At 45.4% G+C, this 144,179-nt stretch overlaps 1 protein-coding gene across 1 annotated transcript; it reads right to left on the bottom strand.

Annotated features, from left to right (window-relative positions):
* Positions 1-42,348: 42,348 nt before the first annotated feature.
* On the bottom strand, positions 42,349-87,769 carry LOC142365587 (nuclear cap-binding protein subunit 1-like). Its single transcript, XM_075446492.1, has 12 exons — positions 87,724-87,769; positions 86,865-86,975; positions 85,497-85,561; positions 84,671-84,733; positions 76,272-76,346; positions 75,111-75,214; positions 74,229-74,351; positions 72,860-72,962; positions 62,618-62,711; positions 56,444-56,547; positions 55,581-55,695; positions 42,349-45,330 (listed from the first exon to the last, which is right to left on the bottom strand). The coding sequence occupies exons 2-12, from the start codon at positions 86,922-86,924 to the stop codon at positions 45,043-45,045; spliced, it is 1,194 nt and encodes a 397-aa protein (XP_075302607.1). The 5' UTR covers positions 86,925-86,975; positions 87,724-87,769; the 3' UTR covers positions 42,349-45,042.
* Positions 87,770-144,179: the final 56,410 nt, after the last annotated feature.

The following is a 144,179-nucleotide window of genomic DNA, read 5'->3' as shown; positions in this document are numbered from 1 at the left end:
ATCCTCTCTCTCCTGCTGCAAATTGCCATTACGCAGGGTTTTTTTTTTCCCTTCTTAAATATGTTATCAATCACAGAGGCACTATCACCATCACTGATTGGCTTGGCCTTGGACAGCAGCGGGTCCGTCTTGGAGCTGGCTGGCATTGGCTCTATCGGACATAGGGGAATCTTCTAGCAGCTTCTCACAGAAGCCACCCCTATAGCCCCCCCCCCCCGCTACCAAAACCTTGCCACGCAAACCCAAAAAGTCAGCTACATGGCTGAAAGAATAGCATGCTCTAGGACATTCGTATTAGTTACAGAATTTGTGAAATACTTGACCTAAACAAGTATTTGAGAGACTAGGACTTTGGCTCAGTAGAATTTTGGAGTTCAGATGTATATACAAATACAGATAAAATAATTTTCCATATTTTGGACTCATATAAAATTAAAACTGTATGCTTCAGTGTATTCAAACTCAATTATCAAAGCAATATGTATTGCTTGTAAGCTATAGGCAGTATATTTGCTTGTCAAAGTTTTCAAATACATTCCAATAATGGTTTGCCAAATAGTATGACTTCAGTTTTGCCCAGAGCTAAGAATACCAACATTTGAAGTGTTTATTAAAAAAATTTGTTCTTTAGCAGAAAATATATTACCTTATTATCAATTGTTTTAGTCTTTTAAGCTGTGAGAAGTCTTTAAGATCTTATTGCATAATTTCTGCATATAATGGAAGGGGGAGGTAAAACATTAAGCCAGAAAAAAATCCAGGAAAAAAATAGTTTCATATTCAAAGGAATTGAATGTCATCTTCACTAATTAGATTTTATCTTTCCCCCTAAGATTGTATGTGATACTGTCTGAGTCACATTATCCCTACACAGTTCTTGTATTCTAGGATCTAAACTTAAACCACACAGGGTCTGGTTTGCAGTAGACTTGAGCAATGACTTTTACAGATGAAATCAAGAGTTCAACTTTTCAAAGGGCTATTAGATGCTAAACATTCTCAGAGTTACTGTTTTGTTATCACGAAGCTGCCAAGTCTTAATGAGTTCTGGGTTTAATGCTTTCCTACCCTATGAAAACTTCCACCTAACTTAGAATCATAGAATGGTTTGGTTTGGAAGGGACCTTTCAGAGATCATCCAGTTCCAACGCCCCTGCCATGGGCAGAGACATCTTTCACTTGATCAGGTTGCTCAAAGACCCATTCAACCTGACCTTGAACACTTCCAGGGAGGAGGCATCCACAACTTCTCTGGGGAACCTGTTTTCCAGTGTCTCGTCAACCCTTGTAGTAATGATTTTCTTCCTTATGTCCAATATAAATCTACCCTCTTTCAGTTTTAAACCATTGCCCCTTGCCCTGTCACTACAGGCCCTGGTAGAAAGTCTCTCTCCATCTTTCCTATAAGCCCCCTTTAAGTACCGAAAGGTTGAAATAAGATTTCCCCACAGCCTTCTCTTCTTCAGTCTGAACAACCCAAACACTCTCAGCCTTTCTTCACAGAAGAGGTGTTCCAGCCCTCTAACCATTTGCATGGCCCTCCTCTGGTCCTGCTCTAACAGGTCCATGTATTTCTCGTACTGGGGACCCCAGAGCTGGATGGGGTCTTACCAGAGCAGAGTAGAGGGGCAGAATCACTTCCCTTGACCTGCTGGCCACTCTTCTTTTGATGCAGCCCAGGATACGACTGGCTTTCTGGTCTGCAAGTGCACATTTCTGGCTCATGTCCAATTTTTCATCCCCTAGTATCCCCAAGTCCTTCTCTGCAGGACTGTTCTCAATCTGTTCATCCCCCACTCTGTACTGATGTTGGGGATTGCCCCAACCCATGTCCAAGACCTTGCACTTGGCCTTGTTGAACTTGAGATTCGCACGGGCCCACTTCTTCAGCCTGTCAAGCTCCCTCTGGGTGGCATCTCTTACCTCTAGAGTATCAACTGCACCACTCAGCTTGGTGTCATCTTCAAACTTGATGAGGGTGCACTCAATCCCATTAGCTATGTCATTAATGAAGATATTGAATAGTATTGGTCCCAGTACAGACCCTTGAGGGTCACACTCGTTAGTGATTTCCACTTGGACATTGAGCCATTGACTGTAACTCTTTGGATGCCTCCATCCAGCTAGTTCCTTATCCATCTAATAGTCCATCCGTCAAATCCATCTCTCTCCAATTTAGAGGCAAGACCATTGTGGGGGACCATGTCAAAGGCCTTACAGAAGTCCAGGTAGAGGGCGTCACTTTCTCTTCCCTTGTCCACTGATGCAGTCACTCCATCGTAGAAGGCCACTGTTGGCGTGGGTTACGGATCCGTTGTAACGATGTGACCCCAATATGATGAGTATGATCGTTCACCTTTATTAGTCAGCAAAAACAAGGTTTATATAGCAAAACTATTACAGCATCTGAATGGTTAAACCCCTAATCCATATACAGGCAAAACTACTGCAACTCCTTGTGATTGGTGCAGAGCTGCATCTCGAAGTGAAAACAGTACTGTGGCAGGAAACAGCAACGTGGCAGGAAGGAAGTGACGGTGTGGCAGGAAACGGTGACGTTCCCCCTGCTCCAGTGTCCCGAGCTTGTCGCTCTGCCTTCCCAACAGGGTTCCGTGTCAGCCGCTCCCAAGGCTCACTTCCGGATCGGAACCTGGGTTGCTCAACGCACCAAGCTATGTCCCCTCTCGTCCAGCCAGGAATCCACAATTCCCCCTTCTTGTTTTTGAGCAAGCCAGGTTTGCTTTGTCATCTTGGAGAGAGCCCTTTTAAGACAGCTAAAGCAAATACATATTATAATTCCAACAGCAAGTAACATGATACATATGCGCAAAATTTCTATAATTAAACTGTTAAGCCAAGCGGGCAGATTACCAAAGAGCGAGGTGAGAAATCCATCAAAAAATCCCTGGCTTTGTTGTATTTGATTGGCGTGCTGTTCGAGCCATTGTAATTGCTTGTGGATGGACTTACTATGATCGGACAAGTTCATACAGTACATGCCTTCGAAATCCTCACAACCATGTCCTTGGGCCAGCAGTAAAAAATCAATTGCGGCTCTATTTTGCAATACTGCATGTCGTAGACTACTCTGATCTTCTAGCAGGGATTGCAAGACTTCAGTGGTAACACTGCCTTGCTTCTCTGCCCAGCACGTCAATTTCCCTAGCTGGTTTAACACTGCGCTGGCGGCGGCACCGGGCACCAATAATGCCATAAATACTCGCTCGGTGGTACTTGGGAGAGTGATTCGATCATCGCAGTTAGGAGGAAGACCCGTAACACCTCGTTTGGGACGAGTTGTTTCCTTCTTCCACCACTGTTGATCTGGAGCTAGCAATGTCAGCTGACCTAAGTAACACGGGCCACCATAGACGTTACGAGGAATTCCTTGCCATGCCCTGTCACCACAGATTAAAAACACATCAGGAGGCAAGGCTTTAGGCGTAGCATTATTCCACAAGGGAGAACCACCTTCCATCCCGTAGGCGCCCAGACTTTGGGGGCTTCTTTTGTTCGTATCATTGGTGCCACAGAAGGTGACAGCTCTAGAGTGGCCCTGATAGTCATAATAAGAAGCAATTGGAGTGACATTGGCCCACCCTGACTGGTTGAAGAAATGGCGATGGTTAGGCCTAGCAATAGCAGGCCCTGCAAATACAAAACAAGTTTGAGTCCAGTTTTTGGTCGTGTTACCAATCCTCATCGATCCTAGGAAGTTCAACTCTTGAGGATCCCAGGGCAATGTGCGATTCAGACCTTGTATGAGCTTGGCACTGCAATTACTCACTTGAATCTCCTTTGTACATCTGCCTGCACTATAATTAGCAAAATGAGTAACATTGTAACTAGGTACTCCTATTAGACAGGTGCAAAAAGGTTCTGTTGCAGAAGCAAGAGACAAACAAAATGCTGATTGGCCCGTTTTGTTCGCCCAGGTAACCCATAGATTTTGTCGGGGCTCAATGCGGTAAAGGGTTTCTTCGCCTACTATAATCTGACAACATGTAAAGAGTACGGCTAACAGGGTAACCACTCGCTTTCCTGCCATTCCCTTCAAAACTGATGTAAGCATCGCACGCTCGTCTTTCCCCCTCCGCTTTGGGGACGGTCCAAACAGCAGGCACTAACTTACTTTAACTATATTAAAAGAACTACTTACCCTTACAGTTTTAACTCTCTGGTTTGCTAACCCTACTTACTTCAAGTGGCTATAGAGATAAGCATCGCTTCCTTTTGTCTTGAGCTTTGTAACAATTAAAACGCGAGCTACGCTGCGCCCTATTAAAGGCACTGATCACACCGATGCTTTGCAAACGATATTCGACGCCGCCGCTATGGTTAGCACGTGTAACAATTACATAAAACCTGAGGCTTACAGATCTTACAAAACATCACAGGTGGTATCGGTGACAAGTACCTCCTGGTAACCACTCATATACTCTTTCCTCTATTCAGGTTATTTCTACTTGATTGCTCTGCTCGTGAGAGTCTGCTTGTTGCTCTTCGGCTAACTTGTCTTGCTGATTCAAAGCAGGCTTCATGGCTCGGCTAGGCACCCAGACTGGACCACGATCTGTGGAAACACACATATACCCTCGACCGTTAAATATCACTGGTACGGGTCCAGCCCATTCTCCAGTAGTCGGGTCTCTATAGATCACTTTAAACCGCGGTAAAGTCGTTGCACTATTGAATTTTAAGTTCTGGTGATGCACCACAACAGGCGGTGCCTCCTGATCACCCATAAGGCACAAATAGTTTAAAGTAAAAAGAACTTGATGCAACCTTGATTGCGCTTCTGTTTCAACTCCTCGCTGTTTATCTAAGTAGTCTTTCAGCACACGATGAGTGCGCTCTATGAGGCCTTGCCCTGTCGGAGAATGCGCAATTCCCGTGGTGTGCTTAATTCCCCACGTCAACAAGAATGATCTCAGCTTCTGACTGACATAGGCAGGTCCATTATCGGTCTTAATTTCTTCAGGGACCCCCAGTACTGCGAAACACGAAAGCAGATGTTTACAAACATGTTGCGCTTTCTCCCCAGGTAAAGCAGTGGCCCATATCATTTTTGAAAAGGTGTCTATTGTGACATGCACGTACTTCAGCCGCCCAAATTCGGAGAAGTGCGTGACGTCTATCTGCCACAGCGCAAGTGCCTGCAGCCCTTTTGGATTTACCCCTTGGCCTATACCTGGTCCTTGGTTTCCACACTTAGGACAGGCCTGTACAATATAACGAGCCTCATTCTCTGTCAGTCCAAATTGCCTTCGCAGACCTCTCGCATTTTGGTGAAAATTCTCATGACTCTGTCTGGCCTGCTGAAACTTGTCTACTGGAGGCATAGGGCATGCGGGACTGACTAAGTTGTCAGCAATCTGATTGCCGTGCCCTAGTCCCAGATCCCATTGGTGGCTGCGCACATGAATGACGCAACAAGGTACGGCCCGTTGAGACAGTACAGTCCGCAACTGGATAAACAGCTTGCCTAATCTAGGATTGACTGCCTCCCTAAGCAAGGCATCCGGTATTCGAGGCACTATCCCAGCTACATAAAGGGAGTCAGTTACAACATTTAAAGGCTCATTTAACCAATTAGTTAAAGCCCAGACCACGGCAGTCAGCTCTAAAATTTGTAGCGAATCTCCATCCTGTCCTTGTATCATATGATGACACCACTGGCCCCCTTCTTGCCAAACACAAACTGCCTTACGCAGCCTCCTGCCTGCATCTGTATACACTGTGATTCCTTCGGCCAGCGGCTTCTCCTGAACTCTGGACTTCTCAAGCCATAGATTACGCTTCAAGAACTGCCACAATCTCCCTTTCGGCTGTCGGGAATGTATCCTCCCATCATAGCCTAACAGAGCTTCCTGTATGGGTAGAGCATGCCTCAACCACCATTCCAAATCTGCTGCTTTGACCGGTATACTGATGTCCTGTGGCTCTTCCCCTGATATTTCCACTATCCTCGTCCTACCTTTTCTGATTAGCTCTCCCACAGCTTCTGATCGTGTCTGTGTACTAGTCTTCGGCTGCACACTTAAAACACCCATTCTAGTATGCAAAATAGATCATCGCCCCTAATGGGCTTGTCAGTGGCAAAATCAGGACTATTCAACGATGCTGTACAGGAATGAGTCTCCCCCTTCTTGTTTTGCCACTGACAAACAAGGGCATATGGTGACTCTGCAGGGTTACAAATAAGCAAGGAAACAGGTAGGGTTAGCAATCGCCTAGCAGTCCAGGCTGTTTGAAGCTTCTGTACGATGTGTTGCAAAGCTGCTTGTTGCGTCTGTGATAGGGTGACTGCTGTGCTGGGATGCGAGCCACGTAGCAGTAATGTCAATGGTGCAATGTCAGCATTGGAAATACCAGCACAATTGCGCACCCACTGGATGTCTCCAAGCAAAGTCTGTACATCAGTCAATGTGCGCAAATTTGTCGCTATCTCCACCTTTTGTGGTTGGATCTTAGCATCAGAGATGCGCCACCCCAAATACTTCCATGGTGCAGATCGCTGAACCTTTTCTGGGGCCACAACAAGGCCCTTGCTGGCTAAAACAGTACTCAGCTGTGTCAAGGAATCATCATTGAACGCTTCCTGTTGACAGCAGAGGATGTCATCCATATAATGATAAATGATTGTATTCGGCCATTGCTCCCTGAGTGGAGCTAAGGCCCAAGCCACATAAAGTTGACACAGCGTGGGTGAGTTTCTCATGCCTTGTGGCAAGACAACCCACTCATAGCGCTCTGAAGGTGCTACTTTGTTGGTTACCGGTATCGAAAAGGCAAACCGTTGAGTGTCCCGCGGATGTAAAGGTATAGTGAAAAAACAATCTTTTAGGTCAACAATGATCATGTGCCAACCCGACGGAAGCATAGCAGGTGATGGCATTCCAGGTTGTACAGCTCCCATGGGTTGCATCTGCTCATTAATCTTACGTAGGTCATGTAAGAGGCGCCATTTGCCGCTCTTTTTCGGAATGACGAAAATGGGGGTATTCCATGGGCTGACTGAAGGCTTGATGTGGCCTGCAGCGAGTTGTTCTGCTACCAATTGCCTTGTTATTTGCAGTCGCTCTTCTGTCATGGGCCACTGGTCAACCCACAGGGGTTCGTTGGAAAGCCAGGTTAGCGGTGGGTTGGGCGACTGCTCGCCAGTGCCCATAACTAAAAAGGGGTATTAGTTAGTACAACTCCAATTTGACCCAAAACATCACGCCCAATTAGAACTGAAAGAGTTTCGGGCAGCTGCATGACATAGACCTTTAAACTGACCTCCTGCCCTTCAGGAAAGGTTATTTGCACAGGGTATTGGCTCATCATGGGAGCGGAGTGTCCCCCCACACCTGCGATAGCCGTTGTGGGAACACTTAGTGGCCACTCCTCCGGCCAAACACCCGTACTTACGATTGTGATCCATTAACCTGTACCACAGGACAGGCTAAGGCTTGTGTATCTCTCATAATGGTGGCAACGTCCCACTGTCCCTCTAGGATGGCATCTCTTATAACACCGCTCCAGCGGGTAGGTGTGATCGGTGCCGGAGGCCCAGCTAAACATCTCGGAGAGGAAGCCTCATTTTCCCAGTGGGGGGGGTTGGTAACAATTGACATATGCTGGAACTGCAAGCTCATATCTTGAAGACTCTGCAAAACTGACTGCAAAAGATCGCACGCTTTTTTTCCTTGCAATTCGTTCTGGCCACCATCAGAGGGCGTCGGGAGTGGAGACGCCTCGCTGGAAGATGGCAGGGGTGAACAGAGAGGAGGGGCCGATGTTGCAGGCTGCGCCCCAGGAGGGGCCGATGTTGTAAGCCGTGCCCCTTCTCCCTCCCCCTCTGGGGGTGGTACGAGCAGCTCCTCCCCTCCAAATTTACTCCAATGTTTTACAATGCATCCCAAGGGAGAGCAAAGGGGACTCTCCTGAGAAGTAGCACTGCCCATATTGGTACCAAATCCAACTTTCTTACACACAAATTTAAACACAAAATGAGGGATGTCTCCTGTCATTAAAACAATGTGTAATAAACAACACAAAGTGAGGGACATCTCCTGTCGTTAAAACAATGAGTAAGCAGCAAAACAACTCTGCTGTTGCTGTGTATCTCTCCCAGTATGTCTTATGCAGAGACCAAATGGGACAAAAATGTCCTCAAATGCCTGCTACTTCCCAAAAGACTATTCCTTTTTCCCTTACCTATTTATAAGAAAATACCTCTTTTCCAACAGCGTTGCACCATTGCATCACTTACTGCCCAACCGCAGGAGAGGAGCCAATGAAGTCCCTGATCAACAGGTCAGTGCGTGCTGGAGTCCAGTAAGGCCACTTTTCCCTGTCGGGTACGGCAAGACGATCTGGGCAAGGCTGTCAGTGCAGTCCCACCTGGGTCGCCAAAACTGTTGTCCCCAAAGAGGGACATTTACCCGGTGTGCAGTACGCCAATATACACACAGAGCAGAGGTATTGTCTTTATTACATATTTGCGCAGATATGGGTGCTAGGTGAGAATTCCACGAAGCTGGCACACCGCTTAGCAGAGTCACGACGACTATATACTCTTAGAAAAACAAAGAAATTACTCATTACATTCTGTCTGGTTCATCGTGTTACATGCTTATCTTAGAGATATACTCCTTCCTTACTTAACTACCCATGCTCACAAGCTGGGGGGCTGCAGTCTTTCTGGTTCTGAATTGAGTTGGTGGTCGCGATCTCCCCCTGCCGCCTTTACCTTTTTCCTTAGTTACCCTAGATTTTTGTTAACTTCATATTTCTTTGGCAGTCATCCAGCTTTCGGAGCCTTCTGGGCTGGATGTTCCCCTTTTATCAGTCTGTTAGCTCCTCTTCAAGGGCATAATTGTTAGTAAGGCATGCATTGTTTATGCCGAGTAGTCAGGCCTAAATTAAATAATGTCACTCTGACCTAAGCATTACTGTGACCTAAATATTTCTACCTTATATCACCATCACGTCTCCATGATGCCAACAAGATCATAGCCCTGCAGGTGTGCACACACCTCTAACTCCTTTTGTTTATTTCCCATGCTGTGTGCATTTGCATAGAGCCACTTAAGTTGGGTGCCCAATGAAGCTGACTTACTGGCTGGAGTTCCTTTGTGCTGCCCTTCAGGTGCTCTCCTGCTGACCTGCGATCCTTCTCCAGGCTCTGGGCATCTACTGCTGGCACTGACATCAAACTGGTAGCAGTGGGATGGATTGAGGTTCCCCTCCCCCAACATCTTTAGTTTAAAACCCTCTTCACCAGCTTGGAAAGCCTATGACTGAAGATGCTCTTCCCCTTCTCTGACAGATGGACCCCATCAGCCCCCCAGTAGACCAGGTTTCTCAAAGCAATTCCCATGGTCTAAGTAACCAAACCCCTGGCTGTGGCACAGATCACAATCTTGTGATCTATCTCAAAAATATTAATAAATACTAAATTTGTGTTAAACAAAAGCTGTGTAACAAAATCCTATTTGTAACAAATTAACATAGTCAGCAGGATGGCAAGGAGCATCACTGATTACTTACGAAAGCATGGTATTAATTAAAACCCTGGCTTCTCAAGAGAATGGACCCATGATAATTGGTATAATTGAGAAGTAGTAGAGAAGCAGCTAAATGCTGTTAGGGGATCGACTAAAGATGGGAAAGATAAAGACATAATTTGCAAAATGTTGGGAACTTGCCTAGAAGCTGCAGTGGTGGCCACTGTATAAGCTGGAGGATGGAGAAAAGTGGACAGTTAATGGAACTTTGAATTATGATACTTTGCTGCAATTGTTGTTATTTTTAAGATGGAAAGGAAAGTGAGATGAAGTATTGTATGCGGATATGTTTTTCACTTTACGTTTGCACCCTGAATGGCTGAAGAAGTGTGGGATAAATTTGGCTCCCTCAGATCCTTTGGTACCAGCACTGGAGAAAGATAGTAAGAGCAATGGAAAAGGGAAAGGCTTGAAAAGATGTTGTTCTGCTTGTAGTATTGGACAGAGGTGTTTAAAATTAGTTCAGGATGAGCCAGAGGATGACCTAGAAATGTTGGTTGCTCCCGGGTTGAGACAGAGATTTCAGAATAATATATCTGAACCCCTTGGAGCGAGTGACTGAGAGCAGAAAGACAGGAGGGACTCCAGTAGCTGACAGAACTTGTAGTAGGCAGGGAGCAGTATTGCAAGCTCCATTGAGACAGGATGTTGGAAATGAAAAACTGGTGACTGTGAGGGTGCCGTTTTCAATAGTTGATTTAAATAATTGGAAGCAGGTGGCTGGAAATTATAGAGATAATCCTGACAAGGTGGCTAAAGCTTTTGATACAATGATCAGAACTACAGACCCTGATTGGAAAGATATTGATGCTATTATGTGGGTATTGTATGATAGCACAGAAAAGGAAATTATTTTTAGAACGGCAAGAACTCATATAGAGGCACAAATTGCTACAGGAAAATTGCAGGGTCGGTGGGAGCAACATCTACCTCCTATAGATCCAAATTGGGATCCTAATAATAGAGTGGAAAGGGAATTAATAAAACGATAACAGAGACTGATTTTTTTGGAATTAGGAATGCCATTCCTAAAGCAGTGAATTGGTCAAAGCTGTACCAGATTAAGCAGAACAAGGAAGAGTCGCCGACTGAATTTTTAGATAGATTAAAGGAAACTGTGCAAAAATATACCACTATGGACTTGGAATCAGAAGAAGGGAAAAATCAGTTAGTGTCTCTATAGCACAGTCAACAGGTAATATTCAGAGGAAATTACAAAAGTTGCAGGACACAGATGTCAGGGACTTAGGGAAATTACTGGAAGTTGCATGGATAGCTTTTAGAAATAGGGATCGGGTGAAAGAAAAACATGATGCTCGGTTGATAGCAGCTTTAGAAGGATTTCGAGGAGGTAGAAATGGATTCCGAGGAAGACGACGAGGTAGAGGTCTTCCTAATCCTACAGTGGGGTGAAATCAACACGCTTATTGTGAAAAGAGGGACACTGGAAAGCAAACTGTCCTTCCCGACAGGGAATAGAAAGACCTGACTGCACTGTGACCACAATAAATGCAGTTAACACTGAGGACTGAAGGGCAGAACACCTGCGTGCGTTGTGACCAGGTGGATGACCTGCTCATCCTGGTGGCAGAGCTCAAAAAGGAGGTAGAAAGGTTAAGGAGCATCAGGGAGTGCGAGAGAGAAATAGACTGGTGGAGCCATGCCCTGTCATCCCCGAAACAAGCGCAGAGGATGGACAATCTACAAGAAGCAGAAGATCCCCTGCCCTCTCACCACCAGGCTGAAGGAGAGAACCTGAGAGACAGAGGGGAATGGAAACACGTCCCTGCTCAGGGCGGCAAGCGAATCCCCTCCCAGCCTCCCTCACCTCCCCAGTTGCCCTTAAGCAACAGATATGGGGCTCTGGAATGTGAGGGCCCAGCAAATGAGGATGCGGGTGAAGGTCCATCCAGGGGGTTGCCTAGGACAAGTCGGTCAGCCCCATGTATTGTGACTGCCTCGGCTAAGAAAAAAAGGAGGGCAATTGTCATAGGCGATTCCCTTCTGAGGGGAACAGAGGGCCCGATATGCTGACCGGACCCATCCCACAGGGAAGTCTGCTGCCTCCCTGGGGCCCGGGTTAGGGATGTTGCTTGGAAACTCCCCGGTCTGGTGCAGCCCTCTGATTATTACCCGCTCTTGGTAATGCAGGTTGGCGGGGACGGGATCGCAGAGAGAAGTCCCAAGGCCATCAAAAGGGACTTCAGGGCACTGGGGTGACTGGCTGAAGGATCAGGGGCACAGGTGGTGTTTTCCTTCATCCCATCAGTGGCAGGGAAGAGCACTGAAAGGGGCAGGAAAACTCACCTGATTAACAGGTGGCTCAGAGACTGGTGCCATTGGTGGAATTTTGGTTTCTTTGATCATGAGGAGGTTTACATGGCACCGGGCCTGCTGGCAACACATGGAGTCCAGCTGTCTCAAAGGGGAAAAAGGATTCTTGCCCACGAGCTGGCAGGGCTCATTGAGAGGGCTTTAGACTAGGTTCGAAGGGGGAAGGGGACATCGCCCAGCTCACTAGGGACGAGCCCAGGCTTGGCATGCCAGGGTCAGGGGTGAGATCGACAGCCCAGCTCAAGTGCATCTACACCAATGCACGTAGCATGGGCAATAAACAGGAGGAGCTGGAAGCCATTGTACAGCGGGACGGCTACGACTTGGTCGCCATCACAGAAACGTGGTGGGACAGCTCGCATGACTGGAATCCTGTCATGGATGGCTACACACTCTTTAGGAAAGACAGGCCAACACGACGAGGTGGTGGAGTTTCTCTGTATGTGAGGGAGCAACTGGAATGCACTGAGCTTTGCCTGGGGACGGATGAAGAACAAGTCGAGAGCTTATGGGTTAGAATTCAGGGACAGCCTCATATGGGTGATGTTATTGTGGGTGTGTACTACAGGCCACCTGACCAGGAGGAGGAAATTGATGAGGTCTTCCACAAGCAGCTGCAAGCAGCCTCATAGTCACAGGCCCTGGTTCTCATGGGGGACTTCAACCACCCTGACATCAGCTGGGAAGACCATACAGTAGGATAAAAACATTGGACCTCAGGAGCGCTAACTTTGGCCTCTTCAAGGAGCTACTGGGAGGAATCCCATGGGCCAGGACTCTCGAAGGCAGGGGGGTCCAAGACAGCTGGTCGCTATTTATTACATCACTTCCTCCATGCTCAGGATCAGTGCATCCCCCTGAGAAAGAAATCGAGCAAAGGAGGCAGGAGACCCACATGGATGAATAAGGAGATTCTAGTGGAGCTCAGGTGGAAGAGAAAGGTCCATGGAATGTGGAAAGAGGGGCAGGCCACTTGGGAAGAGTACAGGAATGTGGTCAGAGCATGCAGGGATGCAACGAGGAAGGCCAAGGCCCACCTGGAACGGAATCTGGCAAGGGATGTCAAAGACAACAAGAAGGGCTTCTTCATCTACATCAGCAGCAAACGGAAGGCTAGGGAGAGTGTGGGGCTGCTGCTGAACGAGGTGGGTGTCCTGGTGCCGGAGGATGCAGAGAAGGCAGAGCTAATGAATGCCTTCTTTGCTTCAATCTTCAGTGCCACGGCTGGCCCTCAGGAATTCCAGGCCCCGGAGGTAAGAGAGGAAACCTGCAGAGAGGATGACCTTCTCTTGGTGGAGGAGGACTGTGTGAGGGATCGCTTAAGCAATCTAGATGCCCACAAATCCATGGGCCCCGATGGAATGCACCCACGAGTGCTGAGGGAGCTGGTGGATGTCATTGCTGAGCCACTCTCCATCATCTTTGAAAGGTCCTGGAGGACAGGAGAGGTGCCCGAGGACTGGAGAAAGGCCAATGTCACTCCAATCTTCCAAAAGGGCAAGAAGGAGGACCCAGGGAACTACAGGCCGGTCAGCCTCACCTCCATCCCGGGAAAGGTGATGGAGTAGCTCATTCTAGAGGTCATCATCAAGCAAGTGGAGGAAAAGAAGGTTATCATCAGGAGCAGTCAGCATGGATTCACCATGGGAAAATCATGCTTGACCAATCTGATAGCTTTCTACGATGGCATGACTGGCTGGGTAGACGAAGGGAGAGCCGTGGATGTTGTCTACCTCGACTTCAGCAAGGCTTTCCACACTGTCTCCCCTAACATCCTCCTAGGGAAGCTCAGGAAGTGTGGGCTGGATGAGTGGTTGGTGAGGTGGATGGAGAACTGGCTGAATGGCAGAGCTCAGAGGGTTGTCATCAGCGGCACTGAGTCTAGTTGGAGGCCTGTAACTAGTGGTGTCCCCCAGGGGTCAGTACTGGGCCCAGTCTTGTTCAACTTCTTCATCAATGACCTGGATGAAGAGTTAGAGTGTACCCTCAGCAAGTTTGCTGATGACACCAAACTGGGAGGAGTGGCTGATACACTGGAAGGCTGCGCTGCCTTCCAGTGAGACCTGGACAGGCAGGAAAGTTGGGCAGAGAGGAACCTGATGAGGTTCAACAAGGGCAAGTACAGGGTCCTGCATCTGGGGAGGAACAACCCCATGCACCAGTACAGGCTCAGGGCTGACCTGCTGGAGAGCAGCTCTGCGGAGAGGGACCTGGGTGTCCTGGTAGACGACAGGTTTACCGTGAGCCAGCAGTGTGCCCTGGCTGCCAAGAAGGCCAATGGGATACTGGGGTGCATCAAGAGGAGTGTGGCCAGCAAGTCGAGGGAGGTTCTCCTCCCCCTCTACTCTGGCCTAGTGAGGCCCCATCCGGGGTACTGCGTCCAGTTCTGGGCTCCCCAGTTCAAGAAAGATGAGGAGCTACTGGAGAGAGTCTAGGGGAGGGTGACGAGAATGATGAGGGGACTGGAGCATCTCTCCTACGAGGAAAGGCTGAGGGAGCTGGGCTCGTGTAGCCTGAAGAAGAGAAGGCTGAGAGGGGATCTTCTAAATGCCTATAAATATCTGAAGGGTGGGCGTCAGGAGGATGGGGCCAGACTCTTTTCAGTGGTGCCCAGAGACAGGACAAGGGGCAATGGGCACAAACTGAAGCACAGGAAGTTCCGTCTGAACATGAGGAAGAACTTCTTCCCTCTGAGGGTGACGGAGCACTGGAACAGGCTGCCCAAAGGGACTGTGGATTCTCCTTCTCTGGATATATTCAAGACCAGCCTCGATAAGGTCCTGTATAGCCTGCTCTAAGTGACCCTGCTTCGGCAGGGGGGTTGGACTAGATGATCCACAGAGGTCCCTTCCAACCCCTAACATTCTGTGATTCTCCGGTTCTGAGTCAGTAATGGTACGGAATAGGGAGCTGTGCGGCAGCAACGGTGCAGCTTCATTGGGTGCTCAGCTCAAATGCCTCTATGCAAATGCACGTAGCATGAGGAATAAACAAGATGACCTAGAGATGTGCGCACATCTGTGGGGCTATGAGAACATCCGCATCACGTAGACGTCCTGGGACAGCTCCTATGACTGGAGTACTGGGATGGGAGGATACAGGCTCTTTAGGAAAGACAGGCAGGGGAGACAAGTAGGAGGTGTCGTGCTCTATGCCAAAGAGCAGCTGGAGTGCATGGAGCTCTGCTTGGGAATGGATGAGGAGCGCACGGAGAGCTTATGGTTCAAGATTAAAGGCAGGGCAGGGACTGGCAACATTACAGTGGGAGACTGCTACAGGCCACCTGACCAGGACGAGCGAGCGGATGAGGCCCTCTATAGGCAGATAGGAGAAGCCTCACGTGCAAAAGCCCTGGTCCTCATGGGGGACTTCAACCACCCCGATATCTGTTGGAGGGACAACACAACAGGGCACAGGCAAGCCAGGAGGTTCCTGGAATGCGTTGAGGACAACTTCCTCCTCCAAGGGATAGAGGAGCCCATGAGGAGAGGTGTGATGCTGGACCTTGTTCTCACCAGCAAGGAGGGCCTGGTGGGGAATGTGAAAGTCAAGGGCAGCCTTAGCTGCAGCGACCACGAAATGGTGGAGTTTAAGATCCTTCGGGCAGCGAGACAGGTGCGCAGCAAGCTCGCTACCCTGGACTTCAGGAGAGCAGACTTTGGCCTCCACAGGAATTTGCTTGGTAGAATACCATGGGATAAAGCCCTAGAGGGAAGAGGTGAACCAGGAAAGCTGGTCAGTATTCAAGGATCACCTCCTCCAAGCTCAGGAGCAATGTACCCCCACCAAGAGAAAGTCAGGCAGCAATGCTAGGAGGCCTACATTGATGAACAAGGAGCTCCTGGCCAAACTCAAGCAGAATAAGGAGGCCTACAGAGGATGGAAGCAAGGACAGATAGCTTGGGAGGAATACAGAGAAATTGTCCGCATAGCCAGGGAGCAAGTCAGGAAAGCTAAAGCCCTGACAGAATTAAATCTGGCCAGGGATGTCAAAGGGAACAAGAAAGCCTTCTATGGGTATGTCAGTGATAGAAGGAAGACTAGGGAAAATGTGGGCCCTCTCCGGAAGGAAGCTGGAGACCTGGTTACCCGGGATGTGGAGAAAGCTGAGGTGCTTAACGACTGTTTTGCCTCAGTCTTCACCAGCAAGTGCTCTAGCCACACCGCCCAAGTTGCAGAAGGCACAGGCAGGGACTGGGAGAATGAAGAACCGCCCACAGTAGGAGAAGACCAGGTTTGAGACCGCCTAAGGAACCTGAAGGTGCACAAGTCCATGGGGCCTGATGAGATGCATCCGTGGGTCCTGAGGGAACTGGCGGATGAAGTTGCCAAACCACTCTCCATCATATTTGAGAGGTCGTGGCAGTCTGGGGAGGACCCCACCGACTGGACAAGGGGCAACATCACCCTCATTTTAAAAAAAGGAAAAAAGGAAGACCCGGGGAACTACAGGCCAGTCAGTCTCACCTCTGTGCCTGGCAAGATGATGGAGCAGATCCTCCTCGAAACCATGCTAAGGCACATGGATAACATGGAGGTGACTGGGGACAGCCAACATGGCTTCACCAAGGGCAAATCATCTCTCCTACGAGGAGAGGCTGAGGGAGCTAGGCTTGTTTAGCCTGAAGAAGAGAAGGCTGCGAGGGGACCTAACATATACTTACAAATATCTGAAGGGTGGGTGTGAGGAGGATGGGGCCAAGCTCTTTTCAGTAGTGCCCAGAGACAGGACAAGGGGCAATGGGCACTAACTGAAGCACAGGAAGTTCCATCTGAATGTGAGGAAGAATTTCTTCCCTCTGAGGGTGAGGGAGCACTGGAACAGGCTGTTCAGGGAGGTTGTGGAGTCTCCTTCTCTGGAGATATTCAAGACCCACCTGGACAAGGTCCTGTGCAGCCTACTGTAGGTGACCCTGCTTCGGCAGGAGGGTTGGACTAGATGACCCACAGAGGTCCCTTCCAACCCCTACCATTCTGTGATTCTGTGATTCTGTGAAATCGTGCCTGACCAACTTGGTAGCCTTCTATGTTGGGGTTACAGCATTGGTGGACAAAGGACAGGCAACTGACATCATCTACCTGGACTTGTGCAAGGCATTCGACACTGTCCTGCATGATGTCCTTATCTCTAAATTGGAAGGACATGGATTTGACAGATGGACCACTCGTTGGATAAGGAACTGGCTCGATGGACGCACTCAAAGAGTTACAGTCAATGGCTTGATGTCCAGGTGGAGACCAGTGACGAGTGGTGTGCCTCAGGGGTCGGTAGTGGGGCCGGTGCTGTTTAATATCTTTGTCAGCAACATGGACAGTGGGACTGAGTGCACCCTCAGCAAGTTTTCCGACGACACCAAGCTGTGCAGTGTGGTTGATATGCTGGAGGGAAGGGATACCATTCAGAGGGACCTAGACAGGCTGGAGAGGTGGGCCTGCGTGAACCGCATGAAGTTCAACAAGGCCAAGTGCGAGGTCCTGCAGCTGGGTCGGGGCAATCCCAAGCACAAGTACAGGCTGGGGGGAGTGTGGCTCGAGAGCAGCCCTGAGGAGAAGGACTTGGGGGTACTGGTGGAGGAGAAGCTCAACATGAGCCGCTAATGGGCGCTCGCAGCCCAGAAAGCCAACCGTATCCTGGGCTGCATCAAGAGAAGCATGGCCAGCAGGTCGAGGGAGGTGATTCTGCCCCTCTGCTCTGCTCTGATGAGACCTCACCTGGAGTCCTGCATCCAGCTCTGGAGCCCCCAACATAAGAAGGACATGGATGTGTCGGAGCGGGTCCAGAGGAGGGCCACGAAGATGATCAGAGGGCTGGAGTACCTCTCCTATGAGGACAGGCTGAGGGAGTTGGGCTTGTTCAGCCTGGAGAAGAGAAGGCTCCGATGTGACCTTAGAGCAGCCTTCCAGTACCTGAAGGGGGTCTACAGGGAGGATGGAGAGGGACTTTTCACAAGGGTATGTAGGGGGAATGGCTCTAAACTAAAAGAGGGCAGATTTAGATTACATATTAGGAAGAAATTCTTCACCATGAGGGTGGTGAAACACTGGAACAGGTTGCCCAGAGAAGTTGTGGATGCCTCCTCCCTGGAAGTGTTCAAGGCCAGGTTGAATGGAGCTCTGAGCAACCTGGTCTAGTGGAAGATGTCCCTGCTCCTGGCAGGGGGGTTGGAACCAGATGATCTTTAAGGTCCCTTCCAACCCTTACCATTCTATGATTCTATGAAATAGAACTCTTAGTAGACACTAGAGCTGCTTATTCGGTTTTGAATGAAACAGGTTTTGAACTTAGCAACAAGAAAATTGAAGTTTTTGGTGTGACTGGTAATGCTGAAACTAGGCCATTCTTCAAGCCTTTAATATTTAAAATTGGAAAACAATAGGGAACACATCAATTCTTGTACTTACCGGGAGCTCCGAAACCCTTGCTGGGGCGAGATTTGTTAGAGAAATTAGAAGCAGAGGTACAATTTAAAGATGGAGAAGTTGATGTGTCAGTTCCTGAATCTAAACTTGTACAAGCAACTGTGTTCCTGTTGCAGGAAGATAAAACTTTAGGAACCGGCATTCCAACAGAAGCGGAAAATGCAGTGATACCCCTCGTGTGGGCAGGAGAAGTCCCCGGCAAAGCTAAGAACGCTGAACCAGTAAAAATTGTACTCAAAGCAGGAGCCAGGCCAGTAAGGCAAAAACAATACCCTTTGAAACTAGAAGCTAGAATCGGGCTAATGCAAATTATTGAGAAATTTGTAAGATATGGTTTGTTGAGAGGATGTGAATCAGAATATAACACCCTCATATTGCCAGTTAAAAAGACAGATGGGAAAAGTTATAGACTGGTCCAAGATTTGAGAGCTATTAATCAAATTGTTCAGGATATTCATCCAGTAGTTGTAAACCCATACACTTTATTGGCCATGATAAATAAAAGACAAGAATGGTTTACAGTTATAGATCTGAAAGATGCCTTTTTCCGCATACCTCTCGAGTGAGAAAGTCAAAATATTTTTGCCTTTGAGTGGGAAAATCCGGAAACTAGTTGCAAATCACAGTAAACTTGGACAGTGTTGCCACAAGGATTTAAAAATAGTCCTGCAATATTTGGAAATCAATTAGCCAAAGAATTAGAAATGTGGAAAAGAGGACATAAAACAGGGATTGCACTGCATTAAGTTGATGATATTCTAGTAGCAGCTGTAACCCGGGAAGAATGCTTACAATTAACCATTGATCTTTTGAATTTTCTGGGAATGAATAGTTACCAAGTTTCAAAAGAAAAGGTTCAAGTCTCTCAAGAATCTGTGAAGTATCTGGGATTTGAAGTTTTGAAAGAACAAAGAAGACTGAGCACAGAATGAAAGGAAGCTAGCTGTCAGCTTCCGGAGCCCCAGAATGCACATGAGCTGGGGATCTTTCTTGGAATGGTGGGGTGGTGCAGGCTGTGGATTGTAGACTATGGACTCATTGTGAAACCTTTATATGAACTACTGAAAACTTCACGACCTGGATGTTTGGAATGGGATGATAGCACCAGAAATGCTTTCAAACAAATAAAAAGAACTCTGATGAAAGCACCAGCTTTAGGACTCTGTGATCTAACTAAAAATTTTGAATTGATTGTTCACAAGCAGCAAGCTCTGGGGGTGCTTTCTCAAATGTTAGGAGGCAACAGACATACAGTGAGGAAAAAAAAAAGATTGCGGTGAAGAAATCAGTCGGACTTTTTCTTTTCTTCCATCTAGTTTCCTTTATTTCGAAGCCAAGTAAGCAAGCGAGCGAGCAAGAAAGCGAAAGGAGCAAGAGAGAGCAGCAGCAGCCTGGTATACTCTCCCAGAGTAATCAGATTACGACTTATGGGAGTCCCTAACCTTAGATCGATCCCAGTAGCAGCAAAAGAATACCTTTACTCATGGATGGTCCTTGTCTGTTCCCGCGGTGATCCAGATAAGGCGAGGAGCCCCTTCGGGAAAAAGCTCCCGGGGGCGCCCAAGGGGGTCCTGTTCTTACCGTGTCCCGCAGCCGAACAGAGTAGGTCCCATCTGGGTCGCCAATTGATTCGAAGATCTGGTAATAACCTAACAGTACAATGTCTACTGTTAAGCAGGTATCCTTTATTACGGTGCCAGGCACACGGGGGATCTCTCCTCCAAACGTGCGCGCCAAACACGCTTTTCATTCCAGGTTAAATACAATCACAATATACATACTAATTATATTTCTGAAAAATGCTTAGCATATTCATGGCTTTTTCGAGAACTAATTAACATATGTTAATGTCTTTCATGCACGTCTGTTGGCGCCTCCAGGTGGTTGTCAGGGGTGTACTCTTCATCATAGTGTCCGCTGGTTGACCTTTGTTTCTGTGCAAACTCAGTTCTAAGATCACGTATACCATGTCCTTCCAGGTTGTTTTGCTCTGGTCTTGTTGTCTTCTTGGTGCCTCTTTGTCTCTGTAGCTTGGTGCATCTGCTCTCCCAATGTCGAGCTGTCTGGAGTAGAATTATTTCACAGAATCACAGAATCACAGAATGTTCAGGGTTGGAAGGGACCTCTGTGGGTCATCTAGTCCAACTCACCTGACGAAGCAGGATCACCTACAGCAGGCTGCACAGGACCTTGTCCAGGCGGGTCTTGAATATCTCCAGAGAAGGAGACTCCACAACCTCCCTGGGCAGCCTGTTCCAGGGCTCCGTAACTCTCAGAGTGAAGAAGGTGTTCCTCATGTTCAGATGGAACTTCCTGTGCCTCAGTTTGTGCCCATTGCCCCTTGTCCTGACTCTGGGCACCACTGAAAAGAGTTTGGCCCCATCCTCCTGACACCCACCCTTCAGATATTTATAGGAATTTAGAAGGTCCCCTCTCAGCCTTCTCTTCTTCAGGCTAAACAAGCCCAGCTCCCTCAGCCTTTCCTCATAGGAGAGATGCTCCAGTCCCCTCATCATCCTCGTCGCCCTCCTCTGGACTCTCTCCAGTAGCTCTTCATCTTTCTTGAACTGGGCAGCCCAGAACTGGACACAGTACTCCAGATGAGGCCTCACTAGGGCAGTGTAGAGGGGAAGGAGAACCTCCCTCGACCTGCTGGCAACACTCCTCTTGATGCATCCCAGGATCCCATTGGCCTTCTTGGCAGCCAGGGCACACTGCTGGCTCATGGTCAACCTGTCATCCACCAGCACACGCAGGTCCCTCTCCACAGAGCTGCTCTCCAGCAGGTCAGCCCTGAGCCTGTACTGATGCATGGGGTTGTTCCTCCCCAGATGCAGGACCCTGCACTTGCCCTTGTTGAACCTCATCAGGTTCCTCTCTGCCCAACTCTCCAGCCTGTCCAGGTCACGCTGAATGGCAGCACAGCCTTCCAGTGTATCCACCACACCTCCCAGTTTTGTGTCATCAGCAAACTTGCTGAGGGTACACTCTAACTCTTCATCCAGGTCATTGATGAAGAAGTTGAACAAGACTGGGGCCAGTACTGACCCCTGGGGGACACCACTAGTTACAGGTCTCCAACTAGACTCAGTGCCGCTGATGACAACCCTCTGAGCTCTGCCATTCAGCCAGTTCTCCATCCACCTCACCAACCACTCATCCAGCCCACACTTCCTGAGCTTCCCTAGGAGGATGTTAGGGGAGACAGTGTGGAAAGCCTTGCTGAAGTCTAGGTAGACAACATCCACGGCTCTCCCTTCGTCCACCCAGCCAGTCATGCCATCGTAGAAAGCTATCAGATTGGTCAAGCATGATTTTCCCATGGTGAATCCATGCTGACTGCTCCTGATGATAACCTTCTTTTCCTCCACTTGCTTGATGATGACCTCTAGAATGAGCTACTCCATCACCTTTCCCGGGATGGAGGTGAGGCTGACCGGCCTGTAGTTCCCTGGGTCCTCCTTCTTGCCCTTTTGGAAGATTGGAGTGACATTGGCCTTTCTCCAGTCCTCGGGCACCTCTCCTGTCCTCCAGGACCTCTCAAAGATGATGGAGAGTGGCTCAGCAATGACATCCACCAGCTCCCTCAGCACTCGTGGGTGCATTCCATCGGGGCCCATGGATTTGTGGGCATCTAGATTGCTTAAGCGATCCCTCACACAGTCCTCCTCCACCAAGAGAAGGTCATGCTGTCTGCAGGCTTCTTCTCTCACCTCCAGGGCCTGGGATTCCTGAGGGCCAGCCGTGGCACTGAAGATTGAAGCAAAGGCTCTGCCTTCTCTGCATCCTCCATCACCGGGACACCCACCTTGTTCAGCAGCGGCCCCCACATTATCCCTAATATTCTGTTTGCTGCTGATGTAGATGAAGAAGCCCTTCTTGTTGTCTTTGACATCCCTTTCCAGATTCAATTCCAGGTGGGAATTCAGGGAAATGAATTTTCCAATAATCTCCAGGGGAATCACATAATCACAGAATGGTAGGGGTTGGAAGGGACCTCTGTGGGTCATCTAGTCCAACCCCCCTGCCGAAGCAGGGTCTCCTACAGCAGGCTGCACAGGACCTTGTCCAGGCGGGTCTTGAATATCTCCAGAGAAGGAGGCTCCACAACCTCCCTGGGCAGCCTGTTCCAGTGCTCCGTCACCCTCAGAGGGAAGAAGTTCTTCCTCATGTTCAGACGGAACTTCCTCTGCTTCACTTTGTTCCCGTTGCCCCTTGTCCTGTCTCTGGGCACCACTGAAAAGAGTTTGGCCTCAGACCGCTAGGCAATTTCTTAGCCTAGTGGTCCCTGGGGGTGGCCTTTTCCTATTTATGGAAATTTTTTTTTTTAAACAAATGGGCATTTTGCTATTACAGACTTTACTATCCCAGTCATCCCTACACATATAAATGAATTTTGAAGCCTAGCAATCATAGCCTCACCACCCCAGTGTGTTTCCTCGTGTCTCTCTTTTACAATTTCAGTCATTACCAGCAGTGTAACAGTGACTTGTTTTATGGGGGTTATTCTGATGTGGGAAATTGATGTTTAGTTCGATTTTGCTATAGCTTTAGTTTGATTTTGTTATATAGTTTTGCAGCCATGTCGAGGCAAGGATTAAACCTCGGACATTTAGTGTGGTCCTATTCTTTGTAATCTTGCTAACAAGGACTGCTGTGAGCTCAAATGTAGATAACAAGGACTGGTGCAAGACAGGTAAAAGAGACAGGGACTGTTAAGGACTAATAACCAGAACCCTATTGTCTGTAAGAAGCCCCCCTCTAGCTGAAACTGGTTTGGTAGCTTGGAACTCAGCCAACACAGACAACTCAGCAGTTTTGGGCCAAAGGTGAAAAGTACACAGCAAGGAAGACTAGGAGCCTTGCGAGGAAGACTATGAGCCTTCATCCAGAAGACCCCCACAGACGACCACCAGATGACATTGCGCAAGTGCTAAGGAGGGGTCGGGTATGATAATGAATTCCTAGAAATAATTATAATAATCATGCCTATTCCCAGAACTAATTGTAATAATCCAGCCCACTTAGATAAACTCTATAATAAATAGGTGCATGCTTTGTGACTCGGTGTGCAAGTTAGGAGGAGTGATCCCCTTTGCACCCGGCACCGTAATAAACATACCTGCTTTATAACTCTCTGTGAGTTGTGGAGTTTGTTTCTGCACGTCAGCTCTTTTAACAATGGTGCCAATTGTTGATGTGTCTTACTATAATTAGGCTTCAGAATTTGGAGCTTCACCTGTTTCGACTGGTAGCAATGCAAGGATGCTTTGTTCAGCCACCCCTTAAGCAGTTTTATCAGCCATTTGATTACCTTCATTTACTGTGATTTGTCCGAATTGATGTGCTTTGCAGTGCATTAAAATTTATTCTTTGCATTTGACAGGTGACCCTTGAGCTGACAAGAGGTCTACCTTCAAGACTTGTCTCAGTGTCACCAATTCTGCCTTCTGTGCCGATGTGTTAATGGGTAGGGCCCCAGCCTCTGTTACCTGTGTAGTTATAGCCACTGCATATCCGGCCATCCTTTTTCCATCTCGTATAAAGCTGCTACGATACTGTCCAATTGTTTGGAGAAATACCCCAAAGCTCTTCTCCGGGTTCCCAGTCTTCGAGTCAGCACACCCAGGGCAAGATGGTGTCATTCATGTCAGTCCCAATGCAGGTGTTGACATCAAAGCCTTTTTTTAAGTTCTTAAAGGCGACTTGGCATTCAGGAGTCCATAGTAGGTGGTTCTCTTTTGGCCCCTTCAAAGTTTGATAAAAGGGGTTTTACCAATAGTCCATAGTTGAGAATCCACAGTCTGCACCATCCAACCATACTCGAAAACGCCCTTAGGTCTCATATAGTTCTTGGTTCTGGAGTTTGGCAGATGGCTTCTTTTCTGTCAGCTCTCAGTCTCCACTGTCCTTGTGAGATCTCAAAACCTAAATAAATCACAGTCTCTTCCACACCTGGGCTTTGCTCTTTGATACTCAGTATCCTTGTCCTAAGAAATTCAACAGGCTTATAGTCATCTGTAGACTCTGCAGCCAACAAAATATATTGCAATATCGTTCCCTCAGAGTTTTCCTTTCTCCATAATTCTAGCTCCTTTGCCAACTGGTTGCAAAACACTGTAGGGCTATTTTTGAATCCTTGGGGTAACCCCATCCAGGTCTTGTGCCTGGTGGTGGGGCTTTCCCATTCAAAGGCGAATATTGCCTGACTGTCTTTGTCTAGAGGTATGCAGAAGAAAGCATCCTTGAGATCAAGTACCGTAAACCATTTATGTTTTTCCTTCAGGGATCTCAGCAAGGTATATGGGTTAGCTAATACTGGGTGAACTAACCTATATTCCTTTGCATGTTGCTTTTTCACTGGCAATATCAGGGTGTTATATTCTGATTCACGCTCTATCAATAATCCATAATTCAAAAATTTCGCCCTTTCTGGCTTCCCACTTAATAGGGTATTGTTTTTGTCTTACTGGTTTAGTTCCAGATTTTAGGACAACTTTCACTGGTTCTGCCAATTTAGACTGACCTGGGACTCCACTAGCCCATACCAAGGGTGTTACTGCATACTCCACTTCTGCAGGAATTTCTCCCTTGGGTCTTTGTGTGTTCTGCAACATAAAAATTCTCACTTCCACAGCCTTTGATTCAGGCATTAGTAGTCGCACCTCTCCATCTTTAGAAGTTATTTGAGCATCTAATTTGCTCAATAAATCCCTCCCCATCAAAGGTTCTGGGCAATCAGGCATATATAAAAATTGGTGAGTCATCCATTGCTTTCCTAACAAATTTTAAGGGAAAAAGGACCGATTTTCTTGTTTCCCTGTAGCATCAACAACACGTACAGTCTCATGGCTAAAATTTCCTTTGCAGGTGTTAAGTACAGAAAAAGTGGTTCCCGTATCAACTAATTCCACCTCGTTGTTCCCCAGCTTAATTGAAACCAGGGGGTCTGCTGGGGATACCTTTAAAATCACCCCTGGTCCTCTTCAATCTGACTCACAAGCAGATCAGCTTCAGGAACTGTACCCGCCCCCCTTCAGGACTTGTCCCGCTGGTTGGGGCACTCCGTCTTCCAATACCCTTCTTTTCTGGGAAGACTACCCTGTCTACCCCCTCCTTTCATTCTGTCTTTCTGTCTCTTGAAGTAGTCCTCTGCCTTTCCATTCAAAGCAGCAGCCAGCAAAGCAGCCTGTAACCTGATACCTTTCTGTCCTAGTCACTTTAGACAACCATTTGTAAACTCCAGAGGGATTTTCCTCTGGCTCCTGTCATACTTTATACAATTTAGACACATTCCTATTTCCCTTTGCAACAGCAAAACAATCTTAATTGCAACATGATACTTTAAAGTTCCATTCTTTGGCTGTTTCTCTTGATCTTTCAAAATATACATTGGCCACCAACTATTACAATATTCAATTAATTGCTTCTTGTGAGGGGATCACCTCCCACCCCCTTCCAATGCTTCAATAAACATCCCAAAGGTGACTTCTTTAAAATTCCTCCCTCTGAAGCTTGTCCAGAACCCATGTTACAATAAAATGACCTCTCTACTTCTCGACCAATCGGTTAACACAACACACACACATACACACACAGGCACACATCCTAGATGGGATCTTTTAAAAATCCCTCTGTCTACAACCTGTGTATCACTTAAGTACAATATATACACACATCCAGTGTACAACCAATAAGTTTATATGTATATATACATAGAGCTCATTCAAGATGTTATATACAGTATATATAATATACAACCCAAAACCAGAGTCCCGAAATGATCAACCAGTACCAAATAACCAGAGAACTTGCAACCCCACAATAAGTACCGACTTGTAAGTATCCCAAAGCCAGTTCCCAAATTCCCAATTCAGTTCCCAGTTCAGTTCCCAAATTGTACCAATTCCCTTTAAACAAACCAAATCCCATACATTATTAAGCTGTTTTCGAGTGAGCTGTTTTTTCCCAATGTTTCAACATACATTACAGGGGAGACGTTTCAGAATCCCCCCTTCCACCGAGGGTTTGTTACCCATTATAAAATACAATGATGCAAAAGACAAAACTGGATCTGAACGCACAGCAAATCCGTAGTTCCGATATCCACACCAAAATTCAGAAACCAAACAAGATGATTAACTAAATTTGGGACTCTAACCCCTCAGTGTTGGGGACTCTAATCCCTTTTACTTAGTTGGGGACTCAAACCCACAACCTTATAGGGGACTCCAACCCCCCTGGGGACTCGAACCCCAACACTTTAGCCAGAGCTCCTTAGCTCCACAGGCTTTTGCCTAGCAGAGATTGGCTTCCTCACCTTAGGTACCTTTTACAGTCCAACCCTGGCTTCCATAGGGACCATATTATTCAGCTGGTGTAAGGTTTTTTTGAGGCAGGCATCCCATTCCCATTGTCCTTCATGTGGTTTAAGATATCTTTTCAGTAGCCCATTGGCCCATTCAATCATACCATTAGATTGTGGATAGTATGGTGTGTGGAACACCCATTTTATTCCTTCTTGTTTTGCTCATTCTTATACTCCTTTTAATTAGTAAAATGCGAGCCATTATCACTCTGAATGGAGTCAGGAACAGGCAAAATTGAGAACCATGAGGAAAGGCCTGACCTGGCTGACCTTTGCTTCTGCGCAAACTCAGTTCTAGGATCACGTATACCATGTCCTTCAAGGTTGCTTTGTTCTGGTCTTGTAGTCATCCTGCAACTTCCTTATCTCTATAGTTCTGTGCCGAGCTGTCTAAAATAGGGTTATTCAGAAACTTCTTATCTTACAACTATACTAGCTATTCACAAAAATTTACTTTTATTTGGTTACATCTGTTATGCAACAATTCTAACAACTTAAATTGATAGCTTCTCATCTATATTCGCAGGTATCAATCCCTCCTTTTCTTCTGAGGGCTTGTAGCTTAAATGCTACAGTCCTCACTATTCAAACTTATTATATCTTGGACAGAAGTTAGTACAGCAGTTACAGCATTGGATCATTACGCAGGCAAAAATACAAACCACAATAATAAAAATAATCTCTTCAACCATGACCAATTAGGTAACCAAGAAATGAGAGTATTCCAAATCTCTTCAAACCCAAAAGAGGTATTATATTCAATATTGCTTTTTCCAATTCACTGACTCCTAATGCTGGGATTAACCATTTTACAAATGAGTGAAAGGTAGTAAACCAAGTAATCAATAGATTATCTATTGCTCTCTTTTGTTTTCTAATTGGGGATCTAATCCACCACATTCCACGAAGATGTGTTATTACTTTAATATCTGAGGACACTACTCCTAATTCTATTTTCTTTTCAGGTATTATTGCCAATATTTCTTTATCCTTTTCTGTGACTTTACGAGTGGTCAAATCAGCCAATTGATTGCCTCTTTCTTGTGGGATTTGTCTGGTTTGGTAAGCTTTGCAGTTCATAACAGACATTTCTTTTTGGTTTCTGTACACTTTCGAATAACTTTAAAATCTGCTCTGTATGTTTAATTCCAGTTGCTTGAGATGACAACAATTCCCTTTCTTTCCAAATTGTTCTGTGTGCGTGTAATACTCCAAATGCATAACTGATATCGGTCCATACATTCGCTCACTTTCCTTCACTTAATTCTAAAGCTCTTATAAGTGCAATCAGTTCTGCTTTCTGAGCTGACATTTTTGATTGCAGAGCTTCTGCTTCTGCAACAGTATCCACTGTAGTCACAGCATAGCCTGACATCCGGATCCCTTCTTTCACAAAGCTGCTCCCATTCAAATATAGCTCCCAGTCTGGGTTTTCCAGAGGGGTGACATTCAGGTCAGGTCGGCTGGCATATACTTCCTTGATGGTCTGTAAACAGTTGTGTGTGGGTTTTTCTTCTTCCAGTTGTTGGGATGACAGGAAAACTGCTGGATTTAATACTGTAGTTGATTTTAAAACAGCATCATCTTGTTCAAGAAGTGCTATATGGTACTTCAACATCCATCTCGGAGACAACCAGTGCCCACCTTTTTGGTCTAGGACAGTAAGTACCATATATGGTACAAAACCAGTCATTTTCTGTCCCAGTGTCTACTTCCAGGCTTCTTGAACTAACAGCACAGTAGCGGTTACAGCTCTCAGACATTCTGGCCATCCTTTGCTGATATAGTCCAATTGCTTGGAGAAATAGGCCACAGCGTGTCTATGACGGAGCTACAAATTAATTAAAACTAAAGCAAGTCTTGGTCCTCAGTGGATAATTAGGAAAGCTGAAGGATAAGAGACGCCTAAAGGAGGGGAAGCGGTCATCGCCCAGCTCACTAAGGATGAGCCCAGGCTTGGCATGCCAGGGTCAGGGGTGAGATCGACAGACCAGCTCAAGTGTGTTTCTACCAATGCAAGCAGCACAGGCAATAAACAGGAGGAGCTGGAAGCCATTGTACAGTGGGATGGCTACGACTTGGTCGCCATCACAGAAACGTGGTGGGACAGCTCGCATGACTGGAATCCTGTCATGGATGCCTACACACTCTTTAGGAAAGACAGGCCAACACGACGAGGTGGTGGAGTTTCTCTGTATGTGAGGGAGCAACTGGAATGCACTGAGCTTGGCCTGGGGACGGATGAAGAACAAGTCGAGAGCTTATGGGTTAGAATTCAGGGACAGCCTCATATGGGTGATGTTATTGTGGGTGTGTACTACAGGCCACCTGACCAGGAGGAGGAAATTGATGAGGTCTTCTACAAGCAGCTGCAAGCAGCCTCATAGTCACAGGCCCTGGTTCTCATGGGGGACTTCACCCTGACATCAGCTGGGAAGACCACACAGCCAGGCACATGCAGTCCAGGAGGTTCCTGCAGAGCATCGATGATAACTTTGTGATGCAAGTGGTGGAGGAACCAACAAGGAGAGGTGCTCTGCTGGACCTTGTACTAACTAACAAACAAGGAGGGACTGGCTGAGGATGTGAAGGTTGGAGGTAGACTCGGCTACAGTGACCATGAAATGATGGAGTTCAGGATCCTGCATGGAGGAAGCAGGGTCATAAGTAGGATCAAAACCTTGGACCTCAGGAGAGCTATCTTTACCCTCTTCAAGGAGCTACTTGGAGGAATCCCGTGGGCCAGGGTTCTCGAAGGCAGGGGGGTCCAAGAGGGCTGGTCGATGTTTAAACATCACTTCCTCCATGCTCAGGATCAGTGCATCCCCCTGAGAAAGAAATCGAGCAAAGGAGGCAGGAGACCTGCATGGATGAGCAAGGAGCTTCTAGTGGAGCTCAGGTGGAAGAGAAAGGTCCATGGAATGTGGAAAGAGGGGCAGGCCACTTGGGAGGAGTACAGGAATGTTGTCAGAGCATGCAGGGATGCGACGAGGAAGGCCAAGGCCCACCTGGAACGGAATCTGGCAAGGGATGTCAAAGACAACAAGAAGGGCTTCTTCATCTACATCAGCAGCAAACGGAAGGCTAGGGAGAGTGTGGGGCCGCTGCTGAACGAGGTGGGTGTCCTGGTGCCGGAGGATGCAGAGAAGGCAGAGTTACTGAATGCCTTCTTTGCTTCAATCTTCAGTGCAACAGCAGGCCCTCAGGAATCCCATGCCCTGGAGGTAAGAGAGGAAGCCTGCAGAGAGGACGACTTTCCCTTGGTCGAGGAGGACTGTGTGAGGGATCGCTTAAGTGATCTGGATGCCCACAAATCCATGGGCCCCAATGGAATGCACCCACGAGTGCTGAGGGAGCTGGTGGATGTCATTGCTGAGCCACTCTCCATCATCTTTGAGAGGTCCTGGAGGACAGGAGAGGTGCCCGAGGACTGGAGAAAGGCCAATGTCACTCCAATCTTCCAAAAGGGCAAGAAGGAGGACCCAGGGAACTACAGGCCGGTCAGCCTCACCTCCATCCCGGGAAAGGTGATGGAGTAGCTCATTCTAGAGGTCATCATCAAGCAAGTGGAGGAAAAGAAGGTTATCATCAGGAGCAGTCAGCATGGATTCACCATGGGAAAATCATGCCTGACCAATCTGATAGCTTTCTACGATGGCATGACTGTCTGGGTAGATGAAGGGAGAGCCATAGATGTTGTCTACCTAGACTTCAGGAAGGCTTTCGACACAGTCTCCCATAACATCCTCCTAGGGAAGCTCAGGAAGTGTGGGCTGGATGAGTGGTTGGTGAGGTGGGTTGAGAACTGGCTGAATGGCAGAGCTCAGAGGGTTGTCGTCATCGGCACTGAGTCTAGTTGGAGGCCTGTAACTAGTGGTATCCCCCAGGGGTCAGTACTGGGCCCAGTCTTGTTCAACTTCTTCATCAATGACCTGGATGAAGAGTTAGAGTGTACCCTCAGCAAGTTTGCTGATGACACAAAACTGGGAGGTGTGGTGGATACACCGGAAGGCTGTGCTGCCATTCAGCGAGACCTGGAGAGGCTGGGAAGTCGGGTGCAGAGAGGATCCTGATGAAGTTCAACAAAGATAAATGCAGGGTCCTGCACCTGGGGAGGAACAACCCCATGCACCAGTACAGGCTCAGGGCTGACCTGTTGGAGAGCAGCTCTGCGGAGAGTGACCTGGGTGTCCTGGTGGATGACAGGTTGACCATGAGCCAGCAGTGTGCCCTGGCTGCCAAGAAGGCCAATGGGATACTGGGGTGCATTACGAAGAGTGTTGCCAGCAGGTCGAGGTAGGTTCTCCTCCCCCTCTACTCTGGCCTAGTGAGGCCCCATCTGGAGTACTGTGTCCAGTTCTGGGCTCCCCAGTTCAAGAAAGATGAGGAGCTACTGGAGGGAGTCCAGCGGAGGGCTACAAGCATGATGAAGGGACTGGAGCATCTCTCCTACGAGGAAAGGCTGAGGGAGCTGGGCTTGTTTAGCCTGAATGTAAGTAAGGTGATGGAATCAGTTGACCATAAACATGAACAATGCTGCTATGTTCCTGGTACAGCCCTACGCACCTGGACATTAGGTCTAAGAACGGAGGGTCTATTCTCTAGGTAACCATTAACGCTAACCATAGTGGGTAATTGTGTTTTTGTCAAGAGAAATGATGGAGTGTGGTTCTGTGAAACAGACTGAAGAAACTGACCAGGACTGCCAAGATTGCGAGCCTGATAGGTAAAAGTTGATTCCGGCAGGGGGAGATCGCGACCACCGACTCACAGACCTCCTACTCAAGTAATACCACCTACCCAAAAAGGAACAATAGAAGAGGGTAACTGAATCTGCGCAACAATCTACGTAAGAAGCGAGAAAAATTTACACCAATCGCCAAAGAGAATAACACTGAATATGCATGAATAAAATAAATATGTATATTTTTGATCTATATAAACTGCACGGAAAAGGTATGAGGTATGCACGTTTGGTGGAATTATCCCCCGTGCATCCAGCGCTGCAATAAAGAATGCCTGCCTTTTAACACTACATTGGTGTTACGAGGTTTTATTCCTGGATTTTCGGTGACAGTTTCTGGTGACCCAGATGGGACCCTGCTTGTGAATACCGACGGATCCACGGGATCACGGGACCTCCGGCTGGCATTGAGGGATTCTTGAGGAGAACCTCCAATCCCCGGACCGAAGGATTCCAAGTAAGTCCCCTGGAAATTAATTAAGGCATTCTTTTAACAAGTAATGGAGCTCCTGATAGGACGTGGATTAGAGTCCCACTGGAGGTGGGTTAGAGTCCCACTGAAGCCTGCTCGTAAGGCGTGGCAAAAGCCACGCAGGGTTGGGCTAAAGAGGTACCTCGGTTGGAAAGTCTCTGCTCGGTGAAAACCGGTGGAGCAGGGCTGCCCAAGGGTGGAGTCTTCAACGGGGGGTTGAAGTCTCTAAGGATGGGATCTCCGGCAGGGGCCTGTGATCCCAGATGGAGCTCCAACAAGGGTTGGGGTCCCTCTGACTAATGCCTGTGATAGTGCACAATCACAACCACTGGTCGTTTGGGAGATGGGCACATTTCCGAGTAAAAAGCCCATCCCACGGGATACACCTTTGGGATGTATTCTGAAACATTGGAAAGATCTGGGGGGTGATCCTTTGACTCGGAAGCAATTGACTGAGTACTGCAATCATCGGTGGCCAATGTATACCTTGGAAAGTGGGGAAAAATGAACAGGGAGTGGGACACTGCGTTATAACACCATCTTGCAATTAATGTTGTTTTGGAAAAGGAAAGGTAAATGGCATAATATATGCAGATCTGTTTTTCACACTGAGAAATCATCCGGAGTGGCAGAAGCAGTGTGGGATACATCCACAAAATGCTAGTGTGATGATTTTAAAGAAAGGGAAATCTGAAGAGGATTTTTAGAAGTGTTATTCTGCTTGTAGCATTGGTAAAAGGTGTTTAAAATACGGACTTGAGGAAGGTGATGTTAAATTAATGATTGCACCTTGCTGGAGATGGGGAGATAATCAGGAGGATCAAAATTTGGAAGCTGATATCCTTCTGCTTCTCCTATGGGAGGGGAGGGGCAGGGGGATTCATCCCGATTTCAGGAAGGACACGGAGAAGAACGGAGGGGGGAGTGGCTGAACCAGCTCCCCTCCAAGCCCCTCTCTGAGAAGCTAAGGAATGAGGAAGGAGAATTTTTAGTAGATATAGGGGCCACTTACTCGGTATTGAACACAGGTAAAAGGAAATGCAGTCATAAATCAGTAGATGTTGGTGGTGCGACAGGGCAAAAAAAAAATTAACCTTTCTTAAAGCTGTTGAAATTTAGATTGGGAAAACAGTGGGTAACTCACCAGTTTCTATAGATGCTTGAATGTCTGTTGCCTTTGTTAGGACGAGATTTATTAAGCAAATTAGAGGCACAAATAACTTTTAAAAATGGGGAAATTGAATTATTGATACCAGAATCAAAAGCCGTAGAGGCGAGAGTGTTTATGTTACAGGATTCTTTTAAGGAGGAACAAATGCCAGAAGAGGTGGAAAAGGCAGTAATCCCCTTGGTTTGGGCAAATGAAGTTCCGGGACGGTCCAAATTAGCAGAACCGGTAAAAGTGACCTTAAAACCTGGATCCAAGCCGGTAAGACAAAAACAATATCCTATTAAGTGGGAGGCTCGAAAAGGATTAGAGGGGTTAATCATGAAATTTTTAGAATATGGACTTTTGGTAGAATGCGAGTCAGAATATAACACTCGTATATTACCGGTAAGGAAATCTGGAGGAAAAGAATATCGACTAGTCCAGGATTTAAGAGCTATAAATCAGATAGATAGTTCAAAATATACACCCAGTAGTAGCCAATGCCTATACTTTACTGACATCTCTGAAAGAGGAACATAAATGGTGTACTGTACTAGATTTAAAGGATGCCTTCTTTTGCATACCTCTGGATATACAAAGTCAAAGCATATTTGCTTTTGAATGGGAGAGCCCTGCCACAGGATGAAAGATGGCAATTAACACGGACTGTACTTCCACAAGGATTCAAAAATAGCCCCACAATATTTGGGAATCAGTTGGCAAAAGAATTAGAAATATGGAAGAAACAGAACCAAGAAAAGGGAACATTGTTGAACTTAAAAAGGCATTGATGATGGCCCCTGCCTTGGGTTTACCTGATCTATCCAAACCTTTTGAGTTGTTTGTCCATGAGAGGCAACATCTGGCCCTTGGAGTGCTGGCACAATGTCTGGGATCCTGGAAGCGACCAGTAGGATACTTCTCTAAACAACTCGACAACGTGAGTAAAGGATGGCCAGGATGTTTACATGCTGTGGCAGCAATGGTATTGCTGATTCAGGAAGCTCGAAAATTGACTATGGTCCAAAAGATGGTGGTATATGTACCACACATGGTGGTAACTGTTTTAGAACAAAAGGGGGGTCATTGGCTATCCCCCAGCAGAATGCTGAAATATCAGGTAGTCTTGCTAGAATAAGACAATGTGGAATTAAAAACCACAACCATCGTAAATCCAGCAATGTTTCTGTCGACGGAAAATCCGACAGAAAGTCTGGAACATGACTGCCTGCTAACTGCTGAACAAGTCTATTCCAGCAGATCGGACCTGAGGGATGAGCCTCTGGAAAATCCTGATTTGGAGTTATTTACGGATGGGAGCAGCGTTGTCAAAGAGGGAAGACGAACGGCCGGATACGCTGTTGTCACCACCACCGAGGAGTCAGGAACGCTACCTGCAAATACCTCGGCACAGAAAGCAGAACTGGTGGCGTTGCAGCAAGCCTTGCGCATGGCAGAAGGAAAAAGGGTAAATATATGGACTGATTCCAAATATGCATTTGGTGTGATTCATGCTCATGGGGCTATCTGGAAAGAAAGAGGACTGCTCTCAGCCCAAGGATCATCGATAAAACATAAAGAAGAAATCCTCCAGCTCCTAGAAGAGGTGCAGAAGCCAAAGGAAGTGGCAGTAATGCATTGTAAGGCTCATCAATTTGGTCAGACAACTGTAAACATAGGTAATCGATTGGCGGACAAAACGGCAAAGGAGGCTGCAGAACAAGGTATCCTTGCACTAGTACCAGTAAAACAGATAAAAATCCCAAATCTGAAACCAAAATATAGTAAACTGGATGAGCAATTGGCAGAACAATTAAAAGCATCACAAAATACAGAAGGGTGGTGGGTAACGCCAGAAAAGCAGGTAATAGTAACCCCGCAAGTTATGTAAGAACTTGAGACAGAAAAGCGTACACAGACACATTGGGGTGTAGATGCTATGATCTTGAGTTTAAAATCATCTGTAGTGTGTGTAGGAATGACAGGAATAATTAAATAGATAGTGGCCAAGTGTCCAATTTGTCTCAAAAATAATCCCTTAAATCAAAAAAAGGCACCCTTAGGAGTTACGAAACAGGGTAACTCCCCAGGAGACTATTGGCAGGTTGATTTTACTAAATTGCCCAGGCAAAATGAATTTAAGTATTTATTAGTATTAATTGATACATTTTCTGGATGGCCAGAGGCCTTTCCTTGTCACACCAACAAAGCAAGAGAAGTAGTTAAAATATTGCTAAAAGAGATAATACCAAGGTTTGGGGTACCAATAGGCATGTCTTCTGACAGGGGACCACATTTTGTAGCAGAAATAGTTCAACAAGTAAGTAAAGTTTTAGGAATAAATTGGGATTTACATACCCCCTGGAGGCCGCAATCAAGTGGGAAAATTGAAAGGATGAACCAAACATTAAAGAGACAAATAAGTAAAATCTGTCAAGAAGTATCTTTAAAATGGCCACAAGCTTTACCATTAGCACTCCTGAGAACTAGAATCCAACCAAGATCTAAAGATGGTGTAAGTCCATACGAAATCTTGTATGGCAGACCTTATCAAACTCCTCTAATCCCAGGGGATATAAAAATAGCAGGGGAAACAGATTTAAAAATGTATTTGATTTCTTTAGGAAAAACCTTCGAAGCACTCCAAAAATACGTTGTGCTGACTAGATCGCTTGCTTTGGATACACATGTGCATCAGTATCAACCAGGTGATTTCGTGTACATAAGGACTTGGAACTCTGAACCACTGCAGGAGAAGTGAAAGGGACCTTTCCAGGTACTGTTAACAACTTACACTGCTATCAAAGTAGAAGGAGTGGAACCGTGGATACACTACACTCGAGTGAAGAAGGCCCCTTCATGGGAAGTCATCAATAGAGATCCAGAGACTGCAAAACTAATTTTAAAATATGTCTAAAAGAGGGGGCTATCATTGTAAAATATGGAAAAAATGAATTCTGACCTGGAGACTGATGATGATGGGAGCATTGTTTAAAGTATTAAAAGTGAAAACAAGAAGTAAGGATCGGCTGTCAATAAAAGCAGAACAGTTAATATACTTCCCAAGAACTCTGGAAGAGAATTGGCTTGACAAAATTTTCAATGGATTGGGGTGGAATCTGAGTTCCTGGGTAAAATCCTTAATTAGTACTGGGCTACATTTGTTAATCGTATTTTTAGTGATATTACTCATTTATTATTATTTAAAAAAGGAACTTGCCAACAAAACAGCTTTCAATTGAATAATTATTCAGGCAGTAACCAAAAGACAAGATTTAAGGAATTCGGTCATGACGCTCCCACTATCATATAGTGGATAGTAAATAATTGAATTATTATAGAATCATTATTGACAGTAGAGAATTGAATCAGTGTGTAACTAAAATACAATTTAATTTAGGATGGAAGTATTAAAAAAATGGTTATTTCAAAACTTCCAAAGGGGGGAAATGTAACCAAGGTGATGGAATCGGTTGACCATAAACGTGAACAATGCTGCTATGTTCCTGGTACAGCCCTACGCACCTGGACATTAGGTCTAAGAACGGAGGGTCTATTCTCTAGGTAACCATTAACGCTAACCATAGTGGGTAATTGTGTTTTTGTCAAGAGAAATGATGGAGTGTGGTTCTGTGAAACAGACTGAAGAAACTGACCAGGACTGCCAAGATTGCGAGCCTAGTGGGCAAAAGGTAATTCCGGCAGGGGGAGATCGCGACCACCGACTCACAGACCCCCTACTCAAGTAATACCACCTACCCAAAAAGGAACAATAGAAGAGGGTAACTGAATCTGCGCAACAATCTACGTAAGAAGCGAGAAAAATTTACACCAATCGCCAAAGAGAATAACACTGAATATGCATGAATAAAATAAATATGTATATTTTTGATCTATATAAACTGCACGGAAAAGGTATGAGGTATGCACGTTTGGTGGAATTATCCCCCGTGCATCCAGCGCTGCAATAAAGAATGCCTGCCTTTTAACACTACATTGGTGTTACGAGGTTTTATTCATGGATTTTCAGTGACATCATGACTGCACAGAGATGGGTGCTAGGTGGTAACTCCACAAAGCTAGCGCAGTTTGGCTAACACTTGGTAAACATTTACACATTTCCAGCAACAGTTATCAGTACTTTTACAATTACGTTTAATCACCTTCTTTCCCCATTGGTCCTTACATGTCTCAACTCCAGTTAAAGTCACCATATCCTCCCTTTTTGCTGTGCACGTTCCATGAGGAAGGGGCTTTTCTTGGTAGGGGGTTTTCCCTACTTGAGGGCGTGTTTTTTACCATGCTAATTAGGATAGTTCACTCATAGTTCAAGTAGTCTTTATCAGCAGTTTTATTTCGTTTTGCACTTATCTTAGTACCTTGTTTTAATTACAACTGTGGCTCTTCAAGGCTGTGGTGCTAGTCCTTATCAGTTCCTTGTGTTCTTTTGCTATCCTCCTCTTAGTTGTTTGACATCAGTAGTTTTACCATGAAGGGTTGTCCTGGTTTCATTGAAGGCCAGATATGCTTCTTATCTAGTGGTTTATTTAAAGTAGCCATCAAGAAAGCTCCAGTAACTGGGCTTCCATAGGGACCATATCTATTATTCAGCTGGTGTAAGGTTTTTTTTGAGGCAGGCATCCCATTGTCCTTCATGTGGTTTAAGATATCTTTTCAGTAGCCCATTGACCCATCAACCATACCATTAGATTGTGGATAGTATGGTGTGTGGAACACCCATTTTATTCCTTCTTGTTTTGCTCATTCTTGTACTCCTTTTAATCACCACTCTGAATGGAGTCAGGAACAGGCAAAATTGAGAATCATGAGGAAAGGCCTCAGATGGTGTTTTGTCCACTGGTCTTTCAGCACTTTGTGGCCATTAAAATCCAGACACCACTTCTACGCCCATCAGAATATACTTGTACCCCATGGACGATTTTAAAGGACCTGTTGTCCCAAAACCTGCAGTTCGTATATCTGGTGTGCAATATGCCAATATACACAAAGAGCAGAGGTATTTTTTTGCATATTTGTGCAGAGATGGGTGTCTGTCCCAAGACAGAACACCTTGTTCACAAATCAATAGTCATTTATACACTTAACATTACCATATTAATTTTCCTAATACATATGCATCGTTATTCTATTTAATGATTGGTTAAAACCTTCTCAACTAGTATGTAAATTGGTAGGCATGCTCAGTTTCTTAATCTTTTGAGTGTGGGGTGTAATTGTGGTTGGTGGTCTGTGGGTCGGTAGTTACGACTGACCCCTGCCAGAATTACTTTTTCCCTAGCTTTCTCTGCTTATTGGCAACCTCAGCAGCTTTTCATAGCTCATTAGCTATTGTGACAATTCATCACTTTCTGGTTCTAATTTGGACAAGCACATTTTGGTTATGAAACAATAACACATTGTTCAAGATCCTGTTTATAAGTTACAGAATCACAGAATGGTAGGGGTTGGAAGGGACCTCTGTGGGTCATCTAGTCCAACTCACCTGACGAAGCAGGGTCACCTACAGTAGGTTGTAGAGAACCTTGTCCAGGCGGGTCTTGAATATCTCCAGAGAAGGAGACTCCACAACCTCCCTGAACAGCCTGTTCTAGGGCTCCGTCACCCTCAGAGTAAAGAAATTCTTCCTCATGTTCAGACGGAACTTCCTCTGCTTCAGTTTGTACCCATTGCCCCTTGTCCTGTCTCTGGACACCACTGAAAAGAGCTTGGCTCCATCCTCCTGACACCCACCCTTCAGATATTTATAGGCATTTAGAAGATCCCCTCGCAGCCTTCTCTTCTTCAGGCTAAACAAGCCCAGCTCCCTCAGCCTCTCCTCGTAGGAGAGATGCTCCAGTCCCCTCACCATCCTCGTAGCCCTCCGCTGGACTGTCTCCAGTAGCTCTTCATCTTTCTTGAACTGGGGAGCCCAGAACTGGACAGAGTACTCCAGATGAGGCCTCAGCAGGGCAGTGTAGAGGGGAAGGAGAACCTCCCTCGACTTGCTGGCCACACTCCTCTTGAGGCATCCCAGAATACCATTGGCCTTCTTGGCAGCCAGGGCACACTGCTGGCTCATGGTTAACCTGTCGTCTACCAGGACACCCAGGTCCCTCTCCACAGAGCTGCTCTCCAGCGGGTCTGCCCCAAACCTGTACTGGTGCATGGGGTTGTTCCTCCCCAGGTGCAGGACCCTGCACTTACCTTTGTTGAACCTCATCAGGTTCCTCTCTGCCCAGCTTTCCAGCCTGTCCAGGTCACGCTGAATGGCAGCACAGCCTTCCGGTGTATCCACCACACCTCCCAGTTTGGTGTCATCAGCAAACTTGCTGAGGGTACACTCTAACTCTTCATCCAGTTCGTTGATGAAGAAGTTAAACAAGGCTGGGCCCAGTACTGACCCCTGGGGGACACCACTAGTTACAGGCCTCCAACCAGACTCAGCGCCGCTGATGACAACCCTCTGAGTTCTGCCATTCAGCCAGTTCTTAATCCACCCCACCGACCACTCATGCAGCCCATACTTCCTGAGCTTCCCTAGGAGGATATTATGGGAGACTGTGTTGAAAGCCTTGCTGAAGTCTAGGTAGACAACATCTATGGCTCTCCCTTCATCTACCCAGCCAGTCATGCCATCATAGAAAGCTATCAGATTGGTCAGGCATGCTTTCCCCTTGGTGAATCCATGCTGACTACTCCTGATAGCCTTCTAAGTTCTTCTAAACCTAGTATAGTTAGTTTTAAGCTTATAAAATTCCAAAACTTTTAACTGTAATAAGGGTAGGGCTTTACAAAACTACCTACAGCAGCAATAGTCTGGTTAGTTTTAATTATTATTTCACATTTTGATTCCAATTTTGAATTCTTCGTATAACAGACCAATACAGTAAATTTGCCAGGTAGACCATAATGTCTTCCCTTCTTTAATGCGCAGACATTGCGCTTTACCTGGATGATCAGTTTGCAATCTGTGTCAGGATTGAGGGCACTCCGTATGTATGGTTTTGCATGCTTTTCTGTCAAGAGGCCAGCCTTGGCTTTGTGCTGCAAAGTAGACGGCATCCTTTCCACTATGTCCTAACTTGAGATGCAACTATTCTCCTAACTGGTACCATTTGGGATTTATAGTGTCTTTCCTAATTTTAATTAGCTCATCCAACTTTTTATTCCACTTTATAGCTGGTTGGTCATCCTTAGCATGAGCTTTCACCCATCCCATCTTGAAAAGTGTTTTCCTGGCTAGGTTTAGCAACAACTGCCAATCCTTGCTTCTCCAAACTGGTGATCTATTTACTTTTTCATAGTGATCTTTTACTGCAAAGCGAACTGAGGTTATTCATTTTTCAAGGGGAACCCAAATTTTTAATTTAATAGTGGGGCATAGTTCGCTGGCGCCATTAATGCCACTTAATTTAACCTTAGGTCGGCCTGGTCATAATCCTAAGGTGATCGCATCGGTTTGGGTAGGTATGGATATTTGTGCTCCTGTAGCTATGTTATGGTTTGGCTGAGGCCGGCAACAAAAGCGCCACGCAGCCGCCCCTCCCCCCGCCGGGGTGCGGAGGAGAATGGAAAGAAACAGGCAGAAACTGGTGGGTCGGGATAAGGGCAGTTTAACAGAACAGTAAACAAAGGGAACAGTAACAACAACGATACAGATAAGAGGAAAACACAACACAAACCGCACGACCCAGAGAGCCGCTCTCCTGGACCGGACCGGTGCCGCGCGCTTCCGAGCCACAAGTGAGTTCCCACTGCCCATCTCCCCCCCACCGGAACCCAGCATGATGGCACATGGTATGGAATACCCTGCTCTGTTTGGCCAGGTGGGGTCAGCCCACCCGGCTGTGTCCCTTCCTGGATTCCAGTGAAAATTAACCCTGTCCTGGCCAAACCCAGGACAGCCCCGCTCCACCGGTTTTCACCGAGCAGAGACTTTCCAACCGAGGTACCTCTTTAGTCCAACCCTGCGTGGCTTTTGCCACGCCTTACGAGCAGGCTTCAGTGGGACTCTAACCCACGTCCTATCAGGAGCTCCATTACTTGTTAAAAGAATGCCTTAATTAATTTCCAGGGGACTTACTTGGAATCCTTCGGTCCGGGGATTGGAGGTTCTCCTCAAGAAACCCTCGATGCCAGCTGGAGGTCCCGTGATCCCGTGGATCCATCGGTATTCACAAGCAGGGTCCCATCTGGGTCACCAGAAACTGTCACCGAAAATCCAGGAATAAAACCTCGTAACACCAATGTAGTGTTAAAAGGCAGGCATTCTTTATTGCAGCGCTGGATGCACGGGGGATAATTCCACCAAACGTGCATACCTCATACCTTTTCCGTGCAGTTTATATAGATCAAAAATATACATATTTATTTTATTCATGCATATTCAGTGTTATTCTCTTTGGCGATTGGTGTAAATTTTTCTCGCTTCTTACGTAGATTGTTGCGCAGATTCAGTTACCCTCTTCTATTGTTCCTTTTTGGGTAGGTGGTATTACTTGAGTAGGGGGTCTGTGAGTCGGTGGTCGCGATCTCCCCCTGCCGGAATCAACTTTTACCTATCAGGCTCGCAATCTTGGCAGTCCTGGTCAGTTTCTTCAGTCCGTTTCACAGAACCACACTCCATCATTTCTCTTGACAAAAACACAATTACCCACTATGGTTAGCGTTAATGGTTACCTAGAGAATAGACCCTCCGTTCTTAGACCTAATGTCCAGGTGCGTAGGGCTGTACCAGGAACATAGCAGCATTGTTCATGTTTATGGTCAACTGATTCCATCACCTTGGTTACAATGAAATAAACAAATATCTCGACTCTGCGTGTTGATCAGCTCTTTGCACACCCGGTGAAGAACCCTGATTTTGGGACAACAATATTAGTATGTGAAAAATACAAGTGAACTCTTAAAAACATGCAATTGTGCATGAATTTGGCTTGTCCTTACATATTCAGTTGTTTTCCATCAGGTTTAAGATGAAGGCCTATAACTCTTCATTTTTTATTAGAATACTTTCTGTTATACAGTGTTTTATGAAGAGTGGATGCTAAAGGTGTCATAACTCCTCAAGTATTATAACTGACTGGCTTTAATTTATATAAAATATAGAGATATTTAGAATTTATAGCAGTATAGTATTTATAGAAAACCATAGTTCCCTTTGCTGGCTCCAAACCCATAGCAAAACTCATATCCAGAACAATGCCGCCTGCTTCTTAAGAAAAAAAAAAGTTCAATATCTTCCTAACACTGAGTGTGAAGGAAGGGGTTAAAAGGGATTTTAGTAGAAGTAGCATTACCTAATAGTTGCGGTACATTTAAAGAAAACTGATAGTGCCTATCTGTTGTCTAAATTAACTGAAGCAGAGAGTCTTGCATCTCCATACAAAGGGGTTAGTTCCTGGTAGGGGCTGGGAGTCGCCTAGAACCGGTCAAGACCGACCCTGCTGTATGGATGGGAGCCAGAAAAGAACTGAGTTTGTGCAGAAACAAAGGTCAATCAGCGGACACCGTGATGAAGAGGATGGGCCTTCATCTTGCGACACCCAACGACCACTGCCAGGAGGCACTGCGCAAGCGCAGCTGGGAGGAGTCTATGGAAATTACTTCTTGGAACTAATTATAATATGGAAATTATTTCTTGGAACTGATTTTTATATGAAACGGGGATAGATGCATATGTATAAGCGCATTGGAAAATCTAATGTATATGTAATATTTGGTTGTATAAATTGAAGAGACAAGATGTTGCTCGGCGTGCATGACTTTGGTGGGACTACCCCCCATGCTGCCCGGCGCCAAATAAACATACCTACTTTACAGTCTTACAGATTGTGGAGTCTGCTTTCTGCACGTCAAGTGTAAGGCACACTGTTGGAATAACACTTTTACAATGCTTTGTTCTTTGATGCTTTCTTTTAATGGATGCATAATTGAGGGTAGAAAAGGTGGGGAGCTGGCTGAAAGAAGGGGATTTGCTACTCTGGAGGATGCTGAGCGTTGGGTGGTGAGAACATTGCATGTTGCATATTCTTTTTATCAGTGTTATTGTTGCTATTTTCTTCTCCCTTTGCCGTTCTGTTAAACTGTTTTTATCCCAACCCATGAGTTTTGCCTTTTCCTTCTGATTCTCCTCCCCATCCCATCGGGGAGGGGGGAGGAGTGAGAGAGCAACTGCATGGTTCTTTGTTGCCAACTTGTCACCAAAAATGCGGGAATAAAACCTCATAACACCAATGTAGTGTTAAAAGGCAGGTATTCTTTATTGCAACACTGGATGCACGGGGTATAGTTCCACCGAACGTGCATACCTCATACTTTTTCCATGCAGTTTATATAGATCAAAAATATACATATTTATTTTATTTATACGAATTCATTATTATTCCCTTTGGTGACTGGTACAAATTTGCTCGCTTCGCATGTAAATTATTCCGCAGACCCAGTCATCCTCTTCCATTGTTCTCTTTTGAGTAGGTGGTATTACTTGTATAGGTGGTCAGTGGGTCGGTGGTCGCGATCTCCCCCTGATGGAATTACCTTTTACCCACTCGGCTCGCAATTTTGGCAGTCCTGGTTAGTTTTCTCATTTCGCTACATGAAACCACGCTCCATCACTCTCTTTTGAGAGAAACACATTGTCTACTATTTTGTTAGCATTAATGGTTACCTAGAGACTAGAATACAGATTAAAAAAATACAATAATTGGTATCAATCCCCCACCCCCTTTTTGTTGTTCGTTGCTATGGTTAGCAGACTCTATCACTCTGGTTACAAACTGAGGCTAAACACAACACTACCTTTCTCCTAGTTACCCTAGGTTTTTGCTGAATTCATGCTTCTTTAGCAATCATCCAGCTTTCGGCACCTTCTGGGCAGGATGTTCCCCTTTTATCAGTCTGTTAGCTGTTCTTCAAGGGCATAGTTGTTGAAAACTACCTTGATGGAGCTATACATAACCTATGGAAGATTAATCGAGAATCAGCATGGGAACGCAGAGATCTGAGCAGGCCACATGGGAAAATAGTTATTGTGTGCATGAGTGCATGAAAGGGTTGGGTTGGAAAACTGCCTGAAGCAGCTGGATGATTGTTTATGACTGAAGACAGTCACAAGGGATGACTGTGTGAGAAAACTAACTCTGTGATTAGGGAGTATAAGAAAGGAGGGAAACATACTGTTTGGCCTCATAGCTCAGACCCATATCTGTGGATATAAATATATGCTCTTTACTGCAAAAAAAGGCTGCTTCTGATCTCTCTTGCTCCTTTCGCTTGCTTGCTTGCTCGCTTGCTTACTTGGCTTCAGAATGAAGGAAACTACATTGGAGAAAAGAAAAAGTCTGACTGATTTCTTCGCTGCAACCTTTTTTTTCTGCCGTGTTACCTCACTCTGAAATTTAGCTGATATTGGTTGTTTGAAAATTTCCTCAGCAATTGTTGGCTGATTAGTTGGTGAGAACTACTTCATAGGCTTGGTTAATTGGGACAAGATGTTCCTGTTGTGTTGACAACTGGAGGGCACTGAATCACCTCTTATCAGAAGAGTAAACACTTGGTATCTTTTAACCAAGGACATGCTGAAGTAACTGGACTTTGAGGAGGACAGTTAACCAGGATGTTTTATGTATGTAAAAAACTTGGCAGAGAAACTAAGAATTCTTGCGTCCCTAGTTGAACTACCCCCATTATAATACTAAAAATCATGCCCCCTGAGCTGGAGACCCTGGCTCGAGCAAAGACACTTATCCACTGAGTATGCCTATTGAATTTTAGGTGTACTGAGGTGAGAAAAGAGCTAAACAATCGTAGTTAGGAGGGTACAACTAATAGGTGGTACTTACATTCTTTTAAACATTCTTTATTGTATAAATATGCAATGTGATTGTGTTAGAGATTAATTATAGAGAAGATTGATTGTGACTATAGAACAGAATAAAATCACAGAACTAGAACATAGACTCAATTGTATGAATACAGGTGTGTTAAGAAACCATACGATCATGGAATGCTGCTCTCAGTTGTCCCCTGTATAGGCCTTACCATGGCTGGGTTAAAAACCAACTGACCTAGCATAAGATAAGAATAAGAAGGTGTAGCAAGACTAATGTCATAGGTCAATAGGTTAAATTTTAGAAATAGGAGTAAGTTTAACAGAACATCTTGAAGTCTCTCAAAGTCTTTCTCAGAATTGTACCAAACAGAATTCACAGAAGAAGATAAAGGACAGGCGACGACCCCGAGCCGACCCTGAAACCAAACGGGACTTGCAACCAGAGAGGGAGAATTCTGCTAAGAGACAAGAATAGAGAGAATTGAATAAATGATATATTTAAGGAACTGGACAGTTGCTTAGAAACTTATGAAGATTCTAGACTTGATGTAATCGGTTTAATAAATGTATATAAACTGGTCTAAGCGAGTTGAGCTTTGCCACTCACTCAGGTGATGGCCCAACTCCGAGTTGTCAATAAAGCAATACCTAGTGTAACCCATTCGTGTGACAGTAAAATCTTTAACAGAATTTGGCGACCCAGATGGGACACTAGGACACAGGAGATGGATACTCAGGATCTTTTCTGGGAACACCCGAAACCAACGCTTTAAGTGCTGGCACAAAACAAAAGGACTAGGTGAGTCCAAGAGCTTTTTGTCTCGAGTGTGTTCAGAATGATTGCTGAGATTTTCTCTTGTGTTTAAATTTTGCTTTAAATATTTGAAATGGGAACTACACCCAGCGTTGAAAGGGGGACTCCCCTTGCTGAGGTTTTAGACAATTGGAGTAAGATACCTTTGTCTCAGACTTTGCAGAAAAAGAGATTGATATTATTATGTCAGGAGGAATGGCCATTTCTCACTAGAACTAGAGGAGGGGGACCTATGGATGTGTGGCCCCCTAAGGGAACTTTCAAGATACATAAAACTTTTGCGAATAATTCTAGAAGATGCAGGAACTCAAGACATTGATTATTGGTATATTTGGTATAATTGGGCCCAACAAAGAAGGAAACCTGCAGGTAATCATAATAATGGAGGTTGATTATCACCCTCTGCTCCCTCTGCTCCGAAGGCAGACAATGATAATTCTACCTCAAAAGGAATTGGAATGTATCCCATGAAACTGGATTACATTCTAAACCCTAGGGGTGTACCAGGATCCCTGCTAGAGGTCCCTGCAATCCAAGCCATGATAAGACATGAACCTTGGAAACAAGGAGATTTAGTAGCTTGGCAAGCAAAAATGCCGAGACTACGAGGTGATGCAGAAAAATGTGTTCAACTATTATCTGGCATCATAACTGATTATTTTCCTAATTGGAATGATGTAAGAACTCTCCTTTGAGAATTATTCCAACCAGAGGAAAGAGAAAATTTTACAAAAAGATGGGGAAATTGCTCAGAGGGGAAATGGACTTAATCCATGGCCTGAGCAAAATCCAGGCTGGGATGTAACTACCACAGAAGGACTTCAAGCATATCAAACTGCTGTTCAACAATTAGTTGAAGCAGTTAGACAAACTGGAGAATGAGTCACAAATTAGACCAAAGTAATGGAATGTAAGCAAAAACCTGATGAACATCCCGGTGATTATTGGGGAAGACTAAAAGCTACACTTTTAAAATACGGGGGAGTGACTCATGAACCACTGGCCATAAGTGTGTTTGTGGACCAATCTGCTCCTGACATCAATAAATATTTCGAAAACACATGCCAGGCTGGCAAGGTGAAACTTTGACTAATATTCTGAGCATAGCAACTTTTGTTTTTGATGGAAGGAGTGAAGAACAACAGAAGCAAGAAGAGGAGAAAACTGAAGGCAGAGAGGAAGAGAGAACGTAAAGAAAAAGAAAGAGAAGTCAGCCTGCTCGCTGCAGCGATCGCTCAGAATTATAGCCAAAAAGGAAGAGGCCGGGGATTTCCCCGAAGAGGAACTGGAGGAAGAGGTCAAAGAGGCAGAGGTCTTCCTCCCCCTGTTTCCCTGTATTCTAAAACTCCTGAATGTTTTTATTGTGGTAATTTAGGTCATATACAGCGTGCATGCCCCTTGAGACCAGTGACTTCGGCAGTCTCCGCAGCTGCAAGACATTGCAACCTTCTTATGGCTGCACTGCAAACAAAGGCAGAATGGACAAGCCCACCGGACATGTGTCAGCTCTATGAATCCTTAACCGAAGATGAACAATCCTTATGGGAATGACTAGGAGCTCAAAGGCAAGGAGAGCAATGGATTTTGAACAACAAACCTCTGTTGCCAAAAAGGTATTTATTACCCCTAACCCGTTGGTTCCATGAGAAAACTCATGGACGACCTAAGAGCATAGCTTCCCATATCCAAAGACTGTGGACAGTGCCAGGAATTTATGCTGCAGCACGAAGAGTTTGTGAGAACTGTAAACTTTGCAAGCAATATGCTACATTGCGAATTAACTTGCCACAAGGTAAAAGGCCTCTGGCCACCTTTCCTTTTCAAAAGCTCCAAATTGATTATGCTGAAATGCCTAAAACTCTGGGTCATGCATACTTGTTAGTGACTGTACATCAATTATCTAGATGAGTGGAAGCCTTCCTGGTTGCATCCCTACATACTCTGACAATGTTCCTGTATTCCTCCCAAGTGGCCTATCCCTCTTTCCACATTCCATGGACCTTTCTCTTCCACCTGAGTTCCGCTGGAAGCTCCTTGCTCATCCATGTGGGACTCCTGCCTCCTTTGCTAGATTTCTTTCTCAGGGGGATGCACTGATCCTGAGCATGGAGGAAGTGACGTTTAAACAGCGACCAGCACTCTTGGACCCCCCTGCCTTCGAGAGCCCTGGCCCATGGGATTCCTCCCAGTAGGTCCTTGAAGAGGCCAAAGTTAGCTCTCCTGAAGTCTAAGGCTGTGACCCTACTTATCACCCTGCTTCCTCCATGCACAATCCTGAAGTTCACCATTTCATGGTCACTACAGCCGAGGCTGCCCCCAATCTTATAGAATCATAGAACCACAGAATAATAAGTTGGAAAAGACCTCTAAGATCATCAAGTCCAACCACCCGCCCAACACCACCATGCCTACTAAACCATGTACCGAAGTGCTGTATCCACACGGTTTTTGAACACCTCCAGGGATGTTGACTCCACCACCTCCCTGGGCAGCCTATTCCAATGTCTGACCACACTTCCAGTAAAAAATTATTCCTAATATCCAATCTAAACCTCCCCTGATGCAACTTGGGGCCGTTGCCTCTCATCCTATCAGTAGTTACCTGGGAGAAGAGACCAACACCCGCCTCACTACAACCTCCTTTCAGGTAGTTGTAGAGAGTGATAAGGTCCCCCCTCAGCCTCCTCTTCTCCCGACTAAACAGCCCCAGCTCCTTCAGCCCCTCCTCATAAGACTTGTTCTCTAGACACCTCACCAGCCTTGTTGCCCTTCTCTGGACATGCTCCAGCCCCTCAATGTCTTTATTGTAGTGAGGGGCCCAAAACTGAACACAGTACTCGAGGTGTGGCCTCACCAGGTCCGAGTACAGGGGCACAATCACCACCCTACTCCTGCTGGCCACACTATTCCTGATACAAGCTGGGAAGTCGTTGGCCTCCTTGGCCACCTGGGCACACTGCTGGCTCATGTTCAGCCAGCTGTCGACCAACACCCCCAAGTCCTTTTCCACCAGGCAGCTTTCCAACCACTCCTCCCCAAGCCTATAGCATTGCATGGGGTTGTTGTGACCCAAGAGCAGGACCCAGCATTTGGCCTTGTTGAAACTCATACAGCTGACCTCGGCCCATCGATCCAGTCTGTCCAGATTCCTCTGCACAGCCTTCCTACCGAAGCAGATCGACACTTTGAGCAGATTGACACTCTCGCCCAGCTTGGTGTCATCTGCAAACTTACTGAGGGAGCACTCAATCACCTCATCCAGATCATTGATAAAGAGATTAAACAAGACCAGACCCAGAACTGAGCCCTGGGGAACACCACTTGTGACTGTCTGTCAGCTGGATTTAACTCCATTCACCACAGCTCTCTGCGCTCGGCCATTCAGCCAGTTCTTTACCCAGCAAAGAGTACACCCATCCAAACCATGGGTAACCAGTTTCTCCAGGAGGATACTGTGGGGAACAGTGTCAAAGGCCTTACTAAAGTCCAGGTGGATGACATCCACAGCCTTTCCTTTGTCCACTAAATGGGTCACCTGGTCATAGAAAGAGATTAGGTTGGTCAAGCAGGACCTGCCTTTCATGAACCCATGCTGGCTGGGCCTGATCCCCTGGCTGTCCTTCACATGCCTGGTGAGTGCACTCAGGATGAACCCCCCCATAATCTTCCCCGGCACCGAGGTGAGGCTAACAGGCCTGTAGTTCCCTGGATCCTCCTTCCGGCCCTTCTTGTAGATGGGCAATCCTCCAGTCCTCTTGGACGTCCCCTGTTAGGCAGGACTGCTGATAGATGATGGAGAGTGGCTTGGCCAGCTCCTCCGCCAGCTCCCTCAGCACTCTTGGGTGGATCCCATGCAGCCCCATAGACTTGTAAGTGTCCAGGTGGCCTAGCAGGTCGTTAACTGCTTCCTCCTGGATTATGTGAGGTTTGTTCCGCACTGCTACCCTATCTTCCAGCACTGGGGGCTGACTACCCTGGGAATAACTAGTCTGACTATTAAAGACTGAGGCAAAGAAGGCATTAAGTACTTCAGCCTTTTCCTCATCCTTGTTGGCAATATTCCCCCTCGCATCCAATAAGGGATGGAGACTCTCCTTGGCCCTCTTTTTGTTGTTGATGTATTTGTAAAAACATTTTTTGTTGTCCCTTACAACAGTGGCCAGCCAACGAGACCCCTGTACTCCTCTTGAGTCGCCTGAAGTCCCTTTTGATGGCCTTGGGACTTCTCTCTGCGATCCCGTCCCCGCCAACCAGCATTACCAAGAGCGGGTAATAATCAGAGGGCTGCACCAGACCGGGGAGTTTCCTAGCAACATCCCTAACCCGGGCCCCAGGGAGGCAGCAGACTTCCCTGTGGGATGGGTCCGGTCGGCATATCGGGCCCTCTGTTCCCCTCAGAAGGGAATCACCTATGACAATTGCCCTCCTTTTTTTCTTAGCCAAGGCAGTCACAATACATGGGGCTGACCAACTTGTCCTAGGCAACCCCCTGGATGGACCTTCACCCACATCCTCATTTGCCAGGCCCTCACATTCCAGAGCCCCATATCTGTTGCTTAAGGGCAACTGGGGAGATGAGGAAGGCTGGGAGGGGATTCACCTGCTGCCCTGAACAGGGACCTGTTTCCATTCCCCTCTGTCTTAGGTCCCCTCCTTGTTCTTGGTGGCAAGCAACTGCCTTCCCGCCACCCAGCTTCCCTCCAGCCAGAACCCAGCATGACGGCACATGGTATTGAATACCCTGTTCTGTTTGGCCAGTTTGGGTCAGCCCGCCTGGCTGTGTCCCCTGGCTTCTGGTGAAAATTAACCCTGTCCTGGCAAAACCCAGGACAGGAGCCTAGCCATGGTGTACACCCGGCGGAAGACTGTGTCCTCTGCCCTTGCCAGAAAGGTGGTATCAACCCAGACTGAGCTCTCAGGAAGACACAGCAGTCCAGGTCTCCGGCTTCAGGGAGTGCCACCAGCTTGCACTGGAAATGGATGGCAGTGGCGAGAACAGCTGTGTAAGGTGTGATCAGCTGGACTATCTACTTGGCCTGGTGGCAGAGCTAAGAGACGAAGTAGAGGAGCATCAGGGAGTCTGAGCGAGAGAGAGACTGGTGGAGCCATGCTCTCACCTCCCTGAAACCTGAACAGGGACAGCCACCAGAAAAAGCCCATGGTCAAAGGGATCCAGTATCCTCCCCCCACCAGGATGTAGGCAGGGACTTAAAGGGAAGCGGCAAGTGGAAACAAGTCTGCAATCGGGCAGCAAGCAAACCCTCTCCTTGCCCACCAGGCCTCCCCAGGTGCCTCTGCACAATAGGTATGAGGCTCTAGCTGTGGAAGACCAGTCAGTGGATGATGCGAGTGTCGATCCATCTGCACCAGAGGAGTTGCAGAGAACAGAAAGACCCACCCCCTGTATTACTACCACATCCACGGGTCATAGTTGTAGGAGACTCCCTTCTGAGGGGAACAGAGGGTCCAATATGCTGGGCAGACCCTCCTCATAGGGAAGTCTGCTGCCTCCCAGGAGCCCAGGTGACAGATATCACTAGGAAACTACCGAGCCTAGTGCAGCCCTCAGACTACTACCCGTTACTGCTCTTCCACGTGGGTGGGGATGAAGTTGCAGTATGTAGCCAAAGGGTGATCCAAAGAGACTTCAGGGTCTTGGGGCGGCTACTGAGGGAATCTGGGGCACAGGTCATTTTTTCCTCCCTCCCTCCAGTTGTGGGCAGTGACGTTGGAAGGAACAGGTAGACCCAATCTATTAATACATGACTCCATGGCTGGTGTCACTGACACAACTTTGGCTTTTTTGACAATAGGATGGCCTACACGGCACCAGGCTTCCTGGCGTCAGATGGGACTCACCTTTCTCAAAGGGGAAAGAGGGTCTTTGCTCAGGAGCTTGCGGGGCTCATTGGCAGGGCTTTAAACTAGGTGTGAAGGGGGAGGGGGAACATATCAGGCTTGCCGGTGACAAACTATGGGGTGATACACAATGGTTGGAGGGACAGGGTGATAGTACGGGCCCTCAGCCTGTTGCCCAGAGGTGTGCTGGGGACACTGCAGCACAGTCCAAGTTTTGCCGAGATGAGCTGGGAGCTCCTGAGGTAGTAGGAGCCAACAAGGAAGCATCTGTGAAACACCCCAAGGGAAACAAGGGGTGTTCCTCTACGAAGGTGACACGGCCAACAGCCACAGAATCACAGAATGGTAGAGGTTGGAAGGGACCTCTGTAGGTCATCTAGTCCAACCCTCCCGCCGAAGCAGGGTCACCTACAGCAGGCCGCAGAGGACCTTGTCCAGGCGGGTCTTGAAGCCCAGATGAAGTGCTTCTACACAAACGCACACAGCATGAGAAACAAACAGGAAGAGCTGGAAGCTACCGTGCAGCTAGAAAGCTATGACCTGATTGCCGTTACTGAAACTTGGTGGGATGACCCCCATGATTGGAATGTGGCTGTCGATGGCGACAGGCAGGGAAAGAGGGGTGGAGGCGTTGCCCTCTACATCAAGAAATCAATACAATCTGAAGAGCTGTCCCTGAAGAATAGCCACGAGCAGATCGAAAGCCTATGGGTAAGAATCAGAGACAGAGGCAACAAAGGGAACCTTGTTGTGGGTGTCTACTACAGGCCACCTGATCAAGGGGAGCCTACTGACAAAGCCTTCTTCCTCCAGCTCCAGGAGGCTTCGTGCTCGCAGTCTCTTGTGGGATTTCTGGAAGAACAGGGACATATTGTGAGCAACCCAGACACTCTGTTATGGACTTGATCGGTTTGTAGCAGCACAGGCTTCCAGCAGCACAGGCCTCAAGGCCATTCTCAGGCAGGCTGCGGGAAAACAGACATTTCTCAGGCCGGCTGCGGGTAAACAGGCATTCTATGAATAATGACCAATCATAGTTGAGTACTGCTTATGTAACCCGGGTGTTTTTTTGATAGATGTTTTATGCATAGTGACCAATCATAACCGAGTGCTGTCTATATAATCCAGATTCTCTGCTAATAAAGTTGACTGTTATGGATCATATTGGTCGAGTCATTGATCCCACAGAAACAGTCTCTCATCCTACTGGGGGACTTGAACCACTTCGGCATCTGCTGGAAAAGTAGCACTGTGAGCTGTAGTCAATCCAGGAGACTCCTAGAATGCAATGACAACTTCTTCAGCCAGGTAATAGACAGCCCTACCCGAGGGGATGCAATACTGGACCTGATGCTCACCAATGCAAGTGAGCTCATCAGTGAAATCAAGACTGGAGGCAGCCTGGGCTGCAGTGATCATGCATTGGTGGAGTTCACAGTCCTGAGGGATATGGGAAGGGTGAGGAGTATAGTCAGGACCCTAAACTGTAGGAAAGCCAACTTCCAGCTCTTCAAGGAGTTAGTCAGTAGGACCCCCTGGGAAATGGTCCTCAGGGACAGGGGAGCAGATCAGAGCTGGCAGATCTTTAAGGATGCTTTCCATTGAGTGCAGGAGCTCTCAGTCCCCAGGTGTAAGAAATCAGGCAAGGAATGGAAGAGACCAGCATGGCTGAGTCAAGACCTGCTGGTCAAACTAAAGGGCAAGAGGGAACTGCACAGGCAGTGGAAGCAGGGACAGGTATCCTGGGAAGAGTATAGGGATGCTGCCCAGTTGTGTAGGGAGGGGGTCAGGAGGGCCAAGGCACAGCTGGAGCTGAACTTCGCAAGGGATGCTAAGAATAACAAGAAGGGCTTCTACAGGTATGTCAACCACAAAAAGAAAGTCAAAGAAAGCGTACCCTCCCAATGAACAAGAATGGCGACCTCGTACCAACAGATGAGGAGAAAGCTGAGGTACTCAACAACTTTTTTTCCTCAGTCTTCACTGGCAACCTCTCTCCTTGCCCCTCCCCAATTGATGGACCACAAGATGGGGACCAGGGGGGTAAAATCCCTCCAGCTGTAAGTGAAGACCAGGTTCGGGACCACCTGAGGAACCTGAACACACATAAGTGTATGGGACCTGACAAGATGCATCCCAGAGTCCTGAGGGAATTAGCTGATGGAGTTGCCAAGCCACTCTCTATGATATTTGAAAGGTCATGGCAGTCAGGTGAAGTCCCTGGTGACTGGAAGAAGGGAAACATTGGGCCCATTTTTAAAAAGGGTAGGAAGGAGGACCCTGGGAACTACCGACCTGTCAGCCTCACCTCTGTGCCTGGGAAGATCATGGAACAGATCCTCCTAGAAGCTCTGCTAAGGCACATTGACGACAGGGAGGTGAATCGAGACAGCCAGCATGGCTTCACCAAGGACAAGTCCTGCCTGACCAACCTAGTGGCTTTCTATGATGGCGTGACTAGATCAGTGGACAAGGGAAGAACTATGGATTTGATCTATCTGGACTTCTGTAAAGCCTTCGACACAGTCCCTCACAACATCCTTCTCTCTAAATTGGAGAGCCATGGATTTGATGGGTGGACTGTTTGGTGGCTAAGGAATTGTTTAGAAGGTTGCAGCCAGAGGCTAGTGGTCAACGGTTCCATGTCGAAATGGACGCCGGTGAGGAGTGGTGTCCCTTAGGGGTCCGTACTGGGACCGGTGCTGTTTAACATTTTCATCAATGACATAGCAAGATCGAGTGCACCCTCAGAAAGTTTACAGATGGCACCAAGCTGAGTGGTGCAGATGACACACCAGAAGGCTGGGATGCCATCCAGAGGGACCTGGACAAGCTCATAAAGTGGGCCTGTGTGAACCTCATGAGGTTCAACAAGGCCAAGTGCAAGGTCCTGCACCTGGGTCGGGGCAACCCCCTGCTATCAATACAGGCTGGGTGGAGAAGGGATTGAGAGCAGCCCTGCTGAGAAGGACTTGGGGGTACTGGTGGATGAAAAGCTGGACGTGAGCCACCAATGTGCGCTCGCAGCCCGGAAGGCCAACTGTTTCCTGGACTGCATCAAGAGAATCATGGCCAGCAGGTTGAGGGAGGTCATTCTGCCCCTCTGCTCTGCTCTGGTGAGACCCCACCTGGAGTCCTGCGTCCAGCTCTGGAGCCCCCAGCACAAGAAGGACATGGAGCTGTTGGAGTGGGTCCGGAGGAGGATCACAAAGATGATCGGAGGGCTGGAGCACCTCTCCTGTGAGGAAAGGCTGAGAGAGTTGGGACTGTTCAGCCTGGAGAAGAGAAAGCTGCGGGGAGACCTTATAGCAGCCTTTCAGTACCTGAAGGGGGCCCATAGGAAAGATGGGGACAATCTTTTTAGCAAGGCCCGTTGTGATAGGACAAGGAGTAATGGTTTTAAATTAAGGGAGGGTAGATTTAGACTGGGTATAAGGAAGAAATTTTTTACAGTGAGGGTGGTGAAACACTGGAACGGGTTGCCCAGAGAAGTAGTGGAGGCCCCATCCCTGGAAACATTCAAGGCCAGGTTGGACGGGGCTGTAAGCAACCTGGTCTAGTTGAAGATGTCCCTGCCAACTGCAGGGAGGTTGAGCTAGATGACCTCTAAAGGTCCCTTCCAACTCAAAGAATTCTATTCTTCTATGATTCATTCTATGAACTTGCGTATGAATTTTGACTGTTCCTTTTGCTACCCAATAATGTAACAGGAACCAAGACTCAAAAAAACAGAGTGAAAGAAGCTCACGTTGGAACAAAAACTTACAAGAATAACCTTGAATGGTACAAATGCACGTGAACTTCTTTAAAGACTTCATTGAATCCTCAGGCTCCAACAGCCTTTAGAAAAACATATGAAAAATGTGTCCGCTTTAGTGTCCTGGTAACAGAGATGGCAACACGCGTAGATATGCCTCCTGACAGTGTTTTTATTCAGCCTCTCCAAGAACCAATTTCATGTCAGTCTGAAACGTGACAGCCTGCAGGTTACTTAGTGTCAAATATATGTATAAAAGAAAATAAACAAATTACTCTTTTGTGCTGTCTTGCCAATCTTGCCTTAGTCTCCTCCAGTTCTTTGTGAATCTTCAGTACATGCTTGTTCATTTTACGAATTGTGGAATGTAAGATTTCCCAGACATAGAACCTAGGAAAGATGCAGACCCCAAAACAGTAAATTGCACACTGTTCCAAGACAGAAAATGCACAGGTCTGCTATAACTCTCAACTCTTATTCAAACCACCAGAAACAGGGCAACTTTCTATTGCTACAGAGCAAATTAATAAACAAATAGAGAAGTGCACGACACTGATCTGGGGGAAATTTATAACATTTCGTCATTATTACCTAGGACATCTACTGCAGTGAGCAAACATTCAATATTAAGAAAGCATATCACTCACTTCTTACCTGTACTTTGCAATGAATTACCAAACCAGCACTTTATTTCAGAATCATTCTGCAACACTACTAGCATCAAACTGCCAGGCCTGAGCATTTTCCCCGCTCTCAATAAACAATATATCTGAGGGTGATGCAGGATACATGTCCTAGGTGCAAGCCAAGACTCCACCATGGCTAGCAGCTATACAACAGGGTTAACAGTTCTTGTACAGAAATGGTCCTAGAGCTTCTCCTTCCACTTTGGCAAACTTACAGGCTACTTGCACGAATCTTCCTAGCATAGCTTTTGCAGGACATAGAAATGCACGCTGTGGCTCAACAGAAAATACTAAAGCATGCGTTTTAGGGAAGCAACAGAATTTTATGTAGAGTTTAAAGCAAAATAATGAAAGTAAAAACTACAATTATTTTAAGTGAAAAAAAATGGATTCTGTTTAAAATAAAAGATCAGATAAAAAGCAACTGAAGACAGAAATTCCACACTTGTTACCTAGTAAAATCATGTGCAAGTTCTGAAGAGAAGATCCAGTTTGCTACTGCAGCGCAATCAACAATCTGTGTTCGAATCATCTTATCCACAAGAACAGCAATCATCTACATTTTGAGAAAGACAAGATGGTCATTCCTACCACAAGAAATGGTCAAGTTTACCTGCTGCAACATGGAGTCTGTGAAATTATTGTAGGCTAAGGTACAACCAGTGCTGGGTTGTATGAAAAGGTATTAGAGTCAAGTTTGGTTTTACGCAGCTTTGCAAATACATTAGTCAAACTAATGAGTGATTTCAAACACTTTAGGAAGCTAGTACTGCTTAAAGCAGACATCTCATTTGCTGAACCTAAAAATGCTCAGACTAGGGGAGCTGTATCAATCACGCCAAGTATGCATTCACATTTTAACAAACTGTCTTTACTCCTCATGAGAGTGATGACTTCACTTTTCATTCAAGTGAGTACTTCTGCTATTCCCAAGAGCAAAAATACAAGAACTGAATTTTGAGGCAAGGTATCAGAGAAGCAAGTCCCAATAGTCAACATTGGAGTAGCCAATCAGAAGACACGTTCCTGTTACATAACTATAAGGTAGCAGCAACTGCTAGCCTACTCTCCTTGGACTGCAACAGTCCCCAACCACAACCATCTGCTCTTTCCTTCAGTACCTCTTCATTTTAGAATGAAACCAGCACTGTATACAAGTGTTTACTACAGGACCCTATCTCGATGAGGCTTGTGGGAAAATCAAGCAGGCAGCTACAAAAACTATCCTGTGATTAGAACAGCTTTGTGCCATTCAGAAGAAAGGGCCCATCTTAATTATTCGTGTACTCCATACCGAAATACCCAAGAAACTCAACCTGCAACATATTTATTCTCATAATCATCCATTCTCAAATAGAATAGGGAAATGTAACAAAGCTCAGTTTCAGGTAGAAAACTAAATTAACGGAACGAATCAGAGAATGCATGACTCATTTCTCAATTTCGAAGATTGCTTCCTATATGCATTTGTCTTAAGAAATTCTTCCTGGCATTATCCAGATTACGTCGTTTGAGCCTTCATGTAACACAGACATAGGAATTTGTGAACGTATTCAATCCTGATGCTAAAGTTTCCCTTTAGGACATTAAAGCCTTTGTGGCCCCAGAAAACAGTTGAGGCTGTGACCATCCAGAATTTAAAGGCTGATATTTCAGGTAGGATTTTATATATATATTTAATCTATGCTTTTTTTGTTCCTTTTATTTAAGAAGCTATTTTACAATATGTTGCCTCTCTTTCAGGACATGACTTTTAAGAATATTAAAAGTAATCTTTTAGTAACGCTAGAAAATGGGCCTTAGGCCCAGTAGAAGATGCAAGGATTCTCCAGCACTCAATGAGATTACTTTTGGAAGTCTGGCTCATGCAACTGAGGCACCAATCACTTCCAGACATAATATCATAGAATCATAGAATCATAGAATGCTTTGGGTTGGAAGAGACATTTAGAGGTCATCTAGCTCAGCCCCCCTGCAGTGAGCAGGGATATCTTCAACTAGACCGCGTTGCTTACAGCCCCATCCAACCTGGCCTTGAATGTTTCCAGGGATGGGGCCTCCACTGCCTCTCTGGGCAATCTGTTCCAGTGTTTCACCACCCTCACTGTAAAAAATTTCTTCCTTATATCCAGTCTAAATCTACCCTCCCTTAATTTAAAACCGTTAGTCCTTGTCCTGTCACAACAAGCCCGGCTGAAAATATTTTCCCCCTCTTTCCTATAGGCCCCCTTCAGGTACTGAAAGCCCGCTATAAGGTCTCCCCGCAGCCCTCACTTCTCCAGGCTGAACAAGCCCAACTCTCTCAGCCTTTCCTCATAGGAGAGGTGCTCCAGCCCTCCGATCATCTTTGTGGCCCTCCTCTGGACCCACTCCAACAGCTCCATGTCCTTCTTGTGCTGGTGCCTCCAGAGCTGGACGCAGGACTCCAGGTGGGGTCTCACCAGAGCAGAGCAGAGGGGCAGAATGACCTCCCTCAACCTGCTGGCCATAATTCTCTTGATGCAGCCCAGGAAACAGTTGGCCTTCCGGGCTGCGAGCGCACATTGGTGACTTTATGAGCTTGTCCAGGTCCCCCTGGATGGCATCCCATCCTTCTGGTGTGTCAACTGCACCACTCAGCTTGGTGATGTCTGATATATATATATAATATAATATAAATGCAATATATAAAATATATATGCACATAGGGCTTTAAACTAGAGGTGAAGGGGGAAGGGGAACCTATGAGGCTTGCCAGCGACAGGCTAGGGGAGGATACACAATGGTTAGAGGGACGGGGGGCTAGTAGGAGCCCTCAACCCGTTGCCCAGCAGCATGCGAGGGACACTGCAGCAATGTGGAAGTCTTGCGGAAGGGAGCTGGAGGCGCCTGAGGTATCAGGTGCCAACAAGAAAATACCCATGAAACATCTCAAGGGAAAAAAGGGGTGCTCTGCTATGAAGGTAACGAGGCCGACAGCTCAGATGAAATGCCTCTATACAAACGCACGCAGCATGGGAAACAAACAGGAGGAGTTGGACGCAATCGTGCTGCTGGAAAGCTACGACCTGATTGCCATCACGGAAACTTGGTGAGATGAATCCCACGACTGGAATGTAGCTCTTGATGGCTACAGGCTGTTCAGAAGGGACAGGTGAGGAAGGAGGGTCGGGGGCGTTGCCCTTTACATCAAGAAAACACTACAGAGTGAAGAGCTGTCCCTGAAGAATAACCACGACCAGGTCGAAAGCTTATGGGTAAGAATCAGAGAGAGAGGCAACAAAGGGAACCTAGTGGTTGGTGTCTACTACAGGCCGCCAGATCAAGAGGAGCTGATAGACGAAGCGTTCTTCCTCCAACTCCAGGAGGCTTCGCGCTCGCAGGCTCTCATCCTACTGGGGGACTTCAACCACCCCGACATCTGCTGGAAAAGCAACACGGCAAGCTGTAGGCAATCCAGCAGGTTCCTAGAATGCATTGAAGACAACTTCTTAAGCCAGGTAATAAGCACTCCTACCCGAGGGGATGCAATACTAGACCCGGTGGTCACCAATGCGAGTGAGCTCGTTGGGGATGTCAAGATCGGAGGTAGCCCGGGCTGCAGTGACCACATGCTGGTGGAACTAACGCTACTGAGGGAAATGGGAATAACGAAGAGCATAGTCAGGACCCTAAATTTTAGGAGGGCAAATTTCCAGCTCTTCAAGGAGACAGTCAGAAGGACTCCCTGGGGAACGGTCCTCAGGGACAGGGGAACAGAACAGAGCTGGCAGGTCTTTAAGGATGTATTCCAGAGAGCGCAAGAGCTCTCGATCCCCAAGTGTAAGAAGTCGGGCAGAGAAGGGAAGAGACCGGCATGGCTGAGACAAGAGATGCTGGTCAAACTAAGGAAGAAGAGGGAACTGCACAGGCAGTGGAAGCAGGGACTGGCTTCCTGGGAAGAGTATAAGGAAGCTGCCCGGTTGTGTAGGGATGGGGTCAGGAAGGCCAAGGCACAGCTGGAGCTGAACTTGGCAAGGGATGCGAAAAATAACAAGAAGGGCTTCTACAGGTATGTCAGCCGGAAAAAGATGGTCAAAGAAAGCGTACCCCCGCTCATGAGCGAGACCGGCAAACTGGCAACAGCAGATGAGGAGAAAGCTGAGGTACTCAACAACTTTTTTTCCTCAGTCTTCACTGGCAACCTCTCTCCTCACCCCTCCCGAGTCGATGGATGGCATAAAGGAGACCAGGAGGGTAAAATCCCTCCAGCTGTAAGTGAAGACCAGGTTCGGGACCTCCTGAAGAACCTAAACATACAGAAGTCCATGGGACCTGATGAGATGCATCCCAGAGTCCTGAGGGAACTGGCTGATGTAGTTGCCAAGCCACTCTCCATCATATTTGAAAAGTCATGGCAGTCAGGGGAAGTCCCTGGTGACTGGAAAAAGGGAAACATTGTGCCCCTTTTTAAAAAGGGTAGGAAGGAGGACCCTGGGAACTACCGACCTGTCAGCCTCACCTCTGTGCCTGGGAAGATCATGGAACAGATCCTCCTAGAAGATATGCTAAGGCACATGGAGGCCAGGGAGGTGATTCGAGACAGCCAGCATGGCTTCACCAAGGACAAGTCCTGCCTGACCAACCTAGTGGCTTTCTATGATGGTGTAACAACAAGGGTGGACAAGGGAAAACCTATGGATGTCATCTATCTGGATTTTTGTAAAGCCTTTGACACGGTCCCCCACAACATCCTTCTCTCTAAATTGGAGAGCCATGGATTTGATGGGTGGACCGTTCGGTGGATAAGGAATTGGTTGGATGGTCGCAGCCAAAGGGTAGTGGTCAACGGCTCAATGTCCAGATGGAGACCAGTGACGAGTGGAGTCCCTCAGGGGTCCGTACTGGGACCGGTGCTGTTCAATATATTTATCAATGACATGGACAGCAACATCGAGTGTACCCTCAGCAAGTTTGCAGATGACACCAAGCTGAGTGGTACGGTTGAGACACCAGAAGGACGGGATGCCATCCAGAGGGACCTGGACAAGCTGGAGAGGTGGGCCTGTGTGAACCTCATGAGGTTCAACAAGGCCAAGTGCAAGGTCCTACACCTGGGTCGGGGTAATCCCCGGTACCAATACAGGCTGGGGGATGAAAGGATCGAGAGCAGCCCTGCTGAGAGGGACTTGGGGGTACTGATAGACGAAAGGCTGGACATGAGCCGGCAACGTGCGCTGGCAGCCCAGAGGGCCAACCGTGTCCTGGGCTGCATCAAGAGAAGCGTGGCCAGCAGGTCGAGAGAGGTGATTCTGCCCCTCTACTCTGCTCTGGTGAGACCTGCGTTCAGCTCTGGAGCCCTCAGCACAAGAAGGACATGGAACTGTTGGAGCAGGTCCAAAGGAGGGCTACAAAAATGATCCGAGGGCTGGAGCACCTCTCCTGTGAGGACAGGCTGAGAGAGTTGGGCTTGTTCAGCCTGGAGAAGAGAAGGCTGTGGGGAGACCTGATTGCAGCATTTCAGTACTTAAAGGGAGCCTATAGGAAAGATGGGGACAATCTGTTTAGTAGAGACAACAGTGATAGGACGAGGGGTAATGGTTTTAAACTAAAACAGGGTAGATTTAGGCTAGATATAAGGAAGAAATTCTTTACAATGAGGGTGGTGAAACACTGGAACGGGTTGCCCAGAGAGGTAGTGGAGGCCCCATCACTGGAAACATTCAAGACCAGGTTGGACAGGGCTCTGAGCAACCTGGTCTAGTTAGTGGTGTCCCTGCTCGCTGCGGGGGGGTTGGACTAGATGACCTCTAGGGGTCCCTTCCAACCCAAAACTTTCTATGATTCTATGATTCTATGTATACACACATATATATACATATATAATACCATATATTACAAACAGACCAGCGAGAAATATCCAAATAACCAATGCAGAAAAACTGAACACAAGTTTCTTACTGAGCTTCATTTATTAAATGATGACAACATGGGGAAACAACAACCGCTGTGAAGAAATTGCACGTTTTAAACAACTGAGGTATTTTTCATAGTTCTTTCAGCACATTATTTCATCAGACTCCGGTATGAACTTTAACCATGGTAGTGTCACAGACAAATTCTTCTTGTTCTGAACGTTGGTTGAGAGCAGATTTACTTGCTCTGTCTGTGCATAACACTGATTCCAATCTGGTCTTTGTGGGTCATTGTGATTGCTAGTGAAAAACCACAGAAGTGCTAAATAATCAGGTTCTCTCTTTTTGCCTTCTAACCTTCTAACCAGGTTCTCTCTTCAGCCTACTTCTGTGTTACAAGATCTACATCTTAAAAAGCACAAAGCATGAGAACACTGTTCTAGTACTGAAATTTTGAAGAAAAACAAGATTGGGTTGGGTTTCGTTTGGTTTTTAAGTTATTCTCTTGTAAACCAGAGTATGGCACAAAGCTGCAAATCTTCTACACTGAACTTTTAAGGTGAAAGCCTCATTGATAGAGAATAAATTTGATGTCCAGTTTAAGGCACTTAACAGTAGTAAAAACAACTTCGATTCTTTTAAATACAAATAGACAACAGAATGCATTTTTAAGTAAAGGAAATTGTAATGCTTTATATTTTAACACGACTTTCTGTTGAAACTTCAACAAATATCTCCCATTGATGCTCTTACCTGTGGATGATTCTTCCAACCCTCGTATACAACTCTCAGGACATGGAGTTTACCCTCATCACTTTCAGCAAGTACTTTGAAGACTTCATGAAACCTTTAAAGAAATATAAGTTGTCAATGGAGGGGTTAGGACCAGGGCAATGAAGCAAAAGACACATAGCAAGTGGTTTAGATGGTCCCAACATTTTCTTTTGGCCAATCTGCAACAATTCTGGAAAGGCTACCCTCTCACAAATAGAGCTGTCCTGAGTTTAAAAGGTTGCAGAGACAAGACAACTCCTAAAAGCAATGTAACCCTGCCTCAGGGGTGATAACTGTAAATGTAACAAATGTAACATGTAGGGGATGTTATCACTTCAGGTTGTCAGAAACAAGTCTTGGTTCTTTGTGAATATTGGGACGGTTGCAAGACAAGGGACTCCTGAATAATCCCTTTAGGCGCCTGGGCCTTGGGAGAACAGGTATGCAAACTACAGAGATAAGGAGGCTGCAGGATAATCTGAAGACCCCTGCCGAGAGACGCCAAACAAACATGTGCGACAGACATTACCATATATTAATGAATTCTTGGAAAAGCCATTACTATGATAAACATTTCTTGGAAATGTAATGAATATGTATGTTAACATAGCATAAATACCTAGTAACTGTGTCTCTTCGGTGCACACGTTTGGAGGAGAGATCCCCCGTGTGCCCGGCGCCGCAATAAAGAATACCTGCTTAATAGTCTGCCGACTATTGAGTCTTCAATTCTGGCTTTTCACGGCATCATTTCTGGCACCCCAGATGGGACCCGCTCTGCTGGGCTGCAGGACCCGCTGAGAACAGGACTCCCTAGGGTACCCCCGGGATTTCCCGGAGGGACTCCTCGCCTCACTCGGATCACTGCGGGAGCAGACAAGGACCATCTAAACGAGTAAAGGTATTCTTTTTTTTACTTTCTTTCTCTGTTTTGGTATGTGAGACCGGTCATTTGGAGAGTTCTCGTAAGTCGTAGGAGACGTCCTACGCTGAGCGCTGTACACCAGGCTACTAGTGCCTGAGGGTGTACGTCTTGGTACGTTGGTGCAGGCACGGGTTAAGCTTTGCACTTCTGTAATAACGTGCTTTTGGTAATTGTGCGTTGGTACAAGCATGGGTTAAGCTTTGTACTTCTGTAATAACGTACTTTTGGGTATTGGTGCGTTGGTGCAGGCACGGGTTGTGCTCTGCACTTCTGTAATAACGTGCTTTTGGTAGTTGTGCGTTGGTACAGGCACAGGTTAAGCTTTGTACTTCTGTAATAATGTACATTCGGTATGGTACGCTTAGGAAACCTGCTTAAGTTGTACTTCTGGCGATACGGATTTGTTGGTATTGAACTCGGATATCGGATATCTCGGATACTGGCTTGTTAACATACCCATCAGGCATCGTAAAACCAAAAAAAAAACCAAAAAAAAACACCACCAAAAAAAACCCACCTTGCACGGTGAACCTCTTTTCTTGTGACCAGAATATTAATTGTGACATTTTTGGAACGTGGTCAGAGCGGGACAGAAGGGGACGACAGATTAAAATTGTTAAGATAAAGACTAACAGAGGTACAGAATCAACAAAGTAAAATGGGGGACAGCAAAGCAGTGGTATTTTAAAGAAAAGCCCCTTAGGATGTACTCTAACACATTGGAAAGCTTGTGTGACTGTGTATGAAGCCTCTGTGTGAAAGACAAATAAGTCAAAAAAAAAAAAAAAAAAAAGAAAGAAAGAAAAAAAAAAGAGGAAAAAAAAAAGAGGAAAAAAATAGGAAAAAAACGTTTGGTCCGTTCTGCTGATTTCCGGTTTTTGACTTGGGACTGTTGTATTTGAACTCTGATTCATCGGGGCCGTGGTTTCTGATTTCTTAAGTATCAGTGCAGGTTCTTCCCGTGGGGGGGATTTTGAGAGTCTCTCCCAGGATCTAGATGGCAACATTGGGAAAAGTAGGGGGAGACCCCTCACTTGACAACATCTTAATAATGTATGGGGTTTGGTTTGCTTAAAGAAAATAGGCATGATTTAGGAATTGAATTGGGAATTTGGGGATAGGTTTTAAAATACTTAGAAGTTGGTACATATTGTGGGGTTACAAGTTCTCTAGTTATTTGGCATTGATCGATCATTTAGGGACTCTAGTTTTGGGGTATGTATTCAATATACTGTATATATTGTTTTGAAAGAGCTCTATGTATATAAACATGTTAACTGAAGTGGTTTGCCTGTATATATTGTTGTACTTAGGTGATACAGTTTGTAAACAGAAGCATTTTAAAAGATCGCTTCTAGGTTGTGTGTGTGTGTGTGTGTTGTGTTAACCGATTGGTGGAGAAGTTGAGAAGTTATTTTATTGTAACATGAGCTTCGGAGGGAGGTGATGCCCTCACAAACAATTAATTGAATTATGATATGTTGTTAGAATTGATGCGGTTTTGTGGACAGTTAAAAAGTATTGGAGATGAAAAGTTTCACGCGGTATTGAAAAGAAAAAAAAAAATCCAAAGGAAAACCCCTCTGGATTTTACAGAGGCTTGTGTAAAGTGATTAGAACAGAAAGGTATCAAGTTACAAGCTGCTTTGCTAGCTGCTGCTCTAAATGAAAAAAAAAAAAAAAAAAGCAGCAAAGTTCTTAGAAGTTAAGCAACAGAAAAACAAAATGAAAAAGAGGGGAAACAAGGTAACTTTTTACAGTATGGACTACTAGTGGAGTGTGAATCAGAATACAATACTCCTGTGTTACCAGTAAAAAAAAAAACAAAAACAGGTGGAACTTACTGGGTAGTACAGGATTTAAGAGAAGTGAATAAGATTGTTAGGGACGTACACCATGTGGTAGCAAGTATGGTTTACGGTATTGGATTTAAATGATGCATTCTTCTGTCTGCCTTTAGCCAAAGAAAGTCTGAATTTATTTGCATTTGAGTGGGAAAATCCTACCACGGGTAAAAAACCCCAGCTTGCCTGGACAGTGTTACCCCAAGGTTTTAAGCATAGCCCAACGATCTTTGAAAATCAACTAGCACGAGAACTTGAAGCATGGAACGCACCCTCCAGAGATGGAACCCTTTTACAGCATGTAGATGACATTAATAGCAACTGAAACAAAACCTGACTGTATACAGTAGACTATCAGTTTGTTAAAGTTTTTGAGATTAAATGGGTATCAAGTCTCTCAACAGAAAACTCAGATGGTGCGGCAACGGGTAACCTACCTTGGATGCGAGCTGTCTGGACAAAGAGAACTAGGAACAGAACAGAATGAAGCCATCTGCAGGACTCCCCTCCGTCAGATGGTAAAAGAGCTCAGGACCTTTCTGGGACTGACAGGTTGGTGCTGGTTATGGATTTATAATTACGGAATAATAGTGAGACCCTTATGTGAACTTCTGAAAAACAACCCCACCCGATTGATCTGGTGCAAAGAAGCTCAAAATGCATTTCAGACACTTAAGCAAGATCTAATGAAGGCCCCCGCTCTGGGCCTGCCTAATGTTACCAAATCCTTTTGGCTGTTTTCTCATGAGAGACAAGGCATAGCTCTGGGGATTCTAGCTCAACAGCTGGGACCCTACAAAAGAGCTGTGGCCTATTTTGCTAAACAGCTGGATGGAGTAAGCAAAGGATGGCCAGGATGTCTGCAAGCTGTGGCGGCGGTGGTCTTGAGTATTCAGGAAGCCCGAAAATTCACCTTGGGCCAAAAGATCACAGTACCGATCTCACACAGAATATCAGCTGTACTGCAACAAAAAGGGAACTACTGGCTTTCCCCATCCCAATTTCCATTCTAATTGAATCAGAGAATATTAATATTGTAGTAACTAATATTACGAACCCAGCTTCTTTTCTCAGCGGATCAATCTCTGAACCATCGGTACATGATTGCTTAGAAACCATAGAGACTGTGTACTCCAGCAGACCAGATCTGAAAGAGGAACCCCTGGAAGATGCACAGGACTCCTGGTTCACTGATGGAAGCAGCATTGTCGGACAAGGTATTCGAAAGGCCAGGTATGCGGTGACAACAGCAGACGAAGTAGTTTGTTCTCAATCACTACCTGCTAGAACATCAGCTCAAAAGGCTGAAACTATTGCCCTAACTAGGGCTCTGGAGTTAACAAAAGGAAAAAGATAAATATATGGACAGATTCCAAATATGCCTTTGGAGTTGTCCACACTCACGGGACAATTTGGAAGGAGCGAGGACTACTAACTGCGCAAGGGAAGCAGATTAAATACGCTGAGGAAATCCTTCGACTATTAGAAGCTGTTCAACTACCAGCAAAAGTTGCCATCATGTACTGCCGAGGACACCTGAAGGGTAACACTGACCAGGAAAGAGGTAACAGGTTGGCTGACTCTGAAGCTAAACAGGCAGCAGAGAGAATGCAAGAGATTTTAGCCTTAATTCCAGATTATAGAAATAGAAACCTGAGTGACCAAGAAAATGTTGAGTATTCTAAAGCTGATGAAGAATTAATAGAGGGATTAGGGGGCCAAGTTCCATCCCAGGGGTGGGCCTACTTAAGTGATGGCAGAATTATAATCCCTGCTAAACAGATCTGGGGGGTGGTTAAAGAAGAACACAATAGGACACACTGGAGAGCGGACTCCCTGTACAAATTTTTAAATCAGAAATTAATAGGGAAAAATTTGTATACTACAGTCCGACAAGTAACCCAACAATGGGAAACATGTTTAAAAATAACCCCAATACAGGTAACCGGGTACAATTAGGAGGTATTGGGAAGGGAAGTATACCAGGACAACATTGGCAAATTGATTTCTCTGAACTTCCAAGAAAAGGAGGGTACAAGTACTTATTAGTACTTACGGATACCTTTTCAGGTTGGCCAGAAGCATTCCCTTGTAGAACAAATAAAGCAAGGGAAGTAACGAAGGTATTATTAAATGAAATAATACCTCGATTTGGGGTACCGACAATTATCTCCTCAGATAGGGGGACGCATTTTTGTGCAGAAGTAGTGCAACAGGTCAGCAAACTGTTAGGAATCAATTGGCAGTTACATACGCCCTACAGACCACAAGCCAGTGGGCAAGTAGAAAAGATGCAAAAATATGCCAAAAAGCGAATCTATATTGGTACCAAGCATTGCCTATTGCACTACTTCGGATACGTGTAAAACCTAGGGCCAAAGAAAATTTGAGCCCTTTTGAGATAGTATATGGGAGACCATATCAGGCTAAACATCGGGGGGAAGATTTGAACCAGTTGGGAAATCAGTATCTACAAAATTATGTTATATCCTTAGGAAAACAATTAGAAAGGATTAGTAAAAATGTTTTGGGTACCAGGGCTAAAGGGTTAGATCACTCGATCCATCCATTTCGCCCTGGAGATTGGGTTTATGTTAAGAATTTTTCAGGTGATCCACTGAGAGAGAAGTGGAATGGACCTTACCAGGTATTGCTGACTACCTTCACTGCAATCAAGATTAGAGAACAACCGGCCTGGATCCATTATTCCCGAGTGAAGAAGGCTCCTAAACCAGGATGGATGGTCAAAAAGGCTGGCGGTTTGAAACTATGATTGCGGTGGTAACTTTGTTAAACCTAGGCTTTTTAGTATACTGTGATCACGACAACTCGAACTACATAACTGGACCAAGATTTGATTGTTGGATTTGTACTGCCTTACCAAAAGGTGACATGAGACTCCCTTTATACGGGGTATGATCCACTCATTGGAATTGTGACAATCCCAGATATTGGTCAGCAATAATAGCTGCCTATGGAAAGCAAGATCCAACACTTGTTCGTGCTGACCCCCTTCCATACACACAAAAATTGTACTTGCAGGGATGGGTGGAATGATTATTTGATCAACAAAACTGCAGTAGAAGTAGGAACTTGCAATTTGAAAGGGACAGGCATGATATATATGGATTTTTGTAGCAGAACCCAATTAGAAACCTATAGCCCCTCGAACTGGGATTTTTTGAGGAATGTACCAATTGGCTGGGTAAACTGCGAAACATTTTACGGAGCTAATCTCACAGCCACTGATGGGCCCTGTAAATATACCTGACGGGTATTGGTGGCGATGTGGTGATGGCATTAGCAGAAAGCAGCTCCCTGCGGGTTGGAAGGGAATGTGTACCATAGGTCATCTAGTCAGCCAGGACCGAATATATAATCAGTCCCAAATACCTAAAGGCATATTAAGAACATCATGGAGACGAGCCAAACGGGAAGACAACCCACTTGTAAGTAGGGGAACAAAATTTAACCTCTTGGCTCCCCAATTTAGAGTGGTTGAAACAATTATTCATGGGAATGATCACACTGGTGGTTTTGGGAATACTTGTTTGCATGTCTCTCAAATGTTTCCTTTGGTGTTGTCAGGGCTCAGTTGAGACATACAGTGACAGGAAAAGGAACAAGATCAGGCACCAAGTAGAAACTGGAAAATACTTTTCCCAGAGCCTTGGCGTGAAAGACTAAAGGAATTTGAAAATAATACCTACAAAATAGAATAGTGAGGATTCATAGCTTTCTAGCTACAAATCCTCAAAAGAAAAGGAGGGATTGATAACTGTAAATGTAACAAATGTAACATGTAGGGGATGTTATCACTTCAGGTGGTCAGAAACAAGTCTTGGTTCTTTGTGAATATTGGGACGGTTGCAAGACAAGGGACTCCTGAATAATCCCTTTAGGCGCCTGGGCCTTGGGAGAACAGGTATGCAAACTACAGAGATAAGGAGGCTGCAGGATAATCTGAAGACCCCTGCCGAGAGACGCCAAACAAACATGTGCGACGGATATTACCATATATTAATGAATTCTTGGAAAAGCCATTACTATGATAAACATTTCTTGGAAATGTAATTAATATGTATGTTAACATAGCATAAATACCTAGTAACTGTGTCTCTTCGGTGCACACGTTTGGAGGAGAGATCCCCCGTGTGCCCGGCGCCGCAATAAAGAATACCTGCTTAATAGTCTGCCTACTATTGAGTCTTCAATTCCGGCTTTTCACGGCATCAGGGGCAACCTTACTCCTCAGAGCTAGGCTACAGTTCTCATGTTTTTAAATGCAGGGGAGAACTCTGCTGCTTGGTGTGCTTATCTATATGCAGGCAGAGTGAAATTTGCTGCTTTTTGTGCCTTGGACTTTGTTGATAGGTGTTTCCATAACCATAGACCATTATTCAATCCCCCCTCTACCGAGGAAAGCACTGAGAGCATCTACTCCAGTAGAGTTGACTTCTATGTCAGCGTTCACAGTACAGTTTATGTAATGTAGCTATAAAGTTTAAATGGCTCTTTTTGACCTTATGGATATCACTGTTGATATGCAGCAGTGAAACCACTATAGCTCTGAATACACAGAGTCCTGCTCCTTATGTTACTGACTATAGGCTAGTGACCATCATTTGTTATAAACCGTCATTATAAATCTTCCATGTGCAGACAAAAATCAAGCTTTTACATTTGTAAAGTATATGAAGTTGTATAAATAGAAAGATAATTCAGTAAGACACATGACCACCTCTTTCATACTGAGACAGTTTAACAGCATGAAGTATGCAGTGTCAAAAATAAGTTATTTTCATCTCATTTTGCTTAAACAGTTGCAGTCAGTCCTCTAGAAGTTAAAGCACGTCTTTAAGAGCATGCACTCCAAAAATATTCTAGAATTAATTTTATATTGCTTAGGTGTATTTAGGAAGTTGTGGGTTGATTTTTTTTTTTAATTCTTTTTTATTTTTTTTAAAACACCTACTTAACTGATTTTGAGTCATACTGGTTGTTGCAACACACTGTAGTAGATATGATACTTTCATGGGAGGTATGCAGTCACTCAACGTGAAGCAATATCACTTGCTCCTCAGGACGCTCAGCAAATGACTAATTTTAAAATGAACTGATCTACCAGTTGTTCCGTCTCTGTGATGCTCTGAAGTATATTATGCTTGTGAACTCACAGATGGAGCCAGCCAAAGGGGTTTCGGAAAGGTTCCCCCCATGCATACACTATATGGCTTTGTACATTAAAATATGCATCAGTCTCTGGAATACAGAACACACAGCAAAGAAACAAACCACCTGATCCACTCTACGGTGGCTTCCCAGCACTTCAGATACTAGTAGCATAATGTGCTGTTGGACAGTTAAGGAAGAATAAGTAAGGCTTGATGAGAGAGAAAAAAAGCAGGGCAAACTATAGTAAGTATGTTTTAAAGCCAGCTGCAGCAGTACTCCTCTCCCATTATTCTTTGGGGTCTTCTAAACATAAAATTCATTAGCATCACAAAGCAGTCAAGCACTTGCAAGCACCTCCAGGACAGGCAATAAGCTCTCCACTGCACTGTGACCATTTTCAGCTCCAACTTTTCTTCCAGTCAGGTAATAGCTCTTTGTCTCGTGGACTTCATAAGTCTAAATAAAGTTCAGTAATTCAAATAAAACCAAAAACAGAGAACCCATGGCTTGAGCAATAACTTTCCTCTTTCAAAGGAAAGTATAGACAGAGTGCCTCATTTGTTTGATTTAGAAACTATCATTATGAGGATGTAATAGATTTGCAAGTAGCTAATCCGGACACTAGCCAGGATATTTTTTATTACACAGTGGGTGTTTCTCAAGACTTTGCAATAGTATGCACAAAGAATCATAACACACCACGCTTGTTAGAAAGATTACTTAAGACTTCCTATCAACTCTCTTCATAGAATAGAACAGAATCACAGAATAGAATCATTAAGGTTGGAAAAGACCTCTAAGATCATCAAGTCCAACTGTCACCCCAACATCATCATGCCTACTAAACCATGTCCCGAAGTACCATATCTACACGGTTTTTTAACGCCTCCAGGGATGGTGACTCCACCACTTCCCTGGGCAGCCTGTTCCAATGCCTGACCGCTCTTTCAGTAAAGAAAGTTTTCCTAATGTCCAATCTAAACCTCCCCTGACGCAACTTGGGGCCATTGCCTCTCATCCTGTCGCTAGTTACTTGGGAGAGGAGACCAACACCTGCCTCACTACAACCTCCTTTCAGGTAGCTGTAGACAGCAATAGGGTCTCCCCTGAGCCTCCTCTTCTCCAGACTAAACAGCCCCAGCTCCTTCAGCTGCTCCTCATAGGACTTGTTCTCTAGACCCTTCACCAGCTTCGTTGCTCTTCTTTGGACACAGTCCAGCAACTCAATGTCCTGTTCATATTTTAGCTGGATTAAATTTTCATAATTAGGAGTCACATACAGAAATATCTACACACTTAGTGAGTTGATGAATTGTCACACAAATTATTTCCCCTCCGTTCGTTTTTTGTTTGTTTGTTTTGGTTTTTTTTAACCAACTGACTAATCTGCATGTTACTGATTGATTTAAACACAACAGCACAACCCAACAGCAGTATGCTTGTGCAAGCAACTAACTCATGGTGCAATACCTTTTGTTAGAAACAAAAGCAAGATGAGAGTTGGGCTGAAGGACATCTTTGTAGGCTACAAGGGGATTTATTTCAGCTCAATTTCAAGAGTAGCATTTGCATTTGAGAAAGCTACAAAGATTTTGGGTTTTTTATTTCAATAACAGGCATTTACAGCATTCTCCACTGCACAGATGTATGTTTCCTCTCGCACTTTCTGCCAACATTAAACTCCAGGAAAGGCCTAATTGCTTCTGTGCAGTGACTGAGTACCAAATAGTCTCTATTTTAGAACCCCTACAGGGCTACTGGTAGAATCAGATATTCAAGGATGTGCTCAGAGTCGTGCTCAGAGTCATGCTCAGGTGAAGAACACTGATATCCCCAGATGTGACGAAAGGAAAACCTCAAATTGATATGTATCTTTGTACTTGCAAGAGACTTAAAGCAGACAGAACCCTCACCTTAATGCAATCAACATGCTTAAAATGTGTATGGTCTTGTTAATAACTCCATTCAGCTATGTAACCTAATTTTCACAGAATCACACAGAATCACAGAATGGTAGGGGTTGGAAGGGACCTCTGTGGGTCATCTAGTCCAAACCCCCTGCCGAAGCAGGGTCGCCTACAGCAGGCTGCATAGGACCTTGTCCAGGCGGGTCTTGAACTAGTAGTGTTACTGCCTCTGCCCAAAACACACCGTCACATCACATTGTGTAGCATCTAAAATGTTACTGAAGCTTGTAGATTAGTTATTTTATCAGGCACTTCACTGTCGGAATGAAATGGTTCTGTAAGCCCAAAATAACACGCATACCACACTTACTTAGCAAGAGCACTGAAGGAGTGGCTGAAAGACTTCGCAGCTAGATGGAGCAGAGTCTGTACAAAAACTTCTATTTTCAAAGGATTGAAGGTGAATCCTTCATCTGCAAGTTATTTAAAGTTAAAACAGTAAGTACTTCAAGTAGAGGTTTTAAGTTGCTCCAAAATCTTTAAAGATAATTTTTGTAAAATTAATTAAAACAATAAATTAAGTTTCAGCGACTGGATTTTGCAAGGCTGAACAGGGAGTTAGTAAATATCTTCTAAAAGGTGCAGTTCTTGGGACTTCCACCTGTCATGGAGAAAACATGTAGAAATAGTTCCAGGTTAATGAGAAATAACAGCAGAGAGACAGCCATGCTAGTGGAATCAAACGGCACTGATGGAGAGAAGCAGGGAACAACAGCTGAAGACGCTGCAGAAGTCTGCATTGGGTTGGAGACAAGGCAGGCCATAGAGCATGGGAAAGGGGGAATGGATGAGAAGAGAGGAAGCCACAGATGATTATAATACAGAGGTTGGGTATTTGTAATGGTTGGGGAAGGGGGGCACCAATTGTGTGTAGGGGATGCGGGACACTTGAGGTGAATGGTTCTGAATCCCCTGGACAATGCTGTAGACCTGCTGGCAACAACGGGTAAGAAAAGGAACATCAATTACTACGTGGTCTTTATAGCAAATCAAGGAAAACAATACTATCTCTCAAGCAAAAAAGGGCTCACTTCTGCTCTGTGCCTGCATAACAGAACACTTACAAGAATTGCAGTATTACCCAAACTGTCCCTATGTTTTAAAGATCACTTCTCAAACCTGTAGCTCACACTCCTTTCAGACCCCAAGAGCACATTTGCTTTGGAAGTCGAGCATTAGGTGTGGCTGGACCAACAGCAAAGCTGGAAAGAACTCGAGCAAAGTCCTATTGTGAGAATGCCAGTTTAATTTAGACCTAGGGAAAGCTAAGATAGCCAGGGTGCTAGCTTTAACTGCTATGGGTCTATATCAAGCTCTCAAGTGGGACAAAGGCACTGGATCTTTGGGACAAAGCTGACACCATGAAATGAGCTCTAATGCTGAAGGCAAAGAAAAATGTTAAATATCCTTCATGTCACCTCTGTGGATAATTAGCAGAACCCACATCAAGGGCCAGGTTGCTTCTATTAACTAGAACAGACCTGTCTCTGTACATGACAAGAACAGAAGAAACACTGACAATTGTATGTTACTTCCATTTTTTGTTAAATTGAAACCAACTACTAGAAAGGAAAGCATACAGTTCAATTAGCAGCAGAAACCATAACTACAGGACAGCAAAATGGTTTAGATGCAAAACTAATGACAACCTTGCAATCCCTAATATCAGATGTCCTTACCATCGTCATCATCCTTATTTGGATTAGGCACATCTTTTAAAATGTTGAAGATTTCATCGTTACTGGCCTTATTTTTAATTGCAATCGTTAAACAGAGTGCTACAGCATACCCAGGAAGAGACCCTAAATGAAAACAGAAAATTCATATAATCCTTTTCAAGTCTAGGATGGAATGAGTATTTTTACATCAGTGTGTTACTCAGAGAAGCATGCACACTTCCCAGCTACCCCCAAAACTTGCTGCTCCCAATACCACTGTCCACATGACCATTCCATAAAATCCGTCAACGGATTTCCTGTTCTTCACAAATTCAAGCCCTTTTCTAGCACCTTCAGAGTTGAGGGGCAAATAACTCCCCTGATTAAAACTCCATTCTAATTTCCATCAGCTTCTCAAAAATACAATACTTACCTGCATTTTCTCACTTATCTCTGCCTTTGATAATGACAGATTCTTCACATGATTTGCTGCATCTCTGCTTGCGTCATTAAACCAAATTTGTTGAGTAAAATTTTTTATTAAGTGCCCCATTCATTCAAAAACAAGTCCATATTATTTCTTGCTACATTCATTCTGCCTGAATGATGGAAATAAACGAAATTTTCTTTTTTCATACTCCTGGCAAACCAAAGCAATGCTGTAGCACCTAGACTGCAGTCACCTCAGCGTGATTTAACTTCATACAGCTAGACTTTTTTTTGTTTCTTAAAAAAAGGTTTAGATTAGAAAGATCCAGACGTAGCACTAGATCAAAATCAAGCATATTTATTTCAGTTCAGTTCTCCTTCATGAAGTTAAGTGACTTGACACTCAAGCTAGGACATTCTCTTGCTTTGAAACAATTTGCTTGGAATTAAAGTTTCAGTAACTTAAATACTTACTGTTGCCTTCATCTCCATATTTGTAAAGACACGCTGGTTTTGCAGGACTGAGGACAGAAAAGCTTGGAGGAACGATGTCTATTATTCGCTGACGGTAGGAAAGCCTACAAAAGTAAGTTTCACAGCAGTAGAATTATTACGGCATATCATCATCAGGGCTAACTCAACTCACTAATTTAAAGTATTTTTCCTATTTTTTAATTTGGACTGTGCAAAAAAAATATAAAATCAAAATGTTTACTCATTGCAATGGTAGTTCCTGACATATAGTAAGAGCTAACGATCAAAACTTTCTAGTAGATGCTTAATACTAGAATTTCATCCTCACACAAGTCTAAGATGCTACGGGGACATGTGGTAAAATACTGGTATTAAAAGCAGGACGGGGGGGGGGCGGGGAAGATTAAACCAAATGGCTTCATTTTACCTTCCATCTTACTTACCTTACAAACACTGAATTCCTCTACTAAATTCGCAGTAAAATCAAAAGGAGCCACAGACAAAATGAAATCTTTTTGCAGCATGACAATTTCACACTTCATATATTAAACTCTCACAAAACAACAGGTAAGCTTGTTCCATGTAAAATACTGAATTACATAGGTTCTATGAACATTTTGCTCTTGCACTCTCCTATACCCCCCATTTCCACAATCATTAGCCTAATCCTGACAGCTGTTGTGCTTTTGCAGCTTCTTTTTAATGTCCATGAGAATCGGAGATGCCCAGAACAATCAAGATACTTATTTATCTTAAACTAGGGATATAATAAACCCCCCTATTTCTGTAAATAACCACTGTTTTCCGGCAAATTACATGAACTCTTTTTCCTTCCCCGACTGCCCTGTTATCAACTCTTTTTACCTATCCCCAGGCAGAAAAAGTAAAGCCTTCTTAATTTGTACCTAGAAGGATGTCACCTCCACTTGCTCCACCTATTTGTCCCCCAGTCCACTAGGAAAAGCAGTGCCCTACAACAGATACACTAGAACAAAACTGAGCAAGACAACAGAACAGACTTCAGCTAAAAAAGTTAACTGAGAAAATATGTATGCTTAAGACAAGAGACACATTAAAAGGAATGCATCATTACCTGGAAGCAATAGCCGAACTTCAATTCAACGTAACTACAAAAGCAAGATGTTCGGAAGTCTTACTTACCTCATGCATTTTTCCAAAACCTCTCTCACAAATTTGGATTTGGGCTTCTCAAGGTCCTGAGTAAGACAGTCTGACCTATCAAAGAAAAAAAAAACCCACATGGTAATTTCTAACAAATGTATTTGTGTTCTAATACAACAGGTAGGGAACATTCACTGGAAAACCACAATTCATAAAATCATTCAGGTTGGAAAGAATCTCAGGAGGCTACATACTCCAACTTCCTGCTCAAAGCATGGTCAACAATTAATTCAAACTAGGTCACTCAAGGTTTTGTCCAACCAGTTCTGAAAACCTCCAAGGATGGAGATGCCACAACTTCTCTGGGCCCCTGCTCTAGTGCTTATCCTCACAATGAATTATTTTGCTTTATATCCAGATGGAACCTCCCCTGTTTAAATTTGTGGCCACTGTCTCTCGTCCTCCTGTCATGCACCTCAGTAAGGAGACTGGCCTTGTCCTCTCAGTAACCTCCTTGTAGGTATTAGAAGGCTGCTGTTAGGTCCCCCTGAAGCCTTCTTTCCTCCAGGCTGAACAAGCACAGTTCCCTCAGCCCCTCCTCACAGAGCATGTGCTGCAGCCCTCAGCTTGGTGGTCATCTGATTAACTCCCACCAGTTTCTCAATGTCTGTCTTGTATTGGGGGGGCTAAAACTGGACACAGTGCTCTAGATGAGGTCTAACAAGTGCCAAGTAAAGGGGAATAATCACTTCCCTCAATCTACTGGATGCGCTCCTGTTGACACTGCCCAGGATACTGTTTGGCCTTTGTCACTGCCAAGGCACACTGCTGGCTTTTGTTTAGCCTATTGTCCAGCAGGATCCCCAAGTCCTTTTCAGCAGAGCTGCTCCCCAGCCAGTCAGTCCCCCACCTGCAACCCTGCAACATTGCAGGGAGTTAGTTCATTCCAAGTACAGGACTCTGTGTTTGTCCTTGTAGAATTTTGGGAGGTTCCTCTGAGGCCATTTCTCCAGCCTGAATAGGTCCCTCTGAATGACAGCCCTGTCCTCAAGCATATCAACTGCACTCCCAAATGCAATGTCATCTGCAAGCTTGATGAGGGTGCATTCTGTCTCCTCCAGGTCATTGATAAAGATCTTATACAGGACAGGTCCCAGGATTGACCCCTGTAGTACTCCACTTGTAACCAGGCTCCAGGTAGAGTATAAACCATTAACCACTACTCTCTGAGCCTGACAAACCAGACAGGTTTTCATCCATCTACACCATAACAATCCAATTTGGATACAAGGTTTCTGTAGGAGACCACATAAAAAGCTTTTATGAAGTCAAGGTGGACGACACTCACTGCTCTCCCCTCATCCACAAATTTAGTCCTTTTATTATACAAGGCAATGAGGTTGGTCAGGCATGATTTACCCTTGGTAAACTCATACTGACTGTTCCCAGTCACCTTCTTATCCCTTGTGCTCAGAAATGCGTTCCAAGAAGACTCACTCCATGATTTTCCCAGGGACCAAAACGAGACTGACAGGCTTAGAGTTCCACAGATTGTTCTGTTGGCCTTTTCTGAAAATGGGTGCAACATTTGCCTTTCTTCAATTATCGGGGGCGTCTCCTGATCTACACAGCCTTTCAAAGACAACAGAGAGCAGCTTCACAATGAAATCGCCCAGCTCTCCCAGCACCCTCAGATGCATCCCATTTGGTCCCATGAATTTGTATGGGTTGAGATTTCTGAAGAGATTCCTGACTTGATCCTCTTCCACTACTGGTAATTCTTCTCCTCCTTGAACACTATCTCTAAGCACAGAGACTCAGGAGACCATGTTTGTGAAAGCTGAGGCAAAAAAGGCATTGAGTACCTGACGTGGTTTAGCCTGGCTGGATGCTAGATGCCCACAAAAGCCATTCTATCACTCCCCCTCCTCAGCTGGACAGGGGAGAGAAAAAATATGATGAAAGGCTCGTGGGTCAAGATAAGGATAGGGAGAGATCACTCAGCAACTACCATCACGGGCAAAACAGACTCAACTCGGGGAAATTAATTTAATTTATTGCCAATCAAATCAGAGCAGGATGAGAAATAAAATCAAATCTTAAAAACACCTTCCTCCCACCCCTTCCTTTTTCCTGGGCTCAACTTTACTCCCGAATTCTCTACCTCCTCCACCCGAGCGGTACAGGGGGATGGGGAATGGGGGTTGCAGTCAATTCCTCACACATTGCCTCTGCTGCTCTTTCCTCTTCCCCTGCTCCAGCATGGGGTCCCTCCCATGGGAGACAGTCCTCCACGAACTGCTCCAACATGGGCCCTTTCCACGGAACTTCCTTCAGGAACACCATGCTCCAGCGTGGGTCCCACACGGGGTCACAAGTCCTGCCAGCAAACCTGCTTCAGCGTGGGCTTCTCTCTCCATGGGTCCACAGGTCCTGGCAGGAGCCTGCTCCAGCACAGGCTCTCCACAGGGTCTCATCCTCTTTCAGGGTACATCCACCTGCTCTGGCGTGGGGTCCTCCACAAGCTGCAGGGGGATAGCCTGCCTCACCATGGCCTTCTCCACAGGTTGCAGGTGAATCTCTGCTCCAGTGCCTGGAGCACCTCCTCCCCCTCCTTCTTCGCTGACCTTGGCGTCTGCAGAGTTGTTTCTCTCATATATTCTCACTCCTCTCTCTCCTGCTACAAATTGCTGTTATGCAGATTTTTTTCCCCCTTCTTAAATACGTTATCACAGAGGCGCTACCACCATCACTGATGGGCTCGGCCTTGGCCAGCAGCGGGTCCATTTGGAGCTGTCTGGCATTGGCTCTATCAGACACTGGGGAAGCTTCTAGCAGCTTCTCACAGAATCTACCCCTGTAGCCCCCCTGCTACCAAAACCTTGCCATGCAAACCCAGTACAGTACCTTAGCAACCTCTGCTGTCACTAAATCACCTGCCCCATTCAGCTGCAGGCCTGCATTTTCCTTGTTTATTCTTTTACTGATAATGTAGCAACAGAAGCTCTCATTGCCCTTTATGTCCTTTGCAGATCTCAATTCAAGTTGAGCTTTGGTTTTCCTAATACCGTTCCTGCATGCCCAAGAAATGTTTCTAAATTCCTCCTTTGTAGACTGTCCTTGCTTCCACCTCCTGTGCACATCCTTTTGCATTGGACCTCAGTTATGATCTCCCTGATTAGCCAAGCTGGCCTACTTGGTTTCCTGAGTATCAGGATAGACCATTCATGTACTTGAACGAGGGTGTCCTTAAAGACTTGGCTGCTCTTTGGAGTTCCTTTGCCCTTCAGAGCTGTCTGTCATGGGATCCTCCCTACCAGTCCCCTGAATAAGACCACATCTGCTCTCCTGAAGTCTAGGATCTGTACTCTGCTACTCTCCTTCCTCACTCCCCTCAGGATCTTGAGCTCCACTATTTCATGGTCGCTACAGCCAAGCCTATTCTTTCTTGTTAGTGAACAGCAGATTAATCTGTGTGTCACTCCTGGTTGGCCCGTACGGTACCTGTGTCAAGAAGTTATTCCTGACAAACTCCAGAAATCTCCTTGACTACTTGCATCCCTCTGTGTTGCCCTTCCAGCAGATGTCAGGGATGTTTAAGTCCTCCACAAAGAACAGGGCCTGTCATTCGGAGAATTCTTCCAGTTGTTTAAAGATGACTGACTGCTTTCTAATTACAGAATCACAGGATGTTAGGGGTTGGAAGGGACCTCTGTGGGTCATCTAGTCCAACCCCCCTGCCAAAGCAGGGTCACCTAGAGCAGGCTGCATAGGACCTTGTCCAGGCAGGTCTTGAATATCTCCAGAGAAGGAGACTCCACAACCTCTCTGGGCAGCCTGTTCCACTGCTCCGTCACCCTCAGAGGGAAGAAGTTCTTCCTCATGTTCAGATGGAATTTCCTATGCTTCAGTTTGTGCCCATTGCCCCTTGTCCTGTCTCTGGGCACCACTGAAAAGAGTCTGGCTCCATCCTCCTGACACCCAACCTTCAGATATTTACAGGCATTTATAAGGTCCCCTCTCAGCCTTCTCTTCTTCAGGCTAAACAAGCCCAGCTCCCTCAGCCTTTCCTCGTAGGAGAGATGCTCCAGGCCCCTCATCATCCTCGTAGACCTCCGCTGGACTCTCTCCAGTAGCTCCTCATCTTTCTTGAACTGGGGAGCCCAGAACTACACAGAGTACTCGAGATGGGGCCTCACTAGGGCAGTGCAGAGGGGGAGAAGAACCTCCCTCGACCTACTGGTCATACTCCTCCTAATGCATCCCAGGATCCTGTAACCAAGGTGGTGAAATCAGTTAACCATAAACATGAACAATGCTGCTATGTCCCTTGCACAGCCCTACCTATCTGGACATTAGTAGGAACGAACAATTAAGTTTCCAATCATTAACTATTAAGCAATGGTAAATAGGAATAACATTGTTAGCTAACCACAGACGTATTCATGGTACTTATATATTGTAACCACATACGTATTCAGGGTACTTATATTGTGGAAACTAACTGAAGCGAGGAATCATACATCTCCCACTAGAGAAGTCAGTTGCTCCAGGCCCCTCATCATCCTCGTCGCCCTCCGCTGGACTCTCTCCAGTAGCTCCTCATCTTTCTTGAACTGGGCAGCCCAGAACTGGAAACAGTACTCCAGATGGGGCCTCACTAGGGCAGAGTAGATGGGGAGGAGAACCTCCCTCGACCTGCTGGCAACACTCTTCTTAATGTACCCCAGGATCCCATTGGCCTTCTTGGCAGCCAGGGCACACTGCTGGCTCATGGTCAACTTGTCATCCACCAGCACACCCAAGTCCCTCTCCGCAGAGCTGCTCTCCAGCAGGTCCGCCACAAGCCTGTACTGATGCATGAGGTTGTTCCTCCCCAGGTGCAGGACCCTGCACTTGCCCTTGTTGAACCTCATCAGGTTCCTCTCTGCCCAACTTCCCAGCCTGTCCAGGTCTCGCTGAATGGCAGCACAGCCTTCCGGTGTATCAGCCACTCCTCACAGTTTTGTGTCATCAGCAAACTTGCTGAGGGTACATTCTGACTCTTCATCCAGGTCATTGATGAAGAAGTTGAACAAGACTGGGCCCAGTACTGACCCCTGGGGGACACCACTAGTTACCGGCCTCCAACTAGACTCAGTGCCGCTGACGACAACCCTCTGAGCTCTGCCATTCAGCCAGTTCTCAATCCACCTCACCGACCACTCATCCAGCCCACACTTCCTGAGCTTCCCTAGGAGGATGTTAGGGGAGACAGTGTCGAAAGCCTTGCTGAAGTCTAGGTAGACAACATCCACGGCTCTCCCCTCATCTACCCAGCCTGTCATGTCATTGTAGAAAGCTATCAGATTGGGCAAGCATGATTTCCCCTTGGTGAATCCATGCTGACTACTCCTGATAACCTTCTTTTCCTCCACTTGCTTGATGATGACCTCTAGAATGAGCTACTCCATCACCTTTCCCGGGATGGAGGTGAGGCTGACCGGCCTGTAGTTCCCTGGGTCCTCCTTCTTGTCCTTTTGGAAGATTGGAGTGACATTGGCCTTTCTCCAGTCCTCGGGCACCTCTCCTGTCCTCCAGGACCTTTCAAAGATGATGGAGAGTGGCTCAACAAGGACATCTGCCAGCTCCCTCAGCACTCGTGATTCTGATCAGGCAGTTTGTAACTCCCACCATGATGTCACCCTCACTAGCCTCTCCTCCCATCTTGACGGACAAGCTTTCAATCAGCCTGTTGCCTATTCCATAGAAGAAGTCCATGTATTCAATCTGGTTCTTCACATAGAGGGCAAGTCCCCTCCTCTTCTTCCCTGCCTGTCTTTTCTGAACAGTCTGAATCCAACCATTACAGAACTGTGATTATATGAGCTCTCCCACCACAGCTCAGCTACTCATCACAGTTCTCCATCTGCACACAGAGCTCTAGCACTTTGCTTGTTTCCCAGGCTGTGTGCATTTGTGCACAGGCACTTGAAGGGGACCCTTTTGTCCTGCTTTATTCTTCCAAGTGCTTTCTCACTCCCATCACCCCGCCCCACATACTTTCCACCCCATTTTTCATTCTCTCGTGTCACTTCATGGTATGAATTCCATCACCCACCATACCTAGTTGAAAGCCATTCTCACCAGGTTGACAAGCCTGTTGGTAAAGATGCTCTTGCCTCACCTTGTCAGATGGATCCTGGCTCTCCCTAGCAATCCTTATTCCTCAGAGGGTCTCATAGTCATAAAAGCCAAAGTGCTGCCTGCAACACCAGCCATGCAGCCAGATGTCAACTCACAGAATGCATCCACTCTTCATGTAGGTTTGAGAATACCACCCATGTCCTTCACCTTTGTCCCCAGAGCTCTGTAGTTACTCTTGATATATTCCAGGTCTCCCCAACAGTGTTATTGGTGCCCACGTAGATGAGCAGCAAGAGGTAATAGTCCAAGGGCCAGACAAGTCTTAACAGTCTCTCCACAACCATCCTGGATATGGGCCCTTAGCAAGAAACAAACCTTCCATAACCGTATGTCTGATCAGCAGATGGGTGCTTCCATCCCCTGCAGAAAGGGATCTCCAACCACTGTCATCCACTGGTTCCTCCTGGTGCTAACACACAATTCACGCCCAGCTGGCTTTGAAGCCTCCCTTACAGAGCCTGTTCCCATGCATTAGCTATTACAGGACTGTACTGATTCTACAAGTTCAAATCTAAGGGAAGAGAAGGAGCCTTTCTCCTGCTCCAGATGTTACAAGTCTCTGACCTCACCCATCTTGGCTATCTCCATCCACCACTGGTTTAAGTGTAGCTTCTTGCTGTCCCTTCTTCCTTGCACTATATGGCTCAGGCTCTGGTCTTTGCAAGGTCTCTGCGCAGACCCTGTTGATCCGTTTGCCTTCCCTAATGCTGCAACAGCCTGCTCACCTCCTTACACAGCTCCTTTACCTGGCGACTCTGCTTTTTGACCAGCGCACACCTCCCACAAGCAAAAGCACCGCTACCTCCTGCTTCAGGCAATTCCTGCAGCTCCAGACCTTGACAGCGACATTCTTCCTCTAAAGCTCCATCTGGAATAAGGCTTTTAATTTTACCAGGGGTGTCGTTTCCAACCAGTGCTGGGGACAGAGCCCTGTGGCACATCACCACCATTGCTGTACAGCCCCACACTGTCTGGAGCTCCCTAGTGTGCTGACTGCCCTGCTAACCGCTTCTGTTTTCTGTACTCTGGGAGCTGCATTTCTGCTTACCAGCTAAACAGGTGTCACCCACAGCAGCTGACCAGCAGATTACTCCCTAGTCAGCAGATGATTGTTTTAGACTTTCATGTTTTACAGTGTACACAATTTGAAGACAAGGAGTCAGTCTATCACTATTTCCTTATTGGCCATTAGCAATCTTAGGAATCCCATCTTCATAAGGTAACTTTTTGAATGACTACTCTGAAAAATTAAAGCAGTGTTTGCTCTGTTGGTTAGACTGCTTTCCCGAGGAAACAAAGCTTGTATGATTTCACTAAGTTCCTCCCTCCAAACAATTTTTGGGTTCTTAGCTGATATTAAATACATTTCAGAGAAAGAGAAGTCTCAAAGACAGTTATATCCTCAAAAGTTTTGTGAAAACTAGCAGCTTGGTAGAGAGATATCCACATCAGTGTTCCCAACAAGGGGAATGCAGGCAATGAAAAAACATCTATTTGGAGGCTCCCACTTGGTCAGTCAACATGAACAAACATGATAAGCAGCAAAGGCACAACTCCCAATTGGCACAATACAGGGGACATAAGTAAATCTGAAGTAACACATCACATACAGGGCTGCACCCCTCTTCCCAGGGACACCTAGGCACATTGGCTGTGGGATGCAGGTATGGTGGAAGGCTGCACAAATTAGACTGTAGGGAGGACTAAGTCCCCAAGTAATCTTTCTTTATATGTGGGAGCAGGACAGGATGGGAGTAAGCAAAAGGCATGGTACCTGTAATACAAGGCTTTGGGAAAGCTATGGTTAGGCACTGAAGGTGTGCAGGGAGCTCCTGCTAGAAGCCAAAAGATTCAGGGGAAGGGGCATCATGTTAGGATGGCACTCAGAGAGTGAGGTTACACAGGGAGCCAAAGGGAAGGAGGGTCAAGGCAAATTACTGATAAGTAGAAGAACCCTTCTGAAAAGCTTGCAAACAGCTCACTGAGATGATAAGGACAAAAATCTACAAGCAAATCAGGTTTCCATTGTTTACAGAACACAGTACTGCTTGGATATTCATTACAGAAAACTGGGATCGTTTTCATAGTGACTAAAGGTTACCAACCTTGTCTACCAGAGGAATGATAGTAAATAGGTGGGGGGGAGGGGTCAAAAGTGTTAGTGGAAAGCAGTTAACAGAACCACTGTGTTGTGACATTTGCTGGATAAGTTTGAAGGTTTAAGTTCTGATGGGAGACAAAGACTGACTTACCAATCTCCCCAGCTCCAACGGAACTGAAAGTTACTCAGGTGGTGGGAAAACCAGTTAATAAACCTTTTTTTAAAAGAAGAAAGCTCTATTAAATGCCAGAACTGCAAAGAAAAATTACAAACAAAAAAAGTCCCCGCAAACCTCCTAATTGACAAGTAGAATACATCTATAAGAAAATCTCAAAGGTAAGCCCAAACTCTCCAATCTGTAGTCATTAATGCATTAAATAGATATAGATGTTGACTCATACAAAAAGACTGAACTGAGAGTCAAAAGCCAGCCATTACAGATGAATGTGCAGTCTCTCTTGTTCTGGTGCATATGCGAGACTAATGACTTACTAAAATAAGAAGTGAAAAAAACTTAGTGCAAGTCTACAGGTTTTCACATTTTTGCACAGTAATTTTAGTTCTACATAATGCAGACCACTCAAAGCACAGAAACACCACTGCTCTTTTCCAGCTAGACAACCTTCCCATAAACCCACTTCTAACCTTTTCTTTCCTCAGGCCAATAGGGAGGAGAAAGTAGTACATAACAGAAGGAGGTATGGATGTGGAAGAGTTGTCATAGTTTTTACAGCTGCACTGTGTAGCTAATCAGACTAGTGACTTGAAGGAAAGAATTTCTGGGGGAAGAAAGGCAAGTGGTCAGTCCGTCCCTTACCTTCTCTTTAGATGGCTCAAGTCTAGAGCCCCCAAAACATTTTGTACAGAACCAAACTGTTTATAAAGGTTTTCAGATGATCCTTTTAAAAAATGCATCAATATCCAATGCACAAGAAAAATGAGAAACATTTTCTGTTGTCCCCAAAATATATACTTACCTGTCTATACATGTAGTATTCATTGTATCCAAGCGCATGTAAAGCATTTCTGTGGCTTGTGCAAGCTGAAAGTTTCTTATTAAGGTTAACAGAGAAGCATCTGAAATCATAAGTTACTCTCTCCATTTTTCAGAGATGATTTCATCAACTCTCTACTGACAGCTCCCTGTCTCTATATCATGACTTACCCAATTTTGAAAAAGCCACAGGAATAAATAAATAATGAAGCATGCAGGTTTCTCCAATAAGTAACATCTATTCTCTAATCCAAGTCTGTTTTTCTTCCATTAATTACAGTGAGACCATTAGCTGCTTTTACTGGAAGCCAGAATCCCAACCATGAGACAACAAAAACTGCACACTGATGATATGAATGGACATCAACCTCATTAGGGACCACATTTTTATGATCTCACAGTTTTAGCTTCACATGCTCCTGTTGCTGCCTAATCAATGGACCATCTTTGCTCATTATTCCAGCTCAAGAAAGTAAGTCCACACTGGCCTGACCCAAAGACCACGGCCAGCCAACCCTGATCCTTTGTTGCTGTATCCCTATTGATACTTACTGCAAGCAGGTCCCCACAATTTTAGGGGTAGTCTCCGTGAGAGTTTAGGCTACGTGGTTACAATTACTAGGTGATTCCAAGCAGTAGAATAAAAATTTGGGAATGGAATTACCAGTAGGTATGTCTGTTAGTCCTCCGTTCTCAGTGACTGCAGCTCATTAGCCACAGTCTAAAACTACAATGAAAAGGGGCCAATGCAACACTCGGAATTAGCTAGGAGCTGATACTTCTTTCCTCACCATTAGCTACTCTCTGACCTGAGAGATTATTATTGACTTTATGAATACTCCCAGTCCATTTCAGTGCAAACTTAAACAGGTTAATTTAAATTATCTACTACAATTTGCAGTGAAATGGACTAGGAGCACTCATACCACTGTTAAAACAAAAGATCTAAGAAATTAATAATTTCCTTTCCTTTTCCAGGTTTTAATGTGACTATAACCATTCCACAAGCTGTCCTGATGTAAAAACAGGGCTCAGAATCATGCAAGGTATTTATTCCATCCCTTGGCTACAAGAAGGCTCCTCAGAAAGATCTGAGAAAGAATCGGGAAGAACTGGAACAAGGTCTCTCAGTTTGCCTGGTCTGCAAGCTAAAGAACAGGCTTAGATGTGAATGCAGGCTTTATTTATGACTGTTGAGCTGTGTTATTCCTTCATGTGAGCAGTGTTATTGGCAAAGTTTCATACAGCTAAATATGCAAAGAAGGAAAATTTATTACTTCTGACATTTATTGCTATTCCATCTTGTACAGAACAAAAGAAAAAAATACTCCGTGCAGCATGAAAAGGGTACAACTTGTGGTAAAGAGCCAGGCTGGAGTTTGCACAGTTCAATGAGGAGTGCTGTGTACATAACCTCAATATGTGGTGGAGATGGAAGCTGAAACAACTCTGCAAATATTACCTATGTGGGAGGAAAGCACAGAATCAGAGCACAGTCAGACTCGGCCTGCACAGTCCTGAACTTGAGAACAGCAATGCACACATTCAGCAATTATATACCAAAACAAGGGCCATTTTATTCTGTCAAACTCATGTTCTAGGAATAAGAGAGGAACTTCAAAAGATAGTGCAAACTCTTCACCATACTAATCTAAGCCTCCTTAATTACCCCTGTCATTTTAGATTAATGCCATGCGTAAGACTAGCAATATGCAACAATTCTGTTATGTCTAGTAAATACAATGAACAGCGTAGAAATTTGCACTGAGTTATAGCATGAGCTAATGCAATATTATAGCAGAATCTCAGGAAGGAAGGAAGCGAGCAAGCTAGCTGAATTCATCTGCTCCTGACCTAGGAAAGTATTAAATGAAAGATAATCATTTAACATGAAAAAACAGTTGCATGAAAGTGACATCTGTACCTTTCTTATAGCACTGTGTTTACTTTACTCCCACCTAAAAAGTTATATAAGGGTATTTGCATCTCTGTTAGGCAAAAACTGCTCCCATCCTCAGGATACAAAACAGCAAAAAAAAAAAAAGATAAGGACTGATCTACTTGAGACATTACATAGGACCATGTTTTTGAAATTCATCAAGTGTTCATTATCAAATGTTCAAATACAAGTTTCATACTGGCATATCATATTTGGTGGGGGGGGGAGAAACCACCTGGCTACCTGGAAGATCAGGGCACTAATGACATACCCACACTCTGTAAAGCAGTGCAGCAAGCTGTACACAGTCCAGAAGACTCTTGGAGTGCATTGAGGATAACTTTTTCATCCAGGTGATAGACAGCCCAACCAGAGGAGAAGCACTACTGGACCTGTTGCTTACCAACACAGATGAGCTAATTAGAGAGGTGGCAGCCTGGGCTGCAATAACCGTGCACTGGTGGAATTCATGATCTCAAGGGACATGGGCCAGGAGAAGAGTAAGGTCAAGACCCTGAATTTTAGGAGAGTAAACTTGCAGGTGTTTAAAGAACTAGTGGACGGGATTCTGGGCTGCATCAAGAGAAGCGTGGCCAGCAGATCGAGGGAGGTCATTCTGCCCCTCTGCTCCGCTCTGGTGAGACCCTACCTGGAGTCCTGTGTCCAGCTCTGGAGCGCCCAGCGCAAGAAGGACATGGAGCTGTTGGAGTGGGTCCAGAGGAGGGCCACAAAGATGATCGGAGGGCTGGAGTACCTCTGCTTTGAGGACAGACTGAGAGAGTTGGGACTGTTCAGCCTGGAGAAGAGAAGGCTGTGGGGAGACCTTATTGTGGGCTTTCAGTACCTGAAGGGGGCCTATAGGAAAGATGGGGACAATCTTTTTAGCAAGGCCTGTTGTGACAGGACAAGGAATAATGGTTTCAGATTAAGGGAGGGTAGATTTAGACTGGATCTAAGGAAGAAATTTTTTACAGTGAGGGTGGTGAAACACTGTAACGGATTGCCCAGAGAGGTTGTGGAGGCCTCATCCCTGGAAACATTCAAGGCCAGGTTGGACAGGACTCTGAGCAACCTGGTCTAGTTGAAGATGTCCCTGCTCACTGCAGGGAGGTTGAGCTAGATGACCTCTAAAGATCCCTTCCAACCCAATCCATTCTATGATTCTATGAAATAATCAACCTATTCGGTGGATGTAAAATAAATCCACTGTTTTCTTTATCTAAGTGCGTATTATAGTATTTCACATTTCTTAATTTGGGGAGATACTAAAAGTTTGGCTGGTTTTCATCATATAAACACTTACATTGGTCTACAACAGAAAGCAAGAAAACAAACTTCCAGTTAAAGATTTAAAATTTGCTCAAATCTTTGATTTTCTATCTCTATTTAATGCTACTATATAACAGATAGAATTCAGCTTATTTTTACCCAGATGCTTCAGTCTACCAGTGTAAGTGGTGACAGAAGCTAAGACTCATCAAATGGGCAGATCTGTCATTAAATTGATATGGAATACAGAGATATGATCAAAATGCAGTAATGCTGACAAATGACTTAAAATCCCTGGTGGTTTGTTATGTTTTTGATTTTATTAAGAATGAGAACAGGACACAAACAATAAGAAAAACTAGTTCAGCAATATAGTAAAAAATGTATGGACTAGTATTTTAAAATTATTGTATATGTCCATTATGTTGTACATGACCTTAATGAGAATAGAACTTAACAGAAATAGAATGAAAATTCCTTCAAGACTGTCAGCCCTCATGACTCTGAGATCAATGGGTTTGAATTAAAACAACCACTCATAAATGTATTGCTGTTTCCAAGAAGGAGTCACTGATATTATTTTTTTAAAACTTACTTGAAAAAGTAAATCTTTCCATAGCAAAGTGCTTGCCAGTAAACATCATACAGCACTATCTTGGTTTGGGCAAATTTAGAAGTTAAAAAAAAAAAGAAATAAGAGGAAATAATACACTAATTTTTATGTGTATGTATTTATACTATACATATATATCATTAAATATACAGCTTGCCTTCAAAATACTATTCTGTACATAGTAACATATTTCAGGCATTTCAGAAAGTTATTTGAAGTCAGAACAGTGCCAGAAGGATCATTGCTAGAACAGATTTTGCATTTAAATCATCCCAGTTGTTAAAGTTCTGGACCCTAGGTTTCCCATAGCATAGTCTCAGACGTCTGTGCTTATAAAGTAATTTAATTAAAGAAATAGATTGAAAGGTACAGAAAAGAAACACTCCAGACTGGGTGCCTCTTTAAGAGAGGGACTCAGAACAAAGAAATCCCTGGACATTTATACCCTTGCAATTTATGTCCATGCTGTTCATGTGCCTTGCATGCACCTCTTGGTCCAATGGTAATTCTTGGTCTGGGGTCCTTTTGTTCCTTATTGGATTCTTCCTTTGTCTCCAGACAGGCCGTTATGTTAGCAGTTTTTATCTGAAAGAGTTACAGCTTCCTCTGACAGCAGTAGCCTCCTTATCTCCCAGTTCACAGTGGTGCCAGGGCCTTCCTGTATCCCAGCAATCAGGCCAGGATAAGGTCACGACAAGAGACCTGGAATTCCAGCAAGCTCACACTCTCCTTCTAATTCATGCTAAGCAAAGTTATTCAAACATAAAAATACAGCTAAAAGAATAGGTTTAAAGAATTTCGTTGAATAAACTTATTCTGCAACACCAATGGACAGGAAAAAGAATGCAACCCAACTCAAATCAAACAAAAAAACCCCAGGCTATAAAAGCATTGACTCCTCTAGCATATACAATCTGGACTGGAAATTCCATGCTTGTTAGAATAAATTTCAAGTATTTGTAATCAAGTTTTATTTATGAATAACACTTTCTTTCTCTCTGTGTTTTTTTAATTTTATTGATTACAACAGATACATCTTCTTTGAATGTATACTTCAAAATATATTGTGGACTTGTCCTGGGTTCGGCCAGGATAGGGTTAATTTTCACCAGAAGCCAGGAGGGGACACAGCAGGGCCGGCTGACCCAAACTGGACAAACAGACAGGGTATTTGATACCATATGCCGTCATGCTGGGTTCCGGATGGGGAAGCTGGCTGTGGGGAAGTTAATCATGGCTCGCGAGCGCGCAGGGCATCGGGCAGTGAGAGTTGCTCTGTGCATTTCACTGTTTGTTTTGTATATTCTCCTTATCAGTATTGTTGCTGTTACTGTTTGTTTTGTTTTCTGTTCTGTTAAACTGCCCTTATCCCGAACCACGAGTTTTTCCTTTTTCTTTCCATTCTCCTCCCCACCCCAGCGGGGGGGGGGGCGATAGAGCGACCCGTGGCCCTTTGTTGTTGGCCACGGCCAAACTGCAACATTTAATTTGACACCCAAACGTGGGGTGGGGATAACAGCAGTGCTGAGCAGAGTGTGTTAAAACAACTTTCTTAGAATTTATTATACACATTTATTGTATTAGTTTAATAGTCACTGGTCAAAATGCTGCTGTGTTTGGTCAGATGGCTGTGGTATGTAAAGCCTTATCTGCTGTATGTGTTCCCTGCAATGCTGTTCATTACCTCTGGGAAAAGGATCAGGATTACCATTTTGCTGTACTATGCAATATCGATTTATGATATGATAACATCACTGGGCATGAAGTTAGGCTTGTATTTGTGTGCAGCACTGCGGTCATTTCCATACTTTGGATGCTATCTCTCAGAATCTATTAATAATCGAACCCACTCTGTGGGGAAAACCAGAGGGGATGCTTTCCCCCACTCTTTCACTTCTCCTCTCTCCTTCAGGCTTGTAACAGCTTTTGAGAATTTCGAGTATCCTGGGATGCTCAGGCCAGCATGCTTCTATTGTTCTGTCTCCTGAATGGGCTTCAAGTCTTGTTTAGGGATAAATAAGTAGTTAACAACATCATGCAGAGACCTGCCCCTGGGCTGGGTAGCTATGAGTGGTTGGGTATGTGGATTAGCATGGGCAAATGCCTAGAATGGTGGGCACCCCTGGTGTTTTGTCCCTGAGCAAGCTGCGAGACATGCGGAAAGATTTCAGCCGCTACCCAGGCGAACACATTGTCACCTGGCTGCTGTGGTGCTGGGATAACGGGGCCAGTAGCTTGGAATTAGAGGGCAGGGAAGCCAAGCAGCTGGGATCCCTGGCCAGGGAAGGGGGCATTGACAAGGCCATTGGAAAAGGGACACAAGTTCTCGGCCTCTGGAGGAGACTTCTGTCAGGCATGAGGGAAAGGTACCCCTTCAGTGAGGATGTTGTGTGTTTTCCAGGCAAGTGGACCAATATGGAGAGAGGTATCCAGTACCTGAGGGAATTAGCTGTGTGGGAGCTGGTTTACTATGACACAGACGATGAGCAGTTACCCACAGACCCAGATGAAGTCCAGTGCACACGACCCATGTGGAGGAAGTTTGTACGGAGTGCACCATCCTCATATGCCAACTCACTGGCAGTTGTAAACTGGAAAGGTGAAGAGGCACCAACAGTGGATGAAGTGGCTGACTCCGGCAATATGAAGAAAGTCTCTCTTCCTCCCTTGTCTCAGCTGTGGAAAAATTGTCCCAGAAGGTCCAGTGACTCAAAGAGAGCATGTCCTACTCCCCACCTGTACGGGCCACCATCTCAGCTATTAGGAACAAGCGTTTCTCTGCTCAAGAGAGCGGATACAGAAGCTACACACCACGGGGCACCCTGTGGTTCTACCTGCATGACCACGGAGAGGACATGAGGAAGTGGGATGGAAAACCTACCTCAAGTCTAGAGGCACGAGTGCTTGAATTGCAAGGTAAAACAATCACCAAAGGGAATTCTGTTAGGAAAAGTGCCACTCCAGTTTCCAGCAGTCAGCTCTCCAGACTCATCTCCAGATGATTAATGTTTTAAAAATTATCTTTCCAAGCGTTGCACCACTCCAGCTACATAGGCCGAGGCCGTGATAATATTAACTGGCTCTTTCATCCTTTTTTTAAATACTTAAATTATTGCTCAGAATTCTACAATTTGTGGGGAGGCCTGTAAAATCACTACGTGTGATTTCCACTGTCCATTTTCAAGCCAAGTCAGGGCTGCCTTTCCAGTTTTTCCACTACCATCTGTAAAAACTGTTGGCCCATTTACTGGAGTCGCACTACACTTAGATTTCTGCTCTGAACACTGTTGCTCCATAAAAGTAATCAGGCGATGACTTGGATGTTGCACCTTTATCTGTCCAGTAAAAGCTGCTAAAGCAATCTGTAAAAACTGGCCATTTTGTAAACACCATTGTAAATATTGCTCTGTCATAGGAATGATAATAGTTTCGGGTTCTTTTCCACTCAATTCCACAATTCGGTTTCTACCTTTCATGATTAACTGTGCAAACATTTCTGGTCTGGTCGTGATTGTTTTTTGAGGCTGGTGAGATAAAAACTGCCATTCCAAAATTTTTAATCTTCCTGTTTCTGGCTCTTTGTCTACCCATTGCATTATCAGTCCTATGGGTTGAAAATCATTATTAATGATTAATAATTCTATAGGATGTATAGGATGTATATACACAATACGATGTGCTTGCCTTTGACTTAAAATTTGTTCTACCTTTTGCAAGGCCTGTTCTGATTCTTTTGTTAGCAATCTGGGCACTGTTAATTCTGTATCTCCTTTTAATAATTCAAACAACGGTTGCAATATCTGATTGTCAATGCCCAATAAATTCCTCACCCAACTAATGTTTCCTAACAAAATTTGCACATCGTTAAGTGTTTGAACATTCACTCTTGTTGACACCTTTTGAGGCTCGATGGTGTGGTCTAATAATTTCCACCCCAAATATTTCCATGGTGAGACCCTTTGCACCTTTTCAGGTGCAATTTGTAACTGATAGACCTCCAACATGTTTCACAATTCTTGTTTAATCTGTTCAGTGTTGTCTTTTCCTGCTATTAGTATATCATCCATATAACGATACACCAATAGCTGTGGGTATTTTTCTTTAAATGGTCTCAATGCTGCATCCACATAAATTTGACACATTGTTGGTGAATTTTTCATTCCTTGAGGCAAGACTACCCATTGATACCATTGCACCGGTCCTTGTCTATTTGTTGTCAGCACTGAAAACACAAACTTAACACTACCATCAGGATGGATTGGTATAGTAAAAAAAAAAGAAAAAGGCCCCTGTTCATAATTATCACTATAGCAGCCAAGGTCACCGATAGACCTCTTAGGTCCCGCAAGTGAGGAGTTGGAAGGGGTCGTACTTGCAGGGAGTGGCGGACAGGACAGGTGACCCGATATTGACCAACTAGGTATTCCATGCCATGCATGTCATACTCAGTTTAAAGCTGGGGGATCACGAGGGTCTCGCTCTCTTTGTCCATGGCTGGCTTCTGAAAAGGACCCTGCTCGTTGTTCTACCTGTGGTCCTGATTCAGATTTCTATCCATGCATTCCTGAGTCCAGTTCCTGCCCACTGCCGAGTCCAGTCTGGGACTTCCTGGTGCTGCCTGGCAGCTGCTGGTGGGATGTCAGCGCCCAGCATCCAACTCCGGGAAACTCAGTATCGGTTTTGTATATTTTACATTATTTCTCTTATTATAAATATTATTAGTATTATTAGTAAAACTTTTTTTATTCAATTTGTAAGCCTCTCTCCCTTTTCCTCCTTTTCCCTTCCTCTGGTGGGAGGGTGGGGGTTAATAGAGAGTGTCTGTCACTCAGTTTATTGACGCCCTGCTTTAAATTGTGACATGGTCCATCCATCAAATCCATGTCTCTCCAATTTAGAGACAAGGATGTCATGCGGGACAGTGTCAAATGCTTTGCTCAAGTCCAGGTAGATGACATCAGTTGCTCTTCCCTTATCCACTAACGCTGTAATCCCATCATAGAAGGCCACCAAATTTGTCAGTCACGATTTGCCCTTAATGAAGCCATGTTGGCTGCCACCAATCACCTCCTTATTTTCCATGTGCCTTAGCATAGTTTCTGGGAGGATCTGCTCCATGACCTTTCCACGCACAGAGGTGAGACTGACTGGCCTGTAGTTCCCTGGGTCTTCCTTTTTTCCCTTTTTAAAAATAGGGGTTATGTTTCCCCTTTTCCAGTCAGTGAGAACTTCGCTGGGCTGCCATGACTTCTCAAATCTGATGATTCCCCATTCAGGCTCTTGACATCACTTTTATCTCTACATGATAGATGCTCTGGGATTTTGTGGCTAATGTAGAGTTGTGTTTTTGCCTTGAGTGACCAACACTGACAGGAACAATATAAGATTTCTTGGTTTCTTCCATAAACTACCTAGATAAAGCTCCCTCCAAGTCATACATAACTCCATATGTGCATGCTGCAACCTGAGGGGCTTATGACAACCCTGCAGCATGAAGGGAACAGCCTTCTCCTCAACTGAACATGAAAGCACTTCATTTCCAGAAGAAACACAGGAAAGCAACATTTCTAGCATGGTCGGGCATAGATGCAGGAGAGCAGTTCACAAAGGGCTGGGGGAGGGCAGGTGCTTCCAATGGAGTAGGAACTTCAAGGTGGCTGATGCTGCTGGGAAAGGAAAGCTACAAGAGGCTTTTACATCTAGCAAGCTCTAGCAGGCTCTGAAGAGCTCTGTCAGCTATTCCTGATCACAGAATGGTTGAGGTTGGAAGGGACCTCTGGAGGCCATCTGGTCCAACACCCCTGCTCAAGCAGGGTCACCTAAAGCCAGTTGCCCAGGACCAGACAGATTTTGAATAACTCCAAGGAGGGAGACTCCACAACCTCTTTGGGCAACCTGTTGTGGTGCTCAGTCACCCTCACAGTAAAAAATGTGTTTCCTGATGTTCAGATGGAACCTCCTGTATTTTAGTTTGTGCCCATTGCCTCTTGTCCTGTCACTGGGCACCACAGAAAAGAGCCTGGCTCTGTCTCATTTACACCCTCCCTTCAGGTATTTATATACATTAATAAGATCCCCCCAAGCCTTCCCTTTTCTAGGCTAAACAGTCCCAGCTCTCTCAGCCTTTCCTCATAGGAGAGATGCTCCAGATCCTTATTCATCCTTGTGGCCCTTTGCTGGACTCTTCAGTATGTCCATATCTCTCTTGTATTGAGGAGCTCAGAACTGGACACGGTACTCTAGGTGTGGCCTCTGATGAGAGGATGCACTGAGCTTTTGTCTCCAGCTAACCTAGAAAGGTACTAGGGGGAGACCTATAAAACTGCCAGGCCAAGTAAACAGCTCCCAGAAGTAGCCAACAGATACAGTCGTTTTTGAAGAAGGGTGCATAGAAAGGGGCCTGGAAATTCCACTGAAGGTGGTGCACGACTTTTCAACGGTGATGGTGATGTGCCACAAGGCACAGCCCCCAGCACTGACTGGAACAAGTACCCTGGAATGTCAGAGGTCTTGTCAGGGAGCAGCAAGGACTAGCTGCTCCTTAAGAGAAGGCAGGTGTGGTGGGTTAACCTTGGCTGTCCTCCAGGTGCCCACCGAGTCACTTTATCACTTCCCCTCCATCAACAGGACAAGGGGAGAAAATACGATGAAAAAGTTCATGGGTCGAGATAAGGACAGGGAGATTGCTCAGCAATTACTATCACTGGCAAAACAGATTTGACTTGGGGAACACTAATTTAACTTATTGCCAATTAATAAGAGAGTAAGATAGTGAGAAATAAAAACAAATCTAAAAAACACCTTCCCCTCACCCCCTCATCTTCCCAGGCTCAACTTCACTCTAGACTCTTCTACCTCCTCCCACCAAGCAGCACAGGGGGACTGGGAATGGGGATTGCGGTCAGTTCATAATGCTTTGTCTCTACCACTCCTCAGCACCCAGCTCCAGGAAACTCAGTATCAGTTTTGTATATTTTGTTTTATTTCTTTTATTATTAATATAATTAGTATTATTAGCATTATTAGTAAAGCTGGTTTTCATATTCCATTTGTAAGTCTGTCTTTTTCTCCTTTTTCCCTTCCCCTGGTGGGGAGGGCAGGGGTTAAGAGAGAGCATCTGCCACTCAGTTTATTGTCACCCTGCTCTAAACGGTGACAAGGTTTTATGTCTCTGCGTGTTTGTCTCCCTCTCTTTCCTTATTCTCCCAGCTGTGAAAATCAACGTTCTCAGACTCCATATATCCTTACCAATTAGTATGACTGACCAGGTTTGTTCTCATCATGACCTCCCTTATCACGTGTCAGTCAGGTTTGGCTCTGTATGTTCTTGTTTATGGCTCCTTTGACCAGATGCCCTTAAAGGAGGGACACTCTCCTTCCACATACCCTTACAATGAGGGTGCACAAAAACCTCGGGAGCCCATTCAACAAACCTAGCCACATCAATCCCAGAGGAGAAGAGGGAGGTGTAATCCTTCCTTCTGTCTACAAGACAACTCACTCAGCACAGAAACAGCATCAGTGTCAGGGCTGTATGCCACCTAAGTGCATGGCCATTGCTTTTATCAAAATTTTCCCAGGCACAGTAAAATAGAGTGATAAGCAGTACAATAATCAGCAAGAGCTGAAAGTAGCTAGTAACAAACCCTAGACTCTAAGAGACTGTAAAGCAAGCAAGCTCTGTGACCCACACAGAAGCCTGCCAATTAACAACCGCAACAGGTATAGCACGCGCAGATGAAAACTGTCATCTCATGTCCCAAACTTTTTAGCTTGTCAATAAAAAGGACTAATGTGGTGGGTTGACCCCAGCCATCAGCCAAAACACCCACCCTGCCTGTCACTCACTCCCCTCTCCTGTGGGATGGGGAGAAAATAGAAGGAAGGTGAGAAGAGTCATGGATAGAGATAATGCCAGTTTAATAGGGAAAGCAAAAGCTGTGCATGCAAGCAAAACAAAAAGAGGAATTCATTCACTACTACTACTTCCATTGGCAGGCAGATGCCCAACCACTTCCTGGGATGCAGGACCTCAGCATGCATAGTGGTAGCTTAGGAAGACAAATGTCATAACCACGAACATCTCCCCCCTACCTCCTCCTTTCCCTGAGCTTTTATTGCTGAGCATGATGTCATATGGTATGGAATATTTCTTTGGTCATTTTGGTTCAGCTGTCCCAGCTATGTCCCCTTCCAGCCCCTTACCCACCCCCCCTCCTCCTCCTCCTGGGGAGGGGGGGGAGGGAGATAGAGAAAGCCTTGACACTGTGCAAGCACTGTTCAGTAGGAGTCAAAACATTGGTGTATTATCAACACTTTTTTAGTCACAAATGCAAAGTACAGCACCATATGGGCTGCTCCATCCCAGCCAGACCCAGTACAACCTCTCATCTACATGCATGCTACAACCTTCACATAGTAATATGACAGCAATGCGCACATGAGTATACAGCCCTGTGTTACTGCATATAACTTAACTAAAAATCATTTGCATATCACACAGACAGTGCTTATATCACAATCAGAAGCTTCTTTCTATCTAATTCCCTAACTCTTGGCACAGCAGTAATTCCTGTCACGCTAAATAGCTTCATTCAGCCTTCGACAGATTTAACAAGCCACACTACACGTGATACAAAGGCGGTAAAAAATATTTTTAATTGCTCCTTAAGCTATCTGGTCTGATAGTGCTTTGAATCACAGGGATACTCTCTAGCCTGTCTCTGAATTCCAGGCATTTCAAAGTCCATGATGAGCAGGGTCAAGTGAAGACCATTTTGAAAAAAGCCATATTCATAAATAATTCCCATGTGAGCTCTGTGAAGACAAACCCACGCAACCACTTTCAAAAGTTACAAGGACATCAAGGGAAAAAAATTAAATGCTCCCTCCCCCCAAACTGAGAACAGTTCCATTCTGTGATCTCAAAACCATGTTTATGCAATAACAAACCAGCTATTTGTTATTCAGATGTGTTGATCCATAAACAGATGACCAGGGAGTACTAAGACAGGGAGTCAGTTTTGTAACTTGAAAACCACATGTAGATTTTAAAAAGTTTCTTTATTTTTCCCCTCTCAACCTGCAATAATAAAGGTGTCTGTATAAATGTGGCACTTTGATAATGGGTGAAATGATCCCTAATGTCTAGATCATGTCTGGTCACTAGTCATTTACTATGCAAACAGGTCGGTGTAATAAGCTACTTTATTTGGATTTATAGTAGTATCAATTCAAACAGCAAAAAATAACAAATAGCAAGTTGTGAGACAGCCTCATACTAAGAGTCTATTGGACAAAACAGCTGCACTAGATCAATGTAAAATTTAAAACACCATTAGGCCATAAACCTGCAAACAGTCTATGAATCTCTAAGCTCTCAAGTAGTCCTAGGAAGGGCCTTGGAGGAAAGCTCCAATTCACGCTGAACAAAAGCCACATTACCATGGTTCCGAATACTGCATCACAGGTCTGAATATGTGGGAAGCATTGCTACAATGCATAACATCTATATTTATAACACTGCCTCACAGCACTTAGTATGCTATTATCAATACCACTCAAGAGTAGGTCCAAACATAGAGATTGCAAAAATCCGAGGAATACAGAGAGCCATTTCAGAGGATCCTTCCTCTGAAATTGGTCAGGAGGAATTGTTAGGAGTTAATGAATCCAGGAGCCTGACAAAGGTGAGCTACTCCAGCTCCATGCTCCCAAGACCAATCAGTAGCAAGGCTAAGAAATTATTCCCAGTAGGCACACATATACACACATGTATACAATGCACATATATACACAACCAGTTACACAGATCATTACAGAGAACACAGCACCCATGCAAACACAAATGGCACCAACAGTCTCATCGTGGTCCCCTCCCTGGCTGATCAGGATGAAGTCAGTGAGAAATATATAAATATATGCAATATGACACCTGGACATGCAAGCGCTCAAGGTCACAAACCCACTCCAGTTGTTGGTAAACAGACCCCCTTGCATGCACAAACATACACGCAGACACAAGCTATGGATCCTTCCAGTAATTGATCTTAAACACTCAGTCTACCTGGGAACTAGCCCTTGGATCTTCTTGTCTCTGGTTGCCTCATGCATAGACACACACACACACATACAAATGAGTCTCTCCATCAACCCCTAGATCCAAAGGTCCCTCCAGTAGCCAACTTGCATGCCCTCTGATCTCTCCAGTATCCATCCCAGACATATGGCTGCTTTGATACCTGGCTCCCAAGCCTTTTATCCTACTTGCCAGCTAGTCTGGCTTAATATTCAGTAGTGATCCCACAATGGCATGCACACCCTCAGTCGCTGCAGTTGCTGGCACCACAGACACACAGGCCCTCCGACTTGTGGTCAGACTCCATTTGCTGACACTCAGACTCCCATGCACATGCATGCACACAGAACAGACAGTCCCTCATCCAGAAAAGAATTAGAAAGGGATTTAATAAGAAGACAGGACAGACTGCACTGATCAGGTGGAGGACATGGCCAGACAAGCATACCAACCAACCACTTGTTTACAGGCAACCAGTGCCTTTTATTTCCTTATCCCTCTACTTTCCCACTCTTGTTCCTCCCCATATCACCTAGATCCATCCCTTTCCCCACCTTTAGTTCCTCCCCTAAACATCCCATAATAAGTCCTGTGCAGTCCTGAAACACGCTTCCCATACTGTAACTCCCCTCAGTGACAGGCAGTGACTCCCCTCAGTCCAAAAGGTGATCTGAAGAGGGGCCGGAGCAGGGGATCCATTTCTCTGACTGGAGTATTGGGGCTCCTGTTAGAGATTGGTTATAAAGATTGATTATAGAATAGAATAAAATCATAGAACTAGTATGTAGATTCAGCTGTGTAAACACAGCTGTGTTAAGAAACCATACAATCGGTATGTTGCAATTGGGATAGAAATGAATTGTATGGATTGTATCAAACAGAATTTACAAAAGAAGCCCAGACGACCCTGAAACCAAGCAAGGCCTGAAACCAGCGAGGGAGAATTCTACGAAGACAGAAGAATAGAAAGAACTTAATAAATGATGTACTCAAAGGAACGGAACGGTTGCTTAGAAACTTATGAAGATTCTAGACTTGATGTAATCGGTTTAATAAATGTATATAAACTGGTCTAGCGAGTTAACCTTTGCCACTCACTGAGGTGATGGCCCAACTCTGAGTTGTGAATAAAGCAAAACCTAGTGTAACCCACTCGTGCGAGGATAAAATTTTTAACAGAATTTGGCACCCCCGATGGGACACTAGGACACAGGAGATGGATACTCAGGATCTTTTCTGGGAACATCCGAGACCAACACTCAAAGTGCCGGCACAAAACAGAAGGACTAGGTGAGTCTGAGAGCTTTTGGTCTCGAGTGTGTTCAGAATGATTGTTGAGATTTTTCTCTTGTGTTTAAATTTTGCTTGAAGTATTTGATATGGGAACTACACCCAGCGTTGAAAGGGGGACGCCCCTTGCTGAGGTTCTAGAAAATTGGAGTAATATACCTTTGTCTCAGACTTTGAAGAAAAAGAAATTGATATTATTATGTCAGGAGGAATGGCCATTTCTCACTAGAACTAGAGGAGGGGGACCTATGGATGTGTGGCCCCCTAAGGGAACTTTCAAGATACAGAAGTTAAAATTTTTGCGAATAATTTTAGAAAATACAGGAACTAAAGATATTGATTATTGGTATATTTGGTATAATTGGGCCCAACAAAGAAGGAAACCTGCAGGTAATCATAATAATGGAGGTCGATTATCACCCTCTGCTCCCTTTGCTCCTTCTGCTCCGAAGGCAGACGATGATAATTCTACCTCAAAAGGGATTGGAATGTATCCCATGAAATTGGATTACATTCCAAACCCTAGGGCAGTACCAGGAGCCCCGCCAGAGGTCCCTGCAATCCAAGCCATGGTGAGACGTGAACCTTGGAAACAAGGAGATTTGGTAGCTTGGCAAGCAAAAATGCCGAGACTACGAGATGATGCAGAAAAATGTGCTCAACTATTATCTGGCATCATAACTGATTATTTTCCTAATTGGAATGTTGTAAGAACTCTCCTCCGAGAATTATTCCAACCAGATGAAAGAGAAAAATTTGACGAAAGGAGCGAAGAACAACAGAAGCAAGAAGAGGAGAAACTGAAAGCAGAGAGGAAGAGAGAACGCAAAGAAAAAGAAAGAGAAATCGTCTTGCTCACTGCAGCGATTGCTCAGAATTATAACCAAAGAGGAAGATGCCGGGGATTTCCCCGAAGAGGAATCAGAGGAAGAGGCTAAAGAGGCAGAGGTCTTCCTCCCCCTGTTTCCCCATATTTTAACACTCCTGAATGTTTTTATTGTGGTAATTTAGGTCATATACAGCGTGCATGCCCCTTGAGACCAGTGACTTTGGCAGTCGAAGTTAGAAACTACGGAGAAAGACCTCCCAGACCTCACTCACAGTAATTGATGGAAATGGTTGGAGTTAAGGTAGATCATAACGGTCACGTCACAGCAAAGGTAAATGGTACTTTTGTCAATTTTCTAGTAGATATGGGAGCAATTATATCATTATTAAACTTTTTTGTTCTGCAATTATCAGGAGAAAAAATAAAGGTAGATGGAGTGGTGGGAGGTAAAGAATTGCCCCTTTCGCTTCCCCTTCCAGTGTTATTGGGAGAAAAAATGGCTCGGGGAAAGTTTGTTGTCTCCCCTGAAATACCTGTGTCTTTGCTGGGACGGGATTTGTTGCAAGAATTTGGCACTTGTATCTCTTTAACTCCAACTGGTATCCAATTAATAGTAATTGGCATGTCTTTAATCAAAATACCAGAAAATAAAAAGGAGGGAAAAAAGATCCCTGAGGAACTCTCTGATATTCCTCATGAATTATGGAGCACTTCTGGAGATGAAGTAGGGCTCTTAAAATCAGCTGATCCTGTGGTAATCCAAACAAAAGGAGGGACACCTCCTTCTGTTCAACAATATCCAATAGTTTCAGAAGCAATTCCTAGTATTGGTAAACAAACTGATAAATTCTTAAAAGAGAGAATTCTAAAAGAATGTAGGAGCCCTTATAATACCCCAATTTTACCTGTAAGTAAAAACAGGTTGGACAACGACGGAGACCCTGAATATAGGTTTGTTCAAGATTTACAAGCAGTTAATGAGCATGTCATTGCACCCCATCCAGTTGTTCCAGACCCGAGTTTGATATTAACTCAAATACCTCCTTGGGGCCAGTATTATACTGTGCTTGATTTAACAGGAGCCTTTTTTTTTGTATACCAATAGCAGAACAAAGTCAACATATTTTTGCCTTTACCTGGCAAGGGAAACAGTTAACCTGGACACGATTGCTGCAAGGTTTTACTAGTTCACCCACTATTTTCTCTCAGATTTTGAGAAATGATTTACAAGATTTAAATTTTCCCTGTTTGTCTGTTCTTATACAATATGTGGATGATCTTTTACTTGTGAGAAAGACAAAAGAAAATTGTATACGTGATACTAAATATTTGTGTTGTCAATTGGTGCAGAAGGGTCATCGAGTCTCTCCATCCAAACTGCAGTTTTGCCAGATTAAGGTAAAGTACCTGGGATTTTTATTAAGTCCGGGAAAAAGAGAAATTGATCCTGAAAGAGTTAAAATAATACAGGAACTGCCAAGACCTACCACTAAGAAGCAGTTAAGGGGATTTTTTGGGCAAGTTGGATTTTGCAGATCTTGGATCCCTGGATTTAGTGAAATAGCAAAACCGTTGCATGAAGCAACCAGGAATGAGGAGGTGGAACCTATAGCATGGGGATCTGAAAGAGAAAAAGCTTTTCGGACACTAAAGAATGCCTTACTGAATGCCCCAGCATTAGGACTCCCTGATTATACCAAACCCTTTAAACTTTATTGTGATGAGATAAAGGGAACAGCCAGAGGAATTTTAGTCCAAACTTTAGAGCCTCATGAAAGACCAGTAGCTTATTTTTTAACTACGTTAGATCCTGTAGTAAAAGGAACTCCGTTTTGTATCCGAGCAATTGCAGCTGCAGCTGAGATGGTAGAAAAATCTAGGTCAATTGTTTTAGGACATGCACTAACCGTATGCGTACCCCATGAGGTGGAAATTTTGTTAAAACAATATGCTGAAAAATCTCTTTCACCCCAAAGAGCACATCATTATGAATTGGTATTGTTATTAGCTGACAATTTGAAATTGGAAAGGTGCAACACGCTTAACCCTGCCACACTGTTACCTTTGCCAACTGATGGTGAAAAAGATACTCATGACTGTATGCAAATTTTAACCTTTACTAGCAAGTCTCGAGACGACATAACAGATCAACCACTTGATAACCCGGAGATGAGTCTTTTTACAGATGGATCATCATATTACGATAAAGAACGACGGGTTGTGGGTTTTGCGGTGACGACAGAAACAACGATATTAATTGCTGGACCTCTACCTTTGTCTCTGGGAGCGCAAGGTGCGGAAGTTGTCGCACTGAGAGAAGCAGCCAGCAAAACAAGATGCCGTCTCAAGAGGTAACCACTTGGCTGATCAAGCAGCCCGAGCAGCTGCTAGGCATTGCAACCTTCTTATGGCTGCACTGCAAACAAAGGCAGAATGGACAAGCCCACCGGACATGTGCCAACTCTATGAATCCTTAACCGAAGATGAACTATCCTTATGGGAATGACTAGGAGCTCAAAGGCAAGGAGAGCAATGGATTTTGAACAACAAACCTCTGTTGCCAAAAAGGTATTTATTACCCTTAACCCGTTGGTTCCATGAGAAAACTCATGGAGGACCGGAGAGCATAGCCTCCTGAATTCAAAGACTGTGGACAGTGCCAGGAATTTACGCTGCAGCACAAAGAGTTTGTGAGAACTGTAAACTCTGCAAGCAATATGCTACATTGCAAATTAACCTGCCACAAGGTAAAAGGCCTCCGGCCACCTTTCCTTTTCAAAAGCTCCAAATTGATTATGCTGAGATGCCTAAAACTCTGGGTTATGCGTACTTGTTAGTGATTGTAGATCAGTTATCCAGATGGGTAGAAGCTTTCCCAACAAGAAAGAATGATTCAAAACCAGTAGTTAAGATTGTGTTAAAAGAATTAATTCCACGATATGGCGTTCCAGAAATAATTGACTCAGATAGGGGAGCACACTTCACGGCAGCTATTTTGGTTGAAATATGTCATGCTTTAAGAATTAGACAACAATTACACATCCCTTATTATCCAGAGTCCTCTGGACAAGTAGAAAGGATGAATAGAACTATGAAGAAAAAGTTAGTTAAGGTTTGTAAACAAACTGGATTAAAATGGCCAGAAGCTTTGAACTTAGTTTTATGGGATATTAGAAACACTCCAAGACAACCTGTAGGAGTGTCCCCTGCAGAAATTCTTTTTGGTAGAATTCTTGCCGTTCCGAGAACTTATGTTCCAGCAAAAACTAGCCTTTTGGATGGAGATGAGCAAATCACTCAATACCTTTTGTACCTCCAGGATTCTTTTTCCCAGATGAGAAACCATGCTTATTGGTATCAAGGTATATCTCCTGAAGTCCAGGTATTCTTTGTTGTAATAATCGTTGTTTGTCTGTTTGTGATTGTTCAATGTATAATAACTTGTTTAATGTCAATCACTAAGAAGTGTCAAAAAAAAAAAGTTTGGAAATATAATAATTAGTAATTGCAGGGATGCAATAAAAACAAAAGGAGGGAATGTTAGAGATTGGTTATAAAGATTGATTATAGAATAGAATAAAATCATAGAACTAGTATGTAGATTCAGCTGTGTAAACACAGCTGTGTTAAGAAACCATACAATCGGTATGTTGCAATTGGGATAGAAATGAATTGTATGGATTGTATCAAACAGAATTTACAAAAGAAGCCCAGACGACCCTGAAACCAAGCAAGGCCTGAAACCAGCGAGGGAGAATTCTACGAAGACAGAAGAATAGAAAGAACTTAATAAATGATGTACTCAAAGGAACGGAACGGTTGCTTAGAAACTTATGAAGATTCTAGACTTGATGTAATCGGTTTAATAAATGTATATAAACTGGTCTAGCGAGTTAACCTTTGCCACTCACTGAGGTGATGGCCCAACTCTGAGTTGTGAATAAAGCAAAACCTAGTGTAACCCACTCGTGTGCGGATAAAATTTTTAACGCTCCCCGTATAATTACTTTTTCTTCTGAAACTTGTGGAATGGCATAGCTTAATAGAGACAACGTTGCTCCCGCATCTACTAAAAACGTTACAGAAATCCCATTTACCTTTGCAGGAACTCGTCCGTACTCATTTACCTCTACTCCTTCGAGGGACATTTTCGCGTTTCTCCGGCAAGTGTGGAGTCTCTAATATTTCACTGCGAATGAGGACGCGGTGGATACGCAGGGGTGGCTCCTCGTCCAGGACTTCTTGGGCGAAGCGGACATTCCCGTTGAAGATGTCCTAAATTTCCACAATAAAAACATTCTAGAGTATTAGAAGTTGACTGGGGAAGGGGATATTGCCCAGCTCACTAGGGATGAGCATAGGCTTGGCGTGCCAAGACCAGGGGTGAGATTGACAGCCCAGCTCAAGTGTGTCTATACCAACGCACGTAGCATGGGCAATAAACAGGAGGAGCCGGAAACCATTATAAAGCAGGACGGCTACGACTTGGTCGCCATCGCAGAAACGTGGTAGGACAACTCGCATGACTGGCATGCTGTCATGGATGGCTACAGACTCTTTAGGAAAGACAGACCAACAAGGAGAGGTGGGGGAGTTGCTCTATATGTGAGGGAGCAAGTAGAATGCATTGAGCTTGGCCTGGGGGCAAATGAGGAACAAGTTGAAAGCTTGTGGGTTAGAATTAAGGGACAGGCTCATAAGGGTGACATTATGGTGGGTGTGTACTACAGGCCGCCTGACCAGGAGGAGGAGATTGATGAGGCCTTCTACAGGCAGCTGCAAGCAGCCTCACAATCACAGGCCCTGGTTCTCATGGGGGACTTCAACCACCCTGACATCAGCTGGGAAGACCATACCGCTAGGCAGGTGCAATCCAGGAGGTTCCTACAGAGCATCGATGATAACTTTGTGATGCAAGTGGTGGAGGAACCAACAAGGAAAGGCGCGCTGCTGGACCTCGTGTTAACAAACAAGGAGGGACTGGTGGAGGATGTGAAGGTCGGAGGTAGACTCGGCTGCAGTGACCATGAAATGGTGGAGTTCAGGATCCTGCGTGGAGGAAGCAGGGCAATAAGCAGGATCAAAACCCTGGACCTCAGGAGGGCTGACTTTGCCCTCTTCAAGGAGCTACTGGGAGGAATCCCGTGGGCCAGGGCTCTCGAAGGCAGGGGGGTCCAAGAGGGCTGGTCGCTCTTTAAACGTCACTTCTTCCATGCTCAGGAGCAGTGCATCCCCCTGAGAAAGAAATCGAGCAAAGGAGGCAGGAGACCTGCATGGTTAAACAAGGAGCTTCTAGCGGAGATCAGGCAGAAGAGAAAGGTCCATGGAATGTGGAAAGAGGGGCAGGCCACTTGGGAAGAGTACAGAAACGTGGTGAGAGCATGCAGGGATGCGACGAGGAAGGCCAAGGCCCACCTGGAATGGAATCTGGCAAGGGATGTCAAAAACAACAAGAAGGGCTTCTTCAACTACATCAGCAGCAAAAGAAAGGCTAGGGACAATGTGGGGCTGCTGCTGAATGAGACGGGTGTCCTGGTGATGGAGGATGCGGAGAAGGCAGAGCTACTGAATGCCTTCTTTGCTTCAGTCTTCAGTGCTAAGAATGGCCCTCAGGAATCCCAGGCCCCGGACGTAAGAGAAGAAGCCTACAAAGAGGACGACTTTCCCTTGGTCGAGGAGGACTGCATGAGGGATCGCTTAAGTGATCTGGACATCCACAAATCCATGGGCCCCGATGGAATGCACCCACGAGTGCTGAGAGAGCTGGTGGATGTCATTGCTGAGCCACTCTCCGTCATCTTTGAGAGGTCCTGGAGGACAGGAGAGGTGCCCGAGGACTGGAGAAAGGCCAATGTCACTCCAATCTTCCAAAAGGGCAAGAAGGAGGACCCAGGGAACTACAGGCCGGTCAGCCTCACCTCCATCCCGGGAAAGGTGATGGAGCAGCTTATCCTGGAGGCCATCATCAAGCAAGTGGAAGAAAAGAAGGTTATCAGGAGTAGTCAGCATGGATTCACCAAGGGGAAATCATGCCTGACCAATCTGATAGCTTTCTACAATGACATGACTGGCTGGGTAGATGAAGGGAGAGCCGTGGATGTTGTCTACCTGGACTTCAGCAAGGCTTTCGACACAGTCTCCCATGATATCCTCCTAGGGAAGCTCAGGAAGTGTGGGCTGGATGAGTGGTCGGTGAGGTGGATGGAGAACTGGCTGAATGGCAGAACTCAGAGGGTTGTCATCAGTGGCGCTGAGTCTAGTTGGAGGCTGGTAACTAGTGGTGTCCCCCAGGGATCAGTACTGGGCCCAGTCTTGTTTAACTTCTTCATCAACGACCTGGATGAAGAGTTAGAATGTACCCTCAGCAAGTTTGCTGATGACACCAAACTGGGAGGTGTGGTAGACAAACCGGAAGGCTGTGCTGCCATTCATCGTGACCTGGACAGGCTGGGAAGTTGGGCAGAGAGGAACCTGATGAGGTTCAACAAAGACAAATGCAGGGTCCTGCACCTGGGGAGGAACAACACCATGCACCAGTACAGGCTTGCGGCGGACCTGCTGGAGTGCAGCTCTGCGGACAGGGACCTGGGTGTCCTGGTGGACGACAGGTTGACCATGAGCCAGCAGTGTGCCCTGGCTGCCAAGAAAGCCAATGGAATCCTGGGGTGCATCAAGAAGAGTATGGCCAGCAGGTCGAGGGAGGTTCTCCTTTTCCTCTACACTGCCCTGCTGAGGCCTCATCTGGAGTACTGTGTCCAGTTCTGGGCTCCCCAGTTCAAGAAAGATGAAGAGCTACTGGAGAGAGTCCAGCGGAGGGCTACAAGGATGATGAGGGGGCTGGAACATCTCTGCTACGAGGAGAGGCTGAGGGAGCTGGGCTTGTTCAGCCTGAAGAAGAGAAGGCTGAGAGGGGACCTAATAAATGCCTACAAATATCTGAAGGGTGGGTGTGAGGAGGATGGGGCCAAGCTCTTTTCAGTGGTGCCCAGTGACAGGACAAGGGGCAATGGGCACTAACTGAAGCACAGGAAGTTCCGTCTGAACATGAGGAAGAACTCCTTCACTCTGAGGGTGACGGAGCACTGGAACAGGCTGCCCAGGGAGGTTGTGGAGTCTCCTTCTCTGGAGATATTCAAGACCTACCTGGACAAGGTCCTGTGCAGCCTGCTCTAGGTGACCCTGCTTCGGCAGGTGAGTTGGACTAGATGACCCACAGAGGTCCCTTCCAACCCCTACTATTCTGTGATGCTGTGATTCTGTGAATCTGTGATTCTGTGACTGGTTTTGAAATGGGGGAAATGGGGCTCTTCCCCCACGTCCTCTGCCCCTCGGGTTTCCTCTTGAGAGACCCCTACCTCTTCCCCTGGGGTTGTAAGTTTGTGTTATAGCAGCTGCCAATAGACTGATTTCCCTCTCCTTTCCCTGTCGTTCTCGCTTTCTTTCCTGTTTCTGTTTCTCACTCTCTCTCTCTTCTGTTTTTCTTCATCTCTTCCGTCCCAAACAAAGGTAGCAATACTAAGTATTTCAGTTAAGGTTTCCCCTTGCCATCCTGGCATGTGCTTTTTAAAATATTTATTAATGTCTGGGGATGATTGTTCCACAAAAACACTAATGGCTAGTGGTTCCTGAAAATTTTCCCTTGTCATCCCCCCATACTTTAATAAAGTTGCTTTTAGCTGTGTCCAGTAATCGCTTGGATGTTCATCAGGTTTTTGTCTGCACTCTAAAACTTTTGTCCAATTTGCAGTCTTTTCACCACACTGCCGCACGGCATCTAATAATTGCCGGACAGCAACCTGGTAGGCTTGCATGCCATCTGGAGTAGTTAGGTCGCAAAGAGGATTTTCAGTGGGCCAGGGGTTTACCCCTTGCCCCCTTTGAGCAATTTCTCTGTCCTTTTGGAAAATCTTTTCTCTTTCATCCATCTGGAATAATTCTCTCAACAGAGTTTTCACATCATTCCGATTAGGAGTATAGTCAGTAACTATTCCAGACGACATTTGTGCACGTTTTTCGGCATCATCTCTCAGTCTTGGCATTTTACTTTGCCACATAATTAAATCTCTCATAATTAACCTCCTCGGCCTCTGGGGCGGAGGGAGGCGAGCTCACTTTTGTCTTAGGTGGTTTACGCCTTCGATAAGCCCAATTATACCATATATGCCAATAATCAATATCCTGGCTGCCAGAATCTTCCAATATTATCCTTAAAAATTTTAATTTATGGAGTTTAAAGGTTGTTCCTGTAGGAGGCCAAATATTCATAGGTCGTCCTCCTCCTCTAGTCCGAGTCAGGAACGGCCATTCCTCCTGGCACAGCAAAATTAACCTTCGCTCCTGTAAAGTTTGTGCCAAAGTTATTTGCTTCCAATTCTCTAAGACCTCAGCAAGGGGCGTCCCCCTTCCAACGCTGGGTACAGTTCCCATTTTCACAAAAATTCTAATGGACTTAGCTAAGCTCTTAGCAAGTTTAAACACAAGAGTACTCCCAGTTTTGTCTGGAATCACCCGTGCCCAAGTCTCGTAGGTGAACTCGCCTATTGTTGCCGGCAAGTGAGCGTTGGTAAGGGGCTTGTCCGGAGGATTTCCTGGCTCTCCTTCCTCTTGTGTCCTAGAGTCCCATCTGGGGTGCCATCTCTACAAGGGAAAAACCAGACGTGAGTACCTCTAGGTTTGCTTTATTGACAACTCGGAGTTGGGCCGTCACCTGAGTGAGTGGCAAAGCTCAACTCGCTTAGACCAGTTTATATACATTTCTTAAACCGATTGCATCAAGTCTAGAATCTTCATAAGTTTCTAAGCAACCGTCCAGTTCCTTAAATACATCATTTATTCAATTCTCTCTGTTCTTCTCTCTTAGCAGAATTCCCCCTCGCTGGTTGCAGGTCCCGTTTGGTTTCAGGGTCGGCTCGGGGTCGTCGCCTGTCCTTTATCTTCTTCTGTGAATTCTGTTTGGTACAATTCTGAGAAAGACTTCGAGAGGCTTCAAGATGTTCTATTAAAAGTTTAGTTAAAGCGAGCAATTTTCTCATACAAAAAGTTTCCTTCTATACTGCGATACACCTGTTTCAGATAATTAATCATCTTTTGTTAATATTGTCTTTGTGTGATTAGCTCGACTGGGTTTTAAGCCAGTCTCGGGTGGGTCTGTACAAGGGACAAGGCTGAGAACAACATCTCAGGCCTTTCGAGTGGCATTCTGGTTGCATTTAGCCTTATACTATAGTTAACTTATTCTAACCTAAATTCTTAACTTTTTCGAGTAAATACAACATTTTCTACAGCCTCACGCAACAGGACTAACTTGGGTTAGGCCTGCTTGTTGAGCATCTGCCTGGACCAAAGTTCAGCTAGTCTGGACAGGAGGAGCGCATCCGTCACAGCAGGCTTCCCCTAGCAATGACCCCAGAGCTCTGAGGGCGGTAGTCAAAGGCATGGGGGCCCAGGTGGTGTTCTCCTCAGTCCTGCCAGAGAGGGGAAAGGGTGGGAGGAGGAGGGGCAGGAGGAGGAGGGCACTGATAATGCAGGTCAATAATTGGCTGCGGAGGTCCCTCTCCGCAGAGCTGCTCTCGAGCAGGTCCGCCGCAAGCCTGTACTGATGCATGGGGTTGTTCCTCCCCAGGTGCAGGACCCTGCATTTGTCTTTGTTGAACCTCATCAGGTTCCTCTCTGCCCAACTTTCCAGCCTGTCCAGGTCACGCTGAATGGCAGCACAGCCTTCCGGTGTATCTACCACTCCTCCCAGTTTTGTGTCATCAGCAAACTTGCTGAGGGTACATTCTGACTCTTCATCCAGGTCGTTGATGAAGAAGTTAAACAAGACTGGGCCCAGTACTGACCCCTGGGGGACACCACTTGTTACCGGCCTCCAACTAGACTCAGTGCTGCTCATGACAACCCTCTGAGCTCTGCCATTCAGCCAGTTCTCAATCCACCTCACCGACCACTCATCTAGCCCATACTTCCTGAGCTTCCCTAGGAGGATATTATGGGAGACTGTGTCGAAAGCCTTGCTGAAGTCCAGGTAGACAACATCCACTGCTCTCCCCTCATCTACCCAGCCAGTCATGTCATCGTAGAAAGCTATTGTAATCGTGTAATCGATGGCCTTGCTGGACTTGTCGAATGCAAGACAAAAGACAAATGGACTGAGGTTGTCAAGAGCCAAAGAGCTAACAAAGGAAGTAAATAACTGGTGCTTATCTTATCAGACAAAAGTAAGGGGGGATAGCCCATCACTGTAAACTCAGTGATCTGTGGGGCGCCGTGGAGGCTGCGCAGCCAGAGATTGCTTCAGAGATTGCTTTGGACAAAGCACAGATGGCCCCCGAATACACATACCAAGATGCCCGCTCCGAAGGCGTGTCACACTGCTGAGTCCCGCTTCTGACGACATGACATTCCATGCCAAGAGCCAATCGATACACAATAATTGACTTAGTCCCACCTCGCAAAAAGATTTCCAAACATATAAAAATTGGCACTTGAAAACTCTCTTTGGGAGGAGGAGCCAAGCGAGAACTTCACCTGACGGACGGGTCGACGGGCCTGAACCTCTCTTCCCCCCCCCCAAGAAGGGACGCCTTTTTGGTAAGAGTCGCGCCTCTGACTTTGTCAGACGTATCCCCGGGAACACATTGTTAACTAAAGCGCTAAACTATTACTTTGAGCTCAACTTTTGTAGACAGTGAATTTATCAACGGCAATTCCGAATCTGTGATACCTGTCGCTTGAATAAATTACCTATTGTTTCAACTTTGCGAAACTGTTTCAGTGAAAGTCCTTGGAAGGGCTCTGGCAGGCTAGTTGAATATCAGACTCCCCTTACCCCCCCCCTTTAACGCGACAGTAAAAAAAATTGGCGTAGTCGGCAGGATTGCCATGGATAAACTGCTACAAAAATATAAGTGTGCACCTTCACAAGCAGGTATTGAATGGGCCCAGAAATTCTGGAAAGATGAGGATAAAGTGGTAGAACGTATAAAACAGTGTTTAAGTGAGCAAAAGATCAAAGGCACTAAAGGCAAAAAATTTATTTGTGCTGTATTAGGGGCTTGCCTATCTTGCGCGCAGAAAGAAATTAAAGAGTCCCCACCACCTGAAAAAGTTGCAGATGTAGAATATGCTGCACTAAAATCAGAAAATGAAGTGTTAAAAACTTCACTGACTTTTGAAAAGGAAAGTCAAAAGAAATTTGAGACACAAATCGACACCCTAAAAGGTGAAATCGGTTACCTTAAATCGCAATTGTTTTGGGCCAATAGGCGAGAAAAACATTTAGAAGAAAAATTAAATCTCTCATTAAACCCAATACCGTCCTCTGTCTCAGCTAAACAAGTCCGCAAATTAACACAGTATGCGGATCCCGAGACGTGGGATGGAGACATCTGGGACAGGGATGATAATGATGAACTGGAGGAAAATTCTGATTATGATTTGGCCCCAGAACCTATACCTATTCGACCATTGATTAAAACAGAAACCACCGATGAGGGTGGAGAACAGGCTCGTACTACTGTACGAACCATTCCATGGTCTCCTGCTGAATTGGCAAAATTGCAGGAAAAATATTCCAGGCATCCGGAGGAATCCGAGACAGAATATGTGTGTCGAGTCTCCCTTACGGGGGGAGATCGAATCCTCTTAAATGAGGAAGAAGCAGGAGGCTACTGGGGTCCTGGAGTATTCCTAACTACCACTCCAGGTAATCATAATTATTCATTAACTATGCGAGCTGCTTATTGGGCTGGTGGAATAGACCCACATGACAGAGGAGAACCTTCTGTTATAAAAACCTCAGGGTTCTCTGATTTGGTGACATCTGTGCAAAAGGCTGCCTGCATACAAGCAATGCATGAGCGGGATGTGTTAATAAGATCCCCAATGTTAGCCCCTATAGATCCGGCAAGATTAACTCCACTGATCCGAGGCCTCCCAGACAGTTTAAAAACATATGTTGCCAACATACAAGATCGACTTCAAGTCGCTCGCCCCAGACAAGGCCGACGCCCACGTCGAGGGCAGGATCAGGATCAGGACCAAAATCAAAATCAAGTAATCACTTGGAGTGAATTTGTACAAGATATAGTAAACTACGGGCGCAGGATGGGATGGATCAGATCCTCACAGTTATCTGATCCACCACCTCGGCGACTTCGCCAGATTCACAGCCCTAAGGCTAAGCCTGAATGCAAATTAAAATTTGATACGGAGCGTAACGAGCTCTGGCGTAAAGCTCGAGCTATTGGGGTGCCACGGCATCTACTGATTGGTATATCCATGACTGACCTAAAAATTCTCGTACAGTCGTTAAGCCATAAGCTTAATTCAGCAAAGACAGGTCAGCCGGCAGAAAACAAAGCAACTTTTAACACTGCACCCTCCGCCCCACAGCAGGAGCTAATTGATCTGACAGACCCTCAGGCAAAAAACGCCTATCCGCGGGGAGGGCTGTGAGCCTCCTTCCTCGGCGGGTACTAGCTATACAGTGGCTCTCCTATACACCTCCCGAACCTGTCATTGCCATTCCGGTGGGACCAAAGAAAGTTTTTGTAAATTTTCTCATTGATACTGGTGCTCAAATTTCGGTAATCACCAAGGAGACTGCAACATGCTTAAACGTAAAACCTGGTCGCCGTAAAGTAAAATTTACAGGCATTGATGGAGTCATAAGGAAATGCCCTACAGCCAAAATTACCCTGTGGCTCCCGGGCGAACCAAGATTAACCCGCACTGAAGTACTGGTCGGTGCTGCTCACACTAATATTTTGGGATTTGATTTGTTGTATGGCAGAGTGTGGAAACTCCCTGATGGTTCAGTTTGGAGTTTTGCTGGGCGAGAAATTAAACAGAATGAGCCTAAAAAAATTAATTTATTAGAAATGTCCATATCTTTACCACCATCAAAAATTACTAACACAAAACAGTACACCTTACCAGCAGCTGCGCAATCAGGTATTAACGGGGTGGTAAAAGACTTAGAAAACCGAGGCATCATCACTCGTACACACTCACCCTATAATTCCCCTGTCTGGCCAGTAAAAAAACCAAACGGGCAGTGGAGACTCACGATTGATTACAGGCGATTAAACGCCAACACTGCACCTTTAACTGCAGCTGTACCGAGCATTGCAGAATTAGTAACTCAGATACAGGGAGCATCTCACACATGGATGGCAACTTTAGATGTAAAAGATATGTTTTTTATGGTTCCACTCCAGGAACATGATAAGGCCCAATTTGCTTTTACCTGGAAAGGGATACAGTACACCTTTAACAGGCTGCCTCAGGGATATAAACATTCCCCCACCATTGCTCACAATGCTTTAGCTAAAACAGAGTGGAATTCCTATTCCATCAGACGTTACTATATATCAATATATAGATGATCTTTTGATTGGAGAGGAACAATTTGACACTGTCAAACAGGCTATGGATGATGTGACATTGCAATTAACAACCTTGGGTCTGGAAATTCCCCCATCCAAGTGTCAGGGACCCGCACAGGAAGTCAAATTCCTAGGGGTCTGGTGGATCAAAGGAGCCTTATCTATCCCTCCTGACACACTGGAGAAAATAGAACAGGGACAGGGTCCCTCTAATGTTAAGGAATTGCAACAAGTTTTAGGAAATTTAGTATATTGGCGTAAACATGTCCCTGGATTTTCTATCATTGCTCGACCCCTTTACAATTCACTGCGAAAAAAGAAATCATGGGAGTGGACAAATCAACATTCTAATGCCCTGGAGACACTGGTAAAAGAATTGAGACTATTTCAGCAGCTAGGTCCTGTACATCCCTCTGATCCAATTCATGTGGAATGGGGATTTAGTGAACACGGTTCTCACTGTAATGTTTGGCAAAAAGGACCTGAAGGGCCTGAGCGTCCACTTGAGTTCAGTTCAAAGTCCTTTAATGATACTGAATCGCGATACTCAGATCTGGAAAAGGGACTATTGTCTTTGGTACAAGCTGTAAAGCGAGTGGAACAAATAAGAAAAAAACAGAGTGTAATCATTCGGGGACCTTTCCGCCTCCTAGACACAATATTTAAAGGGACGGTGCCGCCTGCTGGCATTGCCCAAAAACCCACGGTCCGTAAGTGGTATGCCTATCTGGAAAGCATCCATGACATTATGCCTATTACAGAGGGCAGCACTAAAGTGTCTAAACTGCAAAAAGATATAGATAATACTTCGCTGTTCCAAACTCCTCCAAGCAAACCATCTCCAATTCGGGAGGCACTTCCTCTAACAGAAACCAGCAACCTCGAAGGGGTATGGTTCACTGATGTGTCATCCTACAGGCGAAATAATGAGTGGAATTATAACGCAGTGGCACTGGAAGTGGCCACGGGAGAACGGGTCAGCGAAACAGGTAAAGGAAGTGCACAAGTGGGGGAGCTTAGGGCAGTCTTACTAGCTGCACAACACGGTGCTGACTATATTTACACTGACTCATATGCTGTTTTTAAAGGAGATACTGAGTGGGTGAGCCACTGGGCAGCCAAAGACTGGCAGGTAAATAGAGTCCCAGTCTGGCAAACTGACAGCTGGAAACAATTGCTAAAAATAGGAGAACAAAGGATACTGCACATTGGTTGGGTGAAAGGGCATGATCGATCAGCCTCTGCTGCTGCCCAGTTCAATCAACAAGTTGATAGCCTCACACGGCTACACAAGATTGATATTGTAAGTGATGAATTAGAATGGGAACGTTTACTTGAATGGTTACATGTAAAACGAGGGCACACTGGCCGAGCTGATTTGTATCGGGAAGGCATAGCCCGGGGATGGCCTGTGTCAACAAAACTGTGTGAACAAGTGATCACTGCCTGTTCACAGTGTCGCCTGCGACTTAACAAAGATCATCCAAGTAAGGCACCTCCCATGCACATCCGAAATAAAAAAACACTGTGGCACACCTGGCAAATTGATTACATAGGTCCATTGCGACCCTCAGGGGGTTAAAAAACATGTATTAGTAGGGGTGGAAGTTGTTTCAGGAATTACCATGGCAACAGCTGTCCCGGCTGCAACTGGAGATAACACAGTTTACAGCCTGAAGGAATGGTTCAGCACACTCCCCCTTCCTGAGGAGATTCCAAGTGACAACGGATCACACTTTACAGCTACAGTGGTACAAGACTGGGCAAAAGAAGAAGGAATTTGGTGGGTATTCCATACTCCGTACTACCCCCAAGCAAATGGTATTGTTGAGAGAACAAACAGGTTAGTTAAGCGATTTGCTAAAACCCATGAATCTGGGTGGCATCTGCGATTATCCAATGCCATCTATCAATTAAATAATAGATGGGCTGGAGACGGCTGTCCCAAAATGAAAGCATTCTCTGCTCCTGCCACAACTCTGGTGCCAAAGGCAGATGTAAAACCAGAACACTCTACTGGCTTTTACGCAGGCCAGCCAGTGCTGGTTAAAATGCCTCACATTGGAACAGTGGCACTAGTATTAACAAAATCAAAAAATCTTTACACTTGGGAAGCGAAAGATAGCTCTGGAAAACTGCATCGAATCAGTGCTAGATGGATAGTACCTGCCTTTTAACCTATTATATGCCGGTTTCAATGACAACCGAGCATTTTCCTTTCTTTTCTGTTTACAGGTATTTTCCAAATGCTGGGAAACTACGCCTGAAAACACAGACTGTCACGTGTCAAAACAGACTGCCATCAAGGACTGCTGATTTATACTTCTAGTCCTAATCTGTGGAATCATCTGTGAACCAAAGTTTCCAGAAGGTCGACACAATCTGACAAAAAGGACAATAGTGATTTAATTTTGATAGGAATACTGATTTCTAATTTTACTTGTATATTATGTGACCTTTTTACCTTTTTGCTTTATTGTTTAGGTTACTGTTTTTATAATGCAAAATAGTTTTATTTTGTTGTGGTTTTGATAGTTATAATTTACTATAGAATTGTCAATATGAATCTTCTATCATGCATTAGCAGTGGTAGACAAATATGTGTAAGTTTAACATGTGTTTACATATTAGGTGTAATAATTGTGCATGTGTTCCATAGAGATTATAATCAAAAAACAAAGAAGTCTTTGGGTATGATAGAGGAAAACACAGCCTTTAAGTTGTTACAAGGATTTCTTAGAATGATGAATTGGACTCAAGGAACCACTTGTCTTATGTTGCCAACGACCCCTGCAGAGGGACTCCCTTTTATGGTTATTCCCCTTGACTTCAAAGGAGCACTGCTGGATTTATGGGAAATGAAAGACAATACCATCTCCATACCATGGGGAAGTGGAATTACCTACAAACATTATACTTATCCTTCAAATCTTAACTATACCAACATATGGTCTAATTCGAACTGCACTCGAGAGCTTGACAAAAATTTCCTGAATTTAAACAACAAGATAAAATTGTCTATCGACTGCACGGAGGTACCCTGGCTTGACCAGCCTCCTCGACCATTCTGGGGTGTACCTATTACCTTTAAATACAGTATCCCAGTACAAGCTGAATGGTGTATCGAATTTCCCTCAAACTATGGATCTAAGTGTAGTCCATAATCTAATGACGTACCTTGTATGTGGACTATTGCTGATCATAGAACTCGTTTTACACAATGGGGAGAAAAACCTCCAATTACCACGCCGCTAGGGCCAGTCCAATTATGGAATTGTACTAACAAGATAACTTGTTCTAATATTGATGACTACCCATGGGTATGGATGGTTGCAGACCTTTACCACGCTTTAAGAAGTGTATGTTTATGTCATAATTATAGTGCTCCAATCCCGAAGACAAGGTCAGAGTGTATGATAAAAGTGGATCCCAAACAGGTTAACACATGGGCATATCATATAGTTTCTAGCAACAATGCTGAGCCACAGGCCAAAAGATGCCGAGTTCCTTTCCAGCATTATCTAAATGGACATAATAGCCTCGATGAACTCGAAAATAGTACGTGTAGCACTTTAATGCTGCCTGCACCACCTGAAACTGTATGGGTGTGTTCTAATGGACAAATATCAGACTACATTCAACCCTACTGGGATGGATTAGAATGTACTCTAGGTATTCCAAGTTTGTGTCCTACTATAGCTTTTAATTTCATTCAATCCTTAACTAAATCACGAGGACATAGAGCTAAAAGATCGTCACAAATGTGGAACTCTATGCAAGAAAATGGTAATCTTTTTGCCTGGCCAAGCTATTATACACCAGCAATGAGAATAAACTTGGGAATGAAAGCTTTTTGGGGTTATTGGACAGTAATTACCAATAATCGATTATATATAGAAAATTTGACATGGCAAGTAGAATCCCTAGCAAACTGGACAAAAACAGCAATTAATGCAGTTGACTTGCAGCTGCAAGCTACATCCAAAATGACGCTACAAAATAGGTTAGCCTTAGATATGATTTTGTTAAAAGAAAGTGGTGTTTGTGGATGGCTAAATGCCTCCTATCCTGATGAAACCTGTTGTGTTTCTATCCCAAATGTATCCGTCACTTTACATCAAGCCATGGATGAAATGCGTAAGATTGCGGAACAGTCTCGAGAACTCCGTGAAAATATGAAGCAGAAGCCCTGGGAATGGACGGGGTGGATCTCGAAAGTTTTTAATGGACTTGGACTAAATATTAGTGGATGGATACAAAGTTTGATTCAATATGTACTGATGTTTATTGTACTCCTTATTGTTATTTGTGTGGGTTTATCATGTGTACAATCTTCATTAGCTAAAACTTTTAGTATGCATATTAGAATGCTTAAAGTTCATAACCCTGATTATGTTCCTTTAATTCCTTCTCCTATTAGGGAGGAAGATGAGCCCCTCAACCCGTCTGAACCTAAATTCATCTAATATTCCTTTTTGACGAGAACCTAAATTCATCTAATATTCCTTTTTGACGAGATGTGACTAAAGTCACGGGGTGGATAATGTAATCGTGTAATCGATGGCCTTGCTGGACTTGTCGAATGCAAGACAAAAGAAAAACGGACTGAGGTTGTCAAGAGCCAAAGAGCTAACAAAGGAAGTAAATAACTGGTGCTTATCTTATCAGACAAAAGTAAGGGGGGATAGCCCATCACTGTAAACTCAGTGATCTGTGGGGCGCCGCGGAGGCTGCGCAGCCAGAGATTGCTTCAGAGATTGCTTTGGACAAAGCACAGATGGCCCCCCGAATACACATACCAAGATGCCCGCTCCGAAGGCGTGTCACACTGCTGAGTCCCGCTTCTGACGACATGACATTCCATGCCAAGAGCCAATCGATACACAATAATTGACTTAGTCCCACCTCGCAAAAAGATTTCCAAACATATAAAAATTGGCACTTGAAAACTCTCTTTGGGAGGAGGAGCCAAGCGAGAACTTCACCTGACGGACGGGTCGACGGGCCTGAACCTCTCTTCCCCCCCCCCAAGAAGGGACGCCTTTTTGGTAAGAGTCGCGCCTCTGACTTTGTCAGACGTATCCCCGGGAACACATTGTTAACTAAAGCGCTAAACTATTACTTTGAGCTCAACTTTTGTAGACAGTGAATTTATCAACGGCAATTCCGAATCTGTGATACCTGTCGCTTGAATAAATTACCTATTGTTTCAACTTTGCGAAACTGTTTCAGTGAAAGTCCTTGGAAGGGCTCTGGCAGGCTAGTTGAATATCAGACTCCCCTTACCCCCCCCCTTTAACGCGACAGCTATCAGATTGGTCAGGCATGATTTCCCCTTGGTGAATCCATGCTGACTACTCCTAATAACCTTCTTTTCTTCCACTTGCTTGTTGATGGCCTCCAGGAAAAGCTGCTCCATCACCTTTCCCGGGATGGAGGTGAGGCTGACCGGCCTGTAGTTCCCTGGGTCCTCCTTCTTGCCCTTTTGGAAGATTGGAGTGACATTGGCCTTTCTCCAGTCCTCGGGCACCTCTCCTGTCCTCCAGGACCTCTCAAAGATGATGGAGAGTGGCTCCGCAATGACATCCACCAGCTCCCTCAGCACTCGTGGGTGCATTCCATCGGGGCCCATGGATTTGTGGGCGTCCAGGTTGCTTAAGCGATCCCTCACGCAGTCCTCCTCGACCAAGGGAAAGTCGTCCTCTCTGTAGGCTTCCTCTCTTACCTCCGGGGCCTGGGATGCCTGAGGGCCTGCCTTGGCACTGAAGACTGAAGCAAAGAAGGCATTCAGTAGCTCTGCCTTCTCCGCATCCTCCGGCACCAGGACAACCGCCTCATTCAGCAGCGGCCCCACATTGTCCCTAGCCTTCCTTTTGCTGCTGGTATAGTTGAAGCAGCCCTTCTTGTTGTTTTTGACATCCCTTGCCAGCTTCAATTCCAGGTGGGCTTTGGCCTTCCTCGTCGCATCCCTGCATGCTCTGACCACATTCCTGTACTCTTCCCAAGTGGCCTGCGCCTCTTTCCACATTCCATGGACCTTTCTCTTCTGCCTGAGCTCCGCTAGAAGCTCCTTATTCAGCCATGCTGGTCTCCTGCCTCCTTTGCTCGATTTCTTTCTCAGGGGGATGCATTGCTCCTGAGCATGGAGGAAGTGACATTTAAAGAGCGACCAGCCCTCTTGGACCCCCCTGCCTTCGACAGCCCTGGCCCACGGGATTCCTCCCAGTAGCTCCTTGAAGAGGCCAAAGTTAGCCCTCCTGAGGTCCAAGGTTTTGATCCTGCTTATTGCCCTGCTTCCTCCATGCAGGATCCTGAACTCCACTATTTCATGGTCACTGCAGAGTCTTTTGTCCATTTTCTTGGGCCTCCTTTAACAGTCGTTTCAAGTCATTATGTTGTAGCAGCTTTTTCACTGATGTGATGTTCATTCCAATGGGGACAGGTAGTAAATCGTGAATCACTGTATAGTTGGTTTGTAATAGTTGGTGAGACGTAACAGGAGTCGAATAACTGAAATCGCATCCAACAATGTTAGTGAAATTACAAACACAAAAATTTAAATGATTATCAATATCTGTGACCATGTTATCTATAAATATAAAATTACAAGGAGATCTCATGCAAACACATCCTTTCCCAATATATGCAAGCACAGTGTTGGGGGCCTCATTGGGATGTATCTCAAAATGACAAACGTTTTGTTCAGTATCGAGACAAATGTCTTGCACTTTAAGGGTATTACTCTCACGAATAAAGCCTTGTTGTTCTCGTGTGATACATGCATCGACGTCAACAGTTTGCCATTTGTCACCATCTTTTTTGGCCCACACTCTATGCTCAGTAGGATAGAGTACCATTCCATTGTGATTTAATCCTAATGCAATGATTGGGTGTATGGTATATACCGAGGCATTTTGTATCGTTAAGACAAAAGCAGTGGCCTTACTCTCAATGGGGTCATAGGTGAAATTAACTAGGTACCACCAGGATTGAAATTTTTTCTCAAAGTCAATTGCATTATCCCATATCACTTTTTGAATTTCGGTAGGTAAGGTGCCTTCTTCACCTTCCCTTATAATTGCAGCAGTCATCGATTGCATCCAAAGCTGGGCTTGGATACAGCTGAGTGCTAAAGAAATATTGCTTTGGGCTGCACCAAGTGCATTTGCAATCAGCTGATGGTCCTTTTCACTTGTTTCTTCCCGCTGAGGTAATATATAAAAAAAGCCATTGGTGATTTCCCAGAGTTAAAAGGGAAGACCGTAGGGGGTGTTCTAACCTATCCAAGTCACCAGTAGTTGTGGCTAGTTTGTTAGTAAGTACTTCAGCATCTATACTGTTTAAGACTCCCGAGCTTGTTCCTAAGGTACCAGTTACATCTCTCTTCAATTGTTGTGAGGAGGTAAGGGTTCGTTCATATGTAACCACGCATACCATCCCGCATAGGATGTACCTAGGAAAGGTAAGCAAATAGGTTTGATGGCAGAGATATTAATCTGCATTGATAGTTCCACTCGCTTGAGAGAGTAGGTCGGGTTAAACAATATTTGTTGTTGACCGGTATTTTTGATAACGTAAGGACCAATGTTAAAAATGTAAGGATTTAGACCTGTGAGTGTTGGAATGGATTCATTCTCAAAATTTTGTTGGGGTGACATCGTGATTGGTACAGGCATAGCCGTAGTTGAAGTCTTTTCCTGTGATATGTCTAACCCAAATTTAAATGATAGTGCTTTGTTTCCTCTGTCAGTGCTTCCCAAACAGACAACAGATACTGACTGAATTATAGTAAAATTGAACCAACAAACATCAGATGCACAGTGCTTCCTATCTATTGTGGATTCTGTTTTTTGTTCAGGAAATTTCCTGATAGTAACTTGGGTTGAAGGAGGGAAATCTTTTCTACTGCTAGCATTAAAGGTTTGACAACCTATGTGGATTGTTTTCCCTTTATTGACCTTCCATCTATGCATCGAATGCTTCCATTCCGATTCATGTATTTGCAATTCCCTGTTGTCATATATGATGACAGTTGCTAAACTCATTCATTCTAAGTAGAAATAGTATTACAGCTAGAATGAGGGACAAAATTCCTTGGATGCACTCGAGGTTAGCGTAAGCCAATGCGTCCGTCCACTTGCAGTTCGTCCAGGATTCCTGTGAACACAAAAGGGAAGAAAAAACACGCTCAGTCGACAAGACCGACAGGGTTAAAAGGAAGGTGAAATCCACCAGGTGCTGATCCAGTGTATTTTTTTCTGAGCAATCTTTGGCTTCCCATGCACAGGGATTTTTAGGAGTGACTAGTAGCATTGGCACTGCTCCAGTTTGAGGTATTTTTACTAGTACAGGTTGTCCTGCATAAAAACCTGTAGGGTATTTCACCACTTCAGCAATATTTGGAACTGCGGCAGTTAGGGTTGTAGTATTAGCATTTTTTTTTTTTTTTTTTTTCCAATTTTACTACCACCCCGTCAATACCGGTAAGTGTTGTTGTTGGCAATGGGTATTGCCAAACATTAGTGATTTTAGAGGGGGGTAACGGTATGGAGGTTTCTAGCAGACTCAGTGCTATTGTGCCTAATCCCTTTTCACGTCCTGCAAAGCTCCACACAGTTCCATCAGGGAGTTTCCACACTTGCCCGTGCAGCAAATCAAATCCTAAAAGATTAGTGTGTGCAGCACCCACTAACACTTCTTTCCTGGTCATTCTCTGTTCTCCTGGAAACCAGAGGGTAATTTTTGCAGTGGGGCATGTTTTTATCACACCATCAATCCCCATAAATTTGACTTTGTGTCGGGTGGGTTTTATGCCTAGAAGTTGTGTTGTTTTATTAGTGATTACTGACATTTGGGCCCCGGTATCGATAAGAAATTCGGTTAATATTTTCCGGGGTCCAATGGGAAGGGCAATAATAGGTTCGTTGATTTTACCAGGGAGCCATTGAATCGCTAGTACCCGCCAGGCAGGGTGGCTCACTGCCCTCCCCGGGGGTGGGAGTTTTTTTTGCTGGGACTTTGACAAATCAATCAAGTTAGATTCTGGTGCAGAAGGCACAACACTGTCATAACCAGGAGATTCTCCGGTTGGATGCTTTACCCCAACTGAATTATTTTTTCTAGTTAAGGATTGGACCAGTGCACAGAGATCTTCCGTAGGGACACCGTGCAGGAGCCGTCGAGGTACCCCCAAGTCCAGGGCTTTACGCCACAACTCATTTCGCTCCTTATCAGGTTTAAATCTCCCATCAGGTTTAGGGTTGTGAGTATGCATTCGATCAGATTTGGAGTCTTTTATGTGGACCTGGCGAATCCTTCGGGTAGGATCGGGGGGATTTTCACCAGTTAGGGTAGCCCAGCCCATTTGGCATCCATATCTGTCTATTTCCTGTACAAATTCATTCCAAGTGGGTATATGGTTACGCCGACCCCGACCACGGTCAGGGTTATCACGAATCTCCCGTATGCGGTTTCGAGTTTCTACTGCAAATGGCTTAAGGCAATCGGGGAGACCACGGATGAGAGGGGCTAGTCGGTCTGGGTCAATAGGAGCTAACATCAGGGATTTTCGAAACTCCTCCCGGTCATACATAGCTTGCAGGCAAGCTGCTTTTCGTACTGCTGCAGACAGGTCAGAGTAACCCTTAGCTCTAATCTCTAACGGCTCTCCCCTTTCCCACGGATCCATACCGCCTGCCCAGTAGGCTGCTCGAGAGATTAGGGAATAACAATGATCTCCTGGCATAGTGGTTAAAAACACTCCAGGTCCCCAGGTGTCTCCCGCTTCATCCTCACTTAACATAATTCTATCTCCACCCTCAGCAGAAACTCGCCACACATATTCAACAGCTGACTCGCTTGGCCGCCTCGAGTATTTCTCTTTTATTCTTTCCAACTCTGTCGGTGTCCACGGCACGGTACGTGTAGTGGTATGGATTTCATCATCATCATCAACAGCTGTTTCAGTTTTAACCAGAGGTCACAAGGGAATCACTTGGGATTTAAAAGTCCCTTCGACTTCACTGACCTCCTCATCATCACTGTTACACCAAAAATCTTCAGTCTGCATTCCTGAGCTCGGGTAACGCATTAACTCACGAATCTGCTGGACCTGGGCAGAAGGCTGCATTTTATCTAAAAGCCCATTCATCTTTTCCAACAACATCCTAAGCTGCTGAGCCTCACCCCTGAGTCTAGCATTTCGATATTCTAAATTTCTATTTTCCCCCAAGAGCTCATGAACTTGGTTTGTAAGTTTACTAACCTGAGTTTCTAATTTTTCTCCTGTCTCCTTCTGGAAAGCTAATGCTGATTTCAGCACCTCATTTTCTGATTTTAAAGCTGCATGTTCTACGGCAGAGACCAGAGTAGGAGCAGGGGCTTCCTTCGCTTCCTTAGCCACAAGGTAAAAGGCCTCCGGCCACCTTTCCTTTTCAAAAGCTCCAAACTGATTATGCTGAGATGCCTAAAACTCTGGGTTATGCATACTTGTTAGTGATTGTAGATCAGTTATCCGGATGGGTAGAAGCTTTCCCAACAAGAAAGAATGATTCAAAATCAGTAGTTAAGATTGTGTTAAAAGAATTAATTCCACGATATGGCGTTCCAAAAATAATTGACTCAGATAAGGGAGCACACTTTACGGCAGCTATTTTGGTTCAAATATGTTATGCTTGTAGAAGACCGCTACAAACTGGTTTTGTCTCGACATTGCTATTGCCATCTCTTGCTGGCCTCTGGAAGGAAGCTGCCACAACGACCTGCAGGAAAGCGCTTGCGCACAGAGTAGCCCGTGGACGGGCAAAAACGGACTTGTCTAAGCGGGCAGCACGCATGGCAGGAACTGCACGTATGCAGACATGCTCTGCGCATGCGCAAATGCCCCTATAAAAGGGCAGCACATGCTCCTCGCCGCCCTCTTGCTCTCCTCCTCGCCGCCCTCTTGCCCTCCTCCTCACCGCCTGGCTGCTGGGCTCTACTCTCGCTGGGGCTCCACACCTGCACAGAGACTGAGCGGGACTGGACATCGCTGGACATCGTCGAATCCGTGGTGGTGGTAACTGATCCTCTCCCCCCGCACTTCTTTTTCTCGCCCGCTGGGGTTTTTCCGACTTTACCCTTTTTTTTTCCCCTGTCTCGTCTTCTCCCCCCCCCCCCCCCCCCCCGCCATCCCCGCCAGATCTCCGATTCCCGGTTCACTGAAAATAAAGTTTACAAGGTGGCACGGCATATGACTGCGTTTGCATCTTAATCTCGTCTCCTGGGATCGCATCGAAACCTCCCCGATATCGGATCGGGACAATGCTTTAAGAATTAGACAACAATTACACATCCCTTATTATCCAGAGTCCTCTGGACAAGTAGAAAGGATGAATAGAACTATGAAGAAAAAGTTAGTTAAGGTTTGTAAACAAACTGGATTAAAATGGCCAGAAGCTTTGAACTTAGTTTTATGGGATATTAGAAACACTCCAAGACAATCTGTAGGAGTGTCCCCTGCAGAAATTCTTTTTGGTAGAATTCTTGCCGTTCCGAGAACTTATGTTCCAGCAAAAACTAGCCTTTTGGATGGAGATGAGCAAATCACTCAATACCTTTTGTACCTCCAGGATTCTTTTTCCCAGATGAGAAACCATGCTTATTGGTATCAAGGTATATCTCCTGAAGTCCAGGTATTCTTTGTTGTAATAATCGTTGTTTGTCTGTTTGTGATTGTTCAATGTATAATAACTTGTTTAATGTCAATCACTAAGAAGTGTCAAAAAAAAAAAGTTTGGAAATATAATAATTAGTAATTGCAGGGATGCAATAAAAACAAAAGGAGGGAATGTTAGAGATTGGTTATAAAGATTGATTATAGAATAGAATAAAATCATAGAACTAGTATGTAGATTCAGCTGTGTAAACACAGCTGTGTTAAGAAACCATACAATCGGTATGTTGCAATTGGGATAGAAATGAATTGTATGGATTGTATCAAACAGAATTTACAAAAGAAGCCCAGACGACCCTGAAACCAAGCAAGGCCTGAAACCAGCGAGGGAGAATTCTACGAAGACAGAAGAATAGAAAGAACTTAATAAATGATGTACTCAAAGGAACGGAACGGTTGCTTAGAAACTTATGAAGATTCTAGACTTGATGTAATCGGTTTAATAAATGTATATAAACTGGTCTAGCGAGTTAAGCTTTGCCACTCACTGAGGTGATGGCCCAACTCTGAGTTGTGAATAAAGCAAAACCTAGTGTAACCCACTCGTGTGAGGATAAAATTTTTAACAGGCTCCCCCACCTGCCTTTGTACCTCTGGGCTCCTTGTGTTTGTGTGTGTGGATACAAGCCTTTTATCACATAACCTAACAGGAATATTTTCAGGAGACAGTTCCCAGGGGAAATTACCCAGCCTCTCTGACAACTGATTAAAAAGAAACACTCTTCAAAGGATCCCTCAGGAAAAAACCAGCAGCTTTGTAGTAGGAAACTGATCACTAACACTAGCTGTCAAAGTGAAACACCGAGTAAAAGATTTATAAGGTGAAGGAAACAATATTGTGTTTTTAAGTCTCTTCCTAGTAGGATCACAGGGAAACATTCTCAAAAAAATGTCAAGACTGTACTTCTGATTGCGTTCTTTCCAACAGCATTCAATTGTTAAATAAGTCCTTGGACTATGACTTCCTCCAATATGTAAATACTCTAGAGGTTTTCCCAGAAATCATCTCCTAATCACAGCCAGGTCCAATGTTTTATCTACATACTAATGTCACATGAAGTGAATAGGTATAACCATGCCACTGTCATCCCCCATATCTATAGCACAGATGACCCTTATAGCTTGTCTGCACATTAAAATTAGGTTAAATCATGCCACATACTAAACCTGAGGAGTTACCAAAAGTAAGTGTTCCTGTAGAGAACCTTTGAGACTCAAGGTAGTTGGATGAAGCTGGAAATTCAGTGCTAGAATACCACAGTTTGTGAGCTGTGAGGATCCACCACCAATACCTGTTAGTTGAGGTGATCGGGATGCTACCTGATATGCAGCTGTCAGGATCCTACCTTGTGTGACAGTGCATCATGGAAAAGTGTCTGTCCTTTGTGAACTGCTCAGGAAGAAGACCAGGAGAGAAAGCATCTGAGCCTGTACCAGGACATAGGATGCCTGGCTCCATGGCCTTCATGCCAAGCCCTGGAAGCAGAGGATCACCCCACCCCTCCCGCAGCTCTTGAGGAGAGCTTCCTGGGAGAGCTTCTCCATGTAATCTGATCCAAAGTGGATCCCTGCGTCCCTGTCCCACTGGTAGGAGATCCTGTCTTGTTTGGCCTTTGAGATACCAAGATTTCGGTGGAGGGGGTGTAGTGATGTCAGAATGTGGCCATCAGATATGTTATTTCAACACAATGGTGTGTCACATGAGCTTCCACATTTAGCTATGTCTCCGCTTCCCTGGAAGATGTGAGACATGGCATAACAAGCTCCAGAGAGATAGAGGTGTGAAAGGTAAGATGTTAACTGTGTTATGACTTGCTTAGAAGAACAAACACTACCTGAGAATATGAGCTATTACCTCAGGGTCAATGTGACCTGAAGACCCAACCTAAGCCGGCTCTTACTGGCTGAGAACATCCCACACCAATGATAAAACAATAGAAGGTTTGCCTTTCAAAAAAAATTCCAACAAGTGTATAACCATGACCAGAATAGCAATCGATCAGAATCCAGTATAAACCCTGCACGGGACATAGGTTTAGAACAGTGAAGATTAACACACCACTGACCACACATCCACACCACCTGCACAGGATAAGCATGTACTGATCCTGCACGGGACAAGCACATACTGATTACACGAGCAATGGTAACCGATTAGCCCACCCCTTGACATGAGTAATTTGATTGGTCTATGCAACTGTGTTGTAACATACATAAACCCTGCTTTCCTCTATATCGGGGTCCTCCATGCATTAGGCTGGAGCACTGCTATGCACATAGCTAAAATAAAAGAATAAATTCCCTTGGTAATTCTATGCTAAACATCCTTGTCTTTCTCCTTGGCCAGCAAAGAACTGAATTTTACAGAGGACGTGAGGAAGTGGGATGGTGCACTTAAATTGGACCTGGAAGCCTGTATATGTGAATTGCGGGGAAAAATAATGGCTAAAAAGGGTGCATCCAGGAAAATTACTGCTCCAGTTGCTGTTGAGCAATTCCCCAGACACAGTAGAAGGGTTGAGGACATCTCTCCGCCTTCTCATACTAATGAAGGTGTTGTCTCTCAAATGGAGTTCATTACCCAGTGTGCAACATCCAATACGCACACAGAGCCAATATATCAGTTTATTTCATGTCTGCGCAGAGATGGGTGCTAGGTGGCAACTCCACAAAGCTAGCACACCTGCTTACAATCACGCTGCATATTTATAGAGTTAAAAATGTCAGTTCCGTCTGTTAGCCATACCCTCCTAACTATGATTGGTTAGTTCTCTTCTTGCTTCGGTTTAAAGATACAGTACTCCTAAAATTTACTACGCATGCTCAGTAAATAAGGGTCTCTGTCCAACTCAAGGGGTGTGATTTTTAGTATTATAATGAGGATAGTTTGTTTAAGGGTACTCTTTATCATTCTACTGCTGTTAGTTCCAGCTTGTTAAAAAACATCTTAGTTAGCTTACATATTTTTCCAAGATATACTTTGTTCCCCAGGACAGTACTTCCAGATTAGACGTTCCTGTATCAGCCACTTTTGTCAACATCTTGGCCTTCTGTTAACCTTAGGCTACATATTCTAGCTAAATAATTAGGTCAGACTGACCTTCTGTGCATACTTGTATAATGCTGAGTTCAACCAACTACAAAGGGACTTCTGACTGGCAATTACAGGAGTCAGGTAATGAATGCTCTGACCAGGAATAGAGGGACACTGCCACCGGTCAGATTGTTGTCCCGAAAGTGGGATCGTTTACCCATTGTGCAGTACGCCAATATATACACAGAGCAGAGGTATTGTCTTTATTGCATATTTGCGCAGATATGGGTGCTAGGTGAGAATTCCACGAAGCTGGCACACCGCTTAGCAGAGTCACAACGACTATATACTCTTACAAAAACAAAGAAATTACTCATTACATTCTGATTGGTTCGTCGCGTTATACACGTATCTTAAAGGTATATTCCTTCCTTACTTAACTGCGGATGCTCACAAGCTGGGGGGCTGCAGTCTTTCTGGTTCTGAATTGAGTCGGTGGTCACGATCTCCCCCTGCTGCCTTTACCTTTTTCCTAGTTACGCTAGATCTTTGTTAACTTCATGCTTCTTTGGCAGTCATCCAGCTTTCGGAGCCTTCTGGGCAGGATGTTCCCCTTTTATCAGTCTGTTAGCTCCTCTTCAAGGGCATAATTGTTAGTAAGGCATGCATTGTTTATACAGAGTAGTCAGGCCTAAAATTAAACAGTGTCACTATGACCTAAGAAATTTTCAATCCTCACCATACCCCCCCAACGTATCCCCCCTTAGAACTCTTTCTGTTCCCCTCCACTACACATCTGTATCAGAAGCTGGTGAGACACTTTCACTGCAATAGGAGGATTTATTTTAATCGCTTTTTTTTTTTTTTTTAGTTTTCCTCTTGACTGGGGAAAAGCACAGGTCAGGATCAGCCTTTTGTTTGCTCTGTGTATGGGTAAAATGTGCTCTGTGACTGGTTTCACCAGCTGGTGTCTCCCGTCCCCTGAGGGTCATGTCTTCAGGTCATGTTGACCTTGAAGTAAAAGCTCTTAGTCACAGGTAGTGTTCGTTCTCCTAAGCAAGTCATATTGCAGTTAACACCTTGCTTTTCACATCTTCCGATGGTTGTGCAGATACAACCACGGGGCAGCATGTGGCATTCACCCAGTTCCGTTTCCTTTGAGCAGTGAAAGGCTGACTCTGTATAGCACTCTTGATAGCTGAGAAGACAGTCTGTAGGGGCAATGCAGAAGAGACATTCTCTTTGATTCTCTTTGAGTCACTGGCGGGACAGTCTATCCACAGTTTAGATGCAGGCCTGTAGGTTTGTCCTGCTGAAATGACAGACTTGGCAAGCCAGACTATCCACATTTGGTGCCTCGGTGTCTGTCTAGTCCATTATCACCAGGTTGTGGGTGTTCCGTACAACCTTCTGCCACATGGACTGTGGGAACTGGGCATCATCTAGATCTTTGGAGGCCTGGTTGTTGCCCAGGTCTCTGTAAACCACCTCCACCACTGCTAATTCCCTCAGATGCTGGACACCTTCCTCTGCACTTCCCTTGGTAGTTTACAAGATCTACCTTGAGGGGATACCTTGTCTTCCTGCTCAATAAGAGTCACCTCCAAAGGCTGCGCATTGTTGCCCCTCTTCTGATCCCTGAGGAGACTGACAACACGGACTCCGATATCCAAATCGAAGACCCTTTATTTATCAGAAAGCTGTGTTTTATACCCTTACAAAGCTGTCCACGCACTCCAACCCATGTATGGTTAACATACATTGTTCACGCGCCTATTCTAAACATTCAATTGGCTAGCTTAGCTGTGCATGATTTCTCCTTTGTTTGCTCTGGGCATTCTGCCAAAGTCCTCTGTTGCAACTGATAACGTCCCTATTTTTCTCTTGTTCAGAAACTCTCAAGGACATCATGATATAGAATGTTCCCACAGATCCCTTTGTTGATTCCATGGTCCCTTGATAGGGATCCCTGCTGCCAGGCTTCCCCACCCTTTAAATTCCTGACTGTGGGCCTGTTCTACACTGAGAGGGAGAGGGGTGGCAGAGGTGAGAAAGAGTGCAGGGTTCTTTTGGTATCTCAGTAAGAATGGCCGATTCGAAGATCCGGTAGGAAAAACCTAACAGTACAATGTGTACTGTTAAGCAGGCATTCTTTATTGCGGTGCCGGGCACACGGGGGATTTCTCCTCCAAACGTGCGCACCAGACACCCTGTTGCTTCAGGTTAAATACAATCACACATGTAAATATTCATTATATTTCTAGGAACTAATTAGCATATGTAAATATCTTTCACGCATGTCTGTTAGCATCCTTGGGTGGTCTTTAGGGGTCCCAAGATGAAGGCCCATCCTCTTCATCACGCTGTTCACTGATTGACATTTGTTTCTGCGCAAACTCAGTTCTAGGATCACGTATATCGTGTCCTTCAGGTTGTTTGGCTCTAGTCTTGTTGCTCTCTGGGTGCCTCTTTATCTCTGTAGCTTGGCGCATTTGCCCTCCCGAGGCCGAGCCGTCTGGAGTAGAATTATTTAGGAGTCTCTTTTATCCCACAATTATCCCAATTATTTGCTGAGAACCAAGACCACTTTTGTTTCACTTAATTATTTTGTCTAACGACTAAGTGATAGCTTGTGCCCATGTCCTTCCACTACATTCCTTAATGAGAAAACAAGGATTAGTGTAACAGTTACATTGTTAGATCACTGTGCATGCAGGAATACAAGTTACAGTACTAAAGACTCCTAAAAACTAGAAAATATTAAGGCTTTTTTGTTATAGTTTCACGTTTCTTGCAATCCCCTCTATCATTCCCCCCTTTTCTTTAAGACTTTTGTTTCTTTTAGATCAAAAAGTCTTAGTAATCATCAGATTAATCCATTCTTACATTCCCAACATAATCGATTACAGCACTTGCAGCACTGAATCATTATGCAAGCCAAAACACATACACCTACTATCACAAGAGCTAGGAAAAACAGGTTCTTTAACCAGGATAAATTTGGTAGCCATGAGGTGAGTTTATTCCACATTTCCTCAAATCCGCAGGAAGTATCATCTTTAACCGCTTTGTGTAATATTCTGGTTTGTTTCCAAATTTCCTCTAGATCCATGGAGACTCTACCACTTTGGTCTATGTACACACAGCAGCTTGTGTTTATGACTGTGCAGAGACCACCCTGTGAGGCTAGTAGTGAATCGAGGGCCATTCTGTTTTGGATCACTACCTTTGACAGGCTCGATACTTCAGTTTGCAGGGCACTTATGGCATCTGTGGTTCTATTTTCGATGTTTTCTATCACTGCTGATATGTTTACGATGGCTTTTTCTAATTCACTTACTCCAAGCCATGGAAGGAACTATCTAACAAAGCTGTGAAAGCTAGTAGGCCTTTCTGCAATGGGACTGGGAGTATTTGGGGTCCTTTTAATCCGCCTAACGAAAGTTTTGATCCGTCTTTCCTGTTGATGTACTTTGTCAGTAATTGTAATATTGGGGATTACAGCTCCCAGAGTGCATACCCGTTTCCACCCAAAAGCTAGAACCTTCCAAGCTCGATTTCCACACAGCCAGTACCATCCTGTTTTCTCAGGACTTTTAGGCACCGGCCACCCAACGTCAGGTTTAGTCTTAGTTGCCTTAAAGCCCGCTAGTAAGTCTTTGTCCCAACTACTTTCCCCAAACAAATCTTTATATCTGCTACACCCTTTTGTTTTCCCCACATGTATGGTAGTATTACTCTTGCAGAATGGGGTGTTGTTCTCGCCCTGTGTGTGGCATCGTTGTATGCAGGTATAATTGTACCATGCTTTGGGTTCCTCTATTTGAATTTCCTGCTGAGTGGTCATGTTGCCCGATTCCCATTTTTGGTCTACTTTTAAATGTAAGCTGCCGGGGATGGGTATCCCTATGAGGGTTCCCCTGCTCTCTCCTGAAGTTGGCATTTGAGTACAAATCCAATAAATTTTTGTGTAGTATCTGAGTGATGTTCTGGACTAGGATCAGATGGAAATTCCTGTCCCACTGTATTGTCCAAATAGCTGGACTCATGGCTACCATCATTACCCATGGAGTTAGATCCGTCATGGTCGTCTTGTTATTTTTATCCTGAGAGGCGACTGTTGTTCTACAGTCCAGGGAACAGAGGCTTTCTTGACCCTTGAATAATAAATCCAAGCTGGTTGTTCTCGGATTTTGATTGCAGTAAAAGTGGTTAGCAGCACTTGATAAGGTCCGTTCCACTTCTCTCCAAGGGGATCACCTGAAAGAGTCTTAACAAAAACCCAATCTCCAGGTTTGATCAAGTGTATTGGTTGGTCTAGGCCCCTACCCCGTGCTTCTAGAACTAATTTTTGAACATTATTTATCTGCTTTCCCAAAGCTATCAGATATTCTTGTAAGTACCCCTCCCCAATTTGCACGGTATCCTCCCCTTGATATGACAATTGATAAGGCCTTCCAAAAAAATTTTCAAATGGACTAATGCCCTCTTTGCTCCTGGGTTTTACTCTGATTCTCAGTAAAGCTAAGGGTAGAGCTTTGTCCCAAGACAAATTTGCCTCCTGACCGATTTTTGCCAGTTGTTGTTTGATCAAATGATTCATTTTTTCTACTTGGCCACTTGCCTGTGGTCTGTAGGGGGTGTGTAGCTGCCAATCAATACCCAAAATTTTACTGATGTGTTGAACTACTTGTGCGCAAAAATGTGACCCTCTATCTGAGGATATGATTGCTGGCACCCCAAACCGTGGTATGATTTCATTTAACAAAATTCGTACCACTTCCCGAGCCTTATTTGTTCTACGGGGAAATGCTTCAGGCCATCCAGAAAACGTGTTTGTTATAACCAATAAGTATCGATACCCCCCTTTTCTTGGAAGTTCTGAAAAATCTATTTGCCAATGTTGTCCTGGTATGTTCCCCTTTCCAATTTTCCCAAAGTGTACTTTGCATGTTGTATTTGGATTATTTCCTCTCTCTTCCCAGTTCTCGTTGTCCTCTTGAGATTTTGAGTCCGAGGTAAGTCACTTGTTGTTGAATCATCTGAGCTTTCTGTTGAGAAACTCCATAACCATTAAGTCCCAGAAAATTGAGAAGACTCACTGTCCATTTATTGCAATCCCCCTCTGTTTCTGCAGCGATGAGGAGATCATCGACATATTGTAACAAAGTCCCCTTTTGTGTCGGAGGATTCCATTTTTCGAGATCCCGAGCTAGCTGATTTCCAAAGATGGTAGGGCTATTTTTGAAACCTTGGGGTAACACTGTCCAGGTTAACTGGGTTTTTCGTCCAGAATCTGGATTTTCCCATTCAAAAGCGAATAGGTTCTGACTGTTTGAGGCCAGAGGTAAACAGAAAAAGGCATCTTTTAAATCCAGTATGGTAAACCATCCCTGGCTGTCTTCCAATTTATTCAACAAGGTATAGGGATTAGCTACTACTGGGTAGAGATCTTCCACGATTTTATTAATTGCCCTCACATGATCCCTTGCTGTTTTTAACACAATTCCTTTCTCAGTCTCTGTCATTGCATCAAATCCACATCTTTCCAATCTGGATCCAAATTCTTAACTATCCATTCAAATTTCTTGGCTACCCCGCTAGGATCTTCCCTGTATTCCTTTACAGTTTCTCTCCATTTGTCTATATCTTCCATTTGGAAGGGTATTCTTATCAGGGTCGGCCCCCGGCCCCATCGCCTGTCTTAAAGGGGCTTGGATGATGGGTCCCACCTTACTACGAGTTCGAGCAGTGATGGGACTTGATCCGCCAGATGGCGTTCCGCCCTCATCAGAGGACTCGTCCCCGTCTGCGCGGACGGGAGTTCCCGCAGCCGACCCAGCATCGGGGGGGGTGGGGGGGGTGGGGTGGGGGGGGGTGTGTGTGACACAAAATCCTCCATACGCTCCTCCAATTTCTTCCGATTCCCTTTTGTTTTTAGACACCTTTGCCCTATGCTGCACGCAGAACAACACTGCTTAAGTTTTCCCGGCTCTTTCTTTCCATCCCTTTCTAATGCCAACACAAGGGGACCCTGCGGGGCTAGATTTATACCACTTTCTTTTTGCCACTCGGGGTGATTTCGCAAAGTGAAAAACATATCGGCATATGAGACCTCATCCCATTTTCCTTCTCTTCTCAAGAACAACATTAGCTGTAGCAAAGTATTATAATCCAGGGTCCCATTCTCAGGCCACTTTGCCTCATCATCTAACTTGTACAACGGCCACCATTGATTGCAATACTTAACTAACGTCCTTTTATTCACACTACCTCCCGGGGGTCCTCCTATCTCCTTCCAATGTTGCAAAATACAGCCCAAGGGGCTCTTCTTCAGAATCTCTTTGCTCTGTGAAGTTCCCATTATGCAGCAGGTCCACCTCTTTGTTCCCTAATCAATATACAGCAAACCCTAACAAACAAACCTAGACAAATCCTTCTAATGCCGATAGCTCTAATTACTTAACCAAAATTCTATACTTTAAGCTACGAGAAATAGTTACTGAACCGCAATTTTACACCGGAACGTTGTACGACATTTATAACAAATACAACATACTATTATGATTATCACTAGTAGTATTCCGTCGATAACAACAATGGGATAATTACTTTAAAATAAACATTCACTATTTTCTTACGCTTCGTTTTTCACCGGCTGCTTCCCTCGCAGGAGAACAGAACCGCAGGTCAAAACTCCACACTCACACTTGTTTATATGTCTCATTCACACAGAGGCCTCACACACAGTCACACAATTTTAACCCGGCCCAACAACAAATGTCTTAAAATAAGTGTTTTAATAACATAGAACAAAAAGACGAATATAGATAATGAATAAAACTTACATCCCTTCAGATGCTGGGAACCCCATGTTCATGCAGCATCGGATGGAGCCCAGTTCTCATGTGAAAATACTTACGAATAGAGTGGTTTTCTTGTAAGAAAATATATAATAGCTCAAATGACCAAAAAGGATGAATCTCTCTACAGATAGGATCTGCACAGAGTGCCGTGGCAAAAATCCATCTGGGCAATGCAACACAGGTCCAAAAGCCACGCTGTATGTGCAGCACAGCACAGGCCTGTGCCTACTTAGGTTAACTCTTATGAAGGAAGGGGTTAAAAGGGATTTTAATAGAAGGAGCATTACCTAATAGTTGCTGTCCATTTAAAAAACTGATAGTGCTTATCTATTGTCTAAATTAACTGAAGCAGAGAGTCTTGCATCTCCATACAAAGGGGTTAGTTCCTGATAGGGGCTGGGAGTCGCCTAGAACCGGTTAAGACTGACCCTGCTGTATGGATGGGATCCAAAAGAGAACTGAGTTTGCACAGAAACAAAGGTCAGTCAGCGGACACCGTGATGAAGAGGAGGAGCCTTCATCTTGGGACCCCCGACAACCAACACCAGGAGGCACTGCGCAAACGCAGATGAGAGGAGTCTATGGAAATTACTTCTTGGAACTAATTATAATACGGAAATTATTTCTTGGAACTGATTTTGATATGCAATGAGGATAGATGCATGTGTATAGGTGCATTGGGAAATCTAATGTATATGAAATATTTGATTGTATAAATTGAAGAGACACATTGCTGCTCGGCGCACACGACTTTGGTGGGACTACCCCCCATGCTGCCCGGTGCCGAATAAACATACCTACTTTACAGTCTTACAGATTGTGGAGTCTGCTTTCCGCACGTCACTTATGTGGATCATTAACTCCTCGAAGTACAATGGTCTCTGGGTCAGGATTATTGCATTCCATCTCTTGAAGCACATACAGTTTATGTTTCCATAGATATTATAAACTACAGATTATATTAATAATATACAGGCTTCTCAAGCCCTAAGTACAAGGCCAAATAGAGAAGACACGACCTGTTCTAGGGCAGTAACTCCTTGAATACAATGTCTTCTGCAAGACCCCCAATACAGGGTGCTAGTATCCCAACATCGGAGCAATCAGGTCATAATTTGCTCACCTGGATGATGGTTGTAATCTTTCTGCATATTTTACAGCTCCCTCAGGGACAGGGACCAGGTGGTTGCCAACTCGTTTATGATTTCTGTCTCTTACCGCTCCTGTTCCTGTGGCTGCCCTGCTGCAGAACAGGCTTCGTCTTCTGATTCTTCTTCCTGCTCTCTCTCTCGGGAGAAGCTTCTTCCTCTCTTAATAATCGAGTCAACATCCACTTCCATTGTTTCTTCTTGACTACAGCAGCTACTATTATAGTCGGGGCTGGGTCTCTAACTTAGGCACAGTCTCCATTTCTATGCCTTCAGATTGAGAGAGCATCTCAGTGTCTGTTTGTGTGCCCTCAGATCAGGCGACCCTCTTTCTCTTTTGAGGGTGCTGGACAGCAGCTGGATAGGCATGGGCCAGGCCCCAACACAGCATTAGAAGTTGCTGTGTTTCATTGGGGCAGGTAAGGGTCCCCTCCTTCAAATGGTGTACTAATTCAATGGGATTGCATGCCTGTTCAGGTGTAAAATCCTAGGCTATGGGAGGTGACAACGGCTCTAGGCACCTGACCAAATCCTCCCACACACCCTGCCACCCAGGGATTGACTGCCTTAGAGCATGCTCTCTGGGCGTCCTGTCCCAGTGTTTCACAAATCTCATTGTAAAAAATTTCTTCCTTATATCTAATCTAAATCTATCCTCTTTTAGTTTAAAACCATTACCCCTTGTCCTGTCACAACAGGCCCTGCTAAAAAATCTGTCCCCATCTTTCTTATAGGCCCCCTTCAGGTACTGAAAGCCCGCTATAAGGTCTTCCTGCAGCCTTCACTTCTCCAGGCTGAACAGTCCCAACTCTCTCAGCCTTTCCTCATGGGAGAGGTGCTCCAGCCCTCCGATCATCTTTGTGACCCTCCTCTGGACCCACTCCAACAGCTCCATGTCCTTCTTGTGCTGGGGGCTCCAGAGCTGGACGCAGGACTCCGGGTGGGGTCTCACCAGAGCAGAGCAGAGGGACAGAATGACCTCCCTCGACCTGCTGGCCACACTGCTTTTGATGCAGCCCAGGAAACGGTTGGCCTTCTGGGCTGCGAGCGCACATTGGTGGCTCATGTCCAGCTTTTCGTCCACCAGTACCCCCAAGTCTTTCTCGGCAGGGCTGCTCTCAATCCCTTCATCCCCCAGCCTGTATTAATAGCAGGGGGTTGCCCCGACCCAGGTGCAGGACCTTGCACTTGGCCTTGCTGAACCTCACACAGGCCCACTTCTCAAGCTTTTCCAGGTCCCTCTGGATGGCATCCCATTCCTCAGGCATGTCAACTGCACCACTCAGCTTGGTGTCAGCGGTGAAACCGGCAGCAGCATTCAGTCAGAGAGGAATGCAGCAGCGCTCGACTGAGGTGGACAGGGGGGTTCACGGAGCCAGGGAAACCAGAGGGAAGAGTAGCAAGACCCGCCAGGAGCCGGCAGCTCTCACGAGTGAGGCCAACATGGCATGGGCATTCCCAGGAGCAGCCGTCGGAGATTTAAACGGCCCTTGCAGAGCATGAGTGACTAGGAGCATGGCGAACAAGGTGGGCAAATGGTTTGACGCGTCTGTCAGGGCGTGGCGCAGCAGTTTGCACAGCAGTTCGTGCAGAAGGGTGTGCAGGGAGTGCCCTGCAACCTGACTGTAGGCCACAGCCAAGGGGAGAGCTCTAGGTCTCTGTCAAAATGGTGGGCACTCACCTCAGACCTAAAACCAGAGTTTCCACAGTGGACGCCCCTGTGATGTCTGACGCTTACACCCAGATGGAACTGGTAAGGAAGGAGACTTCAGTACAGGTGGTAGGTTGCAGTGAATGCCCAGACCCTTCTTCTGGAGCACTGGTAAGTGCCTGCACAAGATGCAGGCAGGTTGAGGATCTGATACGTCAGGTGGCTGAGTTGCAGGAAACAGTTAAAAGGCTATGCAGTATTAGAGGAGCTGAGTTGGAGACAGATACATGGTTGCAGAACCATGTTCCTGTGGTGGCCACCACTGAGAATGAGGCAACTTGGACCCTGGTGACCCACAAAAGCAGGACTCCGCTCCAGTCTCCACCCTCCAGCATCACTACCAAAAACAAATATGAAGCTTTAACAGCTATAGACACCCACAAGCAAGGTCTGCAAGAGGAATCTACACCAGCAGCACACAGCGGGTACCATAAAAAGAAATGACGAGCACTCGTAGTGGGTGACTCCCTGTTAAGGGGCAATGAGGCACCCATCTGCCAACCTGACAGGGAGGCAAGCGAGGTGTGCTGCCTTCCAGGAGCTAAGGTCCTAGATGTGGCCGAGAGGGTGCCACAACTTGTCAAGAGCACAGACTACTATCCGCTGTTACTCTTTCATGTGGGCACAAATGACACTGCAAGCAAGAACCTTGGCAGAATTAAGGAAGACTTCAAAGCCCTGGGGGTGCAAGTGAAAAGCATTGGTGCCCAAGTTATCTTTTCCTCCATTTTACCAGTTAGAGGAAAGGGATCAGCTAGAAACAGATGCATTATGGGTATCAACTCCTGGCTTCGTGACTGGTGCCGCCGTGAGGGTTTTGGCTTTTATGACAATGGGACATTCTTCAACGGCTATAACCTGTTGGGGAGAGATGGGATCTGCCTGTCTAGAAGAGACAAGGGGATCGTTGGCAACAGGCTGGCCAACTTGGTGTGGAGGGCTTTAAACTGAAGGACTTGGGTGGGGTGGGGGGCAAAGTCACAATGCTCAAGCCATCTCATCCAACTGGGGAATAAGCCAGGCCAACCGGAGCACTGACAAATGTTCCTTAACTGCCTCCCAAGTTGAGAACCAGATGGCCAACCACCTTAAGGGTGGTTATGGCTATGGCAGATCCTCTTGCAACTCTCCAGGGAAACCTGCATGCTCAATTACCTCTCTGAAATGCCTCTACACCAATGCAAGCAGCATGGGCAATAAGCAGGAAGAATTAATCTGTGTGCAGTCACAGGGCCACGATCTCATTGCAATTACAGAGACATGGTGGGACAGCTCGCATGACTGGAATGCTGTCATGGATGGCTACACACTCTTTAGGAAAGACAGGCCAAAAAGGCGAGGTGCTGGAGTTGCTCTGTATGTAAGGGAGCAACTGGAATGTATTGAGCTCTGCCTGGGGGTGGATGAAGAAGGAGTTAAGAGCTTATGAGTAAGAATTCAGGGACAGGCACATACGGGTGACACTGTTGTGGGTGTGTACTACAGGCCACCTGACCAGGATGAGGAAGTTGATGACGCAGACAGCTGAAAAGAAGCCTCACAGTCACAGGCCCTGGTTCTGGTGGGGGACTTCAACCACCCTGACATCTGCTGGAAAGACCACACAGCTAGGCAGGCGCAGTCCAGGAGGTTCCTGCAGAGCGTTGATGATAATTTTTTGAAACAGGTGGTGGAGGAGCCAACAAGGAGAGGTGTGCTGCTGGACCTGCTGCTGGCAAGTAGAGATGGACTGGCTGAGGATGTGAAGGCTGAGGGCAGCCTCGTCTGCAGTGACCATGAAATGGTGAACTTCAGGATCCTGCATGGAGAAAGCAGGGTGATAAGTAGGATCAAAACTGTTGGCGTGGGTTACGGATCCGTTGTAACGATGTGACCCCAATATGAGTATGATCGTTCACCTTTATTAGTCAGCAAAAACAAGGTTTATATAGCAAAACTATTACAGCATCTGAATGGTTAAACCCCCAATCCATACATAGGCAAAACTGCTGCAACTCGTTGTGATTGGTGCAGAGCTGCATCTCGATGTGAAAACAGTACTGTGGCAGGAAACAGCAACGTGGCAGGAAGGAAGTGACGGTGTGGCAGGAAACGGTGACGTTCCCCCTGCTCCAGTGTCCCGAGCTCGTCGCTCTCCCTTCCCAGCAGGGTTCCGTGTCAGCCGCTCCCAAGGCTCACTTCCGGATCGGAACCTGGGTTGCTCAACGCACCAAGCTATGTCCCCTCTCGTCCAGCCAGGACTCCACACAAAACCTTGGACTTCAGGAGAGCTAACTTTGGCCTCTTCAAGGAGCTACTGGGAGGAATCCCGTGGGCCAGGGTTCTCGAAGGCAGGGGGGTCCAAGAGAGCTGGTCGCTGTTTAAACACCACTTCCTCCATGCTCATGAGCGGCGCATACCCCTGAGAAAGAAATCTAGAAAAGGAGGCAGGACACTCGCACGGATGAGCAAGGAGCTTCTAGCAGAGCTCAGGTGGAAGAGAAAGATCCATGGAATGTGGAAAGAGGGGCAGGCCACTTGGGAGGAGTACAGGAATGTTGTCAGAGCATGCAGGGATGCAACCAGGAAGGCTAAGGCCCACCTGGAATTGAAGCTGGCAAGGGATGTCAAAAACAACAAGAAGGGCTTCTTCAACTACATCAGCAGCAAAAGGAAGGCTAGGGACAATGTGGGGCTGCTGCTGAACGAGGTGGGTGTCCTGGTGATGGAGGATGCAGAGAAGACAGAGCTATTGAATGCCTTCTTTCTTCAGTCTTCAGTGCTAAGGCCGGCCCTCAGGAATCCCAGGTCCTGGAGGTAAGAGAGGAAACCTGCAGAAAGGATGACCTTCCCTTGGTCAAGGAGAACTGTGTGAGGGATCACTTAAGCAATCTGGACGCCCACAAATCCACAGGCCCTGACAGGGGTGCTGAGGGAGCTGGCAAATGTCATTGCTGAGCCACTCTCTGTCATCTTTGAAAGGTCTTGGAGAACAGGAGAGGTGATGAGTGGTCAGTGAGGTGGATTGAGAACTGGCTGAATGGCAGAGCTCAGAGGGTTGTCATGAGCGGCACTGAGTCTGGTTGGAGGCCTGCAGCTAGTGAGGTTCCCCAGGTGTCATACTTGGCCCAGCCTTGTTCAACTTCTTCATCAATGACCTGGATGAAGGGACAGAGTGTACCCTCAGCAAGTTTGCTGATGACACAAAACTGGGAGGAGTGGTGGATACACTGGCAGGCTGTGCTGCCATTCAGTGAGACCTGGACAGGCTGGAGACTTGGGCAGAGAGGAACCTGTTGAAGTTCAACAAAGGCAAGTGCAGGGTCCTGCACCTGGGGAGGAACAATTTTCTACAGTGTCACACAACAGGACTAACTTGGGTTAGGCCTGCTTGTTGAGCATCTGCCTGGACCAAAGTTCAGTTAGTTCGGACAGGAGGAGTGCATCTGTCACACCAGGCTTCCCCTAGCAATGACCCCTGTTGTGTTAATTTGGCAGAAAATAAACCCCTTGCATTCTAACTCTCTTCACCAGAGTGAGAGGCTAGGTGCAGCTAGGTTTAAATTCTGAGTGATATCCAATTTGCCACTACCAGTCCAGTTGCGTTTCATATGTATATTAAACTGTCATGATTCTGGATAGACTGAATCACAGAATCACAGAATAGTACGGGTTGGAAGGGACCTCTGTGGGTCATCTAGTCCAACCCTCCTGCCGAAGCAGGATCACCTACAGTAGGCTGTAGAGGACCTTGTCCAGGTGGGTCTTGAATATCTCCAGAGAAGGAGACTCCACAACCTCCCTGGGCAGCCTGTTCCAGTGCTCCGTCACCCTCAGAGGGAAGAAATTCTTCCTCATGTTCAGACGGAACTTCCTGTGCTTCAGTTAGTGCCCATTGCCCCTTGTCCTGTCGCTGGGCACTACTGAAAAGACCTTGGCCCCATCCTCCTGACACCCACCCTTCAGATATTTGTAGGCATTTATTAGGTCCCCTCTCAGCCTTCTCTTCTTCAGGCTAAACAAGCCCAGCTCCCTCAGCCTCTCCTCGTAGCAGAGATGCTCCAGTCCCCTCACCATCCTCGTAGCCCTCCGCTGGACTCTCTCCAGTAGCTCCTCATCTTTCTTGAACTGGGGAGCCCAGAACTGGAAACAGTACTCCAGATGAGGCCTCACTAGGGCAGTGTAGAGGAAAAGGAGAACCTCCCTCGACCTGCTGGCAACACTCTTCTTAATGCACCCCAGGATCCCATTGGCTTTCTTGGCAGCCAGGGCACACTGCTGGCTCATGGTTAACCTGTCGTCCACCAGGACACCCAGGTCCCTCTCCGCAGAGCTGCTCTCCAGCAGGTCCGCCGCAAGCCTGTACTGATGCATGGGGTTGTTCCTCCCCACGTGCAGGACCCTGCATTTGTCTTTGTTGAACCTCATCAGGTTCCTCTCTGCACAACTTCCCAGCCTGTCCAGGTCACGCTGAATAGCAGCACAGCCTTCCGGTGTATCTACCACACCTCCCAGTTTGGTGTCATCAGCAAACTTGCTGAGGGTACATTCTGACTCTTCATCCAGGTCATTGATGAAGAAGTTAAACAAGGCTGGGCCCAGTACTGACCCCTGAGGGATACCACTAGTTACAGGCCTCCAACTAGACTCAGCGCCGCTGACGGCAACCCTCTGAGTTCTGCCATTCAGCCAGTTCTCAATCCACCTCACCAACCACTCATCCAGCCCACACTTCCTGAGCTTCCCTAGGAGGATATTATGGGAGACTGTGTCGAAAGCCTTGCTGAAGTCCAGGTAGACAACATCCAC

This window comes from Opisthocomus hoazin, chromosome W (genome assembly GCF_030867145.1).
Source record: "Opisthocomus hoazin isolate bOpiHoa1 chromosome W, bOpiHoa1.hap1, whole genome shotgun sequence".
Classification (NCBI taxonomy): Eukaryota; Metazoa; Chordata; class Aves; order Opisthocomiformes; family Opisthocomidae; genus Opisthocomus; species Opisthocomus hoazin.
Note: the sequence above shows the minus strand (reverse complement) of the source record. Positions and strands in the feature narration are given on the sequence as shown.

Excerpts from the sequence above, each read along its gene's own strand:
- LOC142365587 (XM_075446492.1), bottom strand. The coding sequence starts at position 86,924 with ATGTACACAGCACTCCTCATTGAACTGTGCAAACTCCAGCCTGGCTCT. Across the intron at positions 74,352-75,110 it reads ATATGGAGATGAAGGCAACA|GGTCTCTTCCTGGGTATGCT; the intron begins GTAAGTATTTAA and ends GTTTTCATTTAG. Across the intron at positions 72,963-74,228 it reads AAATAAGGATGATGACGATG|ATGAAGGATTCACCTTCAAT; the intron begins GTAAGGACATCT and ends AATAACTTGCAG.